General features: G+C 40.1%; 1 protein-coding gene across 1 annotated transcript; it reads right to left on the bottom strand.

Annotated features, from left to right (window-relative positions):
* Window positions 1-79,445: 79,445 nt before the first annotated feature.
* Window positions 79,446-140,339, bottom strand: LOC128638558 (charged multivesicular body protein 2a-like). The gene is made up of 6 exons (XM_053690583.1): window positions 140,266-140,339; window positions 138,661-138,836; window positions 121,807-121,986; window positions 120,850-120,980; window positions 109,696-109,757; window positions 79,446-80,795 (listed from the first exon to the last, which is right to left on the bottom strand). Exons 2-5 carry the CDS (start codon window positions 138,826-138,828, stop codon window positions 109,703-109,705), a joined length of 534 nt encoding a protein of 177 aa, XP_053546558.1. The 5' UTR covers window positions 138,829-138,836; window positions 140,266-140,339; the 3' UTR covers window positions 79,446-80,795; window positions 109,696-109,702.
* Window positions 140,340-141,559: the final 1,220 nt, after the last annotated feature.

Genomic DNA, 141,559 nt, shown 5'->3' with positions numbered 1-141,559 from the left:
CACCAAGTATTGCCCGGACACTTCTCGTAGCTTACAGTAGCAACTTCGTAGTACCCAGCAGTCCCTTCAGCACGTTTCCCTTTTACAAACAATGGCAACATTTCCTCCTAAGGTAAATCAAACGGTTATCGGTTGGAGAGAACCGTTTGATTTACCTTAGGTTAGGAGGAAATGTTGTCATTGGAGCGACTGCAAACTGCAAAGCTGTAAATTTTGCCTGCATGAATCAGCGGTCATGGCGTTACTTAACTTACATAATGCTTAGCTCCAGTCCAACGGAGTGTCACAGGCACAGTCAAGTCAGCAACAGCAGTCACTCTCTCCACCGGTCTCGTCTCGACTCCACTAACGTCCTCCACGGGCCAGGTCACGGCCAGTAGTAGTCCATACTGCTAGCTGTATCGCTCGCATTATATAGAGCTAGAAAGAGTGTAGAGACTAGACTAGACAGCAACCCAGAGGGGGGCGGGTGGGTCCGCCGGGGAAATCTTGCATATAATAAAATAAATTCATATCCCCTGGGATGATGTTGTCTGGAGTCTCACCTCACTATCTATCTTCTGCGCTGCGGGAAGCCGCTTGTTACCCGCCCTGGAGACTAACTTAGTCTAAGACCAGTGAGAGTGAGTCAATCAGCTGGCTGTCAGCTGGCTGTCAGTGCTGTCAGTTTCAGCAGTCAGTCAGTCCGGGACAATGAATGGAGGCACCCGGGACCCGGGACAGACCTTTAAAATGCGGGACTGTCCCGGGCAATACGGGACACCTGGTCACCTTACTTTGATGGCACAATAGATAGAAAGATAGATAGATGTTAGATATATTGATTTATAGATGATAGATTTATAGATGATACATAAATAGATGATAGATGGATAAAGGATAGATAGATGATAGAGGATAGATTAGATTGATTTGATTATAGATTAGATAGATGATAGATTAGATAGATAGATATATAGATAGATAGAAAGATTGATAGATGAAAGATAGATATATAAAGGATACCTTAGATAGATTAATTAGATTACAGATAGATATAGGATAAATTAGATATATAGATTGATTAGATTATAGATATAGGATAGATTAGATAGATTCATTAGATGATTGATAGATAGATGATTGATTGATTGATTGACTGATTGATAGATAGATAGATAGATGATAGATATAAATATAGTCTCCTTTATTTTTACTTTTTTACCAAATCCAAACGTCAGCTGTCTCACACCTCTGTAACTGTAACCTTTTAAGACCTTTGCATCTAAACAGTGTATCTTTTATGAAAGTAAAAAATCCTATATTTTTCCAGCCGGTCATACGCTATTTAGAAAGTACTTGTAGGGTATGAAGTATGAAAAATGACAAAAAGCCACAAACCAGAAATCAAACTAAAGTTGTAATTTTCTATACTGTAACATGAATGTTAAACAAACAGTATGTGACCTTTTATTTGATACAGTCTGCACACATCATTTAATTATCAAAACACCAACATTTTAAATTCTATAAATTAGTAATTGAAAATGTAATGTTTTGGCACCATGATCCTACACCTTATGCAGATTTCAGAATATGTAAACGGTACCCCTAAATTGGTCCAATGTGAGCTATTTGTGAACGGTCAATTCACAGTGTGAGATAATGTGTCCCACTACTCAAAAGTCTGTTCTCCAGATAACACTGTGATAATGCAACATTACTTTGTGAAATAATAATAGCAAAATTCTCTATGCGTAATCAGAAAATTTCAACATTTCATTTATCACATCTTACACTTTGGCACATTCCGAAAGTAAAGATGTTAATTTAAATTAGAAGTTAAAAGGGGTGGGGGGGCGTGTCTAGGCAGCGGCCATGACTGGTCGCATTTTCAGGGGCTCCTAACACACTACAGATAATCCGCCGATTATCCCTACAACACCGAACCATCCAGCCACAAACTTACTATATTCATCAGCAGTGCGAGCTGAGGAGTTTAACGATACCCAACTTGGTGTTTTTATGATGGTAGTTCCTGGAACTAGACCGCTGAGGCCTTTTGGGCGGCGGACACATTGCGGCTCTCTGCACCCCCCCAGCCTAACAGCTGGGTAGTACAGTCGAAAAGTGACTGTTTCTTTGTAATCACAACCCAACCCATACGAAGGCTTACTTCTATCTGACAGGAGATGTCTGCCCAATGTCGCTCCGGCCCTCATAGCATTGAGGAGGCGCTGGACAAAAGGGAGGCCCGGATGCTACAGGCCCGAGAGAACACAACCTCAGATTATTCTCGGCAGCGACACTTAAGCATAAAAGTTCTTTGGATATGTCTGGACATAGCGACTATCATGGGCCGTGCATCATTGCTGCTGGGAACTCTCACACCACAAAATCTGCCACAATCAGTCCGGAGATTGATCCCGACAGGGAGGCCCCACATTCCCCAGTTGATTGAGCCACAGTACCAGCACTTAGAAGAATTCCCCCAGACGCAGATAAGGGATCTCTGTCAAGCTCTAACGCTACGGAAGCTACTGCAGTCGATCCGGAGACCAATGCTGATGAGGAGGATCCATACTCTTCAACAGTTTCAGTCACAGCGCCAGTACCTAGAAGAATTGCACCAGGCATGTATAAAGGAACTCTGGCAAGATTATCCTCGATCAGTCCCCTTGATCTTTATCTGATGGCAATACATTTTCTTTTGGGGGCGGGGACCACCCGGATCCTTACTACTGCAGATCGCAGACTTCATACAGCCCTCCTAGGCCCTTCTGGGTCCGCAACTTTCTGTTAAGGCCTGGCACCGTTTCTTGGTCTTCCTCTATATGGGTCTAGGACTTCCAACAAGATTAGCGTAGGTTAAAACCCTGCGACACTATAGCAGCAAGTAACAAGGTGTCCTAACCAGGTCCCTAGTGTGTACAGTATTAAAGTTAATTACTTATCCTCTATCCCAATATAGTTTAATTGTCCATAATGAATACAGAGTCTTGTGACAGTGGGCCTATGATCCGGACGAACTAGCCCCCATATTTTTATTTTATTTTATTATACACCTATCTATCCCTTACTTATATAACACACTTGGTTTCAGGTATCACTGGTGCTCATATTAGGAGAACAAAGAAACAAAGATACTAGGAGAACAAAGAAAGAATGATAATAGGAGTAAATTAGAAAGTTGCTTAAAATTGCATGCTCTATCTGAATCATGAAAGAATAAAATGTGGGTTCATTATCTCTAAGCATTTTATATTACATTCTCAGTGCTTAATGTCCCTTTAATACTATGTAGCTGACATAACAAGTCACTGGGGGACAAATAAAAAAAAGTGTTCCTTTAAATACGCCAAATACATAGTGAACAATGAATACAAATATTAATACTAAATGACTGGTTGGAAAAGAACAAACTATTTCAGATATTTGAAATCACTCATGCACCATTTGTTGTTACCACACCTGTATGTACCTTTACAAAGAGGCCAGAAACATCCAGCAGGGACTTTTCCAAGCTTTCTAAGGCGCACAATTACCAATAGCTGAATTAACGTATAAACAAAACAATTGCCCATCTGGACAATGTTCTTTCATTTATCATCTGCCAATACAATAGGAAAGAACTTAAAGGGATACTGAACCCAATTTTTTTTTTCTTTCATGATTCCGATAGAGAATGCAATTTTAAACAACTTTCTAATGTAATCCTATTATCAACTTTTCTTCGTTCTCTTGGTATCTTTACTTGAAAAAGCAGGAATGTAAGCTTACGAGCCAGCCCATTCTTGGTTCAGCACCCTGGATAGTGCTTGCTGATTGGTGGGTACATTTAGCCACCAATCAGCAAGCTGTACCCAGGTGCTGAACCAAAGATGGGCCGGTTTGTAAGCTTACATTCCTGCTTTTTCAAATAAAGATACCAAGAGAAAAAAGAAAATTTGATAATAGGAGTAAATTGCAAAGTTGCTTAAAATTGCATGCTCTATCTGAATCATGAAATAAAAAAATTGGGTTCAGTATCCCTTTAATAATATTATCACATAGTTGCTAAAACTGTTTACTGTAACATGAAAAATGTTATGTCCTGAGACAATTTATGAAAGAATTAACTCAGTTGCTGTTTAAATTCGCTCAGCAACTGCTTGCTATGTATAGGTTTCAATCTCCTTGAGTGCTCTGCTATAACTGCCTTATGATAACTATGTACAGTTAAAGGGATATAACACCTAATTTTTTTTCTTTCATGATTCAGACAGAGCATCTAATTGTAAACACATTTTCAATTTACTTCTATTTTCTAATTTGCTTCACTCTTTTGATATGCTTTGTTTAAAAGCATACCAAGGCAGGCTCAGGAGCTGGACGCTAGCTGCTTATTGGTGACTGCACATATAGGTCTCCTATCATTGGCTTAAATATGTGTTCAGCTAGCTCCCAGTAGTGCATTGCTGCTTCTTTAATAAAGGATATCACAAGAAGGAAGCAAAATTGATAAAATAAGTAAATTGGAAAGTTTCTTAAAATGACATCCTCTATATGAATCACAAAAGAAAACATTTGAGTTTCATGTCCCTTTAAAGGTCCCTTTCCAGTTTACTTATATTATCAAAGTTGCTTCATTCACTTGGTATCATTTGTTGAAGGAGCAGCAATGCACTACTGGTTTCTAACTGAACACATGGGTGAGCCAAGACAATCAGTGTATATATATGCAGCCACCTGAGCTTACCTAGATAAACCTTTCACCAAAGGATAAGAAGAGAAGGAAGCAAATTAAATAATAGAAGTAAATTAGAAAGTTGTTTAAAATTGTATGCTCTATCTAAATCATGAATGTCTAATTATGACTTTACCGTCCCTTTAAGTTTTTGAATTTGATGTCCTTTTTCACATACTTTGGTATTAGATCACTTCCTCTAAACTTGTATAGATTGTCCTTTAGCTATGACATAAGGCACATGTCTTGGATGAGAACTTTTTAAATGAAGTACATTTTTACTCATATTAAGTTTCCTCTAGATTGTTGATTTACTACTGCCCATATTAAAGGGCCATTATACCCAAATGTTGAAGCAGCATAGCTGTAAAAAGCTGACTATAAAATATCACCTAAACATCTCTATGTAAAAAAGAAAGATATTTTACCTCAACATTTCCTTACTATCCAGATCCCTTTGTAAAGCAACCAATCCGAATGCTACTCCCAGGACTTGCAAGAGAGCATGCATCTGTCATGTGCAGACACAGTCATTTTATTTCATTTCTCAGTTTAAGAACGTTTACTATGAAATATTGCAAGATTTCAGTGAAATCTCATGAGATCTCAGTACTGCAAAGCATGACCTAAGCACTGCTGATGCTGATTGGCTATGTGTTTTTTTTTACTTGCAGCTGGACAGTAGCTGAAGTATAACAGAGCACTTACTCTTGTGAGCTTAAAGGGACAGTCTAGTCCAAAACAAACTTTCATTATTGAGATAGGCATGTCATTTTAAACAATTTTCCAATTTACTTCTATCACCAATTTTGCTTTGTTCTCTTAGTATTCTTAGTTGAAAGCTAAATCTAGGAGGTTCATATGCTAATGTCTAAGCCCTTGAAGGCAGCCTCTTAGCTCAGGGCATTTTGACTGTTTTTTTTTACCACTAGAGGGTGTTAGTTCATGTGTTTCATATAGATAACACTGTGCTCACGCACATGGAGTTCCTAGGAGCTCGCACTGATTGGCTAAAATGCAAGTCTGTCAAAAGAACTGAAATAAGGGGCAGTTTGCAGAGGCTTAGAAACAAGATAATCACAGAGGTAAAAGTGTATTAATATAACTGTGTTGGTTATGCAAAACTAGGGAATGGGTAATAAAGGGATTATCTATCTTTTAAAACAATAAATATTCTGGTGTAGACTGTCCCTTTAAGACATTTTGAGATAAAATTTTATTTTGTACATAGAGATGGTCAGATAATATTTTCTTGTCAGCTTTTTACAGTTTTACTACACCACTTTCAAGTTATTTAGCATCTAAGTATTATGTCCCTTTAAGGTCATCCGATAGGGTGAGATCCAAATAATTTAATGTATTAGTGTTGTAAAACTTAATCTAGCTAAGCTGTCATATAAAAATGTTGGATGATATATTACAATACACTACACTATCCACTCTAAGCAATGGATTAAAATCAATAAAATTAGCAGAACTATCTAAACAAATGTTAAGTGTTTTGGCAATATGTAAATCTTTCCTGTAGATGTGCCTCTTAATAGAGCAAATCGAGAGACTGCTCCTTTATACTATGTACAACCACTGCTCTGAATTAAGTCGATTTATGTTTATTGGCTCAATGTCATTATCTCTAGCGATTACCTGTCTATATATTTATGTTATTATTACTGTCTTGTTACCAATTACTTGTACAACTGCATGACCCCACGAGTCGTCGATTATCGTCCCCTTTTAAAAAACTTAAATCATTGAACAATTAAAGAATACACAGACACCTGTTGCTTGGTAAAAATACTGGCCACAGCCTGTTTATTAAATAACAAATTTAAAACACCAAATAAATAACTCTTTGAACCATATAAACTTCATTAACTCTGAAGATGCTAGCTCCCAAACTTAATTCATTAATCTCCCTTTTTCTTGTTGACCAGGCCGTATATAAATTCATCTGGACTTAAAGTCTGTTATTTCTTTAAAACCCAAAGCTCCAAGGAACCCCGTGTCCAATGACAGGCAGACCAGCCCGCCACCCCTCACGCCAAGGATACCAAAATTTCTTGGAACCCCAAGAGAAACCGCCTTAAACCTAAAATATTAAGGTGTACACCAACCTGCAAATAAAATCCACCATTACCCGCATCCCCCAGATCACTGATGCACAACCACTCATTTTACCCTACTCATAAGGCTGCAACCAGCTTGTTCACCTTCTTCCACCTGTTAAGTGTATAAAGGAGCCATGCCGCCCTCCAACCAATCTCGTAACCATGGCAGACAATCCGACAAAAACCCTGGAAAAACCCACAAAACCTCTCCTTAATCTTACTCACCAGGATTCTCTGAGGCAAGAAACCTAAGTCATTACCTCGGCCTGGACCACTAGTACCCCAGAGACAGGAACAGTTCAGCGGAATCCACCAGCCAGCGGAATCCACCACCAGAAGCAACACGCAAGCCAATCTGGGGCCCCGTGCTCCAAAACCTCCAATAGCATTTTTCCTATCAAAACCTGGCTGGAGGCCCTCCTTCTCAACCGCAGCAGCATGCCAGGACCAATAAATGAAACAAATTGACCCACTACCAGACCTACAACAATATGAACGGAACAACCATAAACAAATTAAACACCCACATTTTTGACACCCCCAACAAAGAAGACTAGAAGGACCTCCACCTACCCACATCTTTAATAAACTTTACCACCCAACCCAATACAGCAGCTTCAGTGGCTGCCCCATTGATTGAGGCAAATGGACACTTGCAAGCCCAAGGCAACCACATCCCCAGAACCCAACCTCCCCATGGGGACATATATCACGGCTGACAACCCGCAGGTGTCCCATCCTCCACCCCTAACTGAAATTAACCATTTCCATCCCGCTCAAATTTTCGCATAGGCAGACCACGTTTTCTGCGCTATGGAAGACCTCCCAAAGTGTGCTGGTCATCCGTACCAAGGTACCACATCCACGCTGGGGATGCTTTCCCACTCTGTTTGTCCACGGCGCAAACTCCCTGGAGCAATGCCACCAAAAACACGAAAAGGCATTGGCCAGTGAGTTATGAACCCCAGAAATGTGTTTTGCTCCCAACAAAGCATGGAAACACAGGCATTGCAACCCAAATGCCCTCAACAACTCAATGACCATGGGATTAGAGATGGGGGGCAGATTATATGTTAACTGCTGACACCCCCCCCTGTTGTCAGTCCGGACAACACTGACCCGTTTCTCAAACGAATCTGCCCACACAAACATGGCCACCAGCACTGGAATAATTCAAGAAAACTAAGTCATTACCAATTCTACCTCCTTCCATTTAGCTGGACATTCAGAGACGCGCACTAAAAAACCGCACCAACACCTACACATCCAGCCGGTCAGTTCCCACTCCTCCCAAGAAATCTGGGCACCTGAATCATTGCACACCCGTTAAAATCAAAATAAAAAACGGCCAAACGCAGGCAGATGGCAGTGTTTTAGGAGAGCTCTTCAACCCTCACGCTGTACATAACATATTAATGGCATAATTAAACCCCTTTTTCTTTTATTTTATAACTGTGTGGGAGCACTGAAGCATCAACTACCTTCTGGCATACCTTTCAAAAAGAAAACCACAGATCTGCAGAAGCTACAACCGGAACACTCTGAAAAGAAAAAGAGAAGAGCAGACGCAGCGGTTTCGCTTTCATTGCTACTGCGACTGAGAGCCTGTAACAACAGAACGGCTATTGCCCTTTACCCCCGAAGATCACTGACACAGAAAGGAAGGTGACCGCTTGCATCAGGCTGTCAGTTTTGTCTGGGGGCACGGAGATCGCCTGACAACAAGTAGGGTAAGCCAGCCGTTTATACACATCGCCGCGACACAGCGGAGGCATCAGGGCCTAAGTGCGCCACTCTCTAACCTTGCCAGCACGCATGTAACACAAACTAGAACAACGGGCGGCTGTATGCTTGGAGGGAAAGACATGGGAAGATACTAAAAGCCTGGCTCTTAAATATATTCAGTGAACAGTAAAAAAAAAAAACGTAAATAATTATAAAAAAAAGAAAAATAAAGTAAACAATAAAAAAAACAAACGATACTGAACGCTTGTAACGTCTTTGGGCAGGGGAGGTGAGAAACATTAAGCCTTTACCAAAGGGGACAGGGTGCTGAAGAGCATAGCATCATGGGTCAGCCTGTAGTGATTAACACCTGAGTGCATATAAGGCAGCCTTTTTAAGGGTCTGAATCGTCCTCTGGCCTCTACCCACATTCTATGTCTGCCTGTGTGATACTTGTGGGGTACCTCTGGAAGGATTGCAGGGATCTATAATTATCACTTAAAGCAGCAGTAAGGACACACAATTGTCTAGCCTTTACAGCTAGCTAGCTTTCTTTAAATTAAGATATAGGTGCTTGCTGAGTTACAGGGTATTACAACTGACATTGTTTCTTACAACTCAGACGTAATCAGTCAATACAGTTTTAGCTTACAGCTGTGACGCACCATATCTTTTTCACCTAGTGCACATCCCCACATCTAAATACAAAGGGAGCGATGAGCCCCTTGCAGGGACATATTCACTGAATTTCATACCATACAACAGATAAAGAACTGAGGGATGCCTTGCAAAAAGCAGCAAAAGGCAGATAAAAATACTCCTGCAGGCACGCTCAATAAATACTTGAAGCAGGTGGATTCGCCCACCCTTTCTCCACCTGACATCATGGAAACTGGCCAACGTGCTAATACTACACAGCAACAAGGCTCAGATACAAGGGCACAAGAATTAATCACAAAAGAAGATTTGCGACATCTATCTTCCAAGGAAGACATTAAAGACGCAGTCCAAGAAATGAGAAATCTCTTTAACGAATTACGGAAGGACATCTCTGCTCTAGATACCAGAGTATCTCAGGTGGAAGCCAAACAGCAGGAACACTTAGCCTCAGTAAAATTAATGAGCACTGAGGTCCAAAGCAACTCAGAGGTAATACAACAACTATCTGACAAAATTGAAGACCTAGACAACAGGGGCCAACGAAACAACTTACGATTCAGAGGAGTTTCAGAAACTATCCATCCCCCCACCATTGATGGCTACCTCCAACATCTGTTCCGCACCCTGAAGGACTCCCCATCCTCCCCAGATATCATCCTGGAGCGTGCACACAGAGCGCTCAGGGCCAAACCTCCACCCAAGCCCCCCCCCCCCCCCCGAGACATCATTGTCCGCTTCTTAAATTATAGAGACAAAGAAGAGATCCTCAGATGTGCACATCTCAAGCACCCAGTCCACCATGCAGGAGAGGAACTGCAAATGTTTTCGGACCTATCACCTACTACTCTTCAGAAAAGAAGGGAATTGGGCCACATTACAGCCAAACTAAGGGCCCACAAAATTCAATACCACTGGGGATTCCCGGTATCACTAATAGCCACACATCAGAACAAATCCGTTGTATTCCATCCGGGCTCAGATGTGCAGGCCTTCTACACAGGCCTCTCAATTAACGACGAACCGCCTCATCGGGACATCACCACTGAGAACACCTCTTCAACCACTTGAAACCACAGTTGTTATACGTAACTACCCAGATCAAATGGACTTCATGATTCTTTGTCTGGACTGTTTCCTGCCGTATCCTTTTTATTATGGTGTAGTAATCGGTTAAGTAGTGAAGGTTAATTACTACACATAATTGCACATACCTCCACACTTACAGGAAGCTTTGGGGGCGGGCATGGACGCAGAGACGAAAGACTCACTGCACATGGGAACTGCACTGAGTTTAGGGGAAAAACTCAAGGACACTTGCTCTTCCACTAATTTACTGTTCAATATGTTAATTCCCATTCATAGACTGTTTTGTTGCTTCATCTTGGTTACACAGTTACTCTTCAAGATGTTTACATCAGTTACCATGAACTTTTAACTCTTCTCAGTTTTGTTGACCTAAAAAGTTAACTTAATTAGTTTAATTCAAGGTTAATTTTTCATGTTTTGCCTTCTGTACTTCCTACACAGCTGCCCTAATAATGATTCACTTACAGGTTTTCATATAAGGGTCCGAGGTTCTATATTTCTCTTAGTCAACACCTTGTATAAGCCCACCTTGTCCCTTACACTTACCCTTCTTCCCACCACCTTCACACCCCTCCCCTTCTCCCCCTCCTCACCCATCCTCCCCCCTTTCCTTCCCCACTCTCCTCTTCCTCCCTTCCCCTCCCCCACACCTCTCCCTCTTTTTCCTCCTCCTCCTCCCTTTCCCCTTTCCCTTCTCCTCCTTCTCCTCTCCTCTTAACCCTTCCCACCCACCCTCCCTCTTTTCCTTACCCTTCCCCCCTCCTCCTCCTTTCCCTTCTCCTCTTCTTCTTCCCTCTTCCCCCCCATCCCCCCCATCCTTCCCCCCTTCCTCCTACTTATCTTTTCCCTCCTTCTCCTTTCCCCTATCCCTCCCTTCTCCCACCCCTCCACTCACTCTCTCCCACCTCATCTAGATTCTCACCCTTGCCAGATAATATAACCTGGCCAGTGTAAAACGCTCCCCAGTTCACTTACATCATTATCATTAGGAGTTTAAAACCTATCATTTCTTTTTGTACTAGCTTGAGGGTTATTACGCCATTAAAAACCTTTTCTTAAATTCTACTGTATTACTCTAGTTGTTACCTAACTGTATACTGAAGATTATCTCTGTCATATCTAGTATACTGTACAGAATACGAGTACACACCGAGTCTTACCTTTCTTTCACACTCTCCTCTCCTCCTCCCCTCTTTCTCTAACCTGAAATAACCTTTTCATACCGTTAAACCCGGTTTTCCCAGTCCTCTTCTTCCTTTTTTTTTTTCTCTCTAGACTGAATCGACGAATGAGCAAATTTGGTTCACATGGCCTGACGCTGACTACTATTAATGCCAAAGGACTGAACAACCCAGCTAAAAGGTCCATAGCCTTTAGGGCGCTAAAAAGTTTGTACAGCCACGTACTGTTTTTTCAAGAAACACATTTCCCTAAGGGAAAAGAACCGAAATGGTTCAACTCACAATACCCCACGGCCCTATTTGCTTCTGGGAAAGCTAAAAAAGGAGGTGTAGGCATTTTAATCCATCACTCAGTGCCCTTGAAGATTTCTCACATTGAGAGAGATCCGGAAGGCAGATACTTGATTGTAACGGGTCTACTATATGAGCACCCAATAACGCTAGCCACTTTATATAGCCCAAATACTGAACAGCACATTTTTATGTCTAAAATCTCAAAACTTCTCTTGGATCTTGCGAGGGGCCCGGTCTTCCTTTCTGATGACTTTATCTAACTATGGACGCCCAATTAGATACGTCAAATGGCACAGCAAGTACCTCAACCAAAGTAATTAAATCTGTTAAAATTACAATTCTTAACCTCCAACTCCATGACATTTGGCGTACATTACACCCGGCGCATAAGGACTACACATACTTCTCCCCACCACACAACAAATACTCCCGTATAGATTATTTCTATACAGACTCAAATGGAATGGATATGGTCACTGACTGTTCTATTGGACCTATAACCTGGTCAGATCATGCACCGGTCACATGCTCGGTCCAATGGCCTGACCTTCCCCTCATGACATATCTGGAGACTAGACAATTTTCTACTGAATGATTCCATCATCAAACTAGAAATCCAAAAATCATTGGAAGATTACTTATCACATAATAGTCCTCTACACACTTCATTCATAAATGTCTGGGAAGCGCACAAATGCGTTATACGAGGGGAATTTCTTAAACACAAAGCACGTCTTACCAAACAATACAGATTAAAGCATGCCCAACTACTACACACTATAACACATTTAGAAGAGAAGCACAAAGGAAACCCATTAGACACAGACACCAAAAATTTACTAGATACCGCTAGAAAAGACCTTAAAGCACATCTTTTAGAGGCCTACCACCGTAAAACTCTGAATATAAAGCAGCAATATTATGAGGGAGGCAATAAACCCGGAAAACTGCTAGCTAGGGCTGTACGCAGAAAACAATTAAAAACACACATACATCTTATACAAAACCCAGATGGCTCTGAGAGTAAAGGCAGCAAACAAATAGCTAATTCATTTTGTTCCTATTATCAGGCATTATATAATATAGGCCAGACCTCTGACTCATTAGCCTCTCATGAAGGTACATCTGCTAGGAAGCTACAGATAGACCAATACCTAGCGGCACTGGCCCTACCACAATTGGACCCAGCGCAAAGAGATAGTTTGAACTCACACATAACTGCAGAAGAATTAATGCAGGTCATTAAGGATTTTCCTAGTGGAAAAAGGCCAGGCCCAGACGGGTTCTCCCTAAAGTACTATAAATCATTTAAAGACACATTGGGGCCACTGTTGTTTCAATTTTTTAATACCTTGATAGAACAACCTGCGCTTTCTAGCACAATGCTAGAAGCGCATATCTCTATTTTGCCCAAGCCGGGAAAGCCCCCCAACTCCCCAGCAAATTTCAGACCCATTTCCCTATTATATTTGGACATTAAAATTCTGGCCAAAATATTAGCAAACCGCCTTAACAAATATCTCGCAAATCTTGTCTCCTCTGACCAAGTAGGTTTTGTGCCGGGCAGGGAGGCACGAGACAATACCACTAAAGTGATCCAGATATTAAATTTCAATCAAGTTGAGGGAGTGCCTATGGCACTTTTTTCGACTGACGCAGAGAAGGCCTTCAACCGGGTCAATTGGCTTTTTCTATGTCATGAGGGCCATGAATTTTGGAGACCCCTTCCTTAATATAGTCTTCGCTCTTTACTCAGCCCCAAATGCCCGGATTAGAATTAATGGAACCCTGTCAAACACTTTCTATATATCAAACGGGACCCGGCAGGGGTGCCCGTTGTCCCTATTACTTTTCGCCCTCTCAATTGAAGCGCTTGCACAAAAGATACGTCTTAATCCTAACATCAGGGGAGTCGAAATTGGTGATGTAGAGCACAAACAGGCGTTATACGCTAATGATGTTCTATACACTCTCTCCAGCATCGATTCGTCGATCCCAGAGCTTCTCACAGAACTTGAGGATTATGGAAAACTTTCTAATTTTCATTTAAATCTCTCAAAATCTGAACTCCTTAAAATCAATTCCCCCCTCCCCCTGAACATATTCAATTCTTAGCATCTAATTACAAAGTTCCCTTAGCACCCATCAAATTGAAATACCTAGTCATTTACCTGTCAGCAAACTCATCCGAACTTTATAAAAATAACTATCTTACCCTCCGGAAAGAAATAACTAATGACTTGTCTTCGTGGGGGAATAAGTCTTTATCTTGGTTGGGAAAGATAGGCCTAATTAAAATGAATATTTTACCACACATACTATATGTAATGCAAACCGTCCCTATTCACTTACCCACGGATTTCCTTACCACTCTTCAGAGAACCTTGGAAAGGTTCGTCTGGACTTGAATGAAACCTAGAATACCCAAAAAGACATTTTACCTTCCCAGAGACAAGGGGGGCCTGGGCTTTCCTGATTTAGCATTATACAGAAGAGCCATACTTCTACAGAGATTAACTGAATGGTTGCATAACACTACACAAAAACAATGGGTCAGGATTGACAGTCATATACTTCATTTCAATAATGTTGCTTCCCTCGCATGGATTCCTATATCTAAGCGCCCCAAAATAGTGTATAAATATCACTTAATAACAGAAACTTTCTCGGAGTGGGACAGAATAATTTCCACCAGCACGCATATATCTAAAATGACCTCACCATTGATCCCAATCCTAGAAAACCCTGAAATACCTTATTACGAAATGAGCAAACGTAAATGCAACCCACATAGCTTGAGATTAGGTACTTTGCATTTTGCACTCGTCGGGGGCAGATTGCACCCACAACAAGAGATGATAGAACAATATGGGGATATTTTCTCTTCTTGGTTGAGATACCACCAACTATCCCACTTTCTATTGCATCATAAAAACAAATGTGACTTTTTTAGGGAACTCACCCCATTTGAGACCTTGTGCACGGGACTTGCCCCTCCAAGGAGACTAATATCAAAAATATACAAATTGCTACTCACACCATCAGACACGCAATTACCGACATACATCAGAGCATGGAACAGGGACCTCAATAATGCAATCGAGGAAGAGGAATGGCTCAAAGCATTCTGATTGGTTAAACGCTCCTCTGTATCAGCAACTGTCCAGGAAATACAACTCAAATTACTTACCAGATGGTACTACACACCCTCTAGACTGCACCGAATCTTCCCAACAGCCTCTGCCGCATGTTGGAGGGGATGCGGAGTGGTAGGTACACTCATTCACATATGGTGGGCCTGTCCTAGACTATTGAATTATTGGGCGACTGTTCTTGGGGAGATATCAGACAAGCTAAATACACATATTCCTGTCACACCCGAGACCATTCTATTTCTGCACCTTCCCGACATTAAGGACAGGCAGAAACGGGCCCTTCTCTTGATCATGCTCACAGGAGCGAAGAGGCTTATTCCCAGACTCTGGAAATCGAGGGAGGTGCCTACTCTTTCTGAGTGGCGATCTGCCGTCGATGAGTTACTAACTTTGGAAAAGTTGCACTACATTAAGAGCAACCAGATGGTCACATACGACATGATGATGGCCGTCTGGAACCCCTCCCCTCAGTAGTCAATATAATTATCGACCTTTAAGCACAAACCTAACTTCCACACGATTATGGACAAGGAATTTTTTTTTCTCCCCCCCCCTCCCCTCTACTTTCTTCTTCCTCCTTAAAAACCCTTTCTTTTCCCCCCTAGAAAACACGTTCCTCTTATTTCTCACACCCGGTGTGTATGGGTTGTTTCAATTTGAATCTTCTGTTTATAAAGGTTTATATACTTGCTTGTTAAAAATTCTTGTTGAAAAGTCAAGCTTTGCTTCCCGGAGTTCAATGTCCCAGTACTCTAAGACAATATGAAACTCTAATTACATTCTTTACGTGCACAAATATTCTCAAAATGTATGTTTTTGAATGGAACTCTGTTTTTGAACTGTATCTGTATAACCTTAATAAAGCTTGTTTGGAAAAAAAAAAAAAAAAAAACGTCCAAACTAGGTCACCGTTTGGCACCCTTTAAAGTTTAAAGACTAATAAAATTATGAGGCCGCTTCACCTCAGTCGCGGCCAATGCCAAAGACTACAAAATTCATCCGCCATGTATAATGCGGCGTGAAAATTTAGTTTCCCCAGCAAAACTGCAAAGTCTCGAGCGTGACCAAAGCAGACTCCCGGGAGGACCTTATCTCCTTCTGCAAGTCCACTTTTGATCCCAGTGCCCTGCACTCCATTCCAACAGACACAATAGTAATACTAAGAAAATAATCACTGACGACAGGCCTTCCGACTTATCAAATGCTAGGTACCCCATAATCCTCAGCCATTCTATAAAATTATCCCTGATGCGTAAACAGGCAAGGATATTGGCCGGCCAGGCAAACAGAAAGCCATACAGTATAAAAAGTATGAGATTTTTGCTTCTTTAGGCTTATTTGCGTACATGCACCAGCTGATTCCATGTATTAAAGTCACAACCTAACAAAATTGGGTTGAGCTTGTAAGTATAATCAGGTCTCATTACTTCATCACCTTGTGTACATATACCGTCTTCTTTATCTTATATCTGTCCATAAACTAATCACCAATACTTGTAGAGAACGATGGGAAATTAACATTTTATTACCTTATCACTTCTATACCCCACTGGGAGTGTAATGTCCTCTACTAGCTATGTTAACACAGCTTGACCTTGATGCCAAAACTTTAAGGATGGGTGGGGATACTACAGGTGAAATACCCCTTTACATCTGCCGATATAAGGGTAATGGAAATACATGTAAACAATTTAATAAACTCAATTAGGCAAAGTGGATCATTGGGAACAAATCAAAAGGGGGGGAAACACATTGAGTAAACCGTCCCCTCAAGATAAAAAGTATGTAAAATACTACCAATAGGATCTGCCACAGACCCGGAAGTCTCCTCACCAGAGAGAATACAATATTGACCGTACATACAATAATCATATTAGTGATCTCACAACAGTAAAATCATAGCAGTTGCAATGCAAGATCTGAGTTCCTTCCGTAAGAGGGCGATATAAAATTATCATACACATATATACAATATATTATGATTATAATCAGGTATATGTAAAGCAGCAACAGATCCCGCAGCGCTATAAAGCTAGGCAGTACACAAGGCAACATTTATAGAGATCAAACAGGTAGAGGGCCCGCCCAAAGATTCCGACAGAGCTGTGACTCTCATTGTTATAATAGAGATCGTAATATTTGCGCTCCCATACTACCGTATAGAAGAAAGAATATCCTCCATATCATGATAAAAATCCTTCAAAGGAATAAAAGTGGAAAACCTTAGAGAAGAATAATTTTTCAACAAGAAATAATTGTATGGACCACATATACATTAAATATGTATCTTAAATACTATAAATTATAGAAATATTTGTATGACAACACATTCGCATATAATATGTATTTTCTATAGGCAACAAAATATGAGAAAGACTTAAAGGAACAGACTACAACGGAATTTGTATTGTATAAAAAGATAAACAATCCCTTAATTACTTGTTCCCCAAGTTTGCATAACCAACACAGTTATATTAAAATGTGTTACCTCTGTGATTATCTTGTAACTAAGCCTCTGCCGACAGCCCCCCTTATCTCATTGCTTTGAGAGACATGCAGATTAGCCAATCATTGCAGACTCCTAAATAACTCCACTGGAGTGAGCAAAATGTTATCCCTATGACACACATGAACAAGTACTGTCTAACTGTGGAAAATTTTTAAAATGCTCAGAGCTAAGAGGCGGTTACCAAGAGTTCAGAATTCAGTTTGAGCCGAGTTAAGCATAGCTTTCTAAAAATACCACCAAGGGAACAAAGCAAATAGAATGATAAAAGTCAATTATAAAGTTGTTTTAAATTTCATTCCCCATCTGAATCATGAAAGTTTCACTTAGACTGGACTGTACCTTAAAGAAAATTAGATGCAAAGTACAGTTAACTGCCACTAGATGGCAGACAAAACAAAGGGATCCTAGGAAATAAGAGCAAAACCATTCAAAGCTCTTAAGGCAGAGCAACGAGTGTAAACCATCACACCAGGAGAATGAGTACTAACAAACGCTAAAATTAAAAAATACATAATATGCATATCCCTTATGTGCCCAAACCTTGCCATGAGGAGAGAAAAACACCAACCCCCTCTGAAAATAGAAGAAACTTCCATATAGTTTAGTGATTAGTGATGTTGCAAAACTAAAATTTTGCGTTCGCGAACGGCGAACGCAAACTTCCGCAAAAGTTTGCGAACCGGGCGAACCGCCATAGACTTCAATAGGCAGGCGAATTTTAAAACCCACAGGGACTCTTTCTGGCCACAAAAGTGATGGAAAAGTTGTTTCAAGGGGACTAACACCTGGACTGTGGCATGCAGTAGGGGGATCCATGGCAAACTCCCATGGAAAATTACATAGTTGATGCAGAGTCTGGTTTTAATCCATAAAGGGCATAAATCACCTAACATTCCTAAATTGTTTGGAATAACGTGCTTTAAAACATCAGGTATGATGTTGTATCGTTCAGGTAGTGTAAGGGTTTTTTGAAATGTACACTACTGTTTTAGCAGATATGACTTGCACTGGTGTGACACTGTGCCCTGGCAGGACCTGGAACGCACACGTGTGAGGGAAACTGACTGCTATTATTTCACAATAAAAAAGGGTTTGTTTTTTTTAAATGTATGTACACTACTGTTTTAGCAGATATGACTTGCACTGGTGTCACACTGTGCCCTGGCAGGACCTGAAACGCACACGTGTGAAGGAAACTGACTGCTATTATTTCAAATTAAAAAAAAGGTTGTTGTTTTATTTAAATGTACACTACTGTTACACCAGATATGAGTGGTGGCACTGGGCAAGTGGGCACAGTATACGCTGTGAGCCTGAGCTGGCAGACAGGCTGCAATTAGATTACACAGGGGAAAAAAAAAAAAAAGCAGACTGATGTTCTAGCCCTAAAAAGGGCTTTTTGGGGTGCTGTCCTTACAGCAGAGATCAGATGAGTCCTTCAGGACTGTAGTGGACACTGAATACACTAGCCTAGCTATCAATTTCCCTATTAAATCCGCAGCAGCTACACTGTCCCTCCTATCACTAAGAATGCAGGCTCCGAATGAATCTAAAATGGATGCTGTCCAGGAGGTGGGAGGGTCTGGGAGGGAGTCTCTGCTGCTGATTGGCTGGAATGTGTCTTGTGACTGTGAGCTACAGGGTCAAAGTTTACTCAATGATGACGAATAGGGGGCGAATCGAACATCGCATATGTTCGCTGTCCGCTGCGAACGCGAACATGCTATGTTCGCTGCGAACTATTCACGGCAGAACTGTTCGCGACATCACTAGCGATCCCCTAAAAAGGAGTATCATCTATATTCCCTTATGCAGCAGCAAAATTATAATAATTTGATGCCACCACCTGATGGACTCTGCAAACAATAGGCCCTAGACTCGGCACCAATCTGGAAGAGAGCTTGATTGCACCAAAAAGACCAGCGGCAGGAAATTTAACCCCGCCAACGCCGGATCTCACATAGAATCCCCTCTTAGAGTAGTAAGGATATAAAAAAATCTATTAAAGTGCATTTCAAACATTTCTTAATTTTAAAATCAGTAAAATATTACAGTCCTTTTTGTAACAGTACAAGCCCATTGTAAAGAAACATCCCCTCACTATGAACAACCACATACCTAAGTACAGGAAGCAGGATCAACCCAATAGGTACAAAATAATTATTGTAATAACAGTGAGGAGTCCTTACAGCACCTGAGAATGCAGGGGACACCCAAAGTGCCTGTAACAAAACCTAAATACAGGGAGTACCGAGAACTCGAAGGGAAGTGGAGTTCAAGCATACTCTAATTGTACAACGGAACTGCAGGAATAAAGTAGGAACTGTTGCCGACCCCTCATTTGACAAGTTACTGTAGCAACATATAGGCATAAGACCTGTGCATCCAAAACACTCACCAGGTTTGTTTGCGCAGATACTTGCGATCATCACGCCTAGATCTCAGGCCAAAGAAAATGGACTGCCTCATCACGTGGGGACCCGGAGTAAACGGCAACCTAGTTTAGCCGCACAAACTAAAATCCCCTTATTGTTCACAGTCAGCTACTCAAGTCCCTCCAGAGCCACCAAGACAGATGCTGCAGTTCCACAGACGGACCAAGACAAAATACTATATCCCAACACGCACATCTGAAGAAAGGAGGTATCCGCTACTAGTCTCCTCCACTCGTAATTAAAATAAGGGTGGGGGTAACAATAACCCTTTGTGTCTGAGGGATAGCGCATATACAGACATTGTAATCTGGCACAATATTATAACGGCTGCAGGAAACAGCCTCCATGTTAGAGAGAATTTAATTCTCATGCCGACACAGTGTTGCTAGATTACGAGTTTCGCGTTAGAGGCTGTGCGGTGCTAACAAGCAGTTTATGCTCACCGCTCACTTACAGACAACGCTGGTGTTACAGAAGCATTAGTTATTTTGTTGTGAAAAGCTTATTTCCCAGCAGCAATGCCTGAACCAGCAAGCCAGCGCCTAAGAAGGGCTCCAAGAAAACCGTAACAAGTTTCATTTCATAAAGAGTTAACTCTTTTTTTTCAGCTTTTAGAAACTATTGTCTAATCACCTCTGGAGCCAGACTGCTAATTGATAAGATGAACTTGTAAACTTGTTATCTTAAGTACTGTAATCCTATTGTGGCCTGTCAAAGGACAGTGCTCTCTATCTAAATGTGTGATGGGGGATTTTGTGCTTCCCCCCCTCTCCCCCTGGGAGTGCCCTGTGTGCATGTAACCTTAATAAAAAGCAGGCTGGGCATCCCAGTCCTGAGTTCTTGTTTTGACCCTCAATCGCAGCGTTGACTCGTTTTTGTGGGCAGAAGGGTATCCTAGCTGTACTGCAGCTAAGGGAGATTATTCTATATTTGCGAGACTCATATAGAATACTATGGAAAGCAGCTTCTCCCCTCTTTAGCAATAGGGATCCAGGCTACTAAGCGGTCCATCTCTCAGCGAGACTAAGGGTAACCGTAACATTTGGCGGCAGCGGCGGGATTTTCCTGGATTTCCTAGGAGAGGTACAGAACGGATGGAGAGCGCTTACGAAAAATTGAAGCGTACAACCCTAAAGGATTTACTTGAAAGCAGAGGGGGGTACGCCAGCAACCGGCCGAGGAGAGAGCTGATCGCAGAATTGACCGAACTGGATCAGAGCTTCACAATGGCGGAAACACCGACCACGATTAGTGACGAAAAAACCAGGATTGTTCGGGAAAGGCTCTCATTATACGGGCCGAACACCTCCATGGAATTGGTACAGCAGTTGATGGCGGAGGCGGACGAGGATATACGAGAGACTCGAGCCCACGAACTCAACCTAGCGAACGCACACCGCAATGCTGAAGCCCCGCAGGTAATCATCCCTGTCGAAAATGCTGGGAGGCCCAAGATACCCTATGCGGCATTTCGACCCTTCCTAGAGAGCGAGACAGGGATTGATGAATATTTGGCGGACTTCGAAAGGCAATGTGCCCTGCACCAGATTCCCAACAGAGAGTGGCCCACGATATTGTCTGGGAAACTATCCGGGCGAGCCCTGGAAGCCTTTCGTACTCTGGGTGCTGAGGAAGTGACACAGTATGAGCTAGTTAAGGAGACACTGTTGCGACGGTACGCTGTAACTCCGGACACGTATCGCCGACAGTTTCGGGGCACGGAAAAGAAGCCTAACGATACCCATATGGAATGGGCGCACCGAATGCGGAGAGCGGCAAATCACTGGCTGAGCGGAAGTAAAGCGGTGACTGGGGAGGAAATTTTACAATTGTTTCTCTTAGAACATTTTTATAATGGCATGGAACAGCAAGGGAAGGAATGGCTGCGAGACAGGCGGCCTTCTACCTTAGAAGAAGCAGCCAAATTGGCCGATGAACATTATGACTCCCGTCTTCACAAACCCATGAACTACCGAGCTCCAGCACGGGTCGAACCCAGAGAGGTTTACCGTGCACCCCCTCGTGCTGAATTCCGAGCCCCGGTGCCCACAGGGCCCGTCCGACACTCAGGACCACCCAATAACAGCTCTGAGCGTCCCAGACCGACTTGCCACCGATGCAAGCAACCAGGGCATTTCATGGCTAGCTGCCCCCTTAATACGCACCAGACACCCAGGAATTACAATGACCCCTCTGGGTCCTATCGTCCGGCCCGGGCCCTCTGTGTTAACCAAGAGGCCCCTATGGAGGGATATGTGGGGCCGCTTCACGAGGCAGACCCTGTATATGCTGCCTCAGATAACCGCCAGCACCATCGGCAGAGGGTATGGCTCGAGGGGCGATCTACCGAGGGATTGCGAGACACAGGGGCTACTATCACGCTGGTACAGAGTCATTTGGTGCCAGAGCACAAGCGATCCGGACAGACTGTGGCCGTTAGAGTGGCGGGGGGGATGTGTACAAAATTCCAACAGCTAAAGTGCATCTTGATTGGGGAGCGGGAAAGGGGGCTGTGAACGTGGGCCTAATGGATAATTTACCTGCCGAAGTACTACTGGGCAACGATTTGGGCCCCATGACTTCTGCCTATGCTCCAGTATGCAACAACGAGGCGGACCCAGTGACTACACGGGCCCAAGCCCGGACGGAGCGAGAGCTTTCACCAGTGCGGGAGACACAGGTAAGACCTACCCCGACCTTGCCTGACAGGTTAGGCCCCATACCCTGGGACACCCCAGATGCTTTCGAGGCAGAGTCTAAGACTGACCCGACCTTACAAAAGTACCGGGAACGAGCAGAGACCGGAGGGGGCGGGGCAGATAACGAAACATTCTTATGGGAAAAAGGGAAACTATACCGCTGGACAGAGAAAAGGGGACAGCGTAGGCGACAGCTGGTAGTGCCCCACAAATACCGTCAAGAAATCCTCAAAATAGGCCACGACATCCCCTTAGCAGGCCACCTAGCCGTTACCCGTACCCTACACCGCATTACTCACACGTTCTTTTGGCCAGGGGTGCACGCTGACGTTAGAACTTACTGTAACACCTGCGATGTGTGTCAACGAGTAGGAAGGCGAGGCGATCACCCTAAAGCCCAGCTAGTAAATATGCCCATTGTAGAGGAACCCTTCAGCCGGGTTGCTATTGACCTAGTGGGACCACTGGCTACCCCTAGTCCCTCCGGTAAGCGATACATTCTTACCGTAGTGGACTACGCTACCAGGTACCCAGAGGCTGTCGCCCTATCCAACATACAAGCGGATACGGTAGCGAATGCACTAGTACAGGTGTTCTCCCGGGTAGGATTTCCAAAAGAAATCCTATCCGACCGAGGCACCCAATTTACGGCTGAATTGACCCAACAACTCTGGCAGGTTTGCAAAATTAAGTCCCTCCTAAGCTCCCCATACCACCCCCAGACGAACGGGCTGTGTGAGAGGTTCAATGGGACCCTCAAGCAAATGCTCAAGACGTTCACTCAGGAATACCGAGACTGGGAACGCTTCCTGCCGCACCTCCTATTTGCTTATCGGGAGGTGCCCCAGGAAACGACAGGGTTCTCTCCCTTCGAGTTGCTCTACGGAAGAAAGGTACGGGGACCCCTAAACCTGATCCGGGAGCACTGGGAGGGAGAGATGGAGGCTGACGGTGTCCCAATTGTGCCATACGTGCTGGAACTCAGGGACCGAATGGAGCAATTAGCCAAATCCGTGCGGGCTAATCTCCAGTTGGCCCAGAGAAGACAGAAAGTATGGTACGATCGGGGGGCCCGAAAGAGAATCTTCACCATAGGACAAAAGGTGTTAGTACTTAAGCCGGTGAAGACAGACAAATTGCAGGCGTCCTGGCAGGGTCCCTACCAGATCGTAGAGAAAAGGGGAGACACCACTTATGTGATAGCTAGCTGCCACGACAACAATCTTAGAAAGACATTCCATGTAAACATGCTCAAGGAATATTTTGAGCGACCAGAGAACGTGACGGCCATATGTTGTTCCCCTCAGGAAGACCCCGACAGTTTACCCATTCCAGACCTATTAGAAAAGAGCCTCCCCACAGGTATAGTGGCTCAGGTTCAGATAGGGGACCGACTTAGCCCCACTGAAAGGGAGCAGCTCAACCAACTCCTCCAGTCCAAACACCTCACCTTCTCCCCGAAGCCAGGGTACACTACTTTAACCACCCACCAGGTAGATACTCCGGGACAAGCTCCCTTGCGCCAGGCTCCGTACCGAATCCCCGAAGCAGTTAGGACAGGAATGAAGAAGGAGATCGATGAGATGCTCCAGCTCAGGGTAATTGAGCCCTCCGATAGTCCCTGGGCCTCCCCAGTTGTCTTGGTGCCCAAGAAAGGTGGGACCACCCGGTTCTGCGTAGACTATCGGAGGCTCAATGAAAATACCGTGACGGACGCTTACCCTATGCCCAGGGTAGACGAGCTACTCGATCGTATAGCCAGGGGAAATTACCTGACCACTATTGACCTCTGCAAAGGTTACTGGCAGATTCCCCTGGCCCCGGAGGCTATCCCCAAGTCGGCATTCGTCACCCCATTCGGCTTATATCAGTTTAGGGTAATGCCGTTTGGGATGAAGAATGCCCCAGCTACATTCCAGCGCTTGGTGGATAGGCTCCTGGATGGCTTCCAGAGTTTTGCTTGCGCCTACCTGGACGACATAGCGATCCACAGTGAGTCCTGGGAGGACCACTTAGCTCATGTGGGAATGGTTCTGGATCAGATCCGGGCTGCTGGCCTGACTCTGAAGCCAGAAAAATGCCACTTTGGGATGGCCGAGGTACAGTACCTGGGTCACCGGGTGGGGTGTGGAAAGCAGCGACCAGAGCCGGCCAAAATAGAAGCTGTCGCCAATTGGCCCACCCCCATCACTAAGACTCAGGTCCTAGCCTTCCTGGGCACGGCAGGGTACTATAGACGGTTCGTACCAGACTACAGCACACTTGCCAAACCCCTGACTGACTTGACCAAGAAGAACTTACCTCGACAGGTCCTGTGGTCTCCCCACTGTGAAACGGCTTTCCAGGCTCTCAAAAATGCTCTAATTAACGCTCCTGTCTTGGCGGCCCCAGCCCTTAACAAACGTTTTATCGTCCATACCGATGCTTCCATGTTCGGGCTGGGAGCCGTCCTCAGCCAAGTAGGCGAAGATGGAGGGGAGCATCCAGTTGCCTACATCAGCCGGAAGCTCCTGCCCCGCGAAGTCAGCTATGCAGCGGTCGAAAAGGAGTGTTTGGCTTTGGTGTGGGCATTAAAGAAATTGACTCCCTATTTATATGGTCAGGAGTTCACTCTGGTCACCGACCATAACCCGTTGGTGTGGCTGAACCGGGTCTCTGGAGATAACGGCAGGCTATTACGTTGGAGCTTATCGTTGCAAACCTTCAATTTCACCATTACTTACAGACCTGGGAAACAGAATGGCAACGCCGACGGGTTGTCCAGACAAACCGACCTCAGCCCCGCATAACCAGCGGTCTGGACAGCCTTAGTCTGCCCCGAAAAGGGGTCAGACCGTGTCTGCCAGAGTGTTCCACAGAAAGGGAGCAATGTTACAGAAGCATTAGTTATTTTGTTGTGAAAAGCTTATTTCCCAGCAGCAATGCCTGAACCAGCAAGCCAGCGCCTAAGAAGGGCTCCAAGAAAACCGTAACAAGTTTCATTTCATAAAGAGTTAACTCTTTTTTTTCAGCTTTTAGAAACTATTGTCTAATCACCTCTGGAGCCAGACTGCTAATTGATAAGATGAACTTGTAAACTTGTTATCTTAAGTACTGTAATCCTATTGTGGCCTGTCAAAGGACAGTGCTCTCTATCTAAATGTGTGATGGGGGATTTTGTGCTTCCCCCCTTCTCCCCCTGGGAGTGCCCTGTGTGCATGTAACCTTAATAAAAAGCAGGCTGGGCATCCCAGTCCTGAGTTCTTGTTTTGACCCTCAATCGCAGCGTTGACTCGTTTTTGTGGGCAGAAGGGTATCCTAGCTGTACTGCAGCTAAGGGAGATTATTCTATATTTGCGAGACTCATATAGAATACTATGGAAAGCAGCTTCTCCCCTCTTTAGCAATAGGGATCCAGGCTACTAAGCGGTCCATCTCTCAGCGAGACTAAAGGTAACCGTAACAGCTGGTATTACAGGTTTTTCCAAACCCGGCGTTAACCGCAAAAAAGTGATCGTAGAGCTCCACATCTCACCTCAATAACAGCACTGCTTACGTTAGCGGTGAGCTGGCTGAATGTGCTTGTGCACTATTTCCCCATAGGAATCAATGGGAGAGAGGCGGCTGAAAAAAAACCTAACACCTGCAAAAAAGCAGCGTTCCTAACGCAGCCCCATTGATTCCTATGGGGAAAATACATTTATGTCTACACCTAACACCCTAACACAGAGCTTTCCAAACTGTTCATGTTGGCGACATACTTTTTAGACCTACATCATTTCGTGACACAGTAATTCAGTTGTACCAGCAAACAGGAGGTTAAACTAACTTGTTTTAAAAGATACGGACACATACATAAATTATATAATAATGAAATGTATTTACAAGTAACAGTAAGTATGTGCAAGAATTAAAAAAAGTTTAATAACACCAATAGCTACTTACTATTTTAATGGGATGTATGAGGTTGATGGGATGAGCACAGTTTCTGAATATTTGGTGGAATATTAGCTAAATACACTCGCATTTCATCATCATGCATTTTTAAGCTTCCCCTTCCTATCCATATCTCAAGAGCAGGAGCAGCAATGCACTACTGGGAGCTAGTTGCAACAAAAAAAAACCCCCACTGACTTCAGCTCAGCATTTAAGCTGCTGCCCTCAGAGCTCCGTGAGTCCGACTGACTACTGCCCACCTTGCAAACACACTACTGGTCCCACTCACAGACTACACGTGCAGTCACGAGCCAATTAAGGAGACTACACGTGTAGTCAGGAGCCAATGTGCCAATGGGAATAGTTTCAGTTCCCACTGAGCTGCGCCAATAGGTTAAGATGATCTGTGACTCCCTAGGTATCAATCACATGTCAACCATATGATATGCATAGAAGGCAGGTGAAAAGTCAGAAACCAAAAAAAAAAATTTTTAAATTTGTGCTGAAGCAAGGACACACCTACACACTGCTGCCGACACACTAGTGTGTCCCAAAACACAGTTTGGAAAGCACTGCCCTAACATGAACCCTGAGTCTAAACATCCCTAATCTTACACTTATTAACCCCTAATATGCCGCCCCCGACATCACTGCCACCTACATTATACTTATTAACCCCTAATCTTCCTTCCCCAATGTCGCTGCAACCTACCTACATTTCTTAACCCCTAATCTGCCACCCCCTACTTCGCCGCCACTATATTAAAGTTATTAACCCCTAAACCTAAGTCTAACCCTAACACCCCCTAACTTAAATATAATTTAAATAAATCTAAATAAAATTAATATCATTAACTAAAGTATTCCTATTTAAAACTAAATACTTACCTGTAAAATAAACCCTAAGCTAGCTACAATATAACTAATAGTTACATTGTAGCTAGCTTAGGGTTTATTTTTATTTTACAGGCAACTTTGTATTTATTTTAACTAGGTAGAATAGTTATTAAATAGTTATTAACTATTTAATAACTACCTAGCTAAAATAAAGACAAAAGTACCTGTAAAATAAAACTTAACCTAAGTTACAATTACACTTAATACTACCACTATAATTAAATTAATTCCCTAAATTAAATAAAATTATCTAAAGTACAAAAAAAACACTAAATTACAGAAAATAATAAAAAAAATACAAGATTTTTAAGCTAATTACACCTAATCTAATCCCCCTAACAAAGTAAAATAGCCCCCCCAAAATAAAAAAAAAGCCCTACCCTACACTAAATTACAAATAGCCCTTAAAAGGGCCTTTTGCGAGGCATTGCCCCAAAGTAATCAGCTCTTTTACCTGTAAAAAAATTACAAATCCCCCCCAACATTAAAACCCACCACCCACACAACCAACCCTACTCTAAAACCCACCCAATCCCCCCTTAAAAAAATCCTAACACTAATCCCCTGAAGATCACCCTACCGGGAGACGTCTTCAACCAAGCCGGGCAGAAGTGGTCCTCCAGACGGGCAGAAGTCTTTATCCAGACGGCATCTTCTATCTTCATCCATCCAATTAAGGTAGAAAAAATGAAGGTACCTTTAAGTGACGTCATCCAAGATGGTGCCCCTTCAATTCCGATTGGCTGATAGAATTCTATCAGCCAATCAGAATTAAGGTAGAAAAAATCCTATTGGCTGATGCAATCACAGATCATCTCTAATTACTATTGGGAATATCACTCCTGCCCAGCAGGAGGAGGCAAAAAGCACCACAGCAAAGCTGTTAAATATCACCTCCCTTCCCTCCAACCCCAGTCATTCGACTGAAGTAAAAGGAGAGAAAGGAAGTAACAAGGTGCAGAGGTGCCTGAGGTTTATAACATGAAAAACTGTCTAAATAAACAGGGTGGGCCGTGGACTCACCGTGTCAAGAAATAAATACATTTATCAGGTAAGCATATATTTTGTTTTCTTTCTAATGACACGGTGAGTCCACGGATCATCTCTAATTACTATTGGGAATCAATACCCAAGTTAGAGGACACAGATAAGGGAGGGAAAAGACAGGGTACCTAAACGGAAGGCACCACTGTTTGAAGACCCTTTCTCACAAAAGAAGCCTCAGCCGAGGCAAAAGTTTAAAATTTATCCCCTCCATGACTGTTCCACTGTGCAGGGCAATAGGGAATCTCACTCACTGGGCCCGTGCCCAGCACCCTGTTCCCCCTTCTAATTGTTTACTTGCCTGCCAGCTGTCCCCCTACGTTTTCAGACTGAGCCCCACAAGTTGGCTGTTATTATGTGTTGCAGCATTGCGGGCTGTGCGTGAGTATGATCATGCTTTCTAACATAGCTGTAATGCCCATATTCAATGCTCATACTCACGCACAGCCCACAATGCTGCAACATAGCATATCGCTAAGGGGATAATTGAGCAAACGAGACGTACACAAAAGCTTGGAGAATATTGCATATATAGTACATTATACGCAATGTAAACTTTGATAACTAGTAGAGCACCGTGCTTATTAGTCACAAGCTACAAGGAGGAGGCTGCTGGCATGTACTACTACATACGGGGAGTAAAGCAAACTAACACACAATGCACGGTATACCGCAGTATTCACGCACAACACGTACAGCCGCACATACTGTTATCACTCACGGTTATGCACTAAGATGCCGCGCACATATCTTCAGCTCCGGTCATATATATTTATTATAATGCGTGTGGTGTAGATTCCAAGTGGGGGCATCTGAGGACTGTCCGTTCTCCTATGGTCCCTAAATAGAAGCCGTGTGTTGACATTTCTGAATTGTGTAAGAATGCCCATATTCAATATTCATATTCAGCATCTGTTTAGGGACCATAGGAGAATGGACAGTCCTCAGATGCCCCCGCTTGGAATCTACACCACAGGCATTATAATAAATATATATGACCGGAGCTGAAGATATGTGCACGGCATCTTAGTGCATAATCGTGAGTGATAACAGTATGTGCGGCTGGACGTGTTGTGCGTGAATACTGCGGTATACCGTGCATTGTGTGTTAGTTTGCTTTACTCCCTGTATGTAGTAGTACATGCCAGCAGCCTCCTCCTTGTAGCTTGTGACTAAGTGGAACAGTCACGGAGGGGATTGTAATTGACATGTATTAGCAGCTCCAGCATGGGGGCTGGCTATAAGGACACTAGCTAGGGAGCGAGGAAAAACTCCTTGCTTTGTAGCTAGTGTGTCCTACGAGCGTATTCTTATGTAGTGAAACTTTGTCATCAATTTTAGAAGCTTTAGCAGAAAAATTGCTAATACATGTCAATTACAAACTTTATATTCTTTGAATTTTTTATTTAAATACCCCATATTTTTTTGAGTGCATAATGTCCCTTTAATATTCCTATCCGAAACCACTTTAGGAAAGAAACCTAACTTGGTACGCAGAACTACCTTATACGAATTAGACATGTGCGATTCGGTTCGGTTCGATTCGGAAATTCGGAAAATTCTGCAAATTCGGAGATTCGGATCGAACCGAATCTCCGAATTAAAATAGTGCCGAATCTACCGAATAAATCTGAATTACTTTGGATTTATTCGGATTTATTCGGTAGATTCGGATGGCCATGGATTACACTAGTATTGTACAGTATATTAGGTTATATCACTCTGCTATGAGTTACACCTAATGTACAGTACATAATACTAGTCTAATCCCACCTAACACTTACCGAAATTCCGAATTTCCGAACCGAATCCAGCCGAATTTATTCGAATCCGAATGAATCCGAAACAAATCCGAACCGAATTTATTCGAATCCGAATGAATCCGAAACAAATCCGAACCGAATTGATTCAAATTTTTCCGAATTCGAATCATTCCGAACCGAAATTCGAAAAAATCCGAATCGATCCGAACCGAATTTTTTCGCCATGCACATATCTACGAATGAAAAATAAGGTATGGGGATTCACACTGCAACGCCGAGAGCTCAGAGACTCTACGAGCAGATGAAATTGCAATGAGAAATAAAACTTTCCAAGATAAGATCTTAATATCTAAAGAATGCATAGGCTCAAACGGAGCCTGCTGAAGAACTTTAAGAACAAGGTTAAGACTCCAGGGAGGAGTAACAGGTTTGAATACAGCATGATTCTGACTAAGGCCTGACAGAACGATTGCACATCTGGAACATCCGCCAGACGTTTATGTAACAAAATAGACAAGGCAGATATTTGACCCTTCAAGGCACTTGCCGACAAACCCTTCTCCAAACCCTCCTGGAGAAAAGACAGAATTCTAGGAATCCGAACTCTACTCCAAGAGTAGCCTCTGGATTTACACCAATACAGATATTTACGCCATATCTTATAGTAAAACGTTCTGGTAACAGGCTTACGAGCCTGAATCATGGTCTCAATGACCGACTCAGAAAACCCATGCTTAGATAAAATTAAGCGTTCAATCTCCAAACAGTCAGCTTCAGAGAAACGAGATTTGGATGAAGGAAGGGCTCTAGAAGTAGAAGGTCCTTCCTCAGTGGAAGCCTCCAAGGTGGGAGAAATGACATCTCCACTAGGTCTGCATACCAGATCCTGCGAGGCCACGCCGGTGCAATGAGGATCACTGACGCCTTCTCCTGTTTGATTCGAGCAATGACCCAAGGAAAGAGAGCGAAAGGAGGAAACAGGTATGCTAGACTGAAATTCCAAGGAACCGTCAGAACATCTATCAGTACCGCCTGAGGATCCCTTGACCTCGACCCGTACCTCGGAAGCTTGGCATTCTGTCGAGATGCCATGAGATCCAGCTCTGGCTGTCCCCATTTGAGAATCAAGTTGGCAAACACCTCCGGATGAAGTTCCCACTCCCCCCCCCCGGGTGAAAAGTTTGTCTGCTCAGAAAATCCGCTTCCCAATTGTCCACTCCTGGAATGTGGATCGCAGATAGACAGCAGTTGTGGGTCTCCGCCCACTGAATAATTTTGGCTACCTCTGTTATGGCAAAGGAACTCTGAGTTCCTCCCTGATGTTTGATGTAAGCCACTGAAGTTATGTAGTCCAACTGGAACCTGATAAACCGGGCTGAAGCTAACTGAGGCCAAGCCAGAAGAGCATTGAAGATTGCCCTCAGCTCTAGGATGTTTATGGGGAGAACAGACTCCTCCCGAGTCCATGTCCCCGAGTCCATGTCCCCTGAGCCTTTAGTGAGCCCCAGACTGCTCCCCATCTGCAGGCTGGCATCCGTTGTCACAATCACCCAGGTGGGTCTGTGGAAGCAGGTTCCCTGGGAGAGATGTTCCAGAGACAACCACCAAAGAAGAGAATCTCTTGTCGCCAGATCCAAATGTAATCACGGGGACAGATCTGCATAATCCCCGTTCCATTGCCTGAGCATGCTTAACTGCAGAAGTCTGAGATGGAACAGGGCAAACGGAATGATGTCCAAGGCAGCTACCATCAGACCGATCACCTCCATACATTGAGCCACTGACGGCCAAGGAGAGGACTGAAGGGCCAGACGAGAGTCAAAGATCTTTGATTTTCTGACCTCTGTCATAAATATTTTCATTGATAGGGAATCTATTATGGTTCCCAAGAACACTACCTTGTAGCTGGAATTAAGGAACTCTTCCCCAAATTCACCTTCTATCCGTGAGAACGCAGAAAGGATAACAACATCTCCGTGTGGGAGTTCGCTTGTTGAAAGGATGACACCTAAACCAGAATGTCGTCCAGATAAGGCGCCACTGCAATGCCCCGCAACCGGAGCACCGCCAACAGGGATCCCAGGAACTTTGAAAAAATTCTGGCAGCTGTGGCAAGGCCAAATGGAAGAGCCACGAACTGGAAGTGTTTGTCTAGAAAAGCGAACCTCAGAAACTTGTGATGATCCCTGTGGATAGGAACATTTAGGCAAGCATCCTTCAAATCTACTGTTGTCATGAATTGACCCTCTTGAACCAAGGGAAGAATGGAACAAATAGTTTCCATCTTGAAGGACGGTACTCTGAGGAACTTGTTTAGACTTTTGAGGTCTAAAATTGGTCTGAAAGTTCCCTCTTTTTTGGGAACCACGAACAGATTGGAGTAAAATCCCAGACCCTGTTCCTGCATTGGAGCAGGAACTATCACTCACAGGTCGGAAAGGTCTCGAACACAGTGTAATAATGCCTCTCTTTTTATCTGGTCTACAGATAATCTTGAGAGCAGAAATCTGACCCTGGAAGGAAAAGTCTTGAACTCCAGTTTGTATCCTTGGGACACGATATCCACCGCCCAGGGATCCGGAACATCCAAACCCAGGCCTGAGCGAAGAAGGAAATTCTGCCCCCCTCCAGACCCTTCATGCTAACTTTGAGTCATTAACAGGTTTCTTAGATTGCTTTCCCTTGCTCCAAGACAGGTTGGTCATCCAGGAAGGTTTTGAATGATCTTGCTTGGTAGAGGGAGAGGAAGGCTTACCTTTGAAGTTGAGGGAGGAAATTGCCCTTTCCCCCCATAATGTCAGAAATAATTTCCGCCAAGTCCGGCCCAAACAAGGTCTTACCCTTGTAGGGAATCACCAAAAGTTTAGACTTAGATGAAACATCAGCAGACCAGGATTTTAACCATAAAGCTCTGCGGGCCAGAATGGCAAAACCAGAAATCTTTGCTCCCAGCTTGATAACTTGAAGGGAAGCATCTGTAATAAAGGAATTGGCCAACTTAAAGGCCTTCATCCTGTCCTGGATCTCTTCAAGGGGAGTTTCGGTCTGAATAGATTCAGACAACGCATCGACCAGTACGCTGCCACACTAGTGATGGTAGCAATACGCACTGCCGGTTGCCATTGTAAATCCTGGTGTAAATACATCTTTTTGAGATGGGAACTATGGGAATAGTGGTTCTCTTAGCCAAAGTGGAAATTGTCCCTTCCACCTTGGGAACCGTCTGCCAAGACTCCTTGATAGAGTCAGCAATAGGAAACATCTTCTCAAAAATAGGGGAAGGAGAAAAACTAAATTTATGCTTACCTGATAAATTACTTTCTTTTACGATATGACGAGTCCACTGTTTTCATCCTTACTTGTGGGATATTAACCTCCTGCTAACAGGAAGTGGCAAAGAGCACCACAGCAGAGCTGTATATATAGCCCCTCCCCTTCCCCTCCACCATCAGTCATTTGGCCGAAGGTATAGGAAGAGAAAAAGCCAAGGCTAAAAAGGTGCAGAGGTGACTGAAGTTTACAAAAAATATAAAGAAAAACTGTCTTAAAAAGAACAGGGTGGGCCGTGGACTCATCATATCGTAAAAGAAAGTAATTTATCAGGTAAGCATAAATTTAGTTTTCTTTTACAAAGATATGACGAGTCCACGGATTTCATCCTTACTTGTGGGAAACCAATACCAAAGCAATAGGACACGGATGAAAGGGAGGGACAAGACAGGAACCTAAACGGAAGGCACCACTGCTTGAAGAACCTGTCTCCCAAAGATAGCCTCAGAAGAAGCAAAAGTATCAAATTTGGAAAATTTGGAAAAAGTGTGAAGGGACGACCAAGTAGCAGCCTTACAAATCTGTTCCACAGATGCATCGTTTTTAAAAGCCCATGTGAAAGCCACAGCCCTAGAAGAATGAGCCATAATTCTTTCAGGAGGCTGCTACCCAGCAGTCTCATATGCCAGGCTGATGATACTTCTCAGCCAAAATGAAAGAGAGGTAGCCGTAGCTTTCTGACCCCTACGCTTTCCAGAATAAACAATGAATAATGAAGATGATTGACGGAAATCCTTAGTTGCCTGTAAGTAAAACTTTAAGGCACGGACCACGTCCAAGCTATGTAACAGACGCGCCTTCTTAGAAGAAGGATTAGGACACAAGGAAGGAACAACAATTTCCTGATTAATATTCTTATTCGAAACAACCTTAGGAAGGAACCCAGGTTTGGTACGTAAAAACCACCTTATTAGAATGAAATATGAGATAAGGCAAATCACACTGTAATGCTGAAAGCTCAGAAACTCTTTGAGCAGAAGAAATAGCAACCAAAAACAGAACTTTCCAAGATAATAGTTTAATATCTATGGAATGCATAGGTTCAAACTGAACCCCTTGCAGAACTTGAAGAACTAAATTCAAACTCCAGGGAGGAGAAATATATCTAAATACAGGCTTAATTCTAGATAGAGCCTGACAAAAAGACTGAACAACTGATACATTTGCCAAACGTTTGTGAAACAGAATTGACAAAGCTGAAATTTGTCCCCTTAAGGAACTTGCTGATAACCCTTTCTCCAATCCTTCTTGGAGAAAAGACAAAATCCTAGGAATCCTAACTTTACTCCATGAGTAACCCTTGGATTCACACCAAAAAGATATTTACACCATATCTTATGATAGATTTTTCTAGTGACAGGCTTTCTAGCCTGCATCAAAGTATTGATAAATGAACCAGAGAATCCTTGCTTCGATAAAATCAAGCGTTCAATCTCCACGCAGTAAGTTGCTGAGAAATTAGATTTAGATGTTGGAAAGGACCTTGAATGAGAAGGTCCTGTCTCAACGGAAGTTTAAACGGTGGCAGAGAGGACATGTCCACTAGATCCGCATACCAAGTCCTGCGTGGCCACACAGGTGCTATCAGGATCACTGAAGCTCTCTCCTGTTTGATTCAAGCAATCACGTATGGGAGGAGAGGAAATGGCGGAAACACATAAGCTAGGCTGAACAACCAAGGTACTGCCAAGGCATCTATCAGTTCGGCCTGAAGATCCCTTGACCGGGATCCGTATCTTGGAAGCTTGGCATTCTGACGAGATGCTATCAAAAACAATTCCGGTCTGCCCCATCTGAGAATCAATGAAGCAAATACCTCTGGGTGAAGTTCCCACTCCCACGGATGAAAAGTCTGTCGACTTAGAAAATCTGCTTCCCAGTTCTCTACCCCTGGGATGTAGATCGCTGACAGATGACAAGAGTGGGCCTCTGCCCAACTGATTATCTTGGATACTTCTATCATCGCTAAGGAACTCCTTGTTCCCCCCTGATGATTGACATATGCCACAGTCGTTATCTTGTCCGACTGGAATCTGATGAATTTGGCCGAAGCCAACTGTGGCCACGCCTGAAGCGCATTGAATATTGCTCTCAGTTCCAGAAAATTGATTGGAAGTAGAGACTCCACCTGAGTCCAAACACCCTGAGCCTTCAGGGAGCTTCAAACTGCACCCCAGCCCAGAAGGCTGGCATCTGTTGTCACTATCACCCACGAGGGTCTGCGGAAACAAGTCCCCTGGGACAGATGATCTGGCGACAACCACCAAAGAAGAGAGTTTCTGGTCTCTTGATCCAGAATTATCTTTGGAGATAAATCCGCATAATCCCCATTCCACTGACCGAGCATGCACAGTTGCAGTGGTCTGAGATGAAAACGAGCAAACAGATGTCCATTGCCGCTACCATTAATCCGATTACCTCCATACACTGAGCCACTGATGGCTGAGAAATGGACAGAAGTGCTTGGCAAGTATTCAAAATCTTTGATTTTCTGACCTCCGTCAGAAATACTTCCATGGCTACCGAGTCTATCAGAGTTCCCAGAAAAGGAACCCTTGTCTGTGGAACAAGTGAACTCTTCTCTATGTTCACCTTCCAGCCGTGAGTTCTCAGAAAACACAACATTGTGTCCATGTGAGATTTTGTCAGATGATATGTTAATGCCTGAATCATAATATCGTCCAGATAAGGCGCCATCGCTATCCCTTGTGGTCTGAGAACCGCCAAAAGAGACCCTAGAACCTTTGTGAAGATTCTGGGTGCTGTGGCAAACCCGAAAGGAAGAGCCACAAACTGATAATGTTTGTTCAAGAAGGCAAACCTTAGAAACTGATGATGATCTTTGTGGATTGGAATATGAAGGTAAGCATTCTTCAAATCCACGGTAGTCATATATTGACCCTCCTGGATCATTGGCAAAATCATTCGAATTGTCTCCATCTTGAATGATGGAACTCTTACGCCTAGATTTAGAGTTCTGCGTTAGCCGTCAAAACCAGCGTTAAGGGGTCCTAACGCTGCTTTTTACCGCCCGCTGGTATTTAGAGTCAGTCAGGAAAGGGTCTAACACTCACTTTCCAGCCACGACTTTTCCATACCGCAGATCCCCTTACGCCAATTGCATATCTTATCTTTTCAATGGGATCTTCCTAACGCTGGTATTTAGAGTCTTGCAAACAATTCCTGAAAAACAGAAAAAATGAGAGGCGCTCTTGGTGTAGTATGTCTTATACAGACATCAAAAGATAAGACAGAGATGGAGATATACTCACAAACGATGTTGCACATGCAGTGCAATAACGGACAAGCCGAAGCTTCAGAGCCGTTCGGCTGACTCGCTTAGGCAATGGACGCTTGAGGTCAGAACGAGGCTCCCCACAGTGACTGCTTCCAATGGCACTCCTGATCCGGGATACCAAACAGCTTACCGATGTGCATTTAACCCCAATAGAGAAGCTCCAACCAGGCGGATTTCAAGACAAAGGGGTATAAATGAAATACCAATATCCAGAGCAAGGATAAAAACAGTAGATATTTTATTAAAACAAATAAAATTGTTCCTTAGCAACGCGTTTCTCGGCTGAGTGCCGTTTCATCAGGCTATATCAGATATAGCCTGATGAAATGGCACTCAGCCGAGAAACGCATTGCTAAGCAACAATTTTATTTGTTTTAATAAATATCAGCCGAACGGCTCTGAAGCTTCAGCTTGTCGGTTATTGCACTGCATGTGCAACATCGTTTGTGAATATATCTCCATCTCTGTCTTATCTTTTGATGTCTGTATAAGACATACTACACCAAAAGCGCCTCTCATTTTTTCTGTTTTTCAGGAATTGTTTGCATCTATATCATACTGGAGAGAGCTGCCCGTCCTCTGTATTTCCCTGAACATACGTATCTGGATCAGCTTATATCTGGACTTTTGTAATTATTATTACGTTTATTGTGGACATTATTAATTTCTTTTATGAACCATATAATTGGACTTTTAGGTATTTTTTGCAGTAAGAATTATGTGTTATGATAGAGATTAACTCATATTGGCTTATATATATTTAGCCTGATCACTATATTCAATAAGGTTTATCATATTATTTATATTAGGTGCACCTCCTTATTAGACACCTTTTACCTGGCTAGGTTAGGTGGGAGTTTGTTGTTATATTTAGAGTCTTGGCTGAAGTGAGCGGTAGACCCTCTACCGACAAGACTCCAGCCGCAGAAAAAAGTCAGGAGTTAAGAGCTTTCTAGGCTAACGCCGGTTTATAAAGCTCTTAACTACTGTGCTCTAAAGTACACTAACACCCATAAACTACCTATGAACCCCTAAACCGATGTCCCCCAACATCGCCGCCACTCTAATACATTTTTTTAACCCATAATCTGCCGACCGGACACCGCCGCCACCTACATTATCCCTATAAACCCCTAATCTGCTGCCCCTAACACCGCCGACACCTACATAATATTTATTAACCCCTAATCTGCCCCCCAACGTCGCCGCTACCTACCTACACTTATTAACCCCTAATCTGCCGACCGGACCTCGCCACTACTCTAATAAATGTATTAACCCCTAAAGCTAAGTCTAACCCTAACCCTAACACCCCCCTAAGTTAAATATAATTTTATTCTAACGAAATAAATTATTTCTTATTAAAAATATTAATCCTATTTAAAGCTAAATACTTACCTGTAAAATAAACCCTAAAATAGCTACAATATAAATAATAATTACATTGTAGCTATTTTAGGATTTATATTTATTTTACAGGCAACTTTGTATTTATTTTAACCAGGTACAATAGCTATTAAATAGTTATTTACTATTTAATAGCTACCTAGTTAAAATAATTACAAAATTACCTGTAAAATAAATCCTAACCTAAGTTACAATTAATATCTAACAACGTAAATAAGAGAGTAGAAACCTAAAATACAGGTAACTAAAAGTCTAGGCAAAAGAAAGCACAGCTGTATGTAATAAATGAGAGACTAGGGCGAATTCTTGAAATACAAATAGATTTAATAAAGTTACACTAAATAAGTGCATACATCCAAACATACAATCACATACATACAGGGATATAGAAGATGCATAAAAATGTCAGATGGGCCGTGCAGGGGACTGGTGCACCAGTATACAAAAATAGGCAAATGTTCGTCACTTTGCATGTATAGGTAATATATAATTGTAATCCAAAGTATAGTGCGTGTCCTTAAAGATGCACAGACCAAGTGGATACAGTCTTACCCCTTCGTGTCTAAATGTACATAGTAGCGTGAGATCATCAGGAGTCAAGGGGAGCTTACCCTCGCCGCATCTTTTTCACAGGCATGTGTAAAGTGCAAATAGATAACAGTTCATTAGAATACCTGTCTTTTTCACGCGGTTGCTCTACCCTGAATTGTAGCTCCTGAGACACTGAAATTTCCAGATGAGACAAGGGGTAGACCACAGTCAGGCAAAAGGTCCTCTGACAAAGTGCTGCAAACCGACGAGTCTTAGAGCTCGTTTCACTCCTTTCAATACAGCAGCATGGAGCTTCTTCCGGGTGCTGACGTCACGTCAGTAGCTGTACTGATTTATAAGAATTTGGCCGCACTGGTAGTGAATGTCATTGGTAGAAAAATCTGTCATTCAAAACGGCTTTGATACTTTGTAGCAACATTTTGCTTTTTTGTAGATCAGTACAGCAAAGGGTTATATACAAGGATACATTTATGTTTAAACACTCATGCTTGCATACTTACATTCGATACATTGGAAGATTATATTATACATCTAATCTGTTATATTACCAGTGTGTGTGTATGTTCAGATTGCGTGAATAAAACTATGTTTTTTTGTATTTAATATTGCAATTACGCCATTCATAATTTTTAATTTTTGATACTACCAAAGACTATGTAGTTACACACAGGATGATGTGCACATATCCACAGAGGACTAAACTAAAAATGAAGCAAACTCTAATTTTTCATTGAGGCCATGAGGTGCTAAGGTATTTAGTTTATATATCCATTTTGTTTCTTTACGTAGCAGGATATTGTCAATATCCCCGCCACGCATACTAAGTTTTACAGATTCAATTCCAATGAAATTCAAATCATCAGTTTTAGATTCATGAAATTGTGCATAGTGTCTTGCCACAGGGCTGTCAATATTGCATTGTTTAATATCGTCCCTATGTTCAGAAATTCGTGAGCGAAGTTCTCTAAAAGTTTTACCAACGTAAAAACTTTTACAGGAACAGTAAAGTAAATATATAACTCCTTTTGTGGAGCAATTAATGAAGGAGTTGATTTTATATATATGTCCTGTATTTGTATTAAAGGTTTTACTTCTCTGCATATATTGACAGCAAACACAGTGGCCACATGGAGTGCTGCCTACAATTTTCTGTGCATTTTGTTCCAACCAATTATAGGTTGGAACTTTATTGAATTCACTTTTAACCAACATGTCTTTTAGATTATTGCAACGCCTTGCAGTCATCTGTGGATAGTCTCCTACATATTGGTGAAGTGTTGTGTCATTAGTTAGTAAATGCCAGTTTTTATTCAGAGTGTCTTTTACTTTGCTCCAATGGGCATTATATTTAGTGATGAACCTGATCTTGTTTTCTTCATTTGTGTCATCTCTGTTCTTACATTTATATAACAGGTCTTTTCTTTGGTGTTGGGAGGCTCTATAAAGAGCTCTCTTAATGCACCTTTTGGAGTAGCCTCTATCATGGAATCGGGTCGCCATCTCTTTGGCTTGTTTTTTAAATGTTTTTTCATCAGAACATATTCTATGAAGCCGCAAAAATTGTCCGTAGGGGATGCCCTTTTTCAAATTTGTGGGGTGGTGGCTCGACCCCAGGAGGAGGCTATTGGTTGCCGTGGGTTTGCGAAAGACTTCTGTCTCAATTTTCCCTTCTTTTTTGCTAATTTTCAAATCCAGAAAATCAATTGAGTTTAAGTCATGATTACAGGTGAGAAAAATGTTACGGTCATTACAGTTCAAAAGAGAAATAAATGTCATCAATTCATCCTCAGTGCCATCCCATAATAGCAGAATATCATCAACATATCTGATCCAGAGGGCCACATGTGCATCAACCACTTCTGAGTAGTCCCCAAATACAATTTGGTTCTCCCAGCCGCCAAGGTGTAAACAGGCGTAGGTTGGTGCACATGTGGCCCCCATGGCAGTGCCTTGTATCTGTTTGTAGCACTTTGCATCAAAGATGAAGATATTGTTGTCCAGCACAAATTTTAATAAGTCAATTACAAATTTGGTATGTTTCTTATAACCGAGACCCCTTGTATTAAGAAATTCTTCACATGTTTTAAGACCCACATCATGCGGGATAGAGGAGTATAGGGATTCAACATCCAGGGACACTAAAATAGTGTCTTCCTGAATGTTGATCCCATCCAGTTTTTTTATTACGTCTGTTGAGTCTTGTACAAAAGTACGAAGATCATTGACAAATGGCTGTAAAAAATGATCTACATATTTACTAATTCCTTCCGTAGGACCTCCTATCCCTGATATTATGGGACGTCCCGGAGGGTTGGTAAGGGATTTATGTAGTTTGGGAGTCCAGTAAAATACTGGAATTTTAGGTTTTTGGTTAAATAGAAAGCTAAACTCATGGCTAGTGATTAAATTATTTCTACGAGCATCATTTAGCATAAAAAGTAATTCGTTATGGGATTTGTGGAATTCATCAATTGAGGATTTTGAATATTGTTTAGGATCTGATAGCTGTCTCATGGCCTCTTTAATGTAGAGGTCCTGATTAAGGATGACAATATTGCCGCCCTTGTCGGCCGGCTTTATGATAAGTTCTGGGTGTCTAGTAAGCTCATTAAGGGCTTTACGTTCCCGTTTGGTGAGATTATCGTTAACAATGCCTGTACTTTCGATTTTCATTAGATCAGCCGTAACGTTTTGTACAAAAACGGAAATATTGGGGATAGATGAAAAAGAGGGCATGTAGGTAGATTTTTTCTTAAAGTTAGTTTTAGGGTGTATGTCAGTAATTTCATTACTTTGTTCAGAGAACAAAGTTTCTAGATTATGGAGTGCCTCTGTTTCTTGTCTACAAGACAAGTCTATCTGAGTCTTAGGAGTCATAATCTTTTTTAATGCTAACTTCCTTGCAAAAAGGTGTAAGTCTTTAGTGACCTCAAATAGGTCTAAGCTATTAGTAGGGCAGAAACTGAGGCCCTTTTCTAATACTTTAATATGTTCACAATTCAAAGGGAAGGATGAGAGATTAACTATACCCATTTTTTGTGAGTGTGGATAGGGGCCTAATAGAGATTTATTTCCTACTAGTTGTATCTCAGACGGTTTCTTGTCATCATGTATTGACTTTGATGTCGTCTGTTCTCTCTCCCTCTCATTCCTCTCCTTTCCTGAGGCCTCCCCGTGCCTCTTCTTCCCTCCTCGTCTGGTCCTACCCCTAAAGGGTGTACCTGTGAGGTATTTTCATTATTGTTTTTATTTTCCCCATCAGAATCCATATCGGAATTATCAGTACCTGAATCATAATAGTTTCGAGAATTAATGTGATTTCTATAGATGTAGATTTTATTTTTTCTATAGTCTTCCTGGTCCCTTATTAATTTCCTTCTTTTGCGTGATTTTATTTCGCTTTGTAGTTTCTCAATAAGTTTTTGTGTTTCTTTATTTAATTTGTCAAATGATGAATCATTTTCAAATTTATGTAAACATTCATAGATATCATCTACGTCTGTTTTACATTTCTCAAGTTTCTTAGCGTCTTCTTCTATTATTAGTGCAATGAGATCCAATGAACATTTGGTTAATATTTCATTCCACTTAGTTATGAAGTCATTATCTGCATCTAAACCTCTCAGATTAATACCTGGATCTAATCGTATCCTAAGGCCTCTTGGAATTATTTCCATTTTTAAATAATTGCTAAGGCTTTGATGTTCCCATTTAATTTTAATCTGTTTGGTTAGTCTTTTTTTATAAAGCTTAAATGCAGAAATAACGTCATGGATAGCATCATCCTCTGCTTCTATCTGCACATCTCCTGTTAGTGTAAATGCTTCATTGATATCAGTGGACCAACGTTCCTCTGATAATTTAAATGCCATGTCTAAGTGTGGTATCAAAAAGTGATAGAATATGAAAAAGCTGCAAGAATCGCAGAATAAATTAGTGTAATACGAATATATTTAAGGTAAAGTTTAAATTCTAGTAGTTAATTAACTTTTTATTAACTACTAGAATATGGATTCTGATGGGGAAAATAAAAACAATAATGAAAATACCTCACAGGTACACCCTTTAGGGGTAGGACCAGACGAGGAGGGAAGAAGAGGCACGGGGAGGCCTCAGGAAAGGAGAGGAATGAGAGGGAGAGAGAACAGACGACATCAAAGTCAATACATGATGACAAGAAACCGTCTGAGATACAACTAGTAGGAAATAAATCTCTATTAGGCCCCTATCCACACTCACAAAAAATGGGTATAGTTAATCTCTCATCCTTCCCTTTGAATTGTGAACATATTAAAGTATTAGAAAAGGGCCTCAGTTTCTGCCCTACTAATAGCTTAGACCTATTTGAGGTCACTAAAGACTTACACCTTTTTGCAAGGAAGTTAGCATTAAAAAAGATTATGACTCCTAAGACTCAGATAGACTTGTCTTGTAGACAAGAAACAGAGGCACTCCATAATCTAGAAACTTTGTTCTCTGAACAAAGTAATGAAATTACTGACATACACCCTAAAACTAACTTTAAGAAAAAATCTACCTACATGCCCTCTTTTTCATCTATCCCCAATATTTCCGTTTTTGTACAAAACGTTACGGCTGATCTAATGAAAATCGAAAGTACAGGCATTGTTAACGATAATCTCACCAAACGGGAACGTAAAGCCCTTAATGAGCTTACTAGACACCCAGAACTTATCATAAAGCCGGCCGACAAGGGCGGCAATATTGTCATCCTTAATCAGGACCTCTACATTAAAGAGGCCATGAGACAGCTATCAGATCCTAAACAATATTCAAAATCCTCAATTGATGAATTCCACAAATCCCATAACGAATTACTTTTTATGCTAAATGATGCTCGTAGAAATAATTTAATCACTAGCCATGAGTTTAGCTTTCTATTTAACCAAAAACCTAAAATTCCAGTATTTTACTGGACTCCCAAACTACATAAATCCCTTACCAACCCTCCGGGACGTCCCATAATATCAGGGATAGGAGGTCCTACGGAAGGAATTAGTAAATATGTAGATCATTTTTTACAGCCATTTGTCAATGATCTTCGTACTTTTGTACAAGACTCAACAGACGTAATAAAAAAACTGGATGGGATCAACATTCAGGAAGACACTATTTTAGTGTCCCTGGATGTTGAATCCCTATACTCCTCTATCCCGCATGATGTGGGTCTTAAAACATGTGAAGAATTTCTTAATACAAGGGGTCTCGGTTATAAGAAACATACCAAATTTGTAATTGACTTATTAAAATTTGTGCTGGACAACAATATCTTCATCTTTGATGCAAAGTGCTACAAACAGATACAAGGCACTGCCATGGGGGCCACATGTGCACCAACCTACGCCTGTTTACACCTTGGCGGCTGGGAGAACCAAATTGTATTTGGGGACTACTCAGAAGTGGTTGATGCACATGTGGCCCTCTGGATCAGATATGTTGATGATATTCTGCTATTATGGGATGGCACTGAGGATGAATTGATGACATTTATTTCTCTTTTGAACTGTAATGACCGTAACATTTTTCTCACCTGTAATCATGACTTAAACTCAATTGATTTTCTGGATTTGAAAATTAGCAAAAAAGAAGGGAAAATTGAGACAGAAGTCTTTCGCAAACCCACGGCAACCAATAGCCTCCTCCTGGGGTCGAGCCACCACCCCACAAATTTGAAAAAGGGCATCCCCTACGGACAATTTTTGCGGCTTCGTAGAATATGTTCTGATGAAAAAACATTTAAAAAACAAGCCAAAGAGATGGCGACCCGATTCCATGATAGAGGCTACTCCAAAAGGTGCATTAAGAGAGCTCTTTATAGAGCCTCCCAACACCAAAGAAAAGACCTGTTATATAAATGTAAGAACAGAGATGACACAAATGAAGAAAACAAGATCAGGTTCATCACTAAATATAATGCCCATTGGAGCAAAGTAAAAGACACTCTGAATAAAAACTGGCATTTACTAACTAATGACACAACACTTCACCAATATGTAGGAGACTATCCACAGATGACTGCAAGGCGTTGCAATAATCTAAAAGACATGTTGGTTAAAAGTGAATTCAATAAAGTTCCAACCTATAATTGGTTGGAACAAAATGCACAGAAAATTGTAGGCAGCACTCCATGTGGCCACTGTGTCTGCTGTCAATATATGCAGAGAAGTAAAACCTTTAATACAAATACAGGACATATATATAAAATCAACTCCTTCATTAACTGCTCCACAAAAGGAGTTATATATTTACTTTACTGTTCCTGTAAAAGTTTTTACGTTGGTAAAACTTTTAGAGAACTTCGCTCACGAATTTCTGAACATAGGGACGATATTAAACAATGCAATATTGACAGCCCTGTGGCAAGACACTATGCACAATTTCATGAATCTAAAACTGATGATTTGAATTTCATTGGAATTGAATCTGTAAAACTTAGTATGCGTGGCGGGGATATTGATAATATCCTGCTACGTAAAGAAACAAAATGGATATATAAACTAAATACCTTAGCACCTCATGGCCTCAATGAAAAATTAGAGTTTGCTTCATTTTTAGTTTAGTCCTCTGTGGATATGTGCACATCATCCTGTGTGTAACTACATAGTCTTTGGTAGTATCAAAAATTAAAAATTATGAATGGCGTAATTGCAATATTAAATACAAAAAAACATAGTTTTATTCACGCAATCTGAACATACACACACACTGGTAATATAACAGATTAGATGTATAATATAATCTTCCAATGTATCGAATGTAAGTATGCAAGCATGAGTGTTTAAACATAAATGTATCCTTGTATATAACCCTTTGCTGTACTGATCTACAAAAAAGCAAAATGTTGCTACAAAGTATCAAAGCCGTTTTGAATGACAGATTTCTCTACCAATGACATTCACTACCAGTGCGGCCAAATTCTTATAAATCAGTACAGCTACTGACGTGACGTCAGCACCCGGAAGAAGCTCCATGCTGCTGTATTGAAAGGAGTGAAACGAGCTCTAAGACTCGTCGGTTTGCAGCACTTTGTCAGAGGACCTTTTGCCTGACTGTGGTCTACCCCTTGTCTCATCTGGAAATTTCAGTGTCTCAGGAGCTACAATTCAGGGTAGAGCAACCGCGTGAAAAAGACAGGTATTCTAATGAACTGTTATCTATTTGCACTTTACACATGCCTGTGAAAAAGATGCGGCGAGGGTAAGCTCCCCTTGACTCCTGATGATCTCACGCTACTATGTACATTTAGACACGAAGGGGTAAGACTGTATCCACTTGGTCTGTGCATCTTTAAGGACACGCACTATACTTTGGATTACAATTATATATTACCTATACATGCAAAGTGACGAACATTTGCCTATTTTTGTATACTGGTGCACCAGTCCCCTGCACGGCCCATCTGACATTTTTATGCATCTTCTATATCCCTGTATGTATGTGATTGTATGTTTGGATGTATGCACTTATTTAGTGTAACTTTATTAAATCTATTTGTATTTCAAGAATTCGCCCTAGTCTCTCATTTATTACATACAGCTGTGCTTTCTTTTGCCTAGACTTTTAGTTACCTGTATTTTAGGTTTCTACTCTCTTATTTACGTTGTTAGATATTCACTTTTCTAGGATGCACCTGTATTTTTATTGACTAATTAAGAGTGCTACTCACCCTGTTTTTCTTGTGTCTAAGTTACAATTAAACCTGACACTACACTATCAATAAATTAATTAACTAAACTACCTACAATTAAAGCAACTAAACTAAATTACAAAAAAAAAACACTAAATTACAAAAAATTAAAAAAGATTACAAGAATTTTAAACTAATTACACCTACTCTAAGCCCCCTAAAAAAATAACAAAGCCCCCCAAAATAAAAAAAATGCCCTACCCTATTCTAAAATAAAAAGTTAACAGCTCTATTACCTTACCAGCACTTAAAAGGGCTTTTTGCGGGGCATGCCCCAAAGAAATCAGCGCTTTTGCCTGTAAAAAAAACATACAATACCCCCCCCCAACATTACAACCCACCAACCACATACCCCTAATCTAACCCACCCAAACCCCCCTTAAAAAAACCTAACACTAAGCCCCTGAAGATCTTCCTACCTTGTCTTCATTAAGCCGGGTACCATCTGATCCGTCCAGAAGAGAGTCCGAAGTCTTCATCCTATCCGCTCAGAAGAGGTCCTCCAGAGGGTCCGAAGTCTTCATCCTATCCGGCCGGAAGAGGTCCTCCAGAGGGTCGGAAGCCTTCATCCAGACGGCATCTTCTATCTTCTTCCATCTGGAGCGGAGCAGGTCCATCTTGAAGCAGCCGGCGCGGATCCATCCTCTTCTAACAACGTCCTAACAGTGAATGAAGGTTCCTTTAAATGACGTCATCCAAGATGGCGTCCCTCGAATTCTGATTGGCTGATAGGATTCTATCAGCCAATCGGAATTAAGGTAGGAAAAATCTGATTGGCTGATTGAATCAGCCAATCAGATTCAAGTGCAATCCGATTGGCTGATCCAATCAGCCAATCAGATTGAGCTCGCATTCTATTGGCTCTTCCGATCAGCCAATAGAATAATAATATGCAGGGGTCAGCGATAGCGGGGTCGGCAGATTAGGGGTTAATAAGTGTAAGGTTAGGGGTGTTTAGACTCGGGGTACATGTTAGAGTGTTAGGTGCAGACTTAGAAAGTGTTTCCCCATAGGAAACAATGGGGCTGCGTTAGGAGCTGAACGCTGCTTTTTTGCAGGTGTTGTTTTTTTTCAGCCCAAACTGCCCCATTGTTTCCTATGGGGATATCGTGCACGAGCACGTTTTTCAAACTAGTCGCTACCGTAAGCAACGCTGGTATTGAGAGTTGAAGTGGCGGTAAATATGCCTGTACGCTCCCTTTTTGGAGCCTAACGCAGCCCTTCAGAGAACTCTAAATACCAGCGTTATTTAAAAGGTACGGAGGAAAAAATACACGCGTAGCTAACGCACCCCTTTGGCCGCAAAACTCTAAATCTAGCAGTTAGAAATTTGTTTAGACACTTGAGGTCAAAAATGGGTCTGATTGTTCCCTCTTTTTTGGGGACCACAAATAGGTTTGAGTAAAACCCCTGTCCCTGTTCCAATTTTGGAACAGGACAGATTACTCCCATAGTAAAAAGGTCTTTTACACAGTGTAAGTACGCCTCTCTCTTTATCTGGTTTGCAGATAATTTTGAAAGATGAAATCTCCCTCTTGGGAGAAAATCCTTGAATTCCAATTGATAACCGTGGGTCACTATTTCTAGTGCCCAGGAATCCTGAACATCACTTGCCCAAGCCTGAGCAAAGAAAGAAAGTCTGCCCCCTACTAGATCCGGTCCCGGATCGGGGGCCACCCCTTCATACTGCTTTGTGGAAGAAGAAAAAGAAGCGGGGGGTCCTCCTTTAAAGTTCTGAAAGGAACGAAAATTATTCTGGGTACCCCTCATTTTAACCGACCTATCCTGAGGTAGGGCATGGCCCTTACCTCCTGTAATATAAGAAATGATCTCCTTCAATTCTGGCCCAAAAGGGGTCTTACCTTTAAAGGGAATAGCTAAAAGCTTATGTTTTGATGACACATCAGCAGACCAAGATTTGAGCCACAATGCTTTACGTGCTAAAATAGCAAATCCTGCATTTTAATTTTTATAGCAATTTGAAAAGCGGCATCAGTAATAAAAGAATTAGCTAGCTTAAGGGCCTTAATTATATCTAGAATGTCATCTAATGGAGTCTCAACCTTAAAGGGACACTGTACCCAAAAAATTTCTTTTGTGATTCAGATTGATCATGAAATTTTAAGCAACTTTCGAATTTACTTCTATTATCAAATTTTCTTCTTTCTCTTGGTATCTTTATTTGAAATGCAAGAATGTAAGTTTAGATGCTGGCCCATTTTTGGTGAACAACCTGGGTTGTCCTTGCTGATTGGTGGATAAATTCATCCACCAATAAAAAAGTGCTGTCCAGTGTAATGAAACCAAAAAAAAAAAGCTTAGCTGCCTTCTTTTTCAAATAATGATAGCAAGAGAACGAAGAAAATTTGATAATAGGAGTAAATTAGAAAGTTGCTTAAAATTGCATGCTCTTTCTGAATTACAAAATAATTTTTTTGGGTACAGTGTCCCTTTAAGAGACTCTTCTAGAGCCTCAAACCAAAAAGCTGCTGCAGTAGTTACTGGAACAATGCAAGCCGTAGGTTTGTAAAAGAAATCCCTGATTAACAAATAATTTCTTTAGTAGACCCTCTAATTTCTTATCCATAGGATCCTTGAAAGCACAACTATCCTCAATGGGTATAGTAGTACGCTTAGCTAGGGAAGATATAGCTCCCTCTACCTTAGGGACCACTTGCCATGAGTCCCGAATGGTATCTGATATAGGAAACATTTTCTTAAAATTAGGAGAGGGAGAAAACGGTATGCCTGGTCTATCCCATTCCTTACTAATAATTTCCGAAATTCTCTTAGGAACCGGAAAAACATCAGTGTAAGTAGGAACTTTCAAATATTTATCCATTTTACACAATTTCTCTGGAGGAATCACAATAGGATCACAATCATCCAGAGTCGCTAAAACCTCCCTAAGCAACAGGCGGAGGTGTTCAAGCTTAAATTTAAATGACATAGCATCCGAATCTGTCTGAGGCAAAACATTCCCTGAATCAGAAATTTCACCCTCAGACAGTAATTCCCTAATCCCCAACTGCGTTTACCCTGCAACACTGGTAATTTAGACAATACCTCTGTAACGGTAGTTAACATAACTGCCGCTATCTCCTGCAGGAATTAGACGCACTAGAAGTACTAGGCGTCGCTTGTGTGGGCATAAAAGGTTGTGACACTTGGGGAGAATTGGATGGCATATCCTGATTCTCTTCAGACTGAGAATCATCCCTAGGCACACTTACGTTAATTAAAATATGCTTTTTACATTGTAAAGCCCTCTCAAAACAAAAGTTACACAATGTTAGAGGGGGTTGCACAATAGCTTCTAAACACATAGAACAATGAGAAACCTCAATGTCAGACATGTTGAACAGACTAGTAATACCACAAAAGTCATTTAAACACTTATTTATAGCATAAAATAAACATTAGAAAAATGTGTACTGTGCCTTTAAGAAAAGAAAAAGTGAACAATTTTTCCAAAATGCACGAAAAACGTTAAATTATTCCCCAATTTAATTTAATATCGTTGGTTAATCCAAAAATGACTGCACCCAGAAGCAAGGGCAGAAATAAGGCTTTAGAAGTACTTATATCAACATGTAGTCAAAAGATAGATAAAAATACACTCTGCACCTATGGCGCCTACCTGCCCCCAGGGTACTTCGAATCAAGTTTCCAACCCTTCAGACCAGCTACACTGTCCAGGAGCCACTGAGTTACTGTTTGCTGCTGCTAAGCCTGAAGAAATTGCGCCAAAATAGCCTCCACCCCTTAAGGTCAAAAGTTGGAGTAGGCCCAAACAACACCGCATGGAAATGCAGTTTTGCACTAAAGTAAAAATACACAAACAATGCAACCCTCAAGCATAAAAACAATAAGTTAAAAGTGCCAAAAATAAAAAACTTAAAACATTGTTTTTTATATTGTCTCCCATGTCACATAATGCCCAAATATCAACTAATGATAAATATAATATAGGGACTCCAGTAACACCCCTCTTATTAAAATAGGTTTTACTGCTTACCACATTCCCATACAGGGAAATAATGCCAGCCAGTTCTGATACACCAAGTCTCCTCAGAAATAAAAGGCTGCACATACCTTAATGCTGCTTGTAGCATGAAACCGGTCTCCACACTGAAGATGTCTCATGGTTACATTCAGAAGTCTTGAGAGAACCAGCGTGGATCTTAGTTACAAATGCTAAGATCATCAAACCTCAGGGCAGAAATCTTCTTCCATATCCCCCTGAGGAAAATAGTACGCACCGGTACCATTTAAAATAAAAAAACTTCTTGATTGAAGAAACTAAAACTAACACCTCACTTTACCATGTCTTCCTAGTATAACAAAGGCAAAGAGAATGACTGAGGGTGGAGGGGCTATATATACAGCTCTGCTGTGGTGCTCTTTGACACTTCCTGTTAGCAAGAGGTTAATATCCCACAAGTAAGGATGAAATCTGTGGACTCGTCATATCTTTGTAAAAGAAAAGGGATACCAGGCCTCTCCCATTCCCTAGCAATAATCTCTGTAGCCCGATCTGGTACAGGGAAAACCTCCACCATGGAAAGTACATCAAAATACTTGTTTAGTTTACCAGACTTCTTAGGGTTGACTACGACAGTAGTGTCGGAGTCCTCCAAGGTAGCCAAAACCTCCTTAAGTAACAAACGGAGGTGTTTCAACTTAAATTTAAATGATACCACTTTAGCATCAGAAGAAGGAATTGCATTGTCTGAGTCTGAGATTTCACCCTCAGATGCTACCGAAGTATCATCCTCCTCAGATTTCTGTGAAGGAACATTCAGGATAACTACAACCATGTCAGAAACCTTACTCACTAAATCCATAGATTTCCTCTTGCGCTTTCCCTGCAACATGGGAAAGGCAGACAGCGCATCAGATACCGCAGAAGACATGAGGGTGGAGATGTCTTGCAACGTAACTCCAGGCGGAGCTTGAGAGAAAGCGCAGGGCACTGCTTGTGTGGACGATAAAACATTTGGGACACTTGAGGAGAAAGTTGCTGCATATCTTGAACATTGTCAGAAGACCCCTGAGCAACATCCGCCTTAGACAATGTTGGCTCAGAAAAAAGTCTATCCCTGTAATGTAAAGTTCTCTCAAAACATGAGGAACAAAAAGGGATTGGTGGTTCCACGTCAGTATCAAAACATAAAGAACAAGTAACATTTTGAAGGGTCTCTTGGTCCATCTTTGCTTAGAATTGAACAAATTAGAAATAAATTTATTTAATCTGAAATTAACACAAAAAACGTTACAGTCCCTTTAAATTTTAAAACGTAACTGCTTTATTTTTCAATGCAAAAAAAAGGAAATAAATGTTCACAAACACCCCGGACAGCCTCTACACCTCAACTTAGCTTTGCTGAGGTGCCTACATGACCTGCTGATACCGGAGACAATATTTTTCTAGAAGAAATTCGGACTCAATTCAGAGCACTGTAACCGATGTCCGGCAACCGTAGTACTTCTTACAAAACTGCAAAGTCGCAACAATAATGTCTCCCCTTTGGAACACAGGAAAACGAAGGAGAAAAGGCGCACAATAGAAACCTTGCCACTTTCGCTAGCCCTGCCCATCATGGGCTGTCTCAGCTAGCCCCGCCCATCGTGGGCATATCAAAACGAACCTCCCGGCAGGCATAATTGTACACTGAAGTAAAGCCGCCAGGAGCAAATGAAAACACACCACACATAACTGAGCCTATGTCCTCGTCCCCAGTGCCTGCAAACACTGCCTTACATTATCCCCTTAACTCAATAGGAGAAATGTTTCTGGTGTCCCATCCAAGTGAAGAGTTAAAGTTCCATATTTTTTCCACACTGCTCAGAAAAATAAAATCCATGTAATCTGCCAGGCAGTAGGGCAGCTCAGTAGGTTTGAGAGGCATTCTCCCTCACATGGACCTGTGGAAAAAAGCAAAGACTGAGTAATCTTACTCAGGCTTTCAAGTTAGGGCAGCAATAACTACTTGGGAGGCGCAGTGAGGATTATACCCCACAAGTTCCCAATTGCTTCAAAGCCACCACTGCTCTACTGAAGAGACTGACATGGACTACGGCTACTCCCCAGGATAAAGCAGAACAAACTTGCACTGCTGAAAAATAATAAAATCTCGAGTGAAGAATCTTCTTCCAGAGACCTAAACTTTACCACCTCCTTGCTCTTAACGTAGGCAAAGAGAATGACTGGGGTTGGAGGGAAGGGAGGTGATATTTAACAGCTTTGCTGTGGTGCTCTTTGCCTCCTCCTGCTGGGCAGGAGTGATATTCCCAATAGTAATTAGAGATGACAGGGCCCCCGAGGCAGATGGCTAAGCAGTCCCTTGAATCCCTGAGCCTGAGGAACAAGGCGCTCTAGAATGGTCTAAAGAACATAACTGACTGACCTGAGTCAATGGGCCAATTGGCATTTGTCACAGAATCTGAATCAGAAAGTTGAGCAATCTCAACATCAGTATCCTCCATAACTGGATAAAGGATACCAAAAAAATTGACTAAATATAAAACAATTTAAACGACACCTGACACCCAGAATGGCTGGGGCACTCACCACCTCCTATGAACCAGACACCAGCGAACTAGAATTCTCCGGAAATGGGAAACTAGAACGTAAACACGCCCGGTCACAAGGTGAACCGTATAGTCCAAAAGAAAGCACGCCCAACCACAAGGTCACGTCATTTCGAAAGGCCGTTATGTTCCAAAAGCCAAAAGCCACAAGCCCAGTTAACACTACACAGACATAAGCAGATTGAATCACATAACAAACATGATTAAAAACACCCTGTTCAATAATCCCCCTCAGGAGACATCAACCCTTGATTCCAAGATACTAAAGGAGTCCCACTGAGACCCTGTATTTTTCATGTGAGTTCGTAGGAACAAATGAGTTACAGTACAATCATAAAGAAGTAAAATGAAACTATCTTACCGGAATCTACGCCGTGGAACAGGAACACGGCCCTTCAAGTGTGATGGATAGTAGCCTCGCCTCCTCCATGGACTTGAGAGAAGAAAGCAGGCAGCGAAGCAACGTTCGACAAAGCTGATTGCTTGTGGAGCTGTTAAAATGAGTCGGGATGGTCTCGCAGAAAGACTCTTCCTGCTTCTCCGGACTCTAACTTTCATCTAAGCCCTTACTGAGAGACTGACAGGATTACTTAAAACTCCTGTCCCATGTTGAAGAGTACTACCCTCCATAAGAGACGAAAACAAACTTCTGGCACTTCTCTGCCAACCTCATGGGATGAAAGGCAAAGAATGACTGAGGGATGAGGGAAGTGGGAGGAGTATTTAAGCCTTTGGCTGGGGTGTCTTTGCCTCCTCTGGTGGCCAGGTTCTTATTTCCCAAAAGTAATGAATGCAGCTGTGGACTCACTCCATTTATGAAGAAAAACTGCACTTTTCCATTGTCCTGGTTAATTAGACTTATAGGGACAGTCGAACACCAAAATTGTCATTGTTTTAAAAGATAGATAACTCCTTTATTACCCATTCCCCAGCTTTGCACAACCAACATTGTTAGAACGTTTAAACCTCTAAATTGCTGCCTGTTTCTAAGCCCCTACAGACAGCCTCTTATCACATGCTTTTTTATTTGCTTTTCACAACAGGAGACGGCTAGTTCATCTGGGCCATATAGATAACATTGTGCTCACGTCCATGAAGTTGTGCACAACACAGTACTAATTGGCGAAAATGCAAGTGAATAGATAATAAATAAATAGACATGTGATAAGGGGACTGTCAGAAGAGGCTTAGATACAAGGTAATCACATAGATAATAAAAAGTATATTAATATAACCATGTTGGCTACGCAAAACTGGGGAAAGGGTAATAAAAGGGATTATCTATCTTTTTAAACAAAAATTTTGGAGTTGACTGGCCCTTTAAGGACATCTCTCTAAACTTCCATGTAGAGTGGGGTTGTGTGGGCTTCTTCTATTAAAGGGACATTCCAGACGAAATTGAAATCAACATGGATGCATTTCAGTTTTGAATAGAAGCATTTATGTAATATACATGTATTAGAAAAAAATCCTTCTAATTAAAGCTATATTTAAGTATGCACCAGCATTTTATGTAGAGTACAAATAAGTGTGAAAATACAGGGAGTGCAGAATTATTAGGCAAATGAGTATTTTGACCACATCATCCTCTTTATGCATGTTGTCTTACTCCAAGCTGTATAGGCTCGAAAGCCTACTACCAATTAAGCATATTAGGTGATGTGCATCTCTGTAATGAGAAGGGGTGTGGTCTAATGACATCAACACCCTATATCAGGTGTGCATAATTATTAGGCAACTTCCTTTCCTTTGGCAAAATGGGTCAAAAGAAGGACTTGACAGGCTCAGAAAAGTCAAAAATAGTGAGATATCTTGCAGAGGGATGCAGCACTCTTAAAATTTCAAAGCTTCTGAAGCGTGATCATCGAACAATCAAGCGTTTCATTCAAAATAGTCAACAGGGTCACAAGAAGCGTGTGGAAAAACCAAGGCGCAAAATAACTGCCCATGAACTGAGAAAAGTCAAGCGTGCAGCTGCCAAGATGCCACTTGCCACCAGTTTGGCCATATTTCACAGCTGCAACATCACTGGAGTGCCCAAAAGCACAAGGTGTGCAATACTCAGAGACATGGCCAAGGTAAGAAAGGCTGAAAGATGACCACCACTGAACAAGACACACAAACTGAAACGTCAAGACTGGGCCAAGAAATATCTCAAGACTGATTTTTCTAAGGTTTTATGGACTGATGAAATGAGAGTGAATCTTGATGGGCCAGATGGATGGGCCCGTGGCTGGATTGGTAAAGGGCAGAGAGCTCCAGTCCGACTCAGACGCCAGCAAGGTGGAGGTGGAGTACTGGTTTGGGCTGGTATCATCAAAGATGAGCTTGTGGGGCCTTTTCGGGTTGAGGATGGAGTCAAGCTCAACTCCCAGTCCTATTGCCAGTTTCTTTAAGACACCTTCTTCAAGCAGTGGTACAGGAAGAAGTCTGCATCCTTCAAGAAAAACATGATTTTCATGCAGGACAATGCTCCATCACACGCGTCCAAGTACTCCACAGCGTTGCTGGCAAGAAAGGGTATAAAAGAAGAAAATCTAATGACATGGCCTCCTTGTTCACCTGATCTGAACCCCATTGAGAACCTGTGGTCCATCATCAAATGTGAGATTTACAAGGAGGGAAAACAGTACACCTGTCTGAACAGTGTCTGGGAGGCTGTGGTTGCTGCTGCACGCAATGTTGATGGTGAACAGATCAAAACACTGACAGAATCCATGGATGGCAGGCTTTTGAGTGTCCTTGCAAAGAAAGGTGGCTATATTGGTCACTTATTTGTTTTTGTTTTGTTTTTGAATGTCAGAAATGTATATTTATGAATGTTGAGATGTTATATTGGTTTCACTGGTAAAAATAAATAATTGAAATGGGTATATATTTGTTTTTTGTTAAGTTGCCTAATAATTATGCACAGTAATAGTCACCTGCACACACAGATATCCCCCTAAAATAGCTATAACTAAAAACAAACTAAAAACTACTTCCAAAACTATTCAGCTTTGATATTAATGAGTTTTTTGGGTTAATTGAGAACATGGTTGTTGTTCAATAATAAAATTAATCCTCAAAAATACAACTTGCCTAATAATTCTGCACTCCCTGTACACTTGTTCTTCATAGTGCTCAGTTACATACAAATAAAACCTAAAAACTAGGGTTGCACCGATACCATATTTTTAAGACCGAGTACAAGTATGGATACTTTTTTTCCAATACTCACCGATACCAATTACCAATATTTTTTATGTCATATGACAGTTTACCAAGCACAATACAGACTAATGATTTAAGATAGCTTCTTTATAATTAACTGTAACTCAAAAGACATTTTATAATAATTAAACAGTTTATTTGATTGTTGTCACAAAGTTCACAGAACATGTTTATAAATAAAAATATTACAATAAAATATATTAATAATAACAACAATAAATAACAGCTGCAGCAGTTGGGGCTGGAAAGTTACAAATTAAAGGGGTGATTACTGGATGCAATTGGGTTGTAGGGTGCCTATATAACATCAATTTGACATTTGTATTTAATACAAAGTAATATAATTGAATTCAGAAAAAAACATTGGGGAAGGAGTATCCCAGTAATCCACTTTAAGAAAAATGGGGCATTTGCATTCCACTGACTCAACAGAAAATAGGGCTGATCTTGATATTGTTCCAGGGCTGCTTTTTATTCCCAGTCCAGCCCTGGCTAAGGATGTTCCTCAGAGTATATGATGTTTTCAGCACAATTGTGCAAGATGAGAACAAGCAGTATAACAGGCAATCTAGCAATTAGAATAATTGTTCCAAAGTTAGTAGCAAGTTCTTATCAAGTAACAGAAGCATCTCTGCATGTTCAGCTATAAGTCTGTTTATTTTGTCAGTAAGGGCGTTTGACGCTAAGCTGAACAGTCTTTCACTTATCACACTAGTGCATGGGGTAGAAAGATATTTTAGGGCCATTTTAGCCAGAGCTGGAAATCTCAGTTTATTAACTACCCAGTTCTTCATTGGTTTGTCTGAATGAGGTACAGTGATCTCTCTCAGGTAGGCTTCCAGCTGTACAGTAGCAGCTTTTGGAGCACTGCTCTCAAACCTACAAATAACAGCAATTTGTATTGGCAAAACAGAAGTGAACAATTTTTAATTAAGTCTTCACTCCAGCTTAAAATTAAATGGGAACATGAAATTTGAAAAACGCCATTGGTAGGAAGTGGAGATATCGGTTGGTAGGAAGTGGAGTATCGCTACATGATACTATCGGTATCGGTGCAACCCTACTAAAAACAATTGTAGTGTTATATTGCTGTGACTTCATTTGTAAAATAAATCATATGCTAGACATGTACCCATATCTAATGAAGCTGTACATAGCTCCAATCATTGTACACTGCCTATTTCTTCCTGCTAAGTTGCACGGTTCCTGCATATGTACCGGTGATGTTTTCCTCAAAAGAAAAATATAATACACCCTCACATAGGGCCAGATTACAAGTGGAGCACTGTTACCCATGAGTGATAAGTGGTTTATTGCATTTGCGCGCGTTATTGCGTAGGAAGTAGTGTGCGTATTACAAGTTGAAAGCAAACTCATCCGCTCAAGCGCAATTGAATTTAACATGCCTCTTGTTAATGCATCTCTCTGCCAATCCCTTCACTGGCTTTCTCTAGCCTCCAGAATAAAACACACAATTCTGTCTCAATACAATTTTAACACCGCACCCTCCATATATCGGACCTTGTCTCCAGATAGTCTCCCTCCCTACGCTCTGCTGGTGACCACCTTTTATCCTCCTCTCTGGTTAACTACTCACATTCCTGTCTACAGGACTTCTCCAGAACGGCCCCTATTTTGTGGAACTCTCTGCCTTGCTCCACAAGATTCTCACCTAGTTGTCAAAGTTTCACACCCTCCATATAGTTTGTGAAAATAAAGAAAATGGATATTGGGAAATACATTAATTTCAGCAATTAGTGCTGCTTTTAATTCACTAATTGAAATGATTATTGTAATTGAAATGTTCCACACATAGAAAACCCCTTTTAAACTACTTGTGACCTAATTTTGTTACCACATGAAATGAGTAACTGTCAAATGAGCCATTTAAACTGGCCGGACAGGTTTGAGCAGGATAAAAGAACAAAAGCTGTTGAGTGTTGTTAAAGGGACACTCAAGTCAAAATTAAACTTCATGATTCAGATAGAGAATGCAATTGTAAACAACTTTCCAATTTACTCCCATTAACAAAATGTGCACAGTCTTTTTATATTTACACATTTTGAGTCACCAACTCCTACTGAGCAGAATTCACAGCATATACGTATATGCATTTGTGATTGGCTGATGGCTGTCACATGATACAGGGGGAGTGGAAATAGACATAACTTTGCAATTTATTTAACAAAAATCTACTTCTCATTTGAAGTTCAGACTGTTATTGCATTGAAGTTCAGACTGCTATTGCATTGTCTTCTTATCATGCATTTGTTGATTATGCAAATGTGCAATGTTGACTGGTCCTTTAAAGTCAGTCAAGAATTAGGAAGTAATTAGACATGTGCATGGCGAAAAAATTCGGTTCGGTTTGGTTCGGATCGATTCTGAATTTTTCAAAATTCGGTTCGGATCAATTCGAATTCGGAAAATTTTGAATCGATTCGTTTCGGATTCGTTTCGGATTCATTCGGATTTGAAGAAATTCGGCTGGATTCGGTTCGATTCGGTTCGTAAATTCGGCAATTCGGTAAGTGTTAGGTGTGATTAGACTAGTATTATACTGTATATTAGGTGTTAACCTAACATACTGTATAATACTAGTGTAATCCAATGGTCAACCGAATTTACGAATCAATTCGATTCGGTTCGGTTCGATTCGGAAAATTCAGCAAAATTTGAATTCGGAAATTCGGTTCGATCCGAATTGCAGAATTTGCCGAATTTTCCGAATTTCCAAATCGAACCGAACCGAATCGCACATGTCTAGAAGTAATAAAAGCATTACTGTAGTTCTTAAAGGTCCATAATAAACATTCATATTTTACATATAATTAAATCCTTTTAGTTGTTTTAATCACATTCAAATGTTGCTGTTTTTTAAAAACAAGTATTTTTTTATTTTAAAAAACATACTCTAAACTAGGAAAAATAGTCCCTCGACAAACATTGGCTTGCTGATCAGACATGGGAGGGTGCATGGGAGCGCTTTGAAAGTGGAAGTCAGCGAACGCCGGTGTTCTATCGAGAACTCCAATACATCGAAAACTCCAATCTGACGTCACTTCCGGTGATTCCATACATCTGATTGGTCCATGTCTCAGTGAGTGACAGGATTCACAACCAATCAGATGGGCACTGTAATTGCCTATCTTCACTATCTATTTTGCCAATCCCTTCACTGGCTTTCTCTAGCCTCCAGAATAAAACACACAATTCTGTCTCAATACAATTTTAACACCGCACCCTCCATATATCGGACCTTGTCTCCAGATAGTCTCCCTCCCTACGCTCTGCTGGTGACCACCTTCTATCCTCCTCTCTGGTTAACTACTCACATTCCTGTCTACAGGACTTCTCCAGAACGGCCCCTATTTTGTGGAACTCTCTGCCTTGCTCCACAAGATTCTCACCTAGTTGTCAAAGTTTCACACCCTCCATATAGTTTGTGAAAATAAAGAAAATGGATATTGGGAAATACATTAATTTCAGCAATTAGTGCTGCTTTTAATTCACTAATTGAAATGATTATTGTAATTGAAATGTTCCACACATAGAAAACCCTTTTTAAACTACTTGTGACCTAATTTTGTTACCACATGAAATGAGTAACTGTCAAATGAGCCATTTAAACTGGCCGGACAGGTTTGAGCAGGATAAAAGAACAAAAGCTGTTGAGTGTTGTTAAAGGGACACTCAAGTCAAAATTAAACTTCATGATTCAGATAGAGAATGCAATTGTAAACAACTTTCCAATTTACTCCCATTAACAAAATGTGCACAGTCTTTTTATATTTACACATTTTGAGTCACCAACTCCTACTGAGCAGAATTCACAGCATATACATATATGCATTTGTGATTGGCTGATGGCTGTCACATGATACAGGGGGAGTGGAAATAGACATAACTTTGCAGTTTATTTAACAAAAATCTACTTCTCATTCAGACTGCTATTGCATTGTCTTCTTATCATGCATTTGTTGATTATGCAAATGTGCAATGTTGACTGGTCCTTTAAAGTCAGTCAAGAATTAGGAAGTAATTAGACATGTGCATGGCGAAATAATTCGGTTCGGTTTGGTTCGGATCGATTCGGAATTTTTCAAAATTCGGTTCGGATCAATTCGAATTCGGAAAATTTTGAATCGATTCGTTTCGGATTCATTCGGATTTGAAGAAATTCGGCTGGATTCGGTTTGATTCGGTTCGTAAATTCGGCAATTCGTTAAGTGTTAGGTGTGATTAGACTAGTATTATACTGTATATTAGGTGTTAACCTAACATACTGTATAATACTAGTGTAATCCAATGGCCAACCGAATTTACGAATCAATTCGATTCGGTTCGGTTCGATTCGGAAAATTCAGCAAAATTTGAATTCGGAAATTCGGTTCGATCCGAATTGCAGAATTTGCCGAATTTTCCGAATTTCCAAATCGAACCGAACCGAATCGCACATGTCTAGAAGTAATAAAAGCATTACTGTAGTTCTTAAAGGTCCATAATAAACATTCATATTTTACATATAATTAAATCCTTTTAGTTGTTTTAATCACATTCACATGTTGCTGTTTTTTAAAAACAAGTATTTTTTTATTTTAAAAAACATACTCTAAACTAGGAAAAATAGTCCCTCGACAAACATTGGCTTGCTGATCAGACATGGGAGGGTGCATGGGAGCGCTTTGAAAGTGGAAGTCAGCGAACGCCGGTGTTCTATCGAGAACTCCAATACATCGAAAACTCCAATCTGACGTCACTTCCGGTGATTCCATACATCTGATTGGTCCATGTCTCAGTGAGTGACAGGATTCACAACCAATCAGATGGGCACTGTAATTGCCTATCTTCACTATCTATTTTGCCTCCACCTGGGGGGTTCCCCCCTTGTAAACCTCATTCCCCAAGGTTTACTTGGGGTGTATACCAGAGGATCGGCAGTGCACCCCCCAAGACAGGCAAAACAGATAGTGAAAATATAAGATTCGCCGGAAGTGACGTCAGATTGGAGTTTTTGAGGAATTGGAGTTCTTTGAAGCTGTCAGGACACTTCAAAGGTTGCCATAGCAACCATTTCCGATCGGCCCCCTCGTGACCATGTGCAGAGGGGCCAGATCAGTTTTTGATTGGCATTTGGCAGCCCGCTCTTCTTTGCATAAGCTGTGAAGAGCTAAGGAAATGCTGGATTGCGCAGGCTCTGACTTACATGTCGGTCGAGCGACTCACAGGTTAATTGGAAGAATATCTTTAAAACAATAGATGGCATTTAATAGATGTATATTGGTAAAATTGTAATATTGTCATCAACTATTTGTTAAGCCTTTGATAAAAAATGACTATAATGGCTCTTTAATAGTAGAATTTTAGAGGTTTTGAATAGAATAGGAAATAACCCCTGCTATATTCAGCATTAGTTTCACAAAAGAATAAATTAATACACATGCCTAGTTTTCAGCAGAACAGAAAATTACCTTTCCTGGGAGCTGATTATGCAGTTCAGTCTTTTATTAAGGACTTCAAATTTATCATTCATAAGATAAGGTTTCAACAGTCTTGATTATTTATTTAATATGTTTTGACTGGATGTGCAATATTTAAATTTAATATGCACTAATAAAGTTCATATGATTTTTATTAATATGGAGTCTCTAGTGTTTCCTATACTTTGGGGCCGATTCTAAAATATTTGCTGGGCAAAACACGCACGGGCAGCCCTTATAGAATTCTATTAAAATAAAAGGGTCTGTCCCGGCGAGTGGCGACGTCTTCCATAGAAATAATGAAAGCTCCCTGCTTTGTAAAAGCTAGCAATTATGTATGAACTACACACGGAGAACACATAGTGGCCGCGATCCGATATACGGCGCAGGTTTAGGCGCAAGCGTGGAAACCTGCGCCGCCCGTAGTTTCAGATCGCAACTCGAGCTATCTTATATACAGCGCCGTCAGATGCTAAAGTGCCGTAAGTTTGACAAACCAGCGATGTCCAGAAATTACTGTACAAATTTCTGGAGTCGCCAGTGATTTACGGCACTTTAGAAACTGCCGCCGCATAAAAAACTGACTGTTATAAAATAACCCGTAACTAACTGTCTAACACTCCTCCCAAACATAGCCCGACACGTATACCCCTCTATCCGCAATCCCCCCTCTCACTCCTAACAATAAATATATTAACCCCTAAACTGCTGCTCCCGGACCCCGCCGCCAGCTACATTATCTATATTACCTCCTAATCTGACCCCCCTACACCACCGCTAGCTACATTAAATGTTTTACCCCCTAATGTGAGCCCCCTACCCCGCCGCCACCTACATTAACTATGTTACCCCCTAATATGATCCCCCTACACCGCCGCCACCTATTTAAACTATATTAACCCCTAATATGATCCCCCTACACCGCCGCCACCTATTTAAACTATTTTAACCCCTAATATTATTCCCCTACACCGCCGCCACCTATTTAAACTATATTAACCCCTAATATGATCCGCCTACACCGCCGCCACCTATTTAAACTATATTACCCCCTAATATGATCCGCCTACACCTTCGCCACCTATTTAAACTATATTACCCCCTAATATGATCCGCCTACACCGCCGCCACCTATTTAAACTATATTAACCCCTAATATGATCCCCCTACACCGCCGCCACCTATTTAAACTATATTACCCCCTAATATGATCCCCCTACAACGCCGCCACCTATTTAAATTATATTAACCCCTAATGTGAGCCCCCTACACTGCCGCCACCTATATTATATGTACTACCCCCTAATCTGACCCCCTTACACTGCCGCCACCTATATTAAAATTATTAACCCCTAATCTAATCCCCCTATACCGCCGCCATCTAGATTAAATTTATTAACCCCTAAAATACTAAAATTTCCCTACCACTAAACCTAAGTCTAACCCTACAAATAGCCCTGAAAAGGGCTTTTTGCGTGGCATTGCCCCAAAGTAACCAGCTCTATTACCAGCCCTTAAAAGGACTTTTTGCGTGGCATTGCCCCCTAAGTAACCAGCTCTTTTGCCAGCCCTTAAAAGGGCTTTTTGCGGGGCATTGTCACAAAGTAATCAGCTCTTTTGCCTGTAATCTAAATCCCCCTACACCGCCGCTACCTATAATAAATGTATTACCCCCTAATCTAATCCCCCTACACCGTCGCCACCTATAATAAATATATTACCCCCTAATCTAATCCCCCTACACCGCCGCCACCTATAATAAATATATTACCCCCTAATCTAATCCCCCTACACCGCCGCCACCTATAATAAATATATTACCCCCTAATCTAATCCCCCTACACCGCCGCCACCTATAATAAATATATTACCCCCTAATCTAATCCCCCTACACTGCTGCAACCTATATTAAATATATCAACCCCTAATCTAATCCCCCTACACCGCCGCCACCTATATTAACTATATTAACCCTAATTATATTAGGGTTAATATAGTTAATATAGTTATTATATTATATATATTAACTATATTAACCCTAATTATATTATAGTCAAGAGAAATAAAGAAAGACTTGAGAAAACGAAACTAGAGGTAGATGAGGCCCTTGTCATTGTTAATAATTTTGAGCAAAATTCAAATTTTGAAAAGCTCAATAGTGAAATGAAGGAACAGATTGCAAGATTGCAGTCTGAGAATAATTTAAGAAAAGGTAGAAAACTGGTTAGGGACCAGGAAGACTATAAGAAAAAACAGGTTTACAGTTATAGACATATACGTGGTTCATATGATTCTGGGACTGACTGTTCAGATGCAGAATCTGACAATAGGATGTCAAAAAAACGAGACGCGCCCTAGCCCGTCCACCCCATAAGAAGGAGGAGGGGGGGCCGGAAGAGATGGAATAGGAACAGGTACAAATACTGGAGGAAGACGATATCCTTACCACCGGTCCAGGGACAGAGAATTCAGCAGGAGTTCGGAGAGGCAGCAGAATTACAGACCAAGGGGTCGGAGGGGCAGAAGACCCTACTAGACGCACCCCCTTCATCTGATAACCTGCAGGTGATTAACCTGTCCTCTTTTCGCCTCAACAATTGCCATCTCAGTGTGCTAAAGCGTGGCTTGTCATTTTGTCCATCTAATGGATTTGACAAGATCTAAAAGATCTTCACAGATTTGCTAGAAAAGTAGTTCTTTCTCAAATGTTTAAAAATAGATCTAAGAATATAATTGAGGATCTGAGCTTGACCACTGAGGATAGGCTGGCGCTACAGGACCTTAATGAATTATATCAGGAATCGACCTCTGACGAAGATTCTTTTCTAGTGTCAGAGATAGATTTACCTTTTAAATTATCTTCTCATTTTAAGAAAAGATCCACTTATATGCCGCAACTTTCTTTCTCTCCTGCAGTTAACTTATTTGTTAAACTGGCTGAAAGGGAGATACAGGAACTGCCACTGAGTGGCATTGTTGATGACAACTTGACCAAGAAAGAACAAAAAGCTCTTAAAGAGTTAAAAACGCCCCCCAACGTTGTGTACAAATCATCGGATAAGGGGGGCAATGTCGTTCTATGGGATGAAACTATGTATTGCAAGGAGGTAATGAGACAATTGTCAGATAAAGATCAATATCTGAAACTTGACTACAACCCTCTGCCTACCTTGCAATCAAAACTTTTCACAATTTTGAACGATGCCAGAAATGATGGGACAATTACTAATACAGAATTTGGTTATTTGATGGTAGACAATCCAGTTATGCCTATATTTTACTGTATACCTACGATTCATAAGAACATTAAGAATCCGCCTGGACGTCCCATCATTTCTGGCATCGGGAGTCTGGTTGAACATGTAGGTCACTTTATTGATCATGCTCTGTGTCCTTTTTTGGTGACTTTACCGTCATTTGTTCTTGACACAACTCATTTTTTGAAAAAAATCAATGGGATGCCAGTTGACAAAGAATCACTTTTAGTGACAATGGACGTAGAGGGACTTTATTCCAGTATCCCACATGATACTGGTATAAAAGCCTGTGAAAGTTTCCTGTCAAGCAGAGGTACAAAATTTTCCAAACATACTGAGCTCATTGTTGACCTTCTAAGATTCATTCTCAATAACAATGTTTTCATGTTTAATAACAGAATTTACAAACAATTGAGAGGAACAGCCATGGGGGCCATATGTGCCCCCACATACGCCTGTTTACATTTAGGCAAATGGGAGATGGATTCAGTTTATCAACACGATTTGTTCACTAAACATGTCAATTTCTGGCTGAGATATGTGGACGATGTATTCCTCATTTGGGAGGGTGATCAAGTTGAATTATTGCAGTTTGTCAATAGTTTGAACCAAAATGATCTAAATATGCGACTTACTATGCACTTTAGTAAATCTGAGATTGATTTTCTGGACATTAAGGTCAAAAATGTGAACAATATGTTGGTCACTGAAAATTTTAGAAAGGCTACGGCTACTAATAGCCTGTTAATGGCAAGCAGTCACCATCCCCGACACCTTATAGGAGGAATTCCTAAAGGACAATTTCTTCGGCTACGCCGCAATTGCTCGTCGAAAGAGAAATTTGAGGAACATGGAAAGCTCATGCAAGATAGGTTTCTTGAACGTGGCTATTCACGGCGTAAGATTAAAAAAGCTATGATTCACGCAAGAAAAATTGATAGAGATGATCTCCTGTTCAAGAGGACTAAACAAACAAAGTCAGTAATACGATTAACCACGACTTATAATTGTCATTGGCAAACCATTAAATCAGTTCTTAATAAGCATTGGCCAATCCTTTTAAGTGATAGCAACATTGCTGAAGAAGTTGGGACTTATCCCAGCCTTACAGCAAAAAGAGCAAAAAATCTCAAAGATAACCTGGTCTCGAGCCAATTTAAACCCACAGAAAAAGAAGGAAATTGGCTTAAGAAGCACATCCCTAATGGCAACTTTCCTTGTGGAAAGTGCGTGACATGTGATTTTATGAAAAGGACCAAGACATTTTCTGTCAATAGTAAAAAATCTTTTCAGATTAATTACTTCTTCAATTGCAATACGGAGGGGGTTGTGTATCTCCTGGAATGTTCTTGCCCGGCGTTTTACGTGGGCAAAACGAAACGTATCTTTAAAGATCGTATAAAGGAACACAGGGATGATATAAAAGGTAAAATACAATCTAGCAGCATTGCGAGACATTATCAAGCTGTACATAACAGCAACCCAGGTTGCCTACGCTTTACAGGTATAGACAAAGGTATTGTGCATGGAAGAGGGGGGGACAATGATAAATGTCTGCTCCAAAAAGAGTGTAAGTGGATATTTACTTTGAACACTCTTTCACCAGTTGGTCTTAATGAAAAGTTGCATATGGCTAGTTTCATCTAGAAATGCCCCTTTCTATTATAATATTCATGTATATTAGAGTATTTGGATGTTATGAAAATGAATAGCTTTCCAACATCATTACTTGCTCCCTGAGTTTCTAATTTTAGTTTCAATTTTAATTAAAGACTACTTATTTCATTCTTTTGCTTATCTTTTGTTTTTCATTTTTTTTTTTTTTTTTTTTTTTTTTTTTATTTGCAATTGTGAACGTCATTAACTAATTTGACTTATTATGTCTCATCAACTTTTTTGCTAGTTACTTCCTTCTTCTTTAGAATTAGTTAGGTTTGGTATGTATGTTACACATTGTTTAGCATCAAGATTAAGGTACATAATTGGTTAAAACTGGGAGGAGTCTTTGTGGATATATTCCCTCCCAGCAGGGCTAAGATCCATCCGCCCTGAGGAAGCCCCGTCTATCATTTGGCATTGTGGGTGAAACGATCAGGATCGTAGGCATTGGATCACAGACGCACATGTGACCAACCAGGAAGTAAGCACACAGTCCTACCACGCTGCAGTCTCAGCGTGCAGCATTCAACTGGCTTAGCAAACTGTTTCATGGGACTCAATTACAAGGCAGTATTTCAGGAGGCAACCGGTAACAAACAGCGGACCTCAATTGTGGACACCTCCAGAATCAGATAAGTGCATGCTTATGGTTTAACATAGGAATATAGCTGCTTTCACTTGCAATATGGGGGGTTAGCCTGGACTGACTCCCACTGATCATTTGGCTTGTTTGCTGTTTTCACACAACATCTTCAGCAATAAGAAGTACTATGCTTTACTATCACTCATGCAGCTTTGGCAGCACTTATCCCATTTTGCATACCTTGGACTTATGCTAAGTCTGGCTGAAGACAATACCGCTATATGTGGAAAATCATCCTGGTGTGATTTGGTTGTTTTCTTCAGCAATACACTCTTGTGAGAATTTTATCTCAATATATGCAGGCATCTCTATGTAAACTGCTGTGTTTCTATGTAACTGCTGTACTGAGGCAATTCATTATGGAGGATGTTTTACTATGTTCCACTATCTATCTTATTGCTAATAACCATTGCAATAGTTATTCTTCATACTTGCATGTAACTCACTATCTATCATATTGCTAATAACCATTGCAATAGCTATTCTTCATACTTGTATGTAATTCTTTGTAATTGTTGCTATACTGCCATTATTGTTGTTCCTGAAATCTTTATAAAGCACCTATCACTGCTTAGATCCCTAAAAATGTACCTGTCCGGTAATTATCCCTTGTATTGACTTGGGTACCATGTACAGCTTGGGTGTAGCAGTGTAATAGGTGTCTTTGGATTGTATTTTTGCCAATATTATGATTATGATGTGCACATCTTCAGGGTTTTAATTGGCCACATGTACTATATTGTTTGTTCAACATACTTTACTTTGTGTTGCTAACATATACCCGAGGCCAGCACACAACTGGCCTATTGCTATGTTTAGACAGTTAGGATTTACTTCTTTCTGTACTATTAATAAATTATTTTTTGTTCTCAGTGATTGTACTGGTCAGAGATTCATTCCATTTGTTTAATTTAGCTACACTTTTGAGCTATTTTTTATAAAAAAAAGAGTGCTTGATTCCCTATCTATACAGGGCCTTAAGAAAGTTTTGATGGTCCTTGTTCTCCTCTTGTAGTTTGTTGAAGAATAGTTATTATATTATATATATATTAACTATATTAACCCTATCTAACTCCAACACCCCTAACTTAATTATTATTAAAATAAATCTAAATTATATGAATAATATTAACTAAATTATTCCTATTTAAAACTAAATACTTACCTATAAACCATAAGATAGCTACAATATAATTAATAATTACATTGCAGCTATTTTAGGGCTTATATTTATTTTACAGGTAACTTGGTATTTATTTTAACTAGGTACAATAGCTATAAATAGTTAATAACTATTTAATAGCTACCTAGTTAGAATAATTACCAATTTACCTGTAAAATAAATCCTAACCTAAGTTACAAATATACCTACACTATCAATAAATATATCTAATATCTAAACTAAAATACAATTAAATACACTAAACTAAATTACAAAAAAAACAAACAAACACTAAATTACAAAAAATAAAAAAAGATTACAAGATTTTTAAGCTAATTACACCTATTCTACGCCCCCTAATAAAATAACAAAGCCCCCCAAAATAAAAAATTTTCCCTACCCTAATCTAAATTACAAAAGTAATCAGATCTATTACCAGCCCTTAAAAGGGCCTTTTGTGGGGCATTACCCCAAAGTAATCAGCTCTTTTACCTGTAAAAAAAACAACAACCCCCCCCCATTACAACCCACCACCCACATCCCCCTACTCTAACCCACCCAATCCCCCCTTAAAAAACCTAAGTCTAACCCCCAAGTGCTCCTTACCTGTCCTGAAGACCGGCGGAGAAGGTCCTGTTCCAGGCGGAGAAGTCTTCTTCCAGGCGGCGACCTCTTCTTCTTCCAGGATCCAGCCAGCGCGGAGCAGAGGAGTTGAAGACCGGTGACCGCGGAGCTGAAGACCGTCCATCTGGAACTGAAGACCAGCGATGCTGGAACTGAAGATTGGCGACGCTGGAACTGAAGACCGCTGGAACTGAAGACCGGAGCCGGAGCGTGGAGGATCCTCTTCATACGATCGCCACCGTACACTGAATAGGAATTCAACGTATGCGATTAAAAATGGCGTCCCTTGAATTCCTATTGGCTGATTTGAGCCTTCAAATTCAAATCAGCCAATCGGATGCAAGCTACTTTAATTCTATTGGCTGATTTGAATAGCCAATAGAATAAGAGCTACTGTAATTCTATTGGATATTCTAATCAGCCAATAGAATTACAGTAGCTTTTATTTATTTTTTTAAATAAATAAGGTGTTCAGCAAAACTTTTTCTTTTTTGCGGTATCTGTTTCAGAGGGCCACCTGGACAGAGCGCAGAACTAGGAACTGTCCCTCTCAAGTAGGAACATTTGCGAGGTCTTGGTTATAGCAAGTTATAAGAACATTTAGCAGGTTAGAGGACTTCAAACCTATAGCACCTCTTATTGTTCTTTCTTCTTTCTTAATATTATTATAATGCAGATACTGGCCAGTGGGCACATACCGGTAGGCAGTGTGTTATCACATTATATATAAAGCGGATCAAACAAAAGATCAAACTGTATAAACTGAATAAAAATAAAACAAAATTTATACTTACCTGATAAATGTATTTCTTTTTGGATACGATGAGTCCATGGATTTCATCCTTACTTGTGGGATTAAACATCCTGGTCAGCAGGAGGAGGCAAACAGCATACAGCAGAGCTGTATAAATAGCTCCTCCCTTCCCTCCCACTCCAGTCATTCGACCAAAGTTAGGAAGAAGTTTAACAAAAATTATAATAACCTGTCTCATAAGAACAGGGCGGGCCGTGGACTCATCGTATCTAAAAAGAAATAAATTTATCAGGTAAGTATAAATTTTCTTTTCTTTTTTAAGATACGATGAGTCCACGGATTTCATCCTTACTTGTGGGATACAATACCAAAGCTATAGTACACGGATGAAAAGGGAGGGACAAGACAGGTTACCTCTTCAGCTCCCGCTTGGATCAAGACTTCAGCCGGATCATGGACATCTTCAGCCCCCCGCTTGGGCTTGGATGAAGACTTCGGAGCCTCTTCTGGACCGATCGGTGAACCCGGTGTGGTGAAGACCAGGTAGGGAGATCTTCAGGGGCTTAGTGTTAGGTTTATTTAAGGGGGGTTTGGGTTAGATTAGGGGTATGTGGGTGGTGGGTTGTAATGTTGGGGGGGGGTATTGTATGGGGTTTTTTTACAGGCAAAAGAGCTGAATTCTTTGGGGCATGCCCCGCAAAAGGCCCTTTTCAGGGCTGGTAAGGTAAAATAGCTTTTCTATTTTAATTTTAGAATAGGGTAGGGCATTTTTTTATTTTGGGGGTCTTTGTTATTTTATTAGGGGGCTTAGAGTAGGTGTAATTAGTTTAAAATTGTTGTAATATTTTTCTAATGTTTGTAAATATTTTTTTATTTTTTGTAACTTAGTTCTTTTTTATTTTTTGTACTTTAGTTAGTTTATTTAATTGTATTTATTTGTAGGTATTATATTTAATTAATTTATTGATAGTGTAGTGTTAGGTTTAATTGTAGGTAATTGTAGGTAGTTTATTTAATTAATTTATTGATAGTGTAGTGTTAGGTTTAATTGTAACTTAGGTTAGGATTTATTTTACAGGTAATTTTGTAATTATTTTAACTAGGTAACTATTAAATAGTTATTAACTATTTAATAGCTATTGTACCTGGTTAAAATAAATACAAAGTTGCCTGTAAAATAAATATTAATCCTAAAATAGCTACAATATAATTATAATTTATATTGTAGCTATATTAGGGTTTATTTTACAGGTAAGTATTTAGCTTTAAATAGGAATCATTTATTTAATAAGCGTTAATTTATTTCGTTAAATTTAAATTATATTTAACTTAGGGGGGTGTTAGGGTTAAGGTTAGACTTAGCTTTAGGGGTTAATAAATGTATTAGAGTAGCGGTGAGGTCCAGTCGGCAGATTAGGGGTTAATACTTGAAGTTAGGTGTCGGCGATGTTAGGGAGGGCAGATTAGGGGTTAATACTATTTATTATAGGGTTATTGAGGCGGGAGTGAGGCGGATTAGGGGTTAATACATTTATAATAGTAGCGGTGAGGTCCGGTCGGCAGATTAGGGATTAATAATTGTAGGTAGGTGGAGGCGACGTTGGGGACGGCAGATTAGGGGTTAATAAATATAATATAGGGGTCGGCGGTGTTAGGGGCAGCAGATTAGAGGTTCATAGGGATAACGTAGGTTGCGGCGGTGTAGATTAGGGGTTAAAAAATTTTAATAGAGTGGCGGCGATGTGGGGGGACCTCGGTTTAGGGGTACATAGGTAGTTTATGGGTGTTAGTGTACGTTAGAGCACAGTAGTTAAGAGCTTTATAAACCGGCGTTAGCCCAGAAAGCTCTTAACTCCTGCTTTTTTCCTGCGGCTGGAGTTTTGTCGTTAGATTTCTAACGCTCACTTCAGCCACGACTCTAAATACCGGCGTTAGGAAGATCCCATTGAAAAGATAGGATACGCAAATGGCGTAGGGGGATCTGTGGTATGGAAAAGTCGCGGCTGGAAAGTGAGCGTTAGACCCTTTCCTGACTGACTCTAAATACCAGCGGTAGCCCAAAACCAGCGTTAGGAGCCTCTAACGCTGGTTTTGACGGCTAACGCCAAACTCTAAATCTAGCCGTTAGGTTTTATTTTACAGGTAAGTATTTATTTAGTTTTATATAGGAATAATTTAGGTATTAATTGTAATTTTTATTTGTAATAAATTTAAATTATGTTAAAGTTAGTGAGTGTTAGGGTTAGACTTAGGGTTAGGGGTTAATAACTTTAGTATAGTGGCAGCGATTTTGGGGGCAGCAGATTAGGGGTTAATAACAGTAATGTAGGTTGCGGCAATGTTAGGGACAGCAGATTAGGGGTTAATAATATTTAACTAGTGTTTGCGATGCGGGAGTACAGCGGTTTAGGGGTTAATATGTTTCTTATTGTGGCGGCGATGTCCGGAGCGGCAGATTAGGGGTTAATAATTTTATTATAGTGTTTGTGATGCGGGAGGGCCTCGGTTTAGGGGTTAATAGGTAGTTTATGGGTGTTAGTGTACTTTGTAGCACTTTAGTTATGAGTTTTATGGTACGGCTTTGTAGCATAAAACCCATAATTACTGACTTTCAGTTCACAGTACGGATCTTGTAGTTATGGGCTGTACTGCTCACTTTTTGGCCGGACAGGCAAACTCGTAATACCGGCGCTATGGGAGTCCCATTAAAAAAGGACTTTTTGAAAGCTGCGGTAGTTACGTTGTGTGACGGCCAAAAAAGTGTGCTGTACAGCTATACCTACAAGACTCGTAATAGCAGCGGTAGTGAAAAAGCAGCGTTATGAAGCTTTTTCACTCATAAGGCAAAACTCGTAATCTAGCCGTAGGTTATTTAATGAGCTCTACATAACAGGCAATGAGCCTACAATTAATTTTGCGGCTTCATATACCACTTTAATACTAAAACAAGGTAAAGATCCAGCTAAGAAAGAGTCCTATAGGCCTATTGCTCTCCTGAACACGGACTATAAACTACTTACCTCGGTCCTAGCACACAGGCTTCAACCTCTTCTTCCCACTATTTTACATAAAGACCAAGCGGGATTCCTGTCAAAACGTAATTCTTCAGCCAAGATAAGGGAGATTTTTCTTACTATAGACTATTTTAATTCCATGGAGGGTCTCTGTTGAGTGTGGGGGGGGGGGGTGGCACCCCTGACCTGGCAATTATCTCTATAGACGCTGAAAAAGCCTTCGACTTAGTGGATTATGATCATCTACTTTTTTACCTTCGCCAGTTTGGTCTTAGAGGTCATTTTCTCAAGTTTATTGACAATCTCTATAGTAAGGCCTATACGAGGATGCTGGTGAATGGTCTTATGTCTCAAGATATAGTCCTCGGGAGAGAAACCAGACAGGGATGATCTCTCCCCACTTCACTGACATCTCCATCGAACCCCTTGCTATCTTAATTAGACAACAACTTGAAGGAATCAGGATAGGCAAGAAGGAACTTAAGATTGCACTCTATGCTGATGATATCCTCATATACATGACAAATACTTCTATAAATATTTCAAAGCTCCTTTTGATAATAGAACAGTTTGGATCTTTTTCTGGATATAGGGTTAACACCACAAAATCGGAACTCCTTTGGACGAAGCAGACCAAAGTTTCACCTTCAAAACTGACTTTTAGTGTAGTTCGGGACTCATTTAGGTATCTTGGTATCATCATATCCTCTAATCCTGACACCTGGTATACCCTGAACTTCTCCCCAATTTTAAACAAAATGAAAGAAACTCTTAAAAATTGGCAGAACCTTCCTCTTTCCCTCTCCGGGCGTATAGCCCTTTACAAGATGATTTTTATTCCCAAACTTCTTTATATTCTTCAGAATACTCCCCTGATTTTGAAGGGGGAAAATAATGCTTTTGTTAACTCTGTGCTGAGATCTTTTATTTGGTAAAATAAAAAAAAACCTAGAATTTTACTTTCTAAACTTTCTCTTCCTAGGAAATATGGAGGGCTTGCCCTCTGTAAGGATATGTAAGATCTTGGTTAGGATGGATTGCAGCGGTAGATCTGGTAATATAATTTGTATCACTGCGGCCTCTGTATTCCTTGAGGAATGATGAGTACAGAAGTAGGCAGCGAGTAAATTACTTAGAGGTAGATAAATTGACAACAATACAGCAATACTGGTGTCCGTTGTTCAGAGATGAGAGTTGATAACTAGCTTTTACTAGATGCACTTCTAAATCTTGTCTGGTTAAGGTATAGACAGGGTAAGTCTTGCAGTAGTATGCCCCTTTAAGAATTGGCTGGCAAGGCTAAGTGAACAGATTCAAGGTGTGAGCTCAATACACAAACTGTAATACACATGTTGCATAGGTTGTAACTGGATGTCGGCTAGAGTTCTATTTAGTATGAAAGGCAGTTTCAGAGTGACAGGTTGCAAGTACTAGTACAGAGCTGCATCTCAGCCGCCACTGCAGAGAGTTTCCCTTTACAGATTGACTGACAGCGTAGCAAACAGCTGCACCGTTCAGCAGTCGTTGCAAGCTGCGGTCATGTGACCGTTTTTGAAGTTCGTCAGGGATCGTGGATGGAAGGATTCTGGTGTGACTGCCGAGGTTGGCAGGGAATTACTTGGCTGTCTGTGTTAATCCAGAGTGTAAGATCACAGGCTTGATCAGAGGTATGAGAGTTCAGTGGGGTAGCAGGTATCCGGCAGTGGAATAGTTGGTATTTTCAGTAAGCGGTCTGTAGCGTACTTGAAAACACTGGTGGGCGGGAAGTAAAACGGCACCTTGCTTGTTTAGATATGCAGAGGTTCACATAAATGAGGATGAATCCTTTTTAGTGCAATATTACACCCTTTGGAAGAAAACAGGTAGAAATCCGTCTGCTATAAGATGCAGAGTAAACGTCCTGCTCCGGCTCAGCTGCAGGTTAGTCAGACTAACAAATTACTAAGCACTTGTTTGCAGCTGAGTGGAACCTTTTAAAGGAGAAGGGGGAGGGCCTAAGGTAAATCCTGACATGACCCCCCTTTCAAGCAAGCTGTCCCACAGCTTGAGGCCTGGGACGATCTGGAAACTGACGATGGAACAAAGCCACCAACCTAGGTGCATGTATATTAGTAGAGGGTTCCCACAAATCGTCTTGACTGGTATAACTCTTTCAAACTATGAGGTACTGCAACAGGCCTTTGCAATGTCTGGAATCCAACAACCTCTGAACCTCGTATACATCAGGAAGATCAGCAATTGAAGCAGACGGAACAACCATGGTGGAGTTCCTCATGTGTCTTGCTGGTTTCAATAAAGAGACATGAAAAGTTGGATGTATGTGTATCGTAGGAGGTAATTCCAGTGTAACAGCGTTGTCGTTGATTACTTTAGTAATGGAAAATGGTCCGATGAACTTCCTGGCTAGTTTTTTACTGGGTATGTGTAACTTGAGGTTTCTGGTGGACAGCCAAACCTTCTGACCAATTGTATATTTTGGAGCCTCTCTTCTTCTCAAGTCATAGAACCTTTTTTGGTTGGCTTGAGTGTCTCTAATATTCTCCTGAATAATCTTGAAGGTTTCTAACAATGAGTTGGTCATTAAGTCAACCTGTGGGGAGGTTGAGACGACCCCGGGGCAAGGGTTATTGATGGGTGGTATCCGTAATTTGCAAAAAAAGGTGACAACTTTGTGGTTGAATTAATGGCGTCATTAAAGGCAAATTCTGCCATGGGCAAAAACTGTACCCAGTCAGTTTGGTGCTGGGAGCAATAATAGCGGAGGTACTGCTCCAACCACTGGTTTAGGCGTTCCACTTGACCATTGGTTTGCGGGTGAAACGATGTGGAGAAGAGATGATCGATCTTTAACATCTTACAAAGTTGTTTCCAGAAGTGAGATGTGAACTGGGTTCCTCTGTCGGATATTAAAACAGGTGGGACACCGTGGAGCCTGACAATGTTTCTCACAAACAGATCAGCAGACTCCGATGACGTTGGAAGCTTGTGGTAGGGAACAAAGTGTGCCATCTTTGTGAAATGGTCGATAACAACTAAAATAGTGTTTTGATTTTGTGATACCGGGAGTTCTACTATGAAGTCCATGCCCACATGTTGCCAGGGTCTCTCAGGAATTTCCAGAGGCATGAGGAGTCCATAAGGATGTTGGGTGTCAGATTTACAGGTGGCGCAAATGGTACAGGTACGTATGTAATCCTTCACGGAGGAATGCAGACCCGGCCACCAAAAGCTCCTGGTGACCTACTCCATAGTACGTTTTACCCCTTGATGTCCAGACAGTGGGGAGTCATGGAAAAGATTTAGGATCTGTGGTCTGAGGGTGGTTGGTATATACAACTTGTCATTGTGGTAGTAAAACCCATCCTTTTTTTTTGTTGACAGCAATACGTGGTTATTCAATATCATCTTTTAACAATTCCGTTAATTCCTTCGTTAGATCTGTGGTTACTCCCAAAAACCATTCCAGAGGTATGATATGCTGTTTTTCATCGTGGAAACAAGGTATAGGCTCTTTACGAGACAAGGCGTTGAAATTCTTGTTGGCTGGTCTGTAGATGATGTTGAAGTTGAACCTTGCAAAAAATAAGCTCCACCTAACCTGTCTGGCGGATAAGGTTTTATTGTTTTGGAGATACTCCAGATTTTTATGGTCCGTGTAGATGATTGTGGGGAGTTCAATTCCCTCTAATAAATGTCTCCAATACTCCAAGGAACGTTTAATCGCCAGAAGTTCTTTATCTCTGATAGGGTAATTTCTTTCAGCAGGAGACAGAATCTTTGACATGAATGCTACTGGATGAAGTGGTGTGGCGGGTGTTTCCCGTTGTGATAATATGGCTCCGATGGCATAGTCAGAGGAGTCTTCTTCTTAGACAAATTGTAGTGTCAGGTTTGGGAAGTGAAGAATTGGAGCTGTTGTGAATTGGGTCTTTAATTCAGTGAATGTCTTTTCAGCTTCTGTACTCCAACGAAAGGGACAGAGCCAGTAAGACTGGTAAGTGGTTTTACTACCTTGGAAAAGTTTTTTATGAATTTCCGGTAGTAGTTCGCAAACCCTAAGAAGCGTTGGAGTTCCTTTTTTGTTGCTGGTTGAGTCCAGTCTTTCACAATCTGAGCCTTGTTCTCCTCCATCTGTATACCAGCCGGGGCTAATGTGATATCTTAGAACCAGATGTTCTCTGAGTGGAAAACACACTTCTCCGGTTTAGCGTATAACTGATGGGTTCGAAGCCTGGAGAGTACCCATTTTACGTGTGTGATATGCTCTGGTAGGTCCTTGGAATATATCAGACTGTCATTAATCCAATGATCTCTGAAGATGTCGTTGATAAAGTACTGGAAAGTTGCAGGGGCATTGCATAGCCCAAATGGCATTACCAGGTATTCGTACAAACCATACCTTGTGCGGAATGCAGTAAGCCACTCGTCTCCCTCAAGGATTCTAACAAGATTATAAGCCCCTTGTAGATCCAGTTTGGTGAAGATCTTTGCATGCTGAAGTCTTTCTATAAATTCCGGTATGAGGGGTAGGGGGTATCGTTTTTTTATTGTCCTCTTATTAAGTTCCCTATAATCTATAATCGGTCTGAGTGTCGAATCCTTATTCCTAAGAAAAATATCCCTGCTCCTGCAGGGGAAGTGGAGGGTCTTATGAATCCTTTTCGGAGATTTTCATCAAGATAGGTCTTCAGATGTTGTAGCTCAGGTTGACTGAGGGGATTTAGTAATATGTAAGGATATGTAAGGTCTTGGTTAGGATTAATCCATTTAAGTTTAACTTTGACTTTACTGTCCCTTTAAGCACAATGTCTATATGAAAACATGGCATGCTCCACCAGAGAAACAGTTGTCTTATGCCTCAAATTCATATTCACCAAACGTAGCATAATGTCATTACCCTTTCTATAGAACCAATAACTTATTAAAGGGACAGTCAACAAGAAAATTGTTATTATTTAAAAAGTTAGATAACGCCTTTACTACCCATTCCCCAGCTTTGCACAACCAACATTGTTATATTAATATACTTTTTAACATTTAAACCTCTAAATTTCTGCCCATTTCTAAGTCACTATAGTCAAGCCTCTTATCACATTTTATTTGCTTTTCACAACAGGAGACTGCTAGTTCATGTGAGCCATATAGATAACATTGGTTAAAATGCAAGTAAATAGATAATAGATAAATAGTCATGTGATCAGGGGGCTAGTGATCAGAAGAGGCTTAGCTACAAGGTAATCACAAAGGTAAAAAGTACATTAATATAACGGTGTTGGTTATGCAAAACTGGGGAATGTGTAATAAAGGGATTATCTATCTTTTTAAACATACATTTTGGAGTTGACTGTCCCTTTAAGTTTCTACTACTGATATTGCCTCCCTATTCCTTCACTACATTTTCTGGTGACCATGTATCTTCAGTAGTGCAGCAGTACAAGCTTGCTTATTCTCAGTGATTTCTAGAAGTAAAAAATACTTAACCCATTTTTCAAATAATAAGAAATAAATGTTTAAATCTTTTAATAGAATAAAAGCTACTGGCTTTTTTTTTATAACTGTAGTCTTCTAAAAGATAGTTTATTAATTAAAGGAACAAAAAATCCAGATATAAACCCAGAAATATAATTTATACTAGTACATTATGTATATTGCAAATAAGCTGTGTATGAAAAAAATATCATATGCACAGTAAATTGAAGAATTATTGAAGAACCCAATAATGGGTCATTTAAAGCTGTTAAATGACAGAATATAAACTAACCAGAGTACAGCTACTAACCTTGTTTTCAGTATATTGACAAGTACAGTCATTTAGACATCGCAAAAAAAGGGGGCACCATCCTAAAAGTAACCAAAAAACTGCAAGTGAGATACAAGATATACTCATATAGTGTAATATACACCAATGTCAACACATTAGTCCAGTATCCGGAAGATGGAATAATAGGAGCTCTTATGTGGTGTTCTATAATACAGGGGGCCACATAGTCGAGTACAGTCTGTATAACAAATGATCAAAGATGGTGATACAAAAAAAGGAAAACAATGTGCTTGCACACTTGTCCTCTAGGGGGCGCTCTTCACAAATGTGCAAAATATGCAATAAAAAATAAAGTAATAATAAAAATGATTAATTATTAAAATAAAAAGTGGGGGGAAAAAATTAAACCCACAATTTGTAAACATATAATATAAACCATATTTTTGTATTGCTGCTCCTGACCCTACCTAGGTATGCTTTTCAACTAAAGATACCAAGAGAATGAAGTAAATTAGATAATGGAAGTCAATCGGAAAGTTGTTTAAAATCACATGCTCTGTTTGAATCATGAAATAAAAGTATTGGTGTTTTGCGTCCCTTTAATCTGGTGAAATGAATAGATTTGAAGGTAAGATATCTTCCTCCTTTTCATACAGATGATCATGTGATACTCTTTAGTTAGCGCTTTACACATATACCAAATCACTATCAAATGATTTAGCATATGGGAAACGCCTCTTTCTCACTACTGCCAGCTCAGTGAAATCCCAGTGCAGATCAAATGTAATCAACATGCAGAATGGATATACTGATTGTATACAGCATTGTTTTTATTACTTTAATGTCATATACTTGCCAGATTAACAAGGAATACAATAAATAGAATGAATTACTTGATCTCTTAAGAGAGAGTAATGTTTAAAAAGAAAAAAGGGAAAAAAGCCAGATATATGGAAAAAAGGCTGATTAAACTGTGGCGTCATCACTTAAAGGGACATTATACACTCATTTTTTCTTTTCATAAATGTTTTGTAGATGATCTATTTATATAGCCCATAAAGTTTTATTTTTAAAATAAATGTATAGTTTTGCTTATTTTTAAATAACATTGCTCTGATTTTCAGACTCCTAACCAAGCCCCAAAGTTTTATGTGAATACCGTCAGCTACCTTCTCCAGCTTGCTCCTGTTTGTGTAAAGGGTCTTTTCATATGCAAAAGAAGGAGGAGGGGGGGAGTGTCTTATTTGCCACTTGCAGTGGGCTTTCCAGCTACCTTTTCAACAAAGCTAAACTGAAAGCTTCTATGTAAGTTTTTAAACAGTTTTATACTGGATTTTTATATCAGTATCTGTGCATCTTATTCTTTATAGTAGTGTCTATTACATGCAGTTATATGAAAATGAGTGTATACTGTCCCTTTAACCCAGTGTTATGTTTTATTACAGTAAAAATATATATATATTTTTATAACATATATGTATTTGAACATTCTCCTCTACAGAGCACACAGCATGCTTTGTATCAGATTGTATCTGCTTAACTCAAAAGAAAAGTCCAATGTTGAAGTTGTCATTTACTAAAATTCTAACAAACTCACACCTCAACCAGAATTTAAATTTAAATGATCTGCTTATTTAAATCCTTACTGTGAGAAAAACAACTCATTTTGGCGTTTCAAAACAGAATTCTTTGACAATAAGGAAACTTTTACACTGCGCCATGTGCAAGTATGAATCAACCTGTGAGAAAATAAAATCCCAACAGTCTACCAGTTCAGTTGATAAAAAGCTGTGTAAAATGAGTACATTTCAGACAGGAGTGGCACCAGAAAGCAATATTATACTGGCATCATAAGGGGCAACAGCCACACCTGGTGCAGAAATGGCTGAAGACTGACAATGGTCAGCAGTCTCAATGCCAGAACCTGAAGAATCTCAGAAAGGAAAGATCACTGGGTCCTTCGGTTTAATATTCAGCCCACTCAGAACACAGAAAAGATAGATGAAACCAGAGTGCCTGAGGCAAAGGGATTTTTTAAAGTTAGTCCCTTCTCAAGTTGTTCAGCCGCTACTCTAAATCTGCATCCGCATCTGCCAAGGCAGCTGAAGGTTCTGCCTTCTTTCCTCCAGCAACACTGAGAGAGCCTCCAGTTGAGGGGAGACCTGAAAGATAGAAGAGGTTAAATTAATCATCTTACAAGGCACTCAGAAAAAGTACAACAGTTAATTCAACTCCGTCATGAAAAGAATAAGTTTGCGAATCAATCTTCAAATACTTTAATAAAACGGTTAAAAATATTACAATCGTAAGGATTTAACCGCTGTATAGCCGATCTAATGACAATATTTGAATTTTTTTTTTTTTTTTTTAATCTATGACAAATTAATTTAAGATGAAAAAAGGCCCAAATTGTAAATGTATCCATTCTCTCTAAAATCTATCTTGGATTTCCCTTTTAAACCTCCTGCCAATATTTGAGGTACTTGCATCTTTTAAAAAATATTATCTCCGCTTGGCAGAAATGAACTTTAGAGTATCACATTATCTCACCCATATTAGGTCATTTGGAATTTCCTCCAGGCCTATCATATTGCCCTTTTATTCAATAGTTTGATTGAGGTCTACAATATGTGTCCCAAATTCTGTATAGAGAGACTAATTTAAGCAAGTGCTCTGAATTGAGTCCGTATTTCTTCTAGAAAAATATTGTCTCCGGTATCAGCAGGGCAGGTAGGCACCTCAGCAAAGCTTGGCATTCTGTCGAGATGCCATGAGATCCAGCTCTGACTGTCCCCATTTGAGAAATCAAGTTGGCAAACACCTCCGGATGAAGTTCCCACTCCCCCCGGGGGAAAAGTCTGTCTGCTCAGAAAATCCGCTTCCCAACTGTCCACTCCTGGAATGTGGATTGCAGAAAGACAGCAGTTGTGGGTCTCCGCCTACTGAATAATTTTGGTTACCTCTGTCATGGCCAAGGAACTCCGAGTTTCTCCCTGATGGTTGACGTAAGCCACTGAAGTTATGTTGTCCGACTGGAACCTGATAAACCGGGTTGAAGCTAACTGAGGCCAGGCCAGAAGAGCATTGAAGATTGACCTCAGCTCTAGGATGCTTATGGGGAGAACAGACTCCTCCCGAGTCCATGTCCCCTGAGCCTTTAGTGAGCCCCAGACTGCTCCCCATCCCAGCAGGCTGGCGTCCGTTGTCACAATCATCAAGGTGGGTCTGCGGAAGCAGGTTCCCTGGGAGAGATGTTCCTGAGACAACCACCAAAGAAGAGAATCTATTGTCGCCAGATCCAAATGTAATTGCGGGGATAGATCTGCATAATCCCCGTTCCATTGCCTGAGCATGCATAACTGCAGAGGTCTGAGATGGAGTCGGGCAAACGGAATGATATCCATGGCAACTACCATCAGACCAATCACCTCCATACATTGAGCCACTGACGGCCAAGGAGAGGACTGAAGGGGCAGACAAGAGTTGGATAGGAACATGCAGGTACGCATCCTTCAAATCTACTGCTGTCATGAATTGACCCTCTTAAACCAAGGGAAGAATGGAACGAATAGTTTCCATCTTGAAGGATGGTACTCAGAGGACCTTTAGACTTTTGAGGTCTAAAATTGGTCTGAATGTTCCCTCTTTTTTTGGGAACCACAAACAGATTGGAGTAAAATTCCAGACCCTGTTCCTGCATTGGAACAGGAACTATCACTCACAGGTCGGAAAGGTCTCGAACACAGTGTAAGAACACCTATCTTTTTATCTGGTCTACAGGAAAAGTCTTGAACTCCAGTTTGTATCCTTGGGACATGATGTCCAGCACCCAGGGATCCGGAACATCCCGAACCCAGGCCTGAGTGAAGAAGGAAAGTCTGCCCCCCACCAGATCCGGTACTGGATCGGGGGCAGACCCTTCATGCTGACTTTGAGTCATTAACAGGCTTCTTAGATTGCTTTCCCTTGCTCCAAGACAAGTTGGTCCTCCAGGAAGGTTCGGACAGATCTTGCTTGGAAGAGGGAGAGGAAGGCTTACCTTTGAAGTTTCGAAAGGAATGAAAATTACTCTGACGTCCCTTTTGTTTATTCCTCTTATCCTGAGGGAGGAAATTACCCTTTCCCCCCATAATGTCAGAAATAATTTCCGCCAAACCGGGCCCAAACAAGGTCTTAACCTTGTAGGGAATTGCCAAAAGCTTAGACGAAACATCCGCAGACCAGGATTTTAACCATAAAGCTCTGCGGGCCAGAACGGCAGAATCAGAAATCTTTGCTCCCAGCTTGATAACTTGAAGGGAAGTCCGTAATAAAGGAATTGGCCAACTTAAGGGCCTTGATCCTGTCCTGGATCTCTTCAAGGGGAGTGTCGATCTGAATAGATTCAGACAACGCATCAAACCAGTACGCCTCCGCACTAGTGACGGTAGCAATACACACCACCGGTTGCCATTGTAAACCCTGGTGTACATACATCTTTTTGAGCAACCCCTCCAACTTCTTATCCATAGGATCCTTAAAGGAACAACTATCCTCTATGGGAATAGTGGTACCTAAGTGGAAATTGCCCCTTCCACCTTGGGAACCGTCTGCCAAGACTCCTTGATAGAGTCAGCAATAGGAAACATCTTCTCAAAAATAGGGGATGGAGAAAAAGGGAAAATAGTACGCACCAGTACCATTGAAAATAAAAAACTTCTTGATTGAAGAAACTAAAACTAACACCTCACTTTACCATGTCTTCCTAGTATAACACAGGCAAAGAGAATGACTGAGGGTGGATAGGCTATATATATAGCTCTGCTGTGGTGCTCTTTGCCACTTCCTGTTAGCAGGAGGTTACTATCCCACAAGTAAGGATGAAATCCGTGGACTCGTCATATCTTTGTAAAAGAAAAGGGATACCAGGCCTCTCCCATTCCCTAGCAATAATCTCTGTAGACCAATCTGGTACAGGGAAAACCTCCACCATGGAAGGTACATCAAAATACTTGTTTAGTTTACTAGACTTAGGGTTGACTACGACAGTAGTGTCAGAGTCATCCAAGGTAGCCAAAACCTCCTCAAGTAACAAATGGAGGTGTTCCAGCTTAAATCTAAATGATACCACTTCAGCATCAGAAGAATAAATTACACTCTCTGAGTCTGAGATTTCCCCCTCAGATGCTACCGAAGTATCCTCCTCCTCAGATTTCTGGGAAGGAACATTCGGGATAGCTACAACTGTGTCAGAAACCTTACTCACTGAATCCATAAATTTTCTCTTGCGCTTTCCCTGCAACATGGGAAAGGCAGACAGCACATCAGATACCGCAGAAGACATGAGAGTAGTGATGTCTTGCAACGTAACTCCAGGCGGAGCTTGAGAGGAAGCGCAGGGCACTGCATGTGTGGACGATAAAATTTGGGACACTTGAGGGGAAAGCTGCGGCATATCTTGAACATTGTCAGAAGACCCCTGAGCAGCATTCGCCTTAGACATTGTCGGATCAGAAAAAAGTCTATCCCCGTAATGTAAAGTTCTCTCAAACAAAAAAAAGGGATTGGTGGTTCCACGTCAGCATCAAAACATAAAGAACAAGTAACATTTTGAAGGGCCTCTTGGTCCATCTTTACAAACAAACAAATTAGAAATAAATATACTTATATTTGAATCTGAAATTAACACAAAAAAACCACACCACACATAACTGAGTCTATGTCCTCATCCCCAGTGCCTGCAAACACTGCCTTACATTATCCCCTCAGTAGGAGAAATGTCTCTGGTGTCCCATCCAAGTGAAAAGTTAAAGTGCCATATTTTTCCCACACTGCTCAGAAAAATAAAATCAGCACTTACCTCCATGTAATCTGCCAGGCAGCAGGGCAGCTCACTAGGTTTGAGAGGCATTCTCCCTCACATGGACCTGTGGAAAAAGATAAAGACTGAGTAATCTTACCCAGGCTTTTAAGTTAGGGCAGCAATAACTACTTGGGTGGCGCAGTGAGGATTATACCCCACAAGTTCCCAATTGCATAAAAGCCACCACTTCTCTACTAAAGAGACTGACACAGGCTACGGCTACACCCCTGAACAAACTTGCACTGCTTAAAAATAATAAAATCTTCTTCCAGACACCTAAACTTTACCTCCTTGCTCTTAACGTAGGCAAAGAGAATGACTGGGGTTGGATGAAAGGGAGGTGATATTTTTAACAGCTTTGCTGTGGTGCTCTTTGCCTCCTCCTGCTGGACAGGAGTGATATTCCCAATAGTAATTAGAGATGATCCGTGGACTCACCGTGTCATTAGAAAGAAAAATCTGTGTCTACAACTAACATTGAAGTTGATAAATAAAAAGTCACGCCTGCTAGACTCTCGAAGTGGTACACTGGGAGCAATATAAATTGTTATAATTGTAATGTTTGGCAAGCTGAGCTATTGAATTGTATTTGGACATGTCCCAAGATAATGTAATTTTGGCTTAAAGTTAACTTCTGGTTCAAAAGTGTTATTCTATATTCAAAATGTACTTTTTTTTTTTAATTCAAGCATTCAGATGTACAGGGAAACTCAATTATTTCACCATTTCAAAAATCTACTTTTTTCTACTGCAGATAAATAACTTAAATTATGCTTACCTGATCATTTTCTTTTCTTCAGATGGAAAGAGTTCACAGTTGCATTCATTACTTTTAGGAAATAAGAACCTGGCCACAAGGAGGAGGCAAATACACCCCAGGCAAAGGCTTAAATACTCCTCCCACTTACCTCATCCACAAGTCATTCTGCTGAGGAACAAGCAACAGTAGAAGAAATACCAGGGTGAAAAGGTGCCAGAAGAATTAAAAAATAGAAGAGATATCCCACAGAAAAAAAACGGAAGAACCCCTTAAAACACCATCATGCTAGCACACATAACAGGCGCAAAAGTGACAGCTGAGCAACCGCAAACCTTCCGTTTGTTAGGCAGGAAACCCCCCCATCAGGTCACGTTAGTTGGCTGTCCCAAGGGAACTGTATCGTCCAGCACAAGACAAGGCCCAAGGAGCCCCGGCTCCCAATAAATCTGGCCAAGTTGTAAAAAACAACAGCCAGAACAAGGGCAAAGCCCCGGAAACTAGAACCCCCAGGCCAGTCTTAGGATCATAAGGTCCGGTAACATCCCACGGCGGGGGACGCTGAATAAAACCCTCGACAACTGGAAGATCAGGACAAGAAGCCTGGGCCCCACAAATGTTTACATTAAACAATCTTCCAGGCACATAAATCCCTCGTCTGATATAAAAAAACAGACCTCCCAGGGAAAAATCCAGAATGAAGAATGAAGGTTCCTTTAAGTGACGTCATCCAAGATGGCGTCCCTTCAATTCTGATTGGCTGATAGAATTCTATCAGCCAATCGGAATTAAGGTAGAAAAAATCCTATTGGCTGATGCAATCGGCCAAAAGGATTGAGCTGGCATTCTATTGGCTGATTGCATCAGCCAATAGGATTTTTCCTACCTTAATTCCGATTGGCTGCTAGAATTCTATCAGCCAATCGGAATTGAAGGGACGCCATCTTGGATGACGTCACTTAAAGGAACCTTCATTTTTCAGTCGCCGTGGAAAGAAGAGGATGTTCCGCGTCAGATGACTTGAAGATGGACCCGCCCCGCGCCGGATGGATGAAGATAGAAGATGCCGTCTGGATGAAGACTTCTGCCCGTCTGGAGGACCACTTCTGCTGGATTCATTGAGGACTTCGGCCTGGTTGGGTGAAGACTTCTCCCGGTAAGGTGATCTTCAAGGGGTTAGTGTTAGGTTTTTTTAAGGGGGTATTGGGTGGGTTTTAGAGTAGGGTTGGTTGTGTGGGTGGTGGATTTTAATGTTGGGGGGGATTTGTAATTTTTTTACAGGTAAAAGAGCTGATTACTTTGGGGCAATGCCCCGCAAAAGGCCATTTTAAGGGCTATTTGTAATTTAGTGTAGGGTAGGGCTTTTTTATTTTGGGGGGCTTTTTATTTTGTTAGGGGGATTAGATTAGGTGTAATTAGTTTAAAAATCTTGTAATTTGTTTCCTATTTTCTGTAATTTAGTGTTTGTTTTTTTGTACTTTAGATAATTTTATTTAATTGTATTTAATTGTATTTAATTTAGGGAATTAATTTAATTATAGTGTAGTGTTAGGTGTAATTGTAACTTACGTTAGGTTTTATTTTACAGGTACTTTTGTATTTATTATAACTAGGTAGTTATTAAATAGTTAATAACTATTTAGTAAATATTCTACCTAGTTAAAATAAATACAAACTTGCCTGTAAAATAAAAATAAACCCTAAGCTAGCTACAATGTAACTATTAGTTATATTGTAGCTAGCTAAAGGTTTATTTTATAGGTAAGTATTTAGTTTTAAATAGAAATTATTTTGTTAATGATAGTTATATTTATTTAGATTTATTTAATTTATATTTAAGTTAGGGGGTGTTAGGGTTAGACTTAGGTTTAGGGGTTAATATGTTTATTATAGTTGCGGCGACATTGGGGGCGGCAGATTAGGGGTTAATAAATATAATGTAGGTGGCGGCGGTGTTGGGGGCAGCAGATTAGGGGTTCATAAGTATAATGTAGGTGGCGGCGGTGTCTGGAGCGGCAGATTAGGGGTTAATAATATAATGCAGGTGACGGCGATGTTGGGGGCGGCAGATTAGGGGTTAATAAATGTAAGATTAGGGGTGTTTAGACTCGGGGTTCATGTTAGGGTGTTAGGTGTAAACATACATTTTATTTTCCCATAGGAATCAATGGGGCTGCGTTAAGAGCTAAACGCTGCTTTTTTGCACGTATTAGACTTTTTTTCAGCTGGCTCTCCCCGTTGATTCCTATGGGTAAATCGTGCACGAGCATGTTACACCAGCTCACCGCTGACTTAAGCAGCGCTGGTATTGGAGTGAGATGTGGAGCAAAATTTTGCTCAACGTTCACTTCTTGTCTTTTAACGCAGGGTTTGTAAAAACTCGTAATACCAGCGTTGTCTGTAAGTGAGCGGTGAGAGAAAACTGCTTGTTAGCACCGCACCCCTGTTAACGCAAAACTCGTAATCTAGCCGTATATTAGTTAATTGATGACATGTTATAAGCCCCACTGGCGCTCTGAGCGGTTGTATGTACTGAGAATATCTCACTATACTTCATACTTCAACAGGTTGAGATATGTGCATATCCTAAAAGGCCTAATTAAATAAAAATAGTTTGCATAAAAAAATTGTTTATAAAGTTGCTGGCAAGTATTTTTTAAAATAAGCAAAATGAATTACATAGCTAAGCTTCCTAGGGCAGACAACTACTCCCCCCCCCCCCCCGTCCCTTATCAGTGTTTAGACACAGTCATTGTATTTCAATGTGTTCACAGCTTCTAGGCATGCTCCAGCAGAAAATTTCTATTCACTTTTGTATTCTACCAAAGGCAACCATAGATAGAGATAAAGACATAAAAGTAAAATACACCCCTCACCACACCCACAATTCAGTTTAACGAATAGCCAAGTAGTGGGGTGATAGAAAAAGGAGTAAAAAGCATCAAAAAAGGAACTGGAAATATAATTGTGCTTTATACAAAAAAACATAACCACCATAAAAGGGGTGGGTCTCATGGACTCTTGCCAATATGAAAAAATGAATTTATCAGGTAAGTTCTTACATAAATTATGTTTTCTTTCATGTAATTGCCAAGAGTCCATGAGCTAGTGACGTATGGGATAGTAATGCCCAAGATGTGGAACTCCACAGAAGAGTCACTAGAGAGGGAGGGATAAAATAAAAACAGCCATTTTCCGCTGAAAAAATTAAATCCACAACCAAAAAAATTAGTTTTTCTCATAATTGAAAAGAAAAAACTTAAAACATAAGCAGAGGAATCCAACTGAAACAGCTGCCTGAAGAACTTTTCTACCAAAAACTGCTTCCGAAGAAGCAAATACATCAAAAAACGGTAGAATTTAGTAAATGTATGCAAAGAGGACCAAGTCGCTGCTTTGTAAATCTGATCAACTGAAGCTTCATTCTTAAAAGCCCACGAAGTGGAGACTGATCTAGTAGAATGAGCTGTAATTCTCTGAGGCGGGGCCTGACCCGACTCCAAATAAGCCTTATGAATCAAAAGCTTTAACCAAGATGCCAAGGAAATGGCAGAAACTTTCTGACCTTTCCTAGAACTGGAAAAAGACAACAACAAATAGACTTGAAGTCTTCCTGAAATCTTTAGTAGCTTCAACATAATATTTCAAAGCTCTTACATCCAGACAATGCAAGGATCTCTCCAAAGAATTCTTAGGATTAGGACACAAAGAGGGGACAACAATTTCCCTATTAATGTTGTAAGAATTCACAACTTTAGGTAAAAATTTAAATGAAGTCTGCAAAACTGCCTTATCTTGATGAAAAATCAGAAAAGGTGACTCACAAGAAAGAGCAGATAATTTAGAAACTCTTCTAGCAGAAGAGATAGCCAAAAGGAACAACACTTTCCAAGAAAGTAGTTTAATATCCAAAGAATGCATAGGCGCCAAAGGACGAGCCTGTAAAGCTTTCAAAACCAAATTAAGACTCCAAGGAGGAGAGATTGATTTAATGACAGGCTTGATATGGACCAAAGCCTGAACAAAACAGTGAATATCAGGAAGCTTAGCAATCTTTCTGTGAAATAAAACAGAAAGAGCATAAATTTGTGATTTAAGGATATTAATTTAGTATATAACCTCCATGCACATAGCCATTGAAGGGAATGATTGAGACTGAAGGTTCTGACAGACTGAAACCAATTTAATTTGTCTTTTCCCTGTTAGAGACAAGTCATGGACACTGAATCTATCTGGAAACCTAAAAAGGTGACCCTTGTCTGAGGAAGGTTGCCCTCTGTCGCGACATATCTTTAATATTGCGCTGGAACCTCTCGCGATATGATTCAGAGATGTTTTGATAGGAGTCTCATTTGGTTCACAGCGCCTTAAAACACTGCTTTATGCAGATGATGGGGCCTAGTTATCAAGCCGTCAACCTCAAATACGCTGGAATTCTGCATCGTATTTGTGGCGAGGCTGATACGCCTTAGTTATCAAAGGCTCGAGACCGGCAAAAGTAGAATTTTGTGACGTAAGCATCGATCCGCCGGACTCAGTCCGACACAGATCGATTCTTACGTCACTCCAGATGTTCCGCACACAAGTGCGGCACATTCTCACTACTTTTGCTAGTTATCAAAAAACTAGCAGGTACGCTCGGCACTTTTACGGCCCAGCGTACCTGGTTTTCAATCCGCCACCCCTGGAGGCGGCGGATCCCATAGGAATCAATGGGAGTCTGACCATAGCGAAAGTACAAGTTCGCTGCTGACAGACATCCCATTGATTTCTATGGGAGCTGTCTACACCTAACACCCTAACATGTACCCCGAGTCTAAACACCACTAATCTGTCCCCCCTACACCGCCGCAACTAAATAAAGTTATTACCCCCTAAACCGCCGCTCCCGGAGCCCACCGCAAGCTACTCTATACATATTAACCCATAAACCGCCGCTCCCGGAGCCCACCGCAACTATAATAAATGTATTAACCCCTAAACCTCCGCTCCCTGAACCCGCCGCAACCTATATTAAATGTATTAACCCCTATCCTGCCCCCCCTACACCGTCGCCACCTATAATAAATTTATTAACCCCTAATCTGCCCCCCCTACACCGTCGCCACCTATAATAAATTTATTAACCCCTATCCTGCCCCCCACTACGCCGCCGCCACTGTAATAAAATTATTAACCCCTAAACCTAAGTCTAACCGTAACCCTAACGCACCCCTAACTTAAATATTAATTAAATAAATCAAAATAAATTAACTCTTATTAACTAAATGAATCCTATTTAAAACTAAATACTTACCTTTAAAATAAACCCTAATATAGCTACAATATAAATAATAATTATATTCTAGCTATCTTAGGATTTATATTTATTTTACAGGTACCTTTCAATTTATTTTAACTAGGTACAATAGCTATTAAATAGTTATTAACTATTTAATAGCTTACCTAGCTAAAATAAAGAGAAATTTACCTGTAAAATAAATCCTAACCTAAGTTACAATTACACCTAACACTACACTATACTTTAATAAATTATTCCTATTTAAAAATAAATACTTACCTGTAAAATAAACCAGAAGATAGCTACAATATAATTAATAATTATATTGTAGCTATCTTAGGATTTATATTTATTTTACAGGTAACTTTGTATTTATTTTAGCTAGTTAGAATAGTTATTAAATAGTTATTAACTATTTAATAACTACCTAGCTAAAAGAAATACAAAATTACCTGTAAAATAAATCCTAACTTAAGTTACAATTAAACCTAATACTACACTATCATTAAATTAATTAAATAAACTACCTACAAATAACTACAATTAAATACAATTACATAAACTAACTAAAGTACAAAAAATAAAAAAATAAGTTACAAACATGTTAAAAATATTACAACAAGGGGGGCGGAGCCAACTGCAGAGCTGGTGGGTCGTGTTTTGATGCAGCTCCCGGGCCCAAGATCCTAATATAGGGGTCTTTCCACTCTTAATTGCAACCTCTTTGAAGCCAGAATTCAGGTGGATGGACCTAAGAACTAGCAGTGTATTCTGACGAACTTATAGGGTCCCAGGGAGACTGCATCGGCCCGTCTAAACTGTTTTATGTTGCTGAGCCAGACAAGAAAGACGCCATCTTGGGGACGCTGTATTTTCTATGCAGGTCTTTCACTAATCCCTCACTTAAAAGCAACTGAAAATCCACTATCCCCCAAGGTTTGTGATCCAAACTACAATATGAAGATCTCGGCTCGCTTTCTAGAGGAGATGAGGCACCTCCTTGAAAGCCATCACGCTCGCTTAGCTGACAGACTGTATACCGCTACAAATAGAAATGGCGACCATCAGACCCGGCAGCCCGACCTAACTGAGCGCATCTTAAGTGATCAAGATGGGGATAGTGTTATGGGGCCCCGGTGCCTACTCCCTCCCGGCAGCATATCTAATGAAGGTTGGGTTGCGAGCACAGCAGGAGAAAAAACTTGCGATACTACATCTTCTAACTACATCAAACAACAAGGTGAATCACATATAGGAAACGAATACCCACTAGGCATACCCGCGGACAAGTCTCTCACTATGGCAATGGTAATGCTTCAAGACGCAGAGCCAGATCAGCATAGCCTTGTACAAAGGGGGAAAGCGACAACCCGACAGGTCAAATACGCATATCCTCCCCTCGAGCTGCCCTCTGCTTGTGACTTTCCGGGTGATCTCACATATATTAACATCTCTGTGCAGCTCCGTTACTCACTTTTTTTATACATAGGGGCAGTGAACTTGGAACTTTCTCTCCAACGTCTCCAGGCCTGCAGTGTGTCTCTTTCATCCAATCTACAGGACCCGCTTCCCCCCTGCACTCCCTCTGCCTGGAGTATCATCAGAGGAGAAGTGGATTATAACATGCAGCTCATCCCCAGCACAACGCAGCGAGTTGGTGTGGGTTAGAGACCCATTTCTGTTGTGAGTGACTTTATGAACTTTAGAGCACGCTAAAATGCTGGTGCTATTATATATGCCCTACTGCCTACTAACTGTTAATTAACACATTAGACATATTGCTGACTCAAAACTAATATTTCTAGCAAAGACCTGCTGGCTGACACTATCAGTATCATTCATCCTAAGTCCTAGGCTCTAGGCGCACCTTTAGATCTTATGGTTGAGTATGGTCATTTAGCGATCTGTTGTACCTGTGGCTAGCTTCCCACTAACCTTACTTAGACTTAAGTTGCTTCTCCGAAAATTTGTATGATCCCTGCCATGTCTAGCTTAATTGCTTACATTCCCCAGTGAAAGGCTTTTCTTTATGGATATATTCTAAGGGGATAAGATACATTGCGCACCCTTGCTCACACACAAAAAAAAAAATGGTACCTTTATTTTCTGCTGCAATTTAGTTTGGGTGGTACTAATATTCACTGCATTCTCAGGTTATATTTGGGTTTCGTTTATATATAAGTTTTCTAGTATAGTTAAACTAACTGTTGTATCCAGCAATGGAAATACTAGTGAGATACTAGAGATTTAAAGTAAAATGTATAGTGTTTAATGTTTCCACAGAACAGAGACTATTTGGGACATGAATATATTCATATCGCAATGTAGAGCAAAGATAATAATTACAATTTCTAGACAGTAGCTGTAATTACCTATTGTCGCCACTAGAGGGGGGTCAAAGCTTAGTCTTAGTTGGATTTATACAGGAAACTAACACGATCTAGCTATCTTTATTTCTTTCTGGAATCCTGACAGGTAATTTTAGATTTCAACCCTTAAACATAACTTGCAAGCATGTACTTGGGACCTAGTTGGACACTTCAGAATCTCTCCCCAGTCACCGTTAACTAGCACCTGGCACTATAGTTGTGTTACCCACACCATTTTACTTACATATTAATTTGGTTCAACAGCCTTCTATTAGTCTAGACCCCTCCAAAATTAGATGTGGAGCAATCCCTGTCTGACATAAATGAGTTCATAGAGGTCTAATATTGGGGATACAGTGAGAGCCACTCCCCTCAGGAGTTTCTCTATCCAGTTCCACAGGCTATTGAACCTTTGCATAGTAGGTTTAAAATTGCAATATAATGGGATTGGAGATGACTAGTTTAATACATTACGGTACTATTTCTGTTATATCATATGTATCTATTGGTTCAATAGTTGAGTATTAGTTTCTATGCATATACTGGGATCCTTGGTACAACTACTAGATATGGCGCACCGCTGCCTGCGGCCGGGGTGGTGTGACGCTCATATTTTGCACATATTTGGCCCAGTAGAAATATTGCAGTTGTAGCTCTACATAGTATTGCACAAAGGCTTGTGTGAGCATCGCTTTTTTTTTTTTTTTTTTTTATATATATCCTAGGATAAAGCTCTGGGTTTATTGCTAATATCATCTTTATAATTGTCCCCATATTTTTTATATAATCTTACAAATTTAAATCTGATTTATCCTATCGAAATCTAGCTCTAACCTTACAAGTATGTAGTTCCCTTTATCCTACCATATCCTACTATGTATATTCATCCTACAGCCCACCCTTATCTGTACTACTAGCTCTCTCCAGCAGTGCCACGAGTAAGAGTGTCTCACTTTTCGGATGCTCACAATTGTTTCTATACGTGAAAAGTTAGGTAGGGTGATTGCACACTCATTTCTCTAGTCCTAGTTCGGAGATGGCAGGATAATCCACAAATATAATAAATAGTTTGAGGCCAATACTTAGAATGTTAGTACTATGGGTTACATCACATATTTATACCACCTCCCCCCCCTCCCCCACACATTATAATGTACCCTCTATTTTAGAGGAGCTAAATACGCGGTTTGTCTCGTGAATACCGCAATCTAACTATTGCATTCCTCACTTCCTAAGCTTTAATTCCCACATAATATTTAAGAGAAGAATCTGTAAGTCCATCCGGATCAGCTGGACTGATCACTGTTACCTCACATCTGTCTATATGCTCCTAACACGACGCCGGGTAGCCCCTTTCAAAGTGCTAGTTTGAACATACCATTTCAGACTACATCTACTATTACAGGTAGCAAATATTATATTTAAATATCCCGCTCCAGATTCTATCTATCACTACAGGAAATGTATATTAGTTTTTATTTTACACAGCATTATATATATTGGTTATACTCTACCTACCTTATTTATTTCAAGTAAGTTGCTATACGCTTGAATTTACATAAATTTTATTGCTGTTAAACTTAAAAAAATAGAGGTTTATCATTGAGATCCAAAAGTGGTCTCCTTGGTTACAAGTTTCTTCTTCCACTTCATTATTTCCTGCTACTCTTGTTGGCCCAAGAGTAATTTATTGTGTCATGCAGAAGGCTCTTGAAAGATTAGGATCTTATCTGTTTAATGTTTGAAAATTATGTAAATTGTTGGCTAAACGTCTCTTGCATGTTTATTATATTACTCCTGTTACATTGAAGCCTTAAAAAAAAATATATTACAACAATTTTAAGCTACTTACACACATCGGAATTAAGGTAGGAAAAATCTGATTGGCTGATGGAATCAGCCAATCAGATTGAGCTCGCATTCTATTGGCTGTTCCGATCAGCCAATAGAATGCAAGCTCAATCTGATTGGCTGATTGGATCAGCCAATCGGATTGAACTTGAATCTGATTGGCTGATTCCATCAGCCAATCAGAATTTTCCTACCTTAATTCCGATTGGCTGATAGAATCCTATCAGCCAATCGGAATTGAGGGGACGCCATCTTGGATGACGTCCCTTAAAGGAGCCGTCATTCGTCGTAGTCCGTCGGTGAAGAAGGTGGTTCCGCGTCGGCGGAAGGAAGATTCAAGACCCGGCTTGGAAGATGACTTCGTCCGGATAGAAGACCTCTTCAGCGCCTCTTTGAAGATGACATCGGCCGGATCGAAGACTTTTCTTCAGCGCCGCCTGGATGATGACTTCATCGGATGGAAGATTTCTTCAGCGCAGCTTGGAGGATTAACTTCTTCTGCTCCGGATGTCCTCTTCAGTTCCATCGGTGGCTCGGCTGAGTGAAGACAACTAAAGGTAGGATGATCTTCAGGGGATTAGTGTTAGGTTTTTGTAAGGGGGGGGGGTTGGGTTAGATTAGGGGTATGTGGGTGGTGGGTTTTAATGTTGGGGGGTTGTATTTTTCTTTTACAGGCAAAAGAGCTGTTTTCTTTGGGGCATGCCCCCACAAATGGCCCTTTTAAGGGCTGGTAAGGTAAAAGAGCTTTGAAATTTATTTAATTTAGAATAGGGTAGGGCATTTTTTTATTTTGGGGGGGTTTGTTATTTTATTAGGGGGCTTAGATTAGGTGTAAGTAGCTTAAAATTGTTGTAATATTTTTAACATGTTTGTAACTTATTTTTTTATTTTTTGTAACTTAGCTTTTTTTATTTTTTGTACTTTAGTTAGTTTATGTAATTGTATTTAATTGTAGTTATTTGTAGGTAGTTTATTTAATTAATTAAATGATAGTGTAGTATTAGGTTTAATTGTAACTTAAGTTAGGATTTATTTTACAGGTAATTTTGTATTTCTTTTAGCTAGGTAGTTATTAAATAGTTAATAACTATTTAATAACTATTCTAACTAGCTAAAATAAATACAAAGTTACCTGTAAAATAAATATAAATCCTAAGATAGCTACAATATAATTATTAATTATATTGTAGCTATCTTAGGGTTTATTTTACAGGTAAGTATTTATTTTTAAATAGGAATAATTTATTAAAGTATAGTGTAGTGTTAGGTGTAATTGTAACTTAGGTTAGGATTTATTTAACAGGTACATTTCTCTTTATTTTAGCTAGGTAAGCTATTAAATAGTTAATAACTATTTAATAGCTATTGTACCTGGTTAAAATAAATTGAAAGGTACCTGTATAATAAAAATAAATCCTAAAATAGCTAGAATATAATTATTATTTATATTGTAGCTATATTAGGGTTTATTTTAAAGGTAAGTATTTAGTTTTAAATAGGATTCATTTAGTTAATAAGAGTTAATTTATTTAGATTTATTTAATTAATATTTAAGTTAGGGTTAGACTTAGGTTTAGGGGTTAATAATTTTATTACAGTGGCGGCGGTGTAGTGGGGGGCAGATTAGGGGTTAATAAATGTATTATAGGTGGCGACGGTGTAGGGGGGGCAGGATAGGGGTTAATAGGTTTAATATAGGTTGCGGCGGGTTCAGGGAGCGGCGGTTTAGGGGTTAAACTATTTATTTAGTTGCGGAGAGGTGCGGGATCAGCAGGATAGGGGTTAATAATTTTATAATAGAGGGCGACGGTGTAGGGGGGGCAGGATAGGGGTTACTAGGTATACTGTAGGTGGCAGCGGTGTCCGGGAGCGGCGGTTTAGGGGTTAATACATTTATAAGAGTTGCGGCAGGGTCTAGGAGCGGCAGTTTAGGGGTTAATACATTTATAAGAGTTGCGGCAGGGTCTAGGAGCGGCGGTTTAGGGGTTAGTAACTTTATTGAGTTGCGGGAGGCTCCGGGGGCGCCGGTATAGGGGGTAGAACAGTGTAGTTTAGTGTGAGTGCTTAATGACAGGCTAGCAATAAAGCTGGGAAAAAGCCGAAGGGCAGCGAGATCGGATGAGTGATAACTGTCACAGTCCGCTGCTCATCGCCCCGCGGCTTTTTGACAGCTTTATTTGATAACTTAGGCGTATTTTTTCAGGTCCGCGGCGGCGATGTGAGGCGAGCTTAGGCGGGCGTATTGGGCCGGCGAAGCCAGAAAAGTAGACGGCTTGATAACTACCCCCCGATGTGTTGGTTTTTCTGGCCAACATTCAGCAGTCTATCCCTTTGATCCTTAATGTGCTGGAAACTTTTAGCTCTTTTTCTGGTTATAAGATAAACATAGAGAAGAGTGAATTAATGTGTATAAATAATTCCCAGCTAGTAGGACTTAATATTCCATTCAAACAGGTTGAGCTTATTAAATATCTAGGTTTAGTTTTACACAAAAATCCTAAACTCTGGTATAAAGCTAACTTTGAGCCCCTATTTCAGAAAATAGGAATGGATCTGCTTCTCTGGGCCGCTTTTCCTTTGTCCATCACAGCCAGGGTTAATCTAATAAAATCAATCATCTTTCTGCGGTTGCTATATCCTCTCCAGAATCTACCTTTATTCTTACTGAATAAAGATCTAAAGCTTTTTAACGCTCAAATTTCTAAGTTTATTTGGAATAATAAAAGGCCTCGAATTGCACTTGCAAAATTAATGCAAAATCGTGGATCAGCGGGATTGGCGCTTCCTAACCTTAAATTGTATAACCTGGCTGCGATGGTTAAAACAGCAATAGATTGGCTTGCCGGCACCAATTTGGTTTCATCAGAAGAGCTAGAAAATTATTTGATTGCTCCATTCGCGTTAAAAGCTATATTACATTCTCCAGTTCAGAAGCTTCCTCAGAATGTTTGCTGTCTTATCACTTTTAGAAATATAGTTTCAGCCTGGCAAAAGTTTTGTGCAATTATTGATATAGATTTTTCATTCTCTGAATGGCTTCCGATTGCAAATAATCCAAATTTTTTGCCAAGTCTCTACCAAAAGGTTTTCAAAGACTGGGCTGATAAAGGACTACTTTATGTAAAACAGTTATTTGATGAGAATGATCAATTATTAGTGGCAGATGTTATTTTTAACAAATTTGATCTACCTAGATTTAATCTTTTTGCGTATTTTCAAATCCGCCATTTTATCTTGTCACACAGTTGGTGTTGCTCGTCTTTTTCCGCCTGGTCGGATATTAAGCTTGCTATACAAAAATTTGTTGCAGGAAACTCCTCGATATCCCTGATGTATGACATTATGTTGAATAAGCAGAGTCTCCTATTTAGGGATAATATTTGTAAGGCCTGGCTTCCTTTTATTCCCTCCGTAAATCATGATAAAATTACTCAGAGCTTTAACTCTTTACGTAAGTGTAAAGTCCCGACATCATGGAACGAATCCCACATGAAATTGATCAATAAGTTTTATCTTTCGCTGTGGAAAGTTTCTAAATGTTATCCGACTTCGGCTAGTTTATGTCCTCGTTGTTCACATAAGAGGGCAGATTTGATGCACATGTTTTGGACATGTCCTATGGCAAGACAATTGTGGCTAAAGATTATTTTCTGGTTCAATAAACTTTATAAAACAACAATTGGACTATCTGCGGAAAATGTCATCTTTTTACTTCCGCCACAAGAGGCTGTTAATGATATCACTATAAATAGTTTAAATACTATTATTTTGACTGTTAGATATTGCTTACTTAAAAACTGGAAAGCTAGGCGTGTACCGGGATTAGCTATGGTCTTTAAAATGTTACAAGATCAAATTGTTTTTGAATCATACCATCTCTATGAAGCCTCGGAGAAACGAATCAAGAAGTTCCTCTGGAAATTGACGCCAGTTATTCTATCTTATTCATCTCTTTTGCAAAAGCGGATCCTCTCTTCTTTCCTATCTTCAGTGAGTTTCGCGGAACTAACTTTACTTAATATCTTTCCACACACATGGATTACTACACGGTAGGGGTCCCCTGGTCGTGGCATTCTGGGGGGGTGGGGAGGCGTCGGGGGTGGGGAGGGAGAGAGAAATATTGATTTCTATATAAGTTTTTTTTTTTTTTTTTTTCCTGAAGGAAAGGAATATGGAAAGGAATGTAAGGAAAATCTATCCAAGGAAGTTGACAGCTGTCTAGTTTTTAGTTATTCAAGATAGATGTATTAATCATATTATTTGCAGGCAGGTAGCTGTTTAGAATTGTTCAGCTTGTATGAAGATTGGAATTAGTGTCTGATAATTTCCATCATGTTAATGTATTATTTGTTTAGATGTGTATAGTTTTACTAGATATATAGCGACGTGGAGCTGTGTCTCCAGACAAGATGTATGAAATGTTGTTTTTTTTCTTTTTGTATGATTTATTTTTTATGCACCAAATAATGAATAAAAAAAAAATGATTTAAATAAAAAAAAAAAAGAAACTCTTCTAGCAGAAGAGATAGCCAAAAGGAACAACACTTTCCAAGAAAGTAGTTTAATATCCAAAGAATGCATAGGCGCAAAAGGACGAGCCTGTAAAGCTTTCAAAAACCAAATTAAGACTCCAAGGAGGAGAGATTGATTTAATGACAGGCTTGATATGGACCAAAACCTGAACAAAACAGTGAATATCAGGAAGCTTAGCAATCTTTCTGTGAAATAAAACAGAAAGAGCATAAATTTGTGATTTAAGGATATTAATTGTGATATATTTGTATAATCCCTGCACCACTGATTCAGCATACAAAGCTGGAGAGGTCTCATATGAAAACGAGCAAAGGGGATTGCATCCGATGCTGCAGTCATGAGACCTATAACCTCCATGCACATAGCCACTGAAGGGAATGATTGAGACTGAAGGTTCTGACAGGCTGAAACCAATTTAATTTGTCTTTTTCCTGTTAGAGACAAGTCATGGACACTGAATCTATCTGGAAACCTAAAAAGGGGACCCTTGTCTGAGGAATCAAGGAACTTTTTGGTAATTGATCCTCTAACCATGCCTTTGAAGAAACAACACTAGTTAATTTGTGTGAGATTCGGCAAAATGTAAAGACTGAGCTAGTACCAAGATATCGTCCAAATAAGGAAACACCGCAATACCCTGTTCTCTGATTACAGAGAGTAGGGCACCAAGAACTTTTTAAAAAAAATGCTTTCAGCTGTCGATAGGCCAAATAGAAGAGCGACAAATTGGTAATGCATGTCTAGAAAAGAGAATCTCAGAAACCGATAGTGGTCTGGATGAATTGGAATATGAAGATATGCATCCTGTAAGCCTATCATGGACATATAATGACCTTGCTGAACAAAAGGCAGAATAGTCCTTATAGTCACCATTTTGAAAGTTGGCACTCTTACAAAATGGTTCAAAATTTTCAGATCCAGAACTGGCCTGAATGAATTTTCTTTCTTTGGGACAATGAATAGATTTGAATAAAACCCCAGACCCTGTTCCTGAAACGGAAATGGTATAATTACCCCTGAAAGCTCTAGATCTGAAACACACTTCAGAAAAGCCTGACCCTTCACTGGATTTGCTGGAACGCGTGAGAGAGAAAAAATCTTCTCACAGGAGGTCTTACTCTGAATCCAATTCGATACCCTTGAGAGACAACTGCCCAAATGTTTTGGAAACATTTTAATCTGCCCCCCCACCAGCTGAGCTGGAATGAGTGCAGGACCTTCATGCAGACTTGGGGGCTATCTTTGGTTTCTTAAAAGACTTGGATTTATTCCAACTTGAAGAGGGTTTCCAATTGGAACCAGATTCTTTGGGGGAAGAATTGGCTTCCTGTTCCTTATTCTGTTGAAAAGAACGAAAACGATTAGAAGCTTTAGATTTACCCTTAGATCTTTTATCCTGAGGTAAAAAAAACTCCCTTCCCCCCAGTAACAGTTGAAATAATTGAATCCAACTGAGAACCAAATAAATTGTTACCTTGGAAAGAAAGAGATAGTAATCTAGACTTAGATACCATGTCAGCATTCAAATATTTGAGCCACAAAGCTCTTCTAGCTAAAATTTCTTAAGACATATATTTAATATCAATTTTGATGATATCAAAAACAGCATCACAGATAAAATGATTAGCATGTTAAAGCAAACGAACAATGCTAGACAAATTAGGATCTGCTTCCTGTTGCGCTAAACCTTCCAACCAAAAAGTTGATGCAGCTGCAACATCAGCCATAGAAATGGCAGGCCTGTGAAGATAGCCAGAATATAAATAAGCTTTCTTTAGATAAGATTCAAATTTCCTATCTAAAGGGTCCTTAAAGGAAGTACTATCTTCCATAGGGATAGTAGTACGTTTGGCAAGAGTAGAGATAGCCCCATCAACTTTGGGGATTTTTTCCCAAAACTCCAATCTAATTGTTGGCAAAGGATACAACTTGTTAAACCTAGCAAAAGGAATAAAAGAAGTACCAAGCCTATTCCATTCCTTTGAAATCATATCAGAAATAGCATCAGGTTTATAAACAGAATTTAAACGTTTACTAGTTTTAAAATCAAGAGGACTAGTTTCCTCAATATCCAAAGTAATTAACACCTCTTTTAACAAGGAACGAATATACTCCATCTTAAAGAAATAAGTAGATTTGTCAGTGTCAATATCTGAGGTAGGATCTTCTGAATCAGATAGATCCTCATCAGAGGAGGATAAATCAGTATGTTGTTGGTCATTTGAAACTTCATCAACTTTATGAGAAGTTTTAAAATACTTTTTACGTTTATTAGAAGGCAGAATAGCAGACAAAGCCTTCGGAATCGCATCAGCAATAAAATCTTTTATATTCACAGGGATATCATGTACATTAGATGTTGAAGGAACAACAGGCCCTGTACTAGTACTGATGGATGCATTCTCTGCATGTAAAAGCTTATCATGACAACTGTTGCATACTACCGCTGGAGATATAATCTCCGCTAATTTACAACATATACACTTATCTTTGGTAGAACTGTTATCATGCAGCAGGGTTCCATCAGTGGTTTCTGAGACAGGATCAGATTGAGACATCTTGCAAATGTAAGAGAAAAAACAACAACATATAAAGCAAAATGATCAATTTCCTTATATGGCAGTTTCAGGAATGGGAAAAAATGTAAACAGCATAGCCCTCTGAACATAGAAAAAGACAAGAGGCACATAGGAAGTGGGGTTTAAATAATACAATTATTTGGCGGCAAGCATGACGCGCAACGGAAAATGACATTTTTGGGCGTTAACAACATCCGGAAATGACGCAACTCGCGTCATGGTAGACGCAACCTTGTGCAAGGAACCCCGTGACCACTAAGACGCCGGAAATTGCGAATGTGCATCACCGAATGTACCTTCTCGCCAAAAATGATGCAATAAATATTAGCATTTTTTGACCTCGCAGGCCTAATTTTGCCTGCAAACTTAATGAAAACAGTCAATTTTGAAGAAAAGACTATACCCCAGGTAAGAAAAAATAACTTCCTAAATATGTTTTCCCCATTTTGAAACTGATAGTCTGCAAAAGGAAATATACATAAACCTGACTCATGGCAAATATAAGTACAATACACATATTTAGAACTTTACATTAATATATAAAGTGCCAAACCATAGCTGAGAGTGTCTTAAGTAATGAAAACAAACTTACCGAAAGACACCCATCCACATATAGTAGCTAGCCAAACCAGTACTGAAACAGTTATCATTAGAGGTAATGGAATATGAGAGTATAGCGTTGATCTGAAAAAGGGAGGTAGGAGATGAATCTCTACGACCGATAACAGAGAACCTATGAAAAGATTTCCCGCAAGGAAAACCATAGAATTACCTTCACATCCCTCTGACATTCACTGTACTCTGAGAGGAATCGGGCTTCAAAATGCTGAGAAGCCAATATCACAGAAGAAAATCAAGCACAAACTTATTTGTAAAACTGAACTGTGGGTGTGGTGAGTGGTCGTCACTAGCTCATGGACTCTTGCCAATTACATGAAAGAAACAGTGATAACTCTTATTAGAAGCAAATATGTTTCTATTCAAAAAAGTCATTCACATATGTGCGTTTAAATTTTGACCAGAATGTCCCTTTAAGTTGTTTAAAGGGACAGTACACTGTAAAATTGTTTTTATATTAATGTATTTTCAATGACTTGTTATACCAGCTGCAGAGTATAAAATGTATGAGAAATTGCATTTTCAGTTTTATTTGTGTATATGAAGTAGCAGGTTTTGTGCTTTTAAACCATAGCCTATTACAATGGGTTGAGCTTCAGGCAATATCAGATCTTATTATGTTATCACTTTGTGTACACACACTTGCTTCCTTATCTTATATTTGTCTAGAAAACTAAAGCTCAATACATAGAGAGAACAATGGAAAATTATCATTTTATTACTTAACTATCCTGCACCCCACTGTGAGTTTAATTTCTTCTGCTGGCTGTGTTTACATAGGCTTTTCAATAGCCGAGACTCCAGTATCAAAACTTTTATTATAGGTTGGGAAACAACAAGCTAAATCAGCAATTTCAAAGGCCAAAATATGGGTAAAGGAGCTACTTGCAAACTATTTAATACACTCCAGCAGGTAAAATGGATCATTGGGAACAATTTAAATGGGAGAAAATGTTTGGGTGAACTGTCCCTTTAAGGCTAGAGACATAAAAGGGACAGTATATTATGTAATTGTTTTTCCCTTAATGTGTTTCCAATTACTTTTTTATCAGCTGCAGAGTATAAAATGTATGAGATTTGTTTTTTCTAAGGCTCATTTGTGTATATGAATTAGCTGGTTTTGTGTTTTGAAGCCACAACCTAATAAAATGGGTTGAGCTTGTAGGTAGAATCAGATCTCATTACTTTATCACATTGTGTACATATACCTGCTTCTTTATCTTATATCTATCCATAAATAAATCACCAATACTTGGTGAGAACAATGGAAAATTAGCATTTTATTACCTTATTTCGCCTATAACCCACTGGGAGTGTAATTTCTTCGACTGGCTGTGTTAACACAGCTTGGCCTTGAGGCCAACAACTTTCAGGATGAGTGGGGATACCACAGGCTAAAGAAACTATTTAAAAATGGCAATATAAGGGTAATGGAAATACTTGCAAACAATTGAATTCACTACAGCAGGTAAAGTGGATCATTAGGAACAAATTAAAGGGGGAATTTTTTTTTTAGTAAACTGTCCCTTTAAGATAGTATTCAAATTACCCTACCACTGGGTGTTAAATCCATTTAAGCCATGAGAGGACAGAGGGAGGAAAAGATTTAGGAAGGAAGAGTCTGATCTTTAAAAAGGTTCTTATAGGAATCCCCATTCTTACAAATGCATGAAAACTGAGGGAGGGGGATTATTAATCAGAAATGTACATAGCCAAGAAGTGTACTATAAGTTTATAATGTTCTAAGTATTCAAGGTTGGTAACAGATTTTAATGTAATGGTTTCCAATAAGAATGTTTATTCTTTTTTTTGTTTGTTTTTTAACGTATTATGTATATGGAGGTCAGAATTGATAATGGATTGTTTTCCTTTTCTCTGTCCAGAACTGCTACTATATGGGCAAATTATATTTTGTCATGCAATATGTATGCTGGAATTGGGGAAATTGTCATTATTTGTTTTATAAGTGATTTGGTTTATGTACAAATCTAACAAAACAAAATAATACAAGCATGTATGTAGAAAGAACTTAGGGGCCTAGTTATCAAGCCGTCAACCTCAAATACGCTGCGTATTCCGCAGCGTATTTGTGGCGAGGCTGATACGCCTTAGTTATCAAAGGCTCGAGACCGGCAAAAGTAGAATTTTGTGACGTAAGCTTCGATCCGCCGGACTCAGTCCGACACAGATCGATTCTTACGTCACTCCAGATGTTCCGCACACAAGTGCGGCACATTCTCACTACTTTTGCTAGCTATCAAAAAACTAGCAGGTACGCTCGGCACTTTTACGGCCCAGCGTACCTGGTTTTCAAAGCGCCAGCCTGGAGGCGGCGGATCCCATAGGAATCAATGGGAGTCTGACCATAGCGAAAGTACAAGTTCGCTGCTGACAGACATCCCATTGATTTCTATGGGAGCTGTCTACACCTAACACCCTAACATGTACCCCGAGTCTAAACACCACTAATCTGACCCCCCCTACACCGCCGCAACTAAATAAAGTTATTACCCCCTAAACCGCCGCTCCCGGAGCCCACCGCAAGCTACTCTATACATATTAACCCCTAAACCGCCGCTCCCGGAGCCCACCGCAACTATAATAAATGTATTAACCCCTAAACCGCCGCTCCCTGAACCCGCCGCAACCTATATTAAATGTATTAACCCCTATCCTGCCCCCCCTACACCGTCGCCACCTATAATACATTTATTAACCCCTAATCTGCCCCCCCTACACCGTCGTAACCTATAATAAATTTATTAACCCCTATCCTGCCCCCCACTACGCCGCCGCCACTGTAATAAAATTATTAACCCCTAAACCTAACCCTAACCCTAACGCCCCCTAACTTAAATATTAATTAAATAAATCTAAATAAATTAACTCTTATTAACTAAATGAATCCTATTTAAAACTAAATACTTACCTTTAAAATAAACCCTAATATAGCTACAATATAAATAATAATTATATTCTAGCTATCTTAGGATTTATTTTTATTTTACAGGTACCTTTCAATTTATTTTAACCATGTACAATAGCTATTAAATAGTTATTAACTATTTAATAGCTTACCTAGCTAAAATAAAGAGAAATGTACCTGTGAAATAAATCCTAACCTAAGTTACAATTACACCTAACACTACACTATACTTTAATAAATTATTCCTATTTAAACTAAATACTTACCTGTAAAATAAACCCTAAGATAGCTACAATATAATTAATAATTATATTCTAGCTATTTTAGGATTTATATTTATTTTACAGGTAACTTTGTATTTATTTTAGCTAGTTAGAATAGTTATTAAATAGTTATTAACTATTTAATAACTACCTAGCTAAAAGAAATATAAAATTACCTGTAAAATAAATCCTAACTTAAGTTACAATTAAACCTAATACTACACTATCATTAAATTAACTAAATAAACTACCTACAAATAACTACAATGAAATACAATTACATAAACTAACTAAAGTACAAAAAATAAAAAAGCTAAGTTACAAAAAATAAAAAATTAAGTTACAAACATGTTAAAAATATTACAACAATTTTAAGCTACTTACACCTAATCTAAGCCCCCTAATAAAATAACAAACCCCCCCAAAATAAAAAAAATCCCTACCCTATTCTAAATTACATAAATTTCAAAGCTCTTTTACCTTACCAGCCCTTAAAAGGGCCATTTGTGGGGGCATGCCCCAAAAAGTTCAGCTCTTTTGCCTGTAAAATAAAAATACAACCCCCCCCCAACATTAAAACCCACCACCCACATACCCCTAATCTAACCCAAACCCCCCTTACAAAAACCTAACACTAATCCCCTGAAGATCATCCTACCTTGAGTCGTCTTCACTCAGCCGAGCCACCGATGGAACTGAAGAGGACATCCGGAGCGGAAGAAGTTAATCCTCCAAGCGGCGCTGAAGAAATCTTCCATCCGATGAAGTCATCATCCAGGCGGCGCTGAAGAAGTCTTCGATCCGGCCGATGTCATCTTCAAAGAGGCGCTGAAGAGGTCTTCTATCCGGGCGAAGTCATCTTCCAAGCCGGGTCTTGAATCTTCCTTCCGCCGACGCGGAACCACCTTCTTCACCGACGGACTACGACGAATGACGGCTCCTTTAAGGGACGTCATCCAAGATGGCGTCCCCTCAATTCCGATTGGCTGATAGGATTCTATCAGCCAATCGGAATTAAGGTAGGAAAATCTGATTGGCTGATGGAATCAGCCAATCAGATTCAAGTTCAATCCGATTGGCTGATCCAATCAGCCAATCAGATTGAGCTCGCATTCTATTGGCTGATCGGAACAGCCAATAGAATGCGAGCTCAATCTGATTGGCTGATTCCATCAGCCAATCAGATTTTCCTACCTTAATTCCGATTGGCTGATAGAATCCTATCAGCCAATCGGAATTGAGGGGACGCCATCTTGGATGACGTCCCTTAAAGGAGCCGTCATTCGTCGTAGTCCGTCGGTGAAGAAGGTGGTTCCGCGTCGGCGGAAGGAAGATTCAAGACCCGGCTTGGAAGATGACTTCGCCCGGATAGAAGACCTCTTCAGCGCCTCTTTGAAGATGACATCGGCCGGATCGAAGACTTCTTCAGCGCCGCCTGGATGATGACTTCATCGGATGGAAGATTTCTTCAGCGCCGCTTGGAGGATTAACTTCTTCCGCTCCGGATGTCCTCTTCAGTTCCATCGGTGGCTCGGCTGAGTGAAGACGACTCAAGGTAGGATGATCTTCAGGGGATTAGTGTTAGGTTTTTGTAAGGGGGGTTTGGGTTAGATTAGGGGTATGTGGGTGGTGGGTGTTAATGTTGGGGGGGGTTGTATTTTTATTTTACAGGCAAAAGAGCTGAACTTTTTGGGGCATGCCCCCACAAATGGCCCTTTTAAGGGCTGGTAAGGTAAAAGAGCTTTGAAATTTATGTAATTTAGAATAGGGTAGGGATTTTTTTTATTTTGGGGGGGTTTGTTATTTTATTAGGGGGCTTAGATTAGGTGTAAGTAGCTTAAAATTGTTGTAATATTTTTAACATGTTTGTAACTTAATTTTTTATTTTTTGTAACTTAGCTTTTTTTATTTTTTGTACTTTAGTTAGTTTATGTAATTGTATTTCATTGTAGTTCTTTGTAGGTAGTTTATTTAGTTAATTTAATGATAGTGTAGTATTAGGTTTAATTGTAACTTAAGTTAGGATTTATTTTACAGGTAATTTTATATTTCTTTTAGCTAGGTAGTTATTAAATAGTTAATAACTATTTAATAACTATTCTAACTAGCTAAAATAAATACAAAGTTACCTGTAAAATAAATATAAATCCTAAGATAGCTAGAATATAATTATTAATTATATTGTAGCTATCTTAGGGTTTATTTTACAGGTAAGTATTTAGTTTAAATAGGAATAATTTATTAAAGTATAGTGTAGTGTTAGGTGTAATTGTAACTTAGGTTAGGATTTATTTCACAGGTACATTTCTCTTTATTTTAGCTAGGTAAGCTATTAAATAGTTAATAACTATTTAATAGTTATTGTACATGGTTAAAATAAATTGAAAGGTACCTGTAAAATAAAAATAAATCCTAAGATAGCTAGAATATAATTATTATTTATATTGTAGCTATATTAGGGTTTATTTTAAAGGTAAGTATTTAGTTTTAAATAGGATTCATTTAGTTAATAAGAGTTAATTTATTTAGATTTATTTAATTAATATTTAAGTTAGGGGGGCGTTATGGTTAGGGTTAGACTTAGGTTTAGGGGTTAATCATTTTATTACAGTGGCGGCGGCGTAGTGGGGGGCAGGATAGGGGTTAATAAATTTATTATAGGTTGCGGCGGGTTCATGGAGCGGCGGTTTAGGGGTTAAACTATTTATTTAGTTGCGGAGAGGTGCGGGATCAGCAGGATAGGGGTTAATAATTTTATAATAGAGGGCGACGGTATAGGGGGGGCAGGATAGGGGTTACTAGGTATAATGTAGGTGGCAGCGGTGTCCGGGAGCGGCGGTTTAGGGGTTAATACATTTATCAGAGTTGCGGCAGGGTCTAGGAGCGGCGGTTTAGGGGTTAGTAACTTTATTGAGTTGCGGGGGGCTTCGGGGGCGCCGGTATAGGGGGTAGAACAGTGCAGTTTAGTGTGAGTGCTTAGTGACAGGCTAGCAATAAAGCTGGGAAAAAGCCGAAGGGCAGCGAGATCGGATGAGTGATAACTGTCACAGTCCGCTGCTCATCGCCCCGCGGCTTTTTGACAGCTTTATTTGATAACTTAGGCGTATTTTTTCAGGTCCGCGGCGGCGAAGGTAGGCGAGCTTAGGCGGACGTATTGGGCCGGCGAAGCCAGAAAAGTAGACGGCTTGATAACTAGCCCCCATTGTCTTCCCAGTACGTACGCTATATTTATTGCACAAGCAGGCCAGTTTTAAGCTATCTTTCAGTTTGCAGAACTGAATAAACTACAAACAATATATTTTTTTATTAAGGTATTTTTTACAGTGTCCTTTAGTCATTAAGAAATCATTGCCACGTGCCTTAATATTGTGTCTCACACTATGGTTGCCAGGGCATTACACAATACAGGGTAGCATTTCTACTAAGAAATTATACTTTGTAGGGGAAATGTCTGTAATCCCTCCAGCAAAATAACAAGTTCAGATACCAATTGGACTTGATTATCTAACCCTCAACTGACATTCCAACTAAGGACTAGATTCCGAGTTGGAAGTAGCGCTTGTTTTTCAAGCTGAAAGTAAATGTGTTCACTCGAGCAGAGTTGAATTTAACACGCGCGGGGGTTAGCGCAACTTCAGATCTTTGGCTAACTTTGACGTGAGACAAAAGCACAAAATATATAAAAAATACAGTTACCCTTATAATAACACTGCCTGATAAAAAATAAATTGCTCCACTCGTAATCTATCCCTAAACCAGATGTTCTATGGAGCTTTCAATTTGACCTGTACAAAAGCCATAGTTCCTTAGTACATTCTAATACACATTGCTAAACAGTACCACCTGCCCACAGACAGACATGATCTCCCACTAGATAAATCAACTTATCTCCTATTGTATTAATAAGAGCCATGAAAATGTGGGAGCCACATACCTTATGTGTTATGTGCCTTTGTTATGCGTTTCAATTTGCAGGTGCATTGACATTTTTTTAACACAAATTTCTTATTATTTTATCCTTATGCGTTTAAAGAGACACTTACTAGAAAGCTAATCAGTCAGGGTGAGACCCAGTTCATCCAATACTTGGGAAACTGCAGCATCACTAAAGAGAAGAAATAGAGATTATCCATATTGTAGTTTAGACAAATAAACAACATTTACTGATTTTTAGGTTGTGTCCAATAATGCTACACCAATACAAAAACCAAAGATAGTATGTGATACAATCACTAGAGGGCGCTATTAATGAAGTGCAAAATAGGATGTACCCAAACTTGAAATAATTATTAGAAAATGTAATGATAAATGAATACCAGGTGTTCAAATATATAACCCAAGATTAATATATGGATTAATTAATCCTGTTGAGCAATAACCAATGCTATATTAATTGGACATATCTGAATATATGTATTGATACAGATGTAATATCCCTAAGGATATTATATCATAGTGAAGCTGCACCTCTCGACACAAAAATCATAAGCGCAATGTGTATCAAAAAAAGAAAACATATGTGTATAAACACAAAAAGAGGGCGCTAGTGTGTCTAATGACAACCGTGAAAATAAGAATAAATAAATAATTAATTATAACCAGTGTTAAAAACTAAGTGCTATTACAAGGTTAGAAAGATAATAATAATAATAATGGATAGTGGCCCCTCATTAATAAATTTGCAAAGTGAGATAGTTCATATAGTCACAAATAATCAATCCATAGGGTCAACAGGAGTCCAAAACAAATTTGAACAGGTAAGTTCAATTTCCCAATGGCCGCAATGGTAATCCTCTCTTCCGATGTGAATCGAGTGATCTGTAGAGATTAAAAATAGAAAGGAACGACCATTGTGTGTATCAACAGCTCAAAGACCCCACACATGCAGTACACTCTAATCCAGGGTACTCACACTTTGGCTGAGCACACCAGTGTGCTTGTGGACGCGATCTGGTTATCTGAGCCAACCAGCTTGCTCTCTCCCAGGCAGCGTTCACCTCGAAGCACCAAACACCGGCACACTTCTTAGAACTTCACAGCAGTATGGTAATGAGCACCTAGCTTTGTAAGGAATGGCGGACAATGATTTAAAAATACAAAATTGCTTTAATCATTGATAAGACACAAATTCCTTCATACACAAGCAGGTGGATAGTGTAAATAGGTTAAAAATTGCTACGCGTTTCTCAGCTCTATCGGCTGTTTCTTCAGGCATAATACAATACACATTTAAAACCGGCTTTATAATGCCGCTCATTACCATACCTCTCATCGCTTAAAGGTGTGTGTTTAATCTGACCAATGAGATCCTGTCTCAAATGTATCCACACCCAGCTATCTCTCTGCCTATTCATTAACCCTAGTGTGGCAGAGCCTAATAAATGTCAAACAGAAATCACTCTACAGTAATTAAAATACACATATATATCCCAATTAAAATATCTGTTGGGATTAATCTTATCTAAGGATTACAATACCCATGAATTTGATTTATCCCAATGATTAATTTTATTTTTATTCCAATGTACTCTATATTTCATAAGAATGACAACGAATGGCTAATGCAGTCTATCAAGTCTATTAATAACTCCGCAGTGCTCCCTTCTCTATTGCGGTCTTTTTAAAAATATGACCTACAAATCAACCGATATATAGTTGAAATCTATTACGGTCTTTCGATCTACATATAAATCCTACGAATCCATATGACCTCATTTTCAATAATCATCTAGTTGCTATTTGCAATAATATCGAAATATCTGCAGGGTAAATAATTCACGCACACCTTTTTATAATGCTAGTATCCAAGAGTAAATAATTCACGCACACCTTTTTATAATGCTAGTATCCAAGAGTAAATAACTCACGCACACCTTTTTATAATGCTAGTATCCAAGAGTAAATAATTCACGCACACCTTTTTATAATGCTAGTATCCAAGAGTAAATAACTCACGCTCACCTTTTTGTGGGAACGTGATTATTAATTTACTTTTTAACAACCCAGATATTAGAGGGGCAAATATTTGCTCAAAAAGGTGCACAAACCACCAAACATATGAGAATATTTTTATTTATGTGATTTTTGCCAACTGGCAGAGTTAAAGGGGCAAACATTCACTCTAAAGGTGCACAAACCTCTAAACCTAACCCATATATGCTAACTTTTGTGGACTCTTTCTGGATGCAGAGTAATTAACTCATGCACACCCTTTTTATAAAAACATAATTATTGATTTACTATTCCACAATCGAGGATGTTAAAGGGACAGATATTTACTCAATAAGTGCACAAACCTCCAAACATACTGGAGCGTTTAATGTGCTTTTAACCAACAGGCGGAATTAAAGGGGCAAACCACTACTCAGAACATGTACAGACCTATAAACCTGACCCATTTGTACTATCTTTTATGGAGTATTTATGAATGTATTATTCTAATGAAATACAATAGAATAACAATGAAAAACTAATTGAGCTTTTGTAGTAAGTCCTAAATATAAACCAATCGACTCCCAATGGCATCTTTTTAAATGACTACCAAATTATCCTAGTTATACACTTTTATTGGGAGAATAATTGTTATTTAATTTTTGTGCACATTTAATCAAAAGGTGCACAAACCTCCGAACTTTACTCATATGTACTTGATATCTCATACTATTAGCAGCATATTCACTTTATGCCACTATTATCTATAGACTATTTCTAAATGTGACTATAACAATTTGTGATTACATGAAATCCTATAATATTCGAATTCCATGAATTGTTCTAGTAGAACTTATTTGTAAAGTGTAACTGTGGTGAAGTGATATTATAAAATTAAAAATTGACAATAATGATTACATGATATCCTGAATTTCTCAAATTCGATCAATTGATATAGTAGAACATATTTTCAAAGTGTGACTGTAGTGAAGTGGTATTATGATGTCATTGATCATTTCAAATATGTGAGTTCCTTAAATAAAAAATCATAAATATTCTAAATATAGTATCATTACACGATTGTATGTTCCTTCACAATAATATTGTTGTGGAATCAGTCAACCGTCTGTTCATTTATGTGCTAAAGCAAACAACTTACAAATTAGTATAAATATAAATAATCCTACACCCTATACTCTGTAGTGTATCTTATATTCTACAGTGTACTTATAGATATTTTGAGTCACCTCTTTTAGTGTACTTGTGAATATTTTAAATCACCTCTTTCATATTACATATAGATCACCAAAAATGACAACATAAAAATGTGAATATATCCAAAAATGGTCCCCATTATGTTCTTGGATGTGATGTCTTGAGACACTGTGTTTATCAGATTTCTTCTTTATATTTCTAAGATGTTCACTCCATCTGGTGCGTATATTGCGAGTGGTACGCCCCAAATACTGTATCCCACATTTGCAAGATAAAACATAGATCACAAAAGTGGAACCACAGTTCAGAAAATTTAAATTTGAAATACTTCTCCAGTTGTATGTGCTTTGATGTTTTTGGCACCATGAGTGATATACTGACACATGTGGCACCTAGATTTGCCACATCTAAAAGTGCCCTTAAGGTTGGTTTTAGTATTATGTATATTCTTGATAGCTTTTTTGGATATCACTACCTTGCTGGGAGCCAGGGTTTGTTTCAAATTAGGTGCTCTCCTAAAAACTATATTGGGGTGCCTACCTAGATTCCTCTTGAGTATAGGATCTCTAAGGAGAATGGGCCAGTGTTTCTGTAATGTTTTTTTGATGATGTTGTGATTCGAATTGTATTGGGTAATGAATAATGGTTGTTCAGGACCATTGGTTAATTTCTTCTTATTGTTCTCTTTATATGGATCCTTCTTTCTACACTCTAATATAGTGGACCTCTCTATCCTACAAGCTTTCAAGTACCCATTGTCTATAATTTTAGCCGGGTATCCTTTATCTCTAAACCTATCTATTAAAATCTGTGATTGTTCATAAAATTGGTCTTCAGAACTACAATTTCTTTTTATACGGCAAAATTGACTGAATGGAATATTATTTTTCCATTGCCGATAATGGTTGCTCTCATAATGTAAGAAATTGTTGCAATCCACTGTTTTAAAATAAGTGCTAGTGCATATATTATAATCTTTATCAAGAGTTAAAATCTTCCATGACTAATTGTTGAAATAAGTCTATATATGTGACATCCTCTCTAGGTGGATTGAAATAATATTTGTGTCTGAGTATGACTATCCATAGTATTTGTAAGAATAGGTGTACCTACAATCTCTTATTTATTTGACTTATTTGTGGACATAAATAAATATACTAGAAAGCTAGCCTTACAAAGGTATTTTGCCCTGAAAACACTTAAAAAGAAGGAGATTGTAGGTACACCTATTCTTACAAATACTATGGATAGTCATACTCAGACACAAATATTATTTGTGGAACCTGATCAGCTAATGGATGAATTATTCGAGGGATATATGCATACCTCTCTAGCACCACCTTCTAATTTCAATCCACCTAGAGAGGATGTCACATATATAGACTTATTTCAACAATTAGTCATGGAAGATCTGGGGAAGATTCCTAAATACCCCAAAGGCCAGAAAAGACTCTGGCCCAATGAAGAAAGAGCCCTTAAATCACTAGCCAACAATTCCTCTCTGGTCATAAGACAGGCGGATAAGGGCGGTGGCATAGTCCTTCAGGATTACACTGACTATGTCAGTGAAGCACAGAAAATTCTTCATGACAGAGAGTATTATAGAAAACTCGATACTGATCCTACAAATGTTTTCCTAAAAAAACTTGTACAGATTTTGGAATTTGGTAGTAGTGAGGGAATATTAAATTCCAAGGAGAGGAGATATTTGACTCCCATTCATCCATCAGTCCCTTTCTACTACCATCTTCCAAAAATCCACAAAGACCCTACAAGACCACCTGGTAGGCCTATTATAGCGGGAATAAATGGTCTGACAGATAAACTGTCTGAATATATAGATAGTTTTTTGCAAAAATATGTCCAGAATCTTCCTTCCTTTATAAGAGACACAACAGACTTGTTGCAAAAATTAGAAAAAGTGAAATGTGATCAGGATGTGATTTGGATAACTGCAGATGTTGGTGCCCTTTATTCTAATATATCTCATGAATTAGGACTGCTTGCAGTGAGATATTATTTAGAGGAAGATATGTTTATGCCGGCTATACAGAAAGAATATCTGTTGGAATTAATTAATTTTATTTTGAAACATAACTATTTTAAATTTTTAGATGAGTTTTATCTGCAAATCAAAGGTACGGCCATGGGCACCAGGTTTGCCCCCAGTTTTGCAAATTTATTTATGGGTTATTTTGAAGCAAAATATATCTATAACTCAAACTGGAGGGGCAACCTGGTGTTCTATGGCCGCTACATTGATGATCTTATTTTTGTTTTTAGGGGAGGGAAAGAAAAGGCTCATGTATTTTGTAGTTATTTGAATGACAATGAAATGGGTATACAGTTTACCTCCAATGTGCAATCAAAATCAATCGAATTTTTGGATTTAATTTTAACTCTTGATAAAGATTATAATATATGCACTAGCACTTATTTTAAAACAGTGGATTGCAACAATTTCTTACATTATGAGAGCAGCCATTATCGGCAATGGAAAAATAATATTCTATTCAGTCAATTTTGACGTATAAAAAGAAATTGTAGTTCTGAAGACCAATTTTATGAACAATCACAGATTTTAATAGATAGGTTTAGAGATAAAGGATAGTAGGATGCCCGGCTAAAATTATAGACAATGGGTACTTGAAAGCTTGTAGGATAGAGAGGTCCACTATATTAGAGTGTAGAAAGAAGGATCCACATAAAGAGAACAATAAGAAGAAATTAACCAATGGTACTGAACAACCATTATTCATTATCCAATACAATTCGAATCACAACATCATCAAAAAAACATTACAGAAACACTGGCCCATTCTCCTTAGAGATCCTATACTCAAGAGGAATCTAGGTAGGCACCCCAATATAGTTTTTAGGAGAGCACCTAATTTGAAACAAACCCTGGCTCCCAGCAAGGTAGTGATATCCAAAAAAGCTATCAAGAATATACATAATACTAAAACCAACCTTAAGGGCACTTTTAGATGTGGCAAATCTAGGTGCCACATGTGTCAGTATATCACTCATGGTGCCAAAAACATCAAAGCACATACAACTGGAGAAGTATTTCAAATTAAAAATTTTCTGAACTGTGGTTCCACTTTTGTGATCTATGTTTTATCTTGCAAATGTGGGATACAGTATTTGGGGCGTACCACTCGCAATATACGCACCAGATGGAGTGAACATCTTAGAAAAATAAAGAAGAAATCTGATAAACACAGTGTCTCAAGACATCACATCCAAGAACATAATGGGGACCCCTGTAACTTTAGCATTACACCTTTAGAAAGCATTCCATGCTCCAATAGATACAACAGATTTAGTAAATTGCGCCAAAGGGAGACATATTGGATCCATAGGTTTGGATCCTTGTTTCCTGATGGACTTAATGAGGTCATAGACTCAGCAGCATTTTGATAATTTATGTAGTATATTCACTTGTAGAGATTCAGTTATGAATCGCTGATATAAATATCACTAATTTATGTCACTAAATATGTCACATATTCATTTTTGGATATATTCACATTTTTATGTTAAGTCATTTTTGGTGATCTATATGTAATATGAAAGAGGTGATTTAAAATATTCACAAGTACACTAAAAGAGGTGACTCAAAATATCTATAAGTACACTGTAGAATATAAGATACACTACAGAGTATAGGGTGTAAGATTATTTATATTTATACTAATTTGTAAGTTGTTTGCTTTAGCACATAAATGAACAGACGGTTGACTGATTCCACAACAATATTATTGTGAAGGAACATACAATCGTGTAATGATACTATATTTAGAATATTTATGATTTTTTATTTAAGGAACTCACATATTCGAAATGATCAATGACATCATAATACCACATCACTACAGTCACACTTTGAAAATATGTTCTACTATATCAATTGATCGAATTTGAGAAATTCAGGATATCATGTAATCATTATTGTCAATTTTTAATTTTATAATATCACTTCACCACAGTTACACTTTACAAATAAGTTCTACTAGAACAATTCATGGAATTCGAATATTATAGGATTTCATGTAATCACAAATTGTTATAGTCACATTTAGAAATAGTCTATAGATAATAGTGGCATAAAGTGAATATGCTGCTAATAGTATGAGATATCAAGTACATATGAGTAAAGTTCGGAGGTTTGTGCACCTTTTGATTAAATGTGCACAAAAATTAAATAACAATTATTCTCCCAATAAAAGTGTATAACTAGGATAATTTGGTAGTCATTTAAAAAGATGCTATTGGGAGTCGATTGGTTTATATTTAGGACTTACTACAAAAGCTCAATTAGTTTTTCATTGTTATTCTATTGTATTTCATTAGAATAATACATTCATAAATACTCCATAAAAGATAGTACAAATGGGTCAGGTTTATAGGTCTGTACATGTTCTGAGTAGTGGTTTGCCCCTTTAATTCCGCCTGTTGGTTAAAAGCACATTAAACGCTCCAGTATGTTTGGAGGTTTGTGCACTTATTGAGTAAATATCTGTCCCTTTAACATCCTTGATTGTGGAATAGTAAATCAATAATTATGTTTTTATAAAAAGGGTGTGCATGAGTTAATTACTCTGCATCCAGAAAGAGTCCACAAAAGTTAGCATATATGGGTTAGGTTTAGAGGTTTGTGCACCTTTAGAGTGAATGTTTGCCCCTTTAACTCCGCCAGTTGGCAAAAATCACACTAATAAAAACATTCTCATATGTTTGGTGGTTTGTGCACCTTTTTGAGCAAATATTTGCCCCTCTAATATCTGGGTTGTTAAAAAGTAAATTAATAATCACGTTCCCACAAAAAGGTGAGCGTGAGTTATTTACTCTTGGATACTAGCATTATAAAAAGGTGTGCATGAATTATTTACTCTTGGATACTAGCATTATAAAAAGGTGTGCATGAATTATTTACTCTTGGATACTAGCATTATAAAAAGGTGTGCGTGAATTATTTACTCTTGGATACTAGCATTATAAAAAGGTGTGCGTGAGTTATTTACTCTTGGATACTAGCATTATAAAAAGGTGTGCGTGAATTATTTACTCTTGGATACTAGCATTATAAAAAGGTGTGCGTGAATTATTTACTCTGCAGATATTTAGATATTATTGCAAATAGCAACTAGATGATTATTGAAAATGAGGTCATATGGATTCGTAGGATTTATATGTAGATCGAAAGACCGTAATAGATTTCAACTATATATCGGTTGATTTGTAGGTCATATTTTTAAAAAGACCGCAATAGAGAAGGGAGCACTGCGGAGTTATTAATAGACTTGATAGACTGCATTAGCCATTCGTTGTCATTCTTATGAAATATAGAGTACATTGGAATAAAAATAAAATTAATCATTGGGATAAATCAAATTCATGGGTATTGTAATCCTTAGATAAGATTAATCCCAACAGATATTTTAATTGGGATATATATGTGTATTTTAATTACTGTAGAGTGATTTCTGTTTGACATTTATTAGGCTCTGCTACACTAGGGTTAATGAATAGGCAGAGAGATAGCTGGGTGTGGATACATTTGAGACAGGATCTCATTGGTCAGATTAAACACACACCTTTAAGCGATGAGAGGTATGGTAATGAGCGGCATTATAAAGCCGGTTTTAAATGTGTATTGTATTATGCCTGAAGAAACATCCGATAGAGCTGAGAAACGCGTAGCAATTTTTAACCTATTTACACTATCCACCTGCTTGTGTATGAAGGAATTTGTGTCTTATCAATGATTAAAGCAATTTTGTATTTTTAAATCATTGTCCGCCATTCCTTACAAAGCTAGGTGCTCATTACCATACTGCTGTGAAGTTCTAAGAAGTGTGCCGGTGTTTGGTGCTTCGAGGTGAACGCTGCCTGGGAGAGAGCAAGCTGGTTGGCTCAGATAACCAGATCGCGTCCACAAGCACACTGGTGTGCTCAGCCAAAGTGTGAGTACCCTGGATTAGAGTGTACTGCATGTGTGGGGTCTTTGAGCTGTTGATACACACAATGGTCGTTCCTTTCTATTTTTAATCTTTACAGATCACTCGATTCACATCGGAAGAGAGGATTACCATTGCGGCCATTGGGAAATTGAACTTACCTGTTCAAATTTGTTTTGGACTCCTGTTGACCCTATGGATTGATTATTTGTGACTATATGAACTATCTCACTTTGCAAATTTATTAATGAGGGGCCACTATCCATTATTATTATTATTATCTTTCTAACCTTGTAATAGCACTTAGTTTTTAACACTGGTTATAATTAATTATTTATTTATTCTTATTTTCACGGTTGTCATTAGACACACTAGCGCCCTCTTTTTGTGTTTATACACATATGTTTACCAATAAAAAAACATGTTTAACTCTGAGCATTGATAATATTTTAAAGTCTCTAACACATAAATAAATGATAGACAATAATGGTCCCCTAACACATAAAAGAAATCACTATTGATCAAAAATATTTAAAGGGACACTGAACCCATTTTTTTTCTTTCATGATTCAGATAAAGCAGGCAATTTTAAGCAACTTTCTAATTTACTCCTATTAATTTTTCTTCATTCTCTTGGTATCTTTATTTGAAATGCCGGCCCATTTTTGGTGAACAACCTGGGTTGTTCTTGCTGATTGGTGGATAAATTCACACACAAATAAACAAGTGCTGTCCAGTGTTCTAAACCAAAAAATAGCTTAGATGCCTTCTTTTTTCAAATAAAGATAGCAAAAAAACGAAGAAAAATTGATGAGTAAATTAGAAAGTTGCTTAAAATTGCATGCTCTATCTGAATCACGAATGAAAAAAAATTGGGTTCAGTGTCCCTTTAAACAGTATAGGTTAAAGGGACATTATACACTCATTTTTTCTTTGCATAAATGTTTTGTAGATGATCTATTTATATAGTCCATGACGTTTTTTTTTTAAATAAATGTATAGTTTTGCTTATTTTTAAATAACATTGCTCTGATTTTCAGACTCCTAACCAAGCCCTAAAGTTTTATGTGAATACTGTCAGCTACCTTCTCCAGCTTGCTCCTGTTTGTGTAAAGGGTCTTTTCATATGTAAAAGAAGGGGGAGGGGGGGGAGTGTCTTATTTGCCACTTGCAGTGGGCTTTCCAGCTACCTTTTCAACAGAGCCAAACTGACAGCTTCTAAGTAAGTTTTTAAACAGTTTTATACTGGATTTTTATATCAGTATCTGTGCATCTTATTCTTTATAGTAGTGTCTATTACATGCAGTTATATGAAAATGAGTGTATACTGTCCCTTTAATCAGAAGTAACTGAATTTGTTTAGTTATAGTCTAGAGTTTGACACACTATAAACGGATATGAAACAGTGCTCCTTTAGTAAAATAAATAAAAAAGGTAAATCAAAGTAAGCATAAAAAGAGACAACAGACTGTGTTAAACAGCAAACAACTTACTTGTTTATTTTCTAAATGAGCACTTGGAAATTCTCAGTGTAGCAGCTACCTGCAGCTAGATAATGGAGCTACCATTACAGAACATAAGATATACTGTCACATGAGATTTGCAGCAAAAGTCCTCTACTGAGCATGGGCAGTAAATGGACTGCAGCTAGAGCAGGTGTCTCCTAGCAACAAATCAAAGGAAAAGCTGCTCATTTGCCATCCTGTAGAGGCCACAGCCCCCTTGTGGGGCAGTGACAAGAAGTAATGGATCCTTCAAAAAATAAAAGATCAAATCCTTCTTCAAGTGATTTTTTTATTACAACAATGAAACAGACTTGTTATACCCATTTAACACAATAGCAAGGACATAAAGTACACCAAGGGCAAAATGTAACTAAAATCAGAATGAATGTGTTTGAGTCCTGTTTTGTTTTCCAGAAATAATGTGACATCCACAAAAAAAGAAGAGAAACTAGAGTTAAACACTACTTTTACTTATTTACTTTATTTTATAAAATACCAATACTGAGAGAATAAATGAATCTTCAAACACTATAAATATTTAATCTGTGCCAAGAGAAAATGAACTACATTTCCCAATACACACCTCTCTTCTTCATCATCTTCATCCCCCATGGCGTCATCAATGGCATCATTCATCATTTCCTCTTTCATGTCCATAATCTCAGACTGTTTCTCAAACTCCATCATTATTTTCTGGATCTGAGGCAACTTCAGCTACAAATACAAAGCTCCAATTCAAACAAATATTTGCAATTTAACTTGAACGTATTTTACTTTTACTAATGAAATCTGTAGTGTAGTATGAAGCGCTGCTTATTTAAAAGGGACATGGTCATTTTTTATATAAGCAACAGAAAACAAGCACTGCTTAAGAAAAGCTCTGCATACAAAATAAAGATTTTATAAGCATTTAAAAGGTACATTTGTTAATGTTTCCACAGATGCTCTCCAGCTTCTCTAGGGGACAATAGAAAAACTACAAATTTAAGATTCAAATTAAGGATAAGCAGGCAAAATACATAATTAAAAGGTACACAAAAAACAATTTTTGTTCTTTTGTGAGCATACCAATTTAAACGATTTTCCAAATTACTTCTTTTATCTAATTTGTTCCCTTGGTATCGTTTGTTGAAAAGTATACCTAGGTAGGCTCAGCAGCTGACAGCTAGATGCCGATTGGTGGCTGCACATATACGCCTCTTGTGATTGGCTTACCAATGTGTTCAGCTAGCTCACAGTAGAGCATTGCTGCTCCTTCAAGAAAGGATACGCATAGAATGAAGCAAAATTAATAATAAAAGTATATTGAAAAGTTGTTTACAAAATGTATGCTCTATCTGAATCATGAATGAAAATTTTTGAGTTTCATGTTCATTTAAAACATACGCCAAAGTTTTATTTCACTATGGGAACACTATTTATGGGAAAGTCTGTGTTAAGTTTAATGTCCCATTAAGAGAACAGAATACTTGAGAAACATCATTGCAGTCGCTGAGCCAGCTACAACCAGCTTAAAGGAATACACATAAGTCACAAATACCTGTCTGTTCATGGTAGCCATATCTTTAGAAACTCCTTTCATGGCTTGTGCCATGGAATTATTAGACTTCAGTGATTGGATTTTAAGAGAAACAGCTTGGATGTTCGCCCTCATCGAAATAAACTTTTTCATGTATCGGCGAGTGCGCACCAAATCCTTAGCCTTGATTTCCATAGCATCCTGAGAAGAAAAAAAAAAGATATATATTTTGACAAATTAGACTTGCGGTCAGCTTTGACACAATCATCATAACATTTTTTTGTCACATGTCTACAGTTTTAGGCTGAACTAATACAGGACAGGGTACTAAGGAAAATATCAAATGGTTAAAGGGCCTTTATAGTCGAAAAATGACTTTCTCCAGTTCGTTAGAGCATGTAATATTAATACTAGCTAGCCTTTAATGCTATGTGTTAAACTGCACAAAGGGGTTAATCACATAATAGAAGTACCGCTCAGGACCTGCAGAGCACTGCTGGTCCCAAACGAAAACTGATGCTGATCCAGTCATCGACGCTAGTTACACGGCTGAGTCATGACACTAGCACTGCTAATTAGATCAGTGACAGTTGCCACTCAGCAGTGCTCTGTGGGTCCCACATGGTACTTCTACTATGTGTTTTATACCATTGCTGGAGTTAAAGCATGTAATTTTCCAACTATTATGGCCCTTTAATTCATTATGGCATGTAATTTTAAGACTGTTGACCCTCCCCTACTGTGTGTGCAAAGAGGTTAAAACCACAATAGAAGTACCGCTCAGGACCCGTACAGCACTGCTGGTCCCAAGCAGAAACCACAGCTGATCCAATCAGCAAAGCTAGCTACATATCTGAGTCATAAGACTAGCACTGCTGATTGGACAAGCAGTGGTTTCTGCTCAAGACCAGCAGTGCTCTGCTGACTTCAAGCAGTATTTCAACTGTGTGTTTAACCCACTTACCGTGGATAAACACACAGTATTGTACAGTTGACAGTCTTAAATTTACATATCATAAGTCATTTTTAAAGTCATATTTAGCTGCAAAATGTGTAATTAATGTATATTACAAAGTTTAGCATCATATAATGCTTGATTTTACTAGTAAACTTGTTTTGGTTTATACTGTCCCTTTAAACAATTTGCCCTTTTTGACATGTGGTCACTGACTGGCTGTCACAATGATTACATGACCAGGGTGCACTTTATTGAGCACAACTGTACGGGCCTCACTCCTGCAGCATTTAACGATAACTCAGTGAGCCTGATATTAGCATGGATTGCAGTGATGGTATACACAGTATCAGTCGTATTTGGCTGTTATTGCACTGTTGCTGAATAGCCTCACATACAGGCATCTAGCAACAGCATGAGATACACGCTGATCACCTATACAGCCAGTTCATAAAATGTTAATTAAAGCAATTAGCTGCATAAATTCTAAGCACATTAACGAGTACCAAGGAGTTTACCTTTAAACTCAGAAGAAATTAAATTTGCCGCCACCTCCTCCATGTTTTCCTGGACACTTATGAGTTACACATGCTGCAGGGTGGGCAGAGGAATATGAATAGTGCTGTTCAGTGTCACTATTTGTCTGCTGTCCAGGAATAAAATTCATGCTCCTAACTGCACACCCTGCAGCATGTATAACCAGGGATGTGCAATATATATCGCCTGACGCCCAGGACATGCAATTCTGGGCAGGTGCGGGCTAGAAGAGCAAAGTACCCGGCCAACGTGTTGAAACGTATATGTCCAACTAGGGTAGCATGAAGGGAACTAACCATAAGTATCAGCAAACAAATAATGCTAAATGATTTTTATAACCCAGTGCTATCCGTGACACGAGGAACTGTTTGGGGTTGTGAATCTGAACTACGTTCATATAACCATCTGCTATTTTCATTGTACCCTGTGCATGTGGCGCGAGTTTAGGTGCAGACAAAAGCTGTGGCTGGTCTGCAATATCTGGGCTAGGTTGAACCTGGTATCTACATATGACAGTATGCTGCAGCCTGAGGTACTGTATTACTTAACTGCGGGATAGCTGTGCACCGGACCCAACCAGCAAGTCGCAGACCGAGAGCCTGACAACCAGAGGTGTTGACTACCCCCTCCATACAGCCCCGGACAGGCCAAGGATATCGGGAAATTCCCAGGTGGGCGTTGGCATCAGCGCTCACGAAGCCGTCTTAGGGCACACGCTGGAAGTTTACTTACTTACCCAGGAGCGGCTCAGGAAGCCAACTTTTGGGAGAGCTGGAAGTTTACTTTTTGTTTAATATATTGCAGATCCTGCAATATATTACATAAATAGTATTTCCTACCTGATAGTGTAGTGACCCCTAGTGGGAATGAAACATATTAAGGGCTGTGGCCTGGCAAGGATAGGAATGTAAAGAAAAGATGGAGCTGCAACAATGTTGCAGCTTAAGGGGAGTGACTCACCTAGGGGTTTAAGAACTGATGTTCTGGAGAGTTCTGCCTCTTTCCTCCGGTTTTCTGCAAGAAGTTGGAGTTGTCTGAGTTGCTGTCAGCATGAATCATGCCAGGCGAGTATCTGTTCCCCCTAAGAGGTTCAGGGATGGGTCCCCAGGTGGTAGTAGGGCTCCTGCAAAGGAGAAAAGAGTGCTTAGTGAGGAGAGACCCCTTACTACGCAGGAGGGCATGATTCCATGTGGCCAGGGTTCTAGGGCCCCCTCTCCGGTCCCCCCAGGCTCTCCCTCATTATATAAGGTTGCAGAGTCGAGTGGGGGAGAGACTGAGGGTTGGGGAGGTAGTTGATAGGCAGGAGGAGGAAGAGTTTGAGGAGGCCTCAGGCCCTGGGCCTAGTGGCTCAGGGCCGGAGGCCTATCCTGTGGAGGTATCACCTATTCCAAGCAGTGGCTCGGTGCAAGACTTACAGGCCTTGCCGGCTGAGGCTGCTGCAGGAGTGATGTCCCTCCTGCAGGCCTTGGTGGCGGCAGTTACGCCCGGGGGTCCGGCAGGCTTTGGGCCTGTTTCTGGGCCTAGTACCAGAGCAGGCCTTGGGCCTAGTTCTGGGCCTATCGGGCCTGGGATTGGGCCCTCTTTAGGGTCTGGAGGTGGCTGGGAGTACGGAGGGCGTGGCCCTCAGCCCAGGCTTGGTTCTGGGCCTCTGTGGCCTGGTTCCGGGCCCGGAGCAGTGTCAGGATGGCAGGCGGGGGCTGGTGTGGGATCCGGTGCAGGGCAGGGTCGGCCTAGTGATGGTTCTCACCTGCCCCGTCATGGGAGCATGGTGGCGGTTAAGTCGGGCCTTCGGGCCTGGCTGGGCGGCTGGAGGCGGGTAGGCCTGTAGCCAGCAGCAGCCCATACGAGGTGGCTCCGGGTGCAGGCTTTCCGCTAACGTTGCGCGCAAGTGTCGCGCGCCGTGACCCCGGCCCTTCCGGTGACTTACTTCCGGTGCGGCATCCGGAACCGGAAACACCCCTGGGAGGCCGCGGCAGTGAGCGCGGTCACAGGGGGAGGCAGCAAGGAGCGGGTACCCAAACAGGTAGGTCGGGAGTACCGTGGCCGAGGACCGGCCCTGCCGGAGGTGCTGGGGGCAGTGTGTTTTGTCCGGCTAGTGCTAGGCCGGTGATGCAGCAACAGGGACATTTGGAATATGGTGGAAATATTGTTAGACCAGTGTCCGTGGGTGGCATGCAAGAGATCGCTTTCCAGGATAGGAGAGGACAGGGTGTACAGGGCCCTAGTGTGGCTCAGCAGGTGTCTATGGGTTCCAGCGGGGGCATGAAAGAGTGGCTCCCAGGGCAGCTAGGGGGCCCACAAGGGCAGGTAATGCAGCCAGCAGGTTATCCCACCAGCTCTGATGCAGCTACTGCAGCCTCTATTGAATGCTTGGGGGATGCTTGGAGGGCAGTCAGCAGGAGGGGGTATGTAGGTAGCTGGGGGTGTGAATGCAGGCGGGGCAATGCTCCAAGGCCCTGGTACTCCCAACGTTTCTGCTGTTTTACAGGTTCCAGCAGCAGGTTGCCGTGTGGAGAACAGCCAGGTCCCTTTCGCTGGCCCAGGCGAATAGAGAAGCAGTCGGGATGTCTGAGGCAGTACCCTCTACCCCGTCGGGCAGAGCAGCTAGGACTTCCGGAACTGGTGAGCTAACCACACACACTGAGGGGAGGTGGTTCTGATTCATCTTCAGATTCAGGGTCAGATAGTGATCAGTCTTTGGAGCTGGAGGGCAAAGACAAGCGTAGGATGTTCAGGCTGCTGAACAACTTAGTGTCCAATCAGGGTACGTAGTCGGTAAGACAGACAGGGGAGCTTAGGCAGGTGGAGCAGCCAGCCCCCATTAGTCCTTTAGTGGAGCAGGCAGGTCCCCCTCAAGGGAGTGTAGGGCGTAAAGCGGCGATGCTCGGGGATACTTCTCCGTGTTAGGTGCATTGTCTTTATGGGCATCTGAAATCTAAGACTGTGTGTGAATACAGGCAGGCAAGTTTTTTAATGTGTTCGAACTGTCGGTTGAGGCGCAGAGGCAGAAAGAGAGGAGTAAAGATGGCACAGGCCCAAAGAAGTTTAAGCGCCCAGATATGTACTTGGAATGACATCGCTGTTTCAGAGTTCTGGGCGCTTGCTACTTAGAGAAGCACCCTGATAAGATGCAGGCAGTCATCAAATACATGGATACGATTGACTGGATCTGTCAGAGGTACAAAGAGGGGGCGTGGTGCGATTACGATGATGAGTATTGCAGAAAGATGGTAGGGAACCCCCTTTCGAATTTCGGTACGACCGATATGCACCTGTGGGCTAGGCTGGGGGCGGAGCGGTCTATCTCCCCCCCCAGGCTCACCTGCAGGGGTACAGAGGTCCTTTGCCAAGGTCCGGCGTAAGGGACGTGAGTGTTGGAAGTTCCAGGACCGGCAGTGCGATAGGGGCACGGCATGCTCCTTTTTTCACATCTGCAAGTTCTGCGGTGGGGGTCACCCGGGTTGTGAATGCAAAAGGCGGGACCTCGGGGCTGACAGAGGGCAGGCTAAGGGAGGAGCTGGGGCAAAGAGCGCCCACCCCGCTGAGGGTGGACGTTCTTGAGCTTTGGCTACAGTTATACCCGGACCGCCAGGCAGCAGGGGTGCTGCTGGTGGGGTTGCAGGAGGGTTTTCGGATCCCCATCACGGCTTACGTGAGGGGGTCAGCGACCCACCACAATCTGAAGTCGGTTAAGGAGTATCCCTTGGTGGTGCGGGAGAAACTTATGAAGGAAGTGCGTCTCAGTAGAATGTTGGGCCCCTTTGCGGAGTTACCAATAGAAGATTTGGTCGTGTCCCCCTTGGGGGTGGTACCCAAGAAAGAGCCAGGCAAGTTTCGGCTGATTCAGCACCTGTCCTACCCGGCGGGTGTGTCGGTCAATGATGCCATTGATCCCGAACTGGCTTCAGTGCACTACCAGTCCTTCGACCGGGCACTTGAGGTGGTGTTGCGGGCTGGGAGGGGTGCTGAATTGGCAAAAGTCGACATTGAGTCAGCATTTCGGTTGCTGCCATTGCACCCCATGTCCTTTAGGTTCATGGGGTGTAAGTTGCAGGGGGAGCATTTTGTGGACAGGTGTTTGCCCATGGGGTGTTCCCTGTCGTGCGCATTATTCGAGATGTTCAGATCCTTCCTGCACTGGGCGGTGGTCACGGTGTCAGAGGATAATGCAGTAGCGTATTATCTGGATGATTTCCTCTTGGTGGGCTCACCAGGCTCAGGAAGTTGCACCAGACTGATGGGTGCCATGCGTTTCATGATGGCTAAGTTTGGGGTTCTGCTTGCCGAGGATAAGACGCAGGGGCCGTGTACGTGCCTGACGTATCTCGGCATAGAATTTGACACGGAGGCTGCACTGTGCCGCCTGCCGAGTGATAAGGTCCTTAAGCTCCTGGAAGCGGTTAGGATGGCTGCTGCAGGAGAATGGTTGCAGAAGAAAGAGCTGCAGTCATTATTGGGAATGTTGAATTTTGCCTGTAGGGTTATACCCATGAGTAGGGTATTCAACAGGTGGATGGTAGGGTGTTTGGGACCGGCGAGGACAGGCAGGGTGCGGATTTCCAGGGATATTGTGGAGGATCTGCAGGTATGGGATAAGTTCCTGACAGATTTCAATGGGGTCCGGCTGTGGCCTCGGCAGTGGGTCACCAGTCAGGAGTTGCAGCTCTTTACTGACGCAGCTGGGGCGTTCGGCTTCGGTGCCTTCTTTGAAGGAGAGTGGTGCGTGGGGCCTTGGCCATTGGAGTGGCATGAGCAGGGGCTTATGAGAAATCTGACTTTGCTCAAGCTATTCCCTATCGTGGTGGTGGTAGAATTATGGGCCGATCGCTTCAAGGACAGGGTAGTCACGTTCTGGTCTGATAACCTGAGCATAGTGCATGCTGTTAATAACCGGCTGCCTCTCCAGTGGTAGTGCGGTATCTGCGTTTCTTGGTATTGCGTTGCCTCTGCAGCAATATTCATTTCTCGGCACGTCACGTGCCGGGAGTGGATAATGTGGTGGCAGATGCTTTATCGCGCTTCCAGTGGGATCAGTTTAGGAAGTTAGTGCCAGAAGCTGCGGCAGTGGGGTTGACTTGTCCTCCTTCTCTCTGGCAGCTGGCGGATCTGGGGGAGCCATTCTGTCGTTAGTGGGCGCGGTTCTAGCTCCGGTGACTTGGGCGGCCTACGTGTCATACTGGAGAGCTTGGGATGAATTCTGTGGGAACCGGCAGGTTTCTGTACGGGATGGGTCTCAGGTAATGTTGCTTGAATGGTTATCCGTGCTCAGAAGGCAAGGGATGCGCAAAGGGGCTGTGCAGGCACGCTTGACAGCCCTTACATACTTCTATAAGCTCGCTTGTGGTCCTGACCCGGCAGGGTCGTTTCTCGTGAAACAGATAGCGCGAGGTTGGGGTCACACAGAAATCAAGGTTCCAGATGTGAGGGAACCTATAACCAGCGAGAGGCTGGAGCGGCTTTTGCTTGGGCTGGAGGGGGTGTGTTCATCCCCCTATGAGGTTGCGCTGTTTAGGGCAGCATTCGTGCTAGCAGTTGCGCATGAGCGAACTGGTAGCACTGGCAGCTAGGATATCAGGGAAGGGTGTTCTCCTTCAGCACGTCAGGGTGTATGAGTCGGCAGTTCTACATTTTGTCCCCTGGTCTAAAACGAACCAGGAGGGTAAGGGTGCTTGGATGACTCTGACTGGAAAAGGTGGCGGTGTAGCCTGCCTAGTCCGTGTGTTGTCCGAGTTATTAGGGGTACGTCCCTTAAGTGGGAATCAATTGTTGGTACATGAGGACGGTTCATCGCTGTCGGTCTACCAGTTCAAGAAGGTGTTGAAAACAGTGGCAGGCAGCGTTGGTATCAATCCAAATAGCATAGGGACGCATGCATTTAGGATTGGCGCAGCCACGTCCGCAGCAGCAGAAGGGCAGTCGGCAGCTGGCATTAAGTGGCTAGGCAGGTGGCGCTCGAATAGATATAGGCTGTACGTTAGGCCATTGCAGCAATAGATGTTAGGACTGTTTGCATTTTATGGTTAGCAAGTTAATGTTGCTGTTTCAGGTTCTGCTGCTGCTGTTCGAGTTAGCAAGTTTAATGTTGTTGTTTCAGGTTCTGCTGCTGCTGTTCCAGTTTGGATTGTGGGGCATTCTTATGTCCACTGGGCGGCCATTCGGGCTGCCGCTTCAGTTGGGGGGCAACAATTAGGTTTCCCTACGGCCAGGGCATCTATTAGATGGCTGGGCAGGAGAGGTATGTGCTGGCACGAGCTCCCGACGCTCTTGCAGGATGCGCATCGACGCTGGGGTAGACCCCAGATAATTGTGTTGCACCTGGGGGGTAATGATGTGGGTGAGACTCCGGTGTTGGATCTCATTAAGATCATTCAAGCAGACATTGCGTGGCTGTGTACCTGGTCCCCGGGGGTCCGTGTAGGGTGGTCCAATATGGTGGCCAGGCTGCATTGGAGGCACCTAGGTTCGTCAGGTGCCGGCTACAGGATTAGGAAAAAGATTAATAGAGAAGTGGGGAAGACAGTTTGCGGATTGCAAGGGTTTGTGGTTAGGCACCCTAACCTGTCGGCCGATCAGAAGGCATTGAATCGCCCTGATGGTGTGCATCTCTCTGATGTGGGTCTGGACCTATTTTTAGGTAATTTGAGAGAGGCGTTGGACACACAACTTTAAAGAGTCTCTTGTGGATAGGGTAGTGAGAGGTAGTGGTCTAAATTTGAAGCCTTGGGGTGGAGTAATTGGTCAGGCTGGAGGAAAGGCAAGGTCACTAGGTCCGGGCCTAGGGTGCCTTTTCCTCGCAGGTAGGCAGACCGGAAAAAAGCACCCTAACCCCCTTGACTAACACCTGATGGGGCGCGGAGTCATCCGGGGGACTCCGTCATATCCCAAATTGAAATTGGGCCGCTACCTCCCAAAGTAGGAGTTATGGATAGGGACTCATGCGCGCCGGCATATTTGCATATGCTGTTGGTTACTAAGTAACCTGCTAGTGCGAGTATGCGCATGCGCATGCGCACTAGCTGTTTGAATAAATGTGACCTGCGGGTCTTCCTCCCAACTTGGTGTTGTGTTTTTATTTCAGGGAATAAGAGGGGAGTAATAAAGTCTGGTTAGGTGTGTCACTTTACAGGTATCCTGAAGTAGGCCATTCAGTCCTTATGATAGTGTAGTGACCCCTAGTGGGAATGAAACGTATTAAGGGCTGTGACAATGTTGCAGCTTAAGGGGAGTGACTCACTTAGGGGTTTAAGAACCGATGTTCTGGAGAGTTCTGCCTCTTTCCTCCGGTTTTCTGCAAGAAGTTAGAGTTGCCCACCCTCCCTTCCCTATAAAAGAACATAAGTAGGGCGGCATGAGTAGTGGCTGAGTTTCGGCATTAGTCAACACGGCAGGGGTAGGTTTAGTCGAACTAGTCTTAAGGTAAGCCCGTGTTTGTAAGTTTTGAACTCCGCCAGCATCTTATTCGGCTCTTTCGGCTGTCAAGAGCTGGGCCCCTTAAGGGCAGGAGTCATAGTTGCTCTAGCGGCGAGAGGTAGTGGCCTAAATTTGAAGCCTTGGGGTGGAGTGATTGGTGAGGCTGGAGGAAAGGCAACATCACTAGGTCCGGGCCTAGGGTGCCTTTTCCTCACAGGTAGGCAGACCGGAAAAAATCATCCTAACCCCCTTGACTAACACCTGATGGGGCGGAGTCATCCGGGGGAATCCGTCATATCCCGAATTGAAATTGGGCCGCTACCTCCCAAAGTAGGAGTTATGGATAGGGACTCATGCGCGCCAGCATATTTGCATATGCTGTTGGTTATTAAGTAACCTGCTAGTGCGAGCATGCGCACTAGCTGCTTGAATAAATGGGACCTGCGGCTCTTCCTCCCAACTTGGTGTTGTGTTTTTATTTCAGGGAATAAGAGGGGAGTAATAAAGTCTGGTTAGGTGTGTCACTTTACTGGTATCCTGAAGTAGGCCATTCAGTCCTTATGGTAGTCTGAGATCATTATTGTTTTTGTAATTAATAAATAAATTTGTAAACATTATCCCACCACAAATAGAGTTATTGCAGTTACCACTCCCCTTGCAAATAATTAACTATACTAATAAGTCTTATTTTTAATCAAAATATGTATAATCAAAATGTGTAATTAGCCCTTAGCATACAATAAAAAGAATTGTGTCAATAACTCTATTCAAAACTATTTGTATTAAGCATTGCATGTAAGTAATGTGCATGTTCCTTCTTACAATTCCAGAATTTTATACATTTTTAATTTGACAATTCGATTTTCTGATGGGTTACTGGCTTGTTAACCTGTAATATGTTAGTCACTATAAAAGTGCATTCTGCATAAGGTTATGAATGATAACTGATTTGGTCTGCACCTCTGTCTGGTACAGACCATACTAATCGCTCCCCTCCTGGTTCCAGCTCTCAGTGTGAGTTAGTGCAGCATACACTGACTCACATCACTGAGAGCCAGTCAGAAGGAGCTATTAATATGGTCAGAGGTGCAGATCAAATGCTCCCCCACTTGACTACCAGGAAGGAAATACTTTTTATTTAATATATAGCAGGTTCTGCAATATATTTAATAAAAAGTAAACTGCAAATTTCCAATAAATTAAAATCAAAGGGATTTTTATCCCCTATAATAAGTTTACGGTGGGTGGGATTAGAGAGAGCTGCAACATCGTGACTCTCTAAGCAGCATGTATCACTGCAGACGCCGACTATTAGGCCCTAGGCTAGGCTCACACTTGCTAAGCCGGGCGGTCTCCGTTACAGAGGAGGTGAAGGAGAGGAGTAGCAGAGAAGGTGGCAAAGAAGAAGAAGCGGCACAAAGACAACAGGGGAGCTTGTGCTGGGACCACTGTGCGGGACCGAAGTGAGCTGTGGAGGTTTGCTGCCGTTATTTGCCGTGGAAGTGTCTCATTTGCTTTCGCTCAAGCGGAGATCTGTTTGGTCCTGTCTAAACAACACGGCACCGGAAACTAATACCAGCACTTCAGGCATAAAAGGATTGACTAGTCTGGGGAGAAAAGGCAACTGACTATACACCAGGGGAGACTGTGAATCTGTCAAAACCGTGAGTACAGTGCTAACTTGCTGAGATATCGGCTAGTGGGCACTGAACAAGCTGTGATTAAATAAAAATTCCCTAATAGGTGCAATAAGTGATGGCCAGTGAAGAAACTTTTATTTGGGATTATATGTGGTCACTGTGAATTTATGTGATTTAATCCCTAAAACTCTCCAATGTGGTAGTTATAAAGCACTTTGCCTGGTATTACTACACCTGTAAAGGAATTATAAAGGAACTTTATCATAGTGAAATTATACAACGAATATGAGCAATATGGTTTACTTGCTGAGGTGGTAAATAACCATACATCACAGTATTAAGAAAAATATGTAAATTGGCCACTTAAAGTGTATCTGTTGCAAAAAGCAATCTGAAGAAAACTCATATTGCTGATAAAGCTGTGACTAGTGGATAAGCTATAACACTGGGACAGGCTATACTAATTAATTTAATCCAGAAGATTTTTAAAGGAATACCATCAGTTCTGTTTATATGGTACTCTTGCAAAAAGCAACCTGAAGAAAAACTCATATTGCTGATAAAGCTGTGGTTAGTGGATAAGCCATAACACTGAGACAGGCTATGCTAATTAATTGAGCCCAGAAGATTTTTAAAGGAACACCATCAGTTCTGTTAATATGGTATCAAACAGAGACAGATGCGCCACATGGCCCAATATTGTAGTTTCCAAATTTATGTAGATTTTATTATATAGTTGAACTCACATGTATTGGAGCACCTCAATTGGTGCAAATGACACAGTCTGGGATCTATAACAGTCACCCAGCAGACCGGCCTCTCGAGTTGTTCAGGGTCTGTGTAAAATAGAGAACACAAAAAAGCCTATATGGCCTAGAATTGTATGACTAGAGTGATTCCACACCAGATAGTAGTATAAGATTTTGAACTCACATTTGGTGAAGCATCCCCAATGATGCTATAGAGACAAGCTGGGATTAATTCAGTCACCCAACAGACTTAGCTCGTGGCATACAGCATGCAATAGTCCTCTCAGTGGTCTTTAGGTCAGTGATATCCTCAGATAAAAACCAGTTCATAGGCAGCAAGTGTTTATAGTAAAAGTTAAAATCACTTTAATAAAATAATATTAAATTGCGACGCGTTTCTCAGTCTCAGACTGTTTCCTCAGGCATAATGTTGATTGATTATGCCTGAGGAAACAGTCTGAGACTGAGAAACGCGTCGCAATTTAATATTATTTTATTAAAGTGATTTTAACTTTTACTATAAACACTTGCTGCCTATGAACTGGTTTTTATCTGAGGATATCACTGACCTAAAGACCACTGAGAGGACTATTGCATGCTGTATGCCACGAGCTAAGTCTGTTGGGTGACTGAATTAATGGCAGCTTGTCTCTATAGCATCATTGGGGATGCTTCACCAAATGTGAGTTCAAAATCTTATACTACTATCTGGTGTGGAATCACTCTAGTCATACAATACTAGGCCATATAGGCTTTTTTGTGTTCTCTATTTTACACAGACCCTGAACAACTCGAGAGGCCGGTCTGCTGGGTGACTGTTATAGATCCCAGACTGTGTCATTTGCACCAATTGAGGTGCTCCAATACATGTGAGTTCAACTATATAATAAAATCTACATAAATTTGGAAACTACAATATTGGGCCATGTGGCGCATCTGTCTCTGTTTGATATTTTAGATTGCTTAATTGGATCCTGGTCTGGACCACTACAGATTGCTGCCTTGGTATTCTACTATCAAGACCTTTATAAAGGACAATATAGTGATCATTGTCACCCATTAACCACTATCTTTGAGTGAGATATAACTATCCTATTAACATTGTGATTATCAAATTGTTTAGGCTAACATCTATTTACTCTGTTCACAAAGTATATACTAGTTTTGAGTGAGATACAACTGTCCTATTAACATTGTGATTATCAAATTGTATAGGTTAACATCTATTTACTCTGTCCACAACATATATACTAGTTACTACTGAATCAGTGTATCATCATTTATACTGAAAAGTGCATTTCTATTGGTAACATATAAGCTACCTCATATACTACATATTACCATTTATAGATACTCTTAAGGGCGCCCCCTTTTCTTTTTTTGTATTTTTTTTGATCTGTTAATATGGTACTCAAGTTTAAAAATATAATCTTTGGATATTTGATAAAAGATTAACTCTGCCAGAGAACAAGTTCACTCTGGGGATATTTGCTGATACTGTGAACAACAACGTGTGGATACTGAGTTTAACTGACACTAACTGTTAATTACCTTCTGTTTTTCACTGCCTCTGTTATAAAACGGGAAATTGACTCTGTGATATTTTGTGACTGGATATCTTCCATTGGAACTATACCCTAAGTGACCTTATAGGTGTAAATGGTCATCACTCTGTATAATGGGTCAATTTTCTGTAATTGGGCAATATTGTGTATAATTGTTCAACACACTGCATAAGCTTATAGGCCTGTCTATTATAGAGGTGTAAAATAGCTGTACATACTAATAATAAGTGGAATATATACATGAATAACTATATAATTGAAGATTATGGTAAATTCTATACAAAAGAAGTGCTGCTCATAGGCCCAAGTTTAAAAACGGTATTATATCTGTATTTAAGTCACCTTTTATAAGTATTACACTAAGAAGAGTAAGAAGAGTGACCCTACCTTGATTAGGGACAGAGATAATTTAGTGAGATAGATCTGTAGATATACTATACTAATTTTATCTATATCTGTTACTTAAGGTTTAGTAGGGTTTAACTCAGGATCAAAACTGTGATAGATATATATATTTGTTATTTTACAAAGGAGACAGACTAGCATTTATCTCTCTCTTATATCTTAGAGATATTGTACTAAATTGATTAGGGACCCAAGATTTGGGTGCTAGTTTTTTGGAAAAATTATTTACAAAAAGTAACATGCCGCCCAAAAAACAAGGTGATAAGCAAATAAGACTATCTTTAGACAGGTTCACAGAAAGACCAATGGCTATAGTGGAAAATTTACCTGATAAAGAGGGGATATCCATGATAACTCAAATAACATAAATTTTAATTCCACAAATAGATGGGGTCCAAAAAGAAGTACAAAGAGATATACAGACATTAGCCTTAGAGATTAAGAACTTTCAATCTAGACTTGGTGAATCAGAACAGAGAATTTCTGATATAGAGGATGGTCACACAAACTTGATTGAAAGAATTATGGAGTTAGAGAAGCAGAACAAATCATTAACTATGAGATTAGAAAATTTAGAAAACCGTTCAAGACAGAAAAATTTAAGGATTCTAGGTATCTCTGAGTCAATAAAGATACATGAGCGAAAAGAATTTGTAGAAGTGGATCTTCCGTCACTATTGGGAATTCCCAATGAAAAAGAGCCATTTATGGTAGAAAAAGTCCAGAGAATTAACATGGTAAAGAAAAGTAATTATTCTCGAGATTTTCCCAGACCAGTATTAGTGGAATTTGTTAGCTTTAACACCAAAATGTTGTTATTCAATGCGTATAAGCAAATGAACACAGTTATATTTCAGGACAGAAGAATTTCCATTTATCAGGATTATGCAGCAGAAACGGCTAGAGCTAGAAAGGAATTGATACCGCTATGTAATGAGCTTAATAATAAGGGATTTAAAGCTTTTGTGATTTTTCCAGCAAAAATTAAGATCTTACTCCAAGATGAGACAAAAATGTTGAATAATAGAGAGGAAATAATGAATTTTATGGACTCCAATAAAGGTTAAGATGATAAGGTAAGGGGGAGGGGTGATAAGGGGGGGGCAATTAAAGTTTAGATAGTAAGTTGTTGTTTTTTTTACACTAGATATTTTACACTACTATTACATACGTGTTTTTATTAATTTCACTGAGGGTACTTAGGGATCACTACTTGTTTAACAAAGTAAGAAATAATAGCTTTTTAAAATATAAAATGTTTGATAAAATGGATATTCTCTACAAAATAGAGTTGAAAGAGGATGATATCTTATTCACATTATTTAAACCTATAAGTCACAGAAATACATTTCTTACACTTTATAAGTCACAGAAATATATTAGAAATATTATACTTCTTCCACCCTCGCTCCCCTTCCACCCTCCCCGTTTCCTTTTCCTTTCTAGCTTTTGATATACTTATGAAAAATTAAAATGATAAATATATAAAAAAAAACATGCAAAGTAGATATAGCTCTTTTGCAAGAAACTCACTTATTAGATAAAGAACATGAGAAATTAAAGAGAGAATGGGTGAAAGAAGTGGTCTTTTTATCACATAAGAAAGCAAGCAGGGGTTTGGCAATTCTATTTAATAAAAAATTGGAATATGAGATTAAAAATATAGTATAATAGTATTAATGGTTATTAACAATGAACTAATAACGTTATGTAACATATATGGTCCAAATGAGACTAATGGTCTATTTTTGGAGAATATGTTGAGGATTTTACTTAAATACATTGATACCAAATTAATAATGGGTGGAGACTTTAACCTCTCTCCAAACTTTCTCTTGGATAGAAGTAAGAATATTTTAGGAGGTCAAAAAAAAGGGTCAGTTAAAAGAGGGAAGTATGATAAAAAAAAAGGGTCAGTTAAAAGAGGGAAGTATGATAAAAAAAATGGTGAATCTTATATCAGAGACACTAGGCTTGGTGGAAGTTTGGAGGTTTAAAAATCCAACACAAAGAGAGTACTCTTACCACTCAAAGGCTCAAGCTTCCTTTTCTAGAATTGATTTCTTTTTGGTCTCAAAAGCTTTAATAAAACACATAGAGGAAGTCAAGATTAATGAAATTATTATATCTGACCATGCTGTGGTCGATTTAAGACTTATTTTAGGAAGGAAACAGTCCGGTATTTTAAGCTTTATATTTCCAAAGTTCCTGTTTGGGTCGGATCATTTTAGAGAACACATTAAGAAAAAATGGAGTGAATACCTAAGTCATAATATAAAGAGCTGTCAAAATAATCAAACTATTTGGGAGGCAGGAAAGGCTGTAATTAGGGGAGAGATCACTTCTTATGTTATAAAGCATAACAAAGAGATTAATAGACAATATAAAGAACTAAGTGAAAGAACATCATATTCATTAAGCCAATATATAGAATTTAGATCTGATTTTTGGAGGAGAAAATATATGGAAGATAAAAAAGAATTGGAAGTGCATTTAAATCAGTGAAGTAATAAAAACAAAAGAACGCACACCCCACTACCACTCCACTGGACCACCAGGGATTTGATATTAATTTTATATATATATATTATATCACAGTTTTGCTTTGTGTGCAGTTTATATGTGTTTTAATCTGTATGTGTCTGTATTATTTTACGATTATCTGTGTGTAAGAATTTGATTATATGTGTTTGAATCTGTGAGTGTATGAATTTGTGATTGTGGGTATCTGTGACTGTATGTGTTTTTATCTGTGAATGTGGGTAAAAATCTGTGTTTGTGACTGAATCTGTAAATTTGTGAGAAACACCATTCATACCGACATTACACACAGAAATAAGAGAAATCACATTCACTGACATTGTGCTCACACACAAACACTATTATTACACATACAGTGACATTAACTAACACTAACATTACACATGCACCATAAGGGGTTAGTTTTTTTGTTTAACCTCCTCATGATAGTGATTTACAAAATACACAACTGTCACTAAGTGTCTCATTCACTGCAGGCGCACATTGTATGGCGCCTGTCTAACCTGAGGACCACTTATCTTTTTGTTTTATAAAAATAAGAAACGGTGTACAATAAGTATTAGGCCCAGAATTCCCACAAAATATTGAAATCCTAGGCATATGTGTTCCCCAGATCAGGACACAATTCATGTATTCAGTATTTCTCTTTAGATGCCCTAGATGTTTAAAAATAAGTACAATTATTTTGTGTATCAGGACAAGTAGATTGTCATGAGGGGCAAGTAGATTGGGCTCCCACTTTAGTCCGTTGGACAAGTAGATTTTTTTAAATTTCTACACCCCTGATAAATCATAAAAGTGTCCAGGAAAATATGGCTGAGGTGGCAAACCTAGAATCCATATTGTCAAATCTAAATTTGCCAGAAAAAAAAAAAATCTACTGCTTATTTCAAATTCAGATTAGGTGCTTTTGCATTGTATTTTTATTATGTAATTGTTAATTATGCATTTCTACTGCATTTAGTGGTCATTTAAGCTATACAAAGCACACATTGCATAATGCAACATAAATCTCTATATAAAGCATTGCATACAATTTACTTTTTTAGTTTACTTTGTGCTGCGGTACTCACCATTTGACCTTGCTTTGCCATCTCCTTAATATCTCCAATTATTTTTGTTTCCTGTTGCTCTAGTTTCTGTCTCTCTTGATCTAGCTCTCCCATAGCCCTAGTAAGAGCACGCTGATTTTGTCTCAGCAACTCTTCCGGTGTTTTCCGACGTCCAACCAAGGAATCCATGTTAATTTCTGAAATATGAGATTTAATGTTAAAGGGACAGTCTACTCCAAAATTGATATGGTTTAAAAAGAAAGATAATCCCTTTATTACCCTTCCGCAGTTTTGCATAACCAACACGGTTATATTAATACACGTTTTACCTCTGTGATTACCTTGTATCTAAGCCTCTGCAGACTGTCCCCTTATCTCAGTGATTTTCACAGACTTGCATTTTAGCCTTCAATGCTGACTCATAAATAACTCCATGGCAGTGAGCACAATGTTATCTATATGGCACACAAGAACTGGCGCTGTCTATCTGTGAAAAACTGTCAAACTGCACTGAAGAGGGGGCCTTCAGGGGCTTATAAATTAGCATATAAGCGTGCCTACGTTTAGCTTTCAACAAAGAATACCAAGACAACAAAGTAAATTGAAAAGTTATTTAAAATTGTAGACTGTCCCTTTAAGCTGCTTTAGTATAAGCACACACAGGATCTCAAGTCTCAGCATAGCATTTATGAAGAACATTTTATAAATGCATGAGATACTTGTACATAAAAAATAAAAGTAGCACAAGGTAGGGCTAAATCAGGACAGAGTTTTACTGAAAGAACTATTGAAATAAAATTATTTACAAAATGAACCTACTTGTATATTGAAAGTCAAAGGGAAGCCACTAAATTACATTCCAGGCCCTCTAAAAATTGTCATAAATAAATCAAATCTGATTACATTTAAACCCCTGAAATGCATGTAAATGAATGTAAAAACAATTTTCTACAATAAAATAAAAAAAATTGTTACACTATTATGCACACTAAAAATAATCAAATACCATCCTTTTAAAGGGACAGTAAATATTAAATTGCTGTTGGTCTATATACACAGTTAATACCTTACAGATTGCCTTTAAATTGAATGTAAATGTATTGCTGCAATAAGAAATACATATTTTACCTTTTAAAATTTCCACTAGTCATGGAAAAGAAAAAATATTGCTGTGGACAAGTAAAGAATTTAGCTTTATTTCCCTAATTGCCCTATTTTTAATATTGAGATGACTAGTAACTTTTCTCCTGACTAGTAATCCAGGGCTTGACAAATTTGTTCAAAATCTAGGAGCCAGCCTATAAACCCATACATTTAGGAGCAAGCGCATACATTTAGAATCCAGAAACATTTGTGTAAGTGTGTGTGTGTGTGTGTATATATATATGTGTGTGTGTGTGTGTGTGTATATATATGTGTGTGTGTGTGTATATATATATATATATATATATATATATATATATAGAGAGAGAGAGAGAGAGAGAGATAATAGATAGATAGATAGATAGATAGATGATAGGTAGATAGATAGATAGATAGATAGATAGATAGATAGATAGATAGATAGATAGATAGTAAAGGAAAAAACAGGCACACACTCAAAAGTGCAGAGTAAATCCAACTTACTGAATAAAGGCAGCAGTACAACAGAGCAAACGTTTCTGGGCTTACACCCTGTCCTCAGGCTCAATACAAATGGACACATGATCCAACCTTTAAATAGCCAAAAAACACGCCCCCTCTATCTCTGACATCATAATGACTCATATGATAATGTACACTTAAAGTACCAAAATAATTTAACAACAAACTAATCATTCATTATTTCTATTTAACACAAAAGAAGAAGAAAAAGAAAAAAGCAGTTTGATCACCTTACAAAAATATTTAAACTTCAAATACATAAAAAATGATAAGAAATCTATTCTCAAAATGCATATTAAGGCTATTGTTTAAAGGTTTTTTTTATTTATTTATTTTTTTTTATATTATTGATCGAAATTAAATCACATCCAAAGCCTCAAGCTTTAAACATCTAACAACATTTGGGAACAGACTAAATGAAGACTATTACATTATACATTTATTTTTTTAAAGTAAACAAGCTAAATTGTAATCTCTATTAAGGCCCTTAGGATGCATAGTATTAAGCCCATGGGGCATATGTATTAAGGTCTGGCGGACCTGATCCGACACTGCGGATCAGGTCTGCCAGACCTCGCTGAATACGGCGAGCAATACACTCGCCGTATTCAGCATTGCACCAGCAGTTCACAAGAGCTGCTGGTGCAACTCCGCCCCCTGCAGACTCACGGTAAATGAGCCGCCAGCAGAGGGTGTCAATCAACCCGATCGTACTCGATCGGGTTGATTTCCGGCGATGTCTGTCCGCCTGCTCAGAGCAGACGGACTGGTTATGGAGCAGCGGTCTTTGTGACCGCTGCTTCATAACTGCTGTTTCTGGCGAGCCTGCAGGCTTGCCAGAAACACAGGGCATCAAGCTCCATTCGGAGCTTGATACATATGCCCCTATGTATCCACATAGCCTCTTTTCTAGGTAAAATTCTTCCCCTGTTAAAGCCAATAGTTCCCCTAGGTACCTGATCCAATACCATAAACCGAAGTTGATTCACCTGATGTCCCCTCTCATAAAAGTGATATGGGAAAGGAATATATATATATATATATATATATATATATATATATATATATATATATATATATATATATATATATATATATATATAAATCCAAAGGAAAAAGACAAGTGGCTCCAGCACTGTTTCATAAAAGTAGAAAAAACTTTATTGAGGTGTCATCATGAAAAGACAGCAAAGTTTCGGGTAACACAGACCCTTAATCATGAGGGCATAATTTAATTTTAATTTTCATATTTCTATTGAGCTTATAGATGTCTATC

The sequence above is a fragment of the Bombina bombina genome, chromosome 8 (genome assembly GCF_027579735.1).
Source record: "Bombina bombina isolate aBomBom1 chromosome 8, aBomBom1.pri, whole genome shotgun sequence".
Lineage (NCBI taxonomy): Eukaryota > Metazoa > Chordata > Amphibia > Anura > Bombinatoridae > Bombina > Bombina bombina.
This window is presented reverse-complemented; position numbering and strand designations above follow the sequence as displayed.

Coding starts and splice junctions, on each gene's coding strand:
- LOC128638558 (XM_053690583.1), bottom strand. CDS start 138,828: ATGGATTCCTTGGTTGGACGTCGGAAAACACCGGAAGAGTTGCTGAGA. Junction 121,987..138,660: donor TGGCAAAGCAAGGTCAAATG/GTGAGTACCGCA, acceptor TTTTCTTCTCAG/GATGCTATGGAAATCAAGGC. Junction 120,981..121,806: donor TGGCTACCATGAACAGACAG/GTATTTGTGACT, acceptor TTGTATTTGTAG/CTGAAGTTGCCTCAGATCCA.